The sequence below is a fragment of the Xenopus laevis genome, chromosome 7L (genome assembly GCF_017654675.1).
Source record: "Xenopus laevis strain J_2021 chromosome 7L, Xenopus_laevis_v10.1, whole genome shotgun sequence".
NCBI classification, from domain to species: Eukaryota; Metazoa; Chordata; class Amphibia; order Anura; family Pipidae; genus Xenopus; species Xenopus laevis.
The window spans coordinates 119,757,344-119,890,280 of NC_054383.1; the positions used below are offsets into that span (position 1 = coordinate 119,757,344).

At 40.4% G+C, this 132,937-nt stretch overlaps 3 protein-coding genes across 7 annotated transcripts; all 3 read right to left on the bottom strand.

Moving 5' to 3' along the window:
• Nucleotides 1–5,888: 5,888 nt before the first annotated feature.
• LOC108696764 (lysoplasmalogenase-like protein TMEM86A) lies at nt 5,889–11,982 on the bottom strand. Its single transcript, XM_018226387.2, has 3 exons — nt 10,686–11,982; nt 9,549–9,807; nt 5,889–7,295 (listed from the first exon to the last, which is right to left on the bottom strand). Exons 1-3 carry the CDS (start codon nt 10,734–10,736, stop codon nt 6,868–6,870), a joined length of 738 nt encoding a protein of 245 aa, XP_018081876.1. The 5' UTR covers nt 10,737–11,982; the 3' UTR covers nt 5,889–6,867.
• A 16,319-nt stretch (nt 11,983–28,301) lies between these two features.
• Nucleotides 28,302–101,180, bottom strand: ppp6r1.L (protein phosphatase 6 regulatory subunit 1 L homeolog). Of its 5 annotated transcripts, XM_018224291.2 has the most exons (24): nt 100,978–101,119; nt 84,202–84,434; nt 81,952–82,138; nt 78,414–78,551; nt 76,272–76,337; nt 73,987–74,099; nt 72,052–72,165; nt 69,341–69,509; nt 68,644–68,796; nt 66,822–66,956; nt 63,867–63,931; nt 62,581–62,696; nt 61,925–62,010; nt 60,885–60,974; nt 59,363–59,460; nt 42,386–42,409; nt 39,910–39,967; nt 39,679–39,824; nt 37,898–38,004; nt 35,564–35,717; nt 33,148–33,239; nt 31,158–31,356; nt 29,500–29,602; nt 28,302–28,519 (listed from the first exon to the last, which is right to left on the bottom strand). In XM_018224291.2, exons 2-23 carry the CDS (start codon nt 84,426–84,428, stop codon nt 29,500–29,502), a joined length of 2,640 nt encoding a protein of 879 aa, XP_018079780.1. In that variant the 5' UTR covers nt 84,429–84,434; nt 100,978–101,119; the 3' UTR covers nt 28,302–28,519.
• Nucleotides 101,181–111,080: 9,900 nt separating this feature from the next.
• Nucleotides 111,081–128,167, bottom strand: hspbp1.L (HSPA (heat shock 70kDa) binding protein, cytoplasmic cochaperone 1 L homeolog). The gene is given in 8 exon segments (NM_001127800.1): nt 111,081–111,449; nt 116,706–116,817; nt 117,891–117,987; nt 119,596–119,751; nt 122,405–122,629; nt 122,737–122,920; nt 125,523–125,661; nt 128,039–128,167. Coding segments are annotated over 7 exon segments (978 nt in total). The 5' UTR covers nt 125,649–125,661; nt 128,039–128,167; the 3' UTR covers nt 111,081–111,371.
• Between the last annotated feature and the right edge of the window lie 4,770 nt (nt 128,168–132,937).

Genomic DNA, 132,937 nt, shown 5'->3' on the forward strand with positions numbered 1-132,937 from the left:
GGATCGTGTCGGATCGTGTCGCAGCGTTGATGCAATGTGACACGACTGTCGGATGCAGACAAATTACTCACCTTATTTCTGTCGCATCCGATGTGACCCCTGCGTTTTTGTGGAGCGAAGCAGATCGCGGCGGAATCGTCCTGCCCTTATATGTGAATAATATGTCAACTGTTCAAAACACATTACATATCAGATGGTGATAACACTCTATATGCTTTTCCTGAGGTCACTTTGTCGACTTGAAATATTAAAGGAGCCATATAGCGCAATATTACAATCCAGAATAAAGGAGACGGTTCCGGTATCAGTCCAGCCCTTTAGGGCAGAGACACATCTCCTTTTCTTTGGGGCCTCCCGTCGGCTAGAATGTAAATGGCCGGCGGGATGGCAATCGGTGCGCTTCATTTCCCGAAGTCGCCTGAAGTCGCTTCACTTCGGAAAAAGAAGGAAACTTCGGAAAACGAATCACTCTGAGTGCCATCCAGCCAGCCATTTAGATTCTAGCCGACGGGAGGCAGTTTGGGGAGATTAATCTCCCCAAAGAAGAGGAGATTTGCTGCTGGGCGACTAATCTCCCTGAATCTGAGCGTGTGTCTCTGCACTTAGCAGTGAAGATCAGTTTCCTTTGTGGGGGGCAGCTGCAGCACTGCATCATTTAACTAAAAAATATATAAATATAGTACCAGCATTAAGTGCAGAATTAATAATGTTATATTTCCTGCAGCTCAGCACTACCCAACATAACTACATCTGTATTACTACACGTGTCTATATTGGGGGTGAGGCACTCAGTACTAGAAGCTACATCATCCCAACCTATCTCCAAAGTACAAGTATGGAATCCATTATCTGGGAACCCATTATCCAAAAAGCTCTGAATTAAATAATTCAAATTTTTAAAAATTATTTTCTTTTTCTCTGTAATTATAAATCAGTCACTTGTACTGTAGGGTAACAAAGCCACATGAATCCATATTGGTGTCAAAACAATACTTTTTGGTTTATTTAGTACTTCATTTTGTTTTTTTCAGAAGACAATGCATGGAGATCTAAATTATGGAAACTTCCCTTATGCAGAAAACCCCAGGTCCCTAGCATCACTGACTCATGGATCCAAGATACTTTTCAGAGTAGGACATAAACCTAAAAAAAGAAACAAGGAAACCAAGTGAAGTCAGAAATGCTTGGTTTCTCATTGAACTGGAAAGTAATGACAGACAGACACCTGCAGCTGTGTGTTTTTGTAACTATTAAAGGGGAAGTTCACCCGGAAGAAGACTTTTAGCTCAGTGCAGACAGTGATATTCTGAGACCTTTTGCAGTCAATCTTTTTTGTGTTTTTTGAATTATTTAGCTTGTTTTATTCAGCACCAGTTTGGAATTTCATTCACTGGTTGCTAGGGTCCAATTTGCCCTAGTAACAAGGTTATGGTTTGAATGAGAGACTGGACGAGGGATAGCATGGGGTCTGAATAGAAAGATAAGTACATTTGGTGTATTTATTACGGATGCACTGAATCCAGGATTCGGTTCGGGATTCAGTCAGGATTTGTCCCTTTTCCGGGAGGATTCGAATTCAGCCGAATCCTTCTGCTTGGCCGATCCAAGTCCGAATCCTAATTTGCATATACAAATTAGGGACTGGGAGGGAAATCGTGTGACTTTTTGTCACAATACAAGGAAGTCAGTTCGGTATCCAAATCTTTTGCGAGGGATTCAGTTCGGCCGAATCCAAAATAGTGGATTCTGTGCATCCCTAGTGTTTATTCTTGTGTATCCTGTGCCTGTATATTTTTACAGGTATGGGATCCATTATCCAGAAACCCGTTATCCAGCAAGCTCTGAATTACACAAAGGTCGCCTTCCATAGACTTTTATCCAAATAATACAAATTTTTTAATATGATTTCCGTTTTCTCTGGAGGCAATACCAGCCTATTGGGTTTATTAAAAGTTTACACGATTTTCTAGTAGACTTAAGGTATGCAGATCCAATTTACAGAAAGATCCATTATTCGGAAAACCCCAAGTCCTGAGCCTTCTGGATAACAGGTCCCATACCCGTAGTACATTGCGTGAGCATTTCCTTGAGTTTATAGCATTATGTGAAACCCCCTGCATTGTCTTATTTTTTATGCAACATGAAATGAAATGTTCTTGGGGTGGGTGTCTCTGCCATGAAAATCATTCCAAACAGACAAAAACTTCATGTCATTGCTTTATAAAAGCACTTGTTTAACCGACCAAACTGGACCTCCAGCACGTGTGTTACCTACGACTTGCTCGCACCCGAGGCAGAAGCATGCGGCCCCTGAGGCTGTTGTTATTGGAAGAGCCTGACAACTATTTGAACCAGATCTAGATCGTATCTTGTACAAACACAACGTGACAAAGGTGTGTGTGTGTGTGTGTGTGTGTGTGTGTGTGTGTGTGTGTATGTATGTATATATATATATAAACACAATGGTTGGGAAAGCAGTTGCTGCCTTTGGAAAGTGGAAGTGGCCCATGCTGATAGGGGTCCCTTAAAGGGGAACTATTGCGAAAATGTAATGTAAGCTTCATCATACTGAAATAAGAAGTCTTCTATATACAATCAATAAAAAAATTTGTACGGTTTCTGAAAAAAAAATTCACTATTCCTCTCTTAGCATTCTGTCTTCATTCAGCAGTTGGGTGTCAGATGAATGATCCAATATATCTTATAGGGGGGCTCCTTTTGACTAGAAGATGTATTAGAGCTCACTCTATTAAAATCACCAGACATCATGTCTCTCTACATGCAGGATTTGTGCCAGTTATTTTGTTAGATTTTGTTTGCACTGGAATAAATTAGTTGAGTGAGCTGTAATACATCTGCTAGGAAAGGAAGCCCCCCCTATAAGATATATTGGATCTAACTGTCAATGAATATCTGACACCCAACTCCTGCATGAAGACAGAATGAAGAGAAAGAGATGCTGAGAGAGGAATAGTGAAGATAAACTTGATTATTTCAGAAACGTACAGAATCATTATTATTATTATTTCAGTTTGTTGAAACTTATATTAAAATGAAGGGGCAGATTTATCAAGGGTCGAAGTGAATTCGAGGGAATTTTCGAAGTAAAAAATTTCGAAATTCAAAGTCATTTTTTGGATACTTCGACCATCGAATAGGATACGACGACTTTGAATTTACTTCGACTTCGATTCGAAGTAAAAATCGTGCAACTATTCGACCATTCGATAATCGAAGTACTGTCTCTTTAAAAAAAACTTTGGCTTCAATACTTCGCCAACTTAAACCTGCCGAATTGCTGTTTAGCTTATGGGGGACCTCCTGTGTGTTTTTTAAAAGTCGAAGGATTTTTTGGGAAAATTGTACGATCATACGATAAAATCGTTCAAATCCTTCCTTTCAAAGTACGATCGAAATACTTCAATACTTCGCCATCTTAAACCTGCCGAATTGCTGTTTAGCCTATGGGGGACCTCCTGTGTGTTTTTTAAAAGTCAAAGGATTTTTTGGGAAAATCGTACGATCATATGATAAAATCGTTCAAATCGTTCCTTTCGAAGTACGATCGAAATACGATCGTACGATGTATAAAATCCTCCGACTCCGAATTCGAATGTCAGAGGATTCTATTCGATTGTCGAATTTCGACGTTTTTTCTACTTCGAAATTCGACCCTTGATAAATCTGCCCCTAAATGTCTGCGATAGGTCCCCTAAATTAGTCTCAATTAGCAGCAGATTAAAGAAATCTGAATTTCCACTTTGTCGCTTCTGCTCAGTCATCACTAGACAAGCACACATTCCCCTTTTGGTTGAACCACAGTGGTGAGATACCAACAGCAAGGAAAAGACTTGCCCAGACAGTTACTCTGTAGCAGCAGGACACAATTCATACATTTACTTGCAGCAGGGAATGGCCAAAGGATCACTACATTTTAATGTCCTGCAATAAGAAGTGTTTGCTCTGTGGCCAAAGTCCAGCCTCTGTATAAAGCATTGCTCTTTACAGTCTGATAAGCAAACCAACTAGACCCCAGCAGGACAAAAAAATCAATCTTGCACCTATACTACTCCTCCACCATTGAGCATCCATTGATTTAAAGGATAAGTAAGCCTTTAAAATAAGTGAATGTAAAATTGATGAGGGTGATATTCTACTTTTGCTATGTATATTCATAGCAAATGACTTTTGCTACAATAGCGCCACCTGCTGGTCAGTTTCCAACTAGGAAAAAATTAGAAACCTTTCTTAAATCTTTCCTAAGCAGAAGAACATCAGAGCAGCCTCTTTCTTTCTCCTGACAACTTCCTTGACTACTTGGTGGTCAGACTGGTGGGAAACTGACCAGCAGGTGGCGCTGTTGTAACAAAATTCTTTCAGATTAACAGTACATGTATCCCTTAATATCTTTCAATTAAAGAAAAATAAATAATGAATGTACATTGCAAAAGTTCTTAGAATAGCCCCCTAATCAAATTTTACATTTACTTATTTTAAAGGTTTACTTATCCTTTAAAGGGGTTGTTCACCTTTAAGTTAAGTTTTAGTATGTAATAAAATGGCAAATTCTAAGCAATTTTCCCATTGGTTTTCATTATTTATTTTTTATAGTATAATTATTTGCCTTTTTCTTCTGACTCTTTCCAGCTTTCAAATGGGCGTCGCTGACCCCATCAAAAAAGCAAATACTCTGTAAGGCTACAACTTAATTGTTATTGCTAATTTTTATGAAAAGGAGAGGGCCTTACTAGAAACAGCGCCGATCCACGCCTTTATGCCGTCTGAGGCGGCCTTCTGTTGCCGCCCCGACCCCTCCTCACGTCGCTCACATTTTCTGCCCCGGAGGCGGTCGGGTCGCTGCACGATGCTAGTGCAGAGAGCGCAATTGTGCAATTGTTGAAAACCGGAAATTCAGCTCTCAGTTACCAGGAGTGGCATTTATGCCGCCCCTGGTAACCAGGGGGGCACTGCCGCCTGAGGCGAGTGGATCAACTCGCCTCATTGGTGGAGTGCCCCTGACTAGAAATATGAGATATTTCTAGTAAGGTCCTCTTCTTTTCATATCCCAGTCTCTTATTAATTTGGACCCTAGCAACCAGACTGCTGAAACTGCAAACTGGAGAGCTGCTGAATAAAAAGCGAAATAACTCCAAAACCTTAAATAATAAAAAATGAAAACCAATTGCAAATTGTCTCAGAATATCACTCTCTATATCATACTAAAAGTTATCTCAAAGGTGAACAACCCCTTTAAGGGAGCCCTGGTTCTCTCAGGCCTGCTGGGGTTGTAATAAGTATCCTGGGCCCAAACGTTCCAGTTGGGACTGAGATGGGATGGGTGTGTTTAGTTAGGGTGCATTTAGTTAGGGTTAGTGATGGGCGAATTTATTCGCCATGCGTGAATTCGCAGGGAATTTGCGCGATCCGCCGCCGGTGAATAAATTTGCAAAATGGCCGCGAAAATTCACTGGTAAAAGTTCGCCAGCGTCCAAAAAAAATTGTGGCGTCAAAAAAAACAGACACCGGCGTGAAAAACTGGCATCGGTGTCAAAAAAGGGCGTCAGCGTAAAAAAAACAGGCGTCGGCATAAAAAACCCGGACGCCGCTGTCAAAAATGAGACGCCGGCGCTGTTTCGCAAATTTTTCGCCGTTTCGCGAATTTCGCAAATTTTTCTGCAAAGCGAAACGGCGCAAATTCGCCCATCACTAGTTAGGGTGCATCTGTGGGTGCTGGAGTCAGTGTACTAGGTACAGAGGCACCTTATAAACCATGGAGCCCATGAGTTTGTCAGCATTATATAGTAGAAATGTATTCACAGGCCCCACTGAGGTCACAAGGTCTGATCTTTTTAGCCCCTGGCAAAATTCAAGAAAACAACTGCCAAGGCAAGACTTTGCAAACATGTTTTACTGGGAATCCCTACAATCAAAAATCTTTATTAGGAACATAGAAAAGGAAAATAAAGAACATTTTGTGGTCCTTTAATACCAGGCCAATCTCGGAATGGTCAGATGAAGGTCCTGATCCCACCAACCAATTCTTTAAGGGCCTTTAAGAGTCATTTATAGTAGAACAGACATGAGCATACCCGAATGTTATAGAACTACTACTTTTAGCTCAATGTTTGGCCTTGGGATGCTGGGAGTTGTAGTTCAACAGAAGCAAGAAGGCCCCTTACAGGAAACATTATTTGTGCTCCCGCAGAGAAGATAAATTGGTTTATATAAGACTGGAGCAGGCCTACCATTGTCCAGAGCTGGAGGACAGGTTACACAGTTAATGGATTAATTAAGGATGGGTAATAAGGATGGTTGGGCTTTGATAACTCAAGTGGTCTAAACAGTGCTACAATTGGGATGGTTGGGGATACACCATTCAGGGGCCCCATAGCAGAGGGTGCCTCCAGAAAATTGTCAATTGCAGGTTGTGAAATGGGTGGAGCTTGCGGATAATGGGCTGGGCTTGGATGGATCATGAGCTTGGTTTTGGCATAAATGGAGTGTGGCTGGGGTGGATCAGGGGTGTGGCAATCTATGTGAGGGGTTTTTTTTTCATTGATCTGCCATTTTACTTGTTGGCAGGGCTCACCACCCAGGTGACCAGTGGGCCAATAATTGCCCCTCCCTGAGGAAAGGGCCCTTCTAACCTAGTATTATAATGCCCCATGATTACTGATGGTAAACCTGGATCCAAATCAATCAAAGGATGCCAGTGGATGCTGGGAGTTGCAGCTCAGCACTAACTGGAGTGTTTTATGTTTGACCACCAAGAAGAATGTGCTTTTTGCCCTCGGGTTAGAGATCCCAAGTTCCCTCACTAACATGAGCCCAGGTACTGATAGTCTTTTTATTTCAGCAAGCGGCTGCTCATTTCTTCTTCCATATAAAGTCATCCTCGGAGCTGCCAGCGATGGAGAGGGCTATAAACATCTGTCCCCCATAATAGGTGGCCATCACAATAGCACGGGAGTCGGCTATGGGGAAGCAGAATTTATCTACCGCTAGGAAACAGTCTGACACCACAAAAACGAGGGAGCCCAGGGCGGCAGAGATGTGTGCCCAGGAAAACTTGTACGATGCCAGGCTGACCCTGGCCAGAGCTCTCCATGCCATGGTGCCAATCAGTGCCGAGTATCCAGGCACCATGTATAGAAAAGGTCCGTGCAAGTACGGCAAAGTGAAGAGGAAGAAGGTGGCGCAGAGCAATGCCAGGAGAATAAATAAATGCAGTCTGAGAGGTCGGAAGCCAAAGGCAGTTATGTACATGAGGTGGGCCAAACCAAACATAACCATACCTGAAAGAGAAGAAATTATGATTAAAGAGCAGTAGTAATTAATATTTGCATTGGAAACAGTTTAGAGTTTAGAGGGGACATGTGCCAACCCACACAACAATGTATCATTTTTGTAAACTGATTAATCCTTGCTGTTTGTTTATATAACCTACATTAGTTGTTTGTTTTTTTTAAAGCTAACTCAGAACTTTTACCAGTACAGAGCAGCAGAACATTATATATAAATTACTTAATGATACACCTACATTTTTTGGTGTTACTGTTCATTTAAAAGGATTCTGTCGTGATTTTTATGATGTCGTTTCTATTTCTAAATGACACTGTTTACACTGCAAATAATTCACTTTACAATATAAAATGTCATTCCTGAACCAACAAGTGTATTTTTTAGTTGTAATATTGGTGTAGGTGCATCTCAGGTCATTTTGCCTGGTCATGTGATTTCAGAAAGAGCCAGCACTTTAGGATGGAACTGCTTTCTGACAGGCTGTTGTTTCTCCTACTCAATGTAACTGAATGTGTCTCAGTGGGACCTGGATTTTACTATTGAGTGCTGTTCTTATAACTACCAGGGAGCTGTTATCTTGTGTTAGGGGGCTGCTATCTGGTTACCTTCCCTTTGTTCTGTTGTTAGGCTGCTGGGGGGGGGGGCGCGATATCACTCCAACTTGCAGTACAGAAGTAAAAAGTGACTGAAGTTTATCAGAGCACAAGTCACATGACTGGGGGCAGCCTGGAAATTTACAATATGTCTTGCCCCATCTCAGATTTCAAAATGAAATATAAAAAATCTGTTTCCTTTTTTGAGAAGCGGATTTCAGTGCCGGATTTTGCTGGAGCAGCACTACTAACTGATGAGTTTTAAAATAAAAACATGTTTTCCCATGACAGTGTAGGGGCCAATACTGGTTAATCTGCCCTGCAGCTTTAAGGCTCCCACCTTTTTCTTAGTGTGATTGGCCAAGAGGGGTAATGACAACTTCCTGCCACACTGCACTATAGTGTGTGTAAGGAGTGGCCTCTTCCTCTTTCGCCTCTGGATGCTGATCCAGCTGGATGAGCTCAGGGGGACTGAGTACAGAAGGCCCAGAAGAAGTCATGTGTCCAAGTCGGGGACCAGACAACCCCGTGAATGAGGAATAGAAAGTGGCAGGTGTAGCTCCCAGTACTAGTACGCTCTAGGAGTGTAAGATAGTCAGGGTTGAGCTAAAAAGAGCAGTTCTGAGCTCCAACATAGGAGTGATAGATTGGAGGTATCTCTCCCAGGCCATATTGCCTGCAGGGTTGCCACCCGGCCGGTAAAACACCTGCCAGGGCCGGGGCCGGTATTAAAAATTTACCGCCTAATTTGTAATACCCTTTACAAAGGCCCTTGCCCTCCAGTAAAAACTTACATTTCCTTCTGCTTCTGCAATATGGCCCCAGCCCTTTTGCGGCGCTACCCTGTGGCTCGGCCCCTTTTTACGGCACTGCCCACTGGCTCCGCCCCCTTTTGCGTCACAGGCCGTCCCTTTATTATCCACCTCCACCACTGCCCCTTTTTTTTTTTTTTTAAAAAGGTGGCAACCCTAATTGCCTGTAGTATAGGGATCCCAGTGAAGAGAGGGAATCAGGAGAGATGATTTCCCTGAGGTTGATCCAGAGACCACTACTGGAATATGTTTTGCAGAGGTGAAGTGGGATATCTGCCAAGTCTGTCCTAAGGGAGTGTCAGCCTGTGTAAAGTGCATGATATGTGCCTGCGCAATTTCCTCTGATTCACTGTGATGTGAGTACTAAACCTGTGGTCACTTGCTTTGTGCAAAGTAATAAACCTTGTTCTTGTTTTATTAAGAACCTCCTGGCTCCCAAGTCTTTTGTTTATTGCACAGTAGCCTGTGGGAGTTGTAGTTATACTACACCACACCTTTAATCTTCCATATAGCGAAGGCCCTAGCCTGAAGTGTTAGAGTCACATGTAACCCATGCTCTAGTACGCTACTCTAATTAACCCCCTATGGCCCAAATAGGTGTTACAACAGTATCCCTTTAAGTTACTGATGCAGCAAGCATCTCCCAATGCTTCTCTGCTCAGTTCTATCACTCAGTGCAGGAGCAATGGATCAGAGCAGAAAAGTGCCCCTGCTGGAAGTACTTTGATACACGCATTTATTACACAACAATTACAAAAATCATTTCAAATGCAATTATTTCACATTATGGTGCAAATTAAAAAAGACTCTTCTGCTGGAAACTCTATGAAATCATGCTCACCATGGAGGAAGAATTCTGTCCAGAGCAAGCAGACGTCTCCAGCTGCCGAGAACATCAGCCCCACCAAAATCTTCTTAGAGTACGGACTGAAGCTTCCCAGGCTCAGTGAATGGACCACAAGGAAGAAGCCCAGGCAGAGGATGGGCAAGCTCTTGATAATGGCATGGAACAAGTCCGGCTCTGAGAGCGGCAACCACAAAGCAAAGTAATTGTAGCAGGAAATCAGGAACGGCAGCAGCTTTGGAATAATGCTTCTCATCTGTATAGGAAAGAATTGTGTTACAGCTCGGCTGTGTATGTGCAACCTCTTTATTTGCACAACCTGCTAATACTATAGTACTGGCGCAAGCAATGTCCCTGAAGCTGCTCTCCCACTAGTCAAGCACTGTCCAAGGCAGGGATATTATTCACATATATTATCTATATTATGTAGAATGGTTCTGCTACTTTTGAAATATTTGCCTTCTTTCTCTTTGGGTTAATCTGCCTCTTTCCAGCTTTCAAATTGGGGTCACTGACCCCATCTAAAAAAACAAATGCTCTGTAAGGCTACAAATATGTTGTCATTGTTACTTTTTATAGCTCATCCTTCCAATCAGGCCTCTCCTATTCATATCCCAGTCTCTTATTCACTGGTAATTTGGATCCTAGCAACCAGATGGCTGAAACTGCAAACTGGAGAGCTGCCGGATAAAAAGTTAAATAACTCAAAAAACACAAATAATAGAAAATGAAAACCAATTGCAAATTGTCTCAGTATATAACTCTCTACATCATACTAAAAGTTAACTCAAAGGTGAAAAACCCCTTTAATTATAGGAATTGGCTATTCAAGCCACACTCATCATTCCCATTACAAGGGTCACTATATCATACAGTGATAATTGTGTGTTTCCTACTTTGGGCAGAGAGTTTCAGCAGGATAAGGACCACTTGCAGAGAACCCCGATCTCAAACACCAGTGGGACGAAGGGGAATTCCAATGGGAGACAGACCCGATACCCCAACATCTTGCACATGAATTAAGGCAGGAGATGTTGGACAGGCCGGTCGTCCATGTACTTTTGGCCATAAAGTCTATATTGTAGTGTGCCTCCTCCCCCTCCTCCCCATCATACACAATCCAGGATTACTTACAGTCGCCAGAGATGATTTCCGGTATCTGGAATCCGTCTCTAAAATATCCATAGCCGGTTAGACAGAGATATTACTCCGGTGTGAGGTTCTTCTCGGCTGAGTAATTGCTGAATGAATGAAACCAATACAAACACTGCCTGCGCCAGATGCACTTTAACCTGCCAGTTGTTGAACTGGACTTTTAACTCAAGCAAAGTGTACTGATAACGGGGTGCTTACCCATCATCTCTCTACACACTCACTAACAACTGCCCCTATCAGGGGACATTAGAGTTACGACAGGGCCCCCTGCTTGAGCCGATAATGGGGCCCCTGACCCTAAGATTCAGAATCATGCTTGTACGTATTCTACACTATATCCAAAAACAAGACATTGCTGGATTTTCACCTTATCTAGATCTGTGCAATTATAGATAAATTGTGAGAAACAGAACTTTAGACCTGTGTGGTGGCTGCTGTATCTAGATGACACTCAGGAGGCAGACATTGGCTTAAATGCATGCAATATTACCCAGTCTGCAAGCGTCTGTGCCAACCAGAAGTACAGCACTGGCTACTTCTATGTATATAAATATATATATATATATATATACCCAATTTATAGGCTTATTTTGTTTAGTATTCTTACTGCATTAGTAAATGGGATCCTCAGTGCTTCCCCGGGCTGTTACTCTGCATTAAATAATTTTATGGCCGCCTCCTATCAATATCCTTGACTCATGTCCTGGCACCACTCAGCACAACAGATATCAAGTTTAAATATAACAAGCGATTAAGGTTTTGTAGGCCAGAAAGGCTTTTTATGAGATTTCAAATGCTGCTCAAGACAAAGTTGCAACAGCCATTGCTCTGAGACGCTGCACTTTTACTTTAAGTGCTCACCCCCGTACGATAGTTTAATGGAACATTTGGTCTTTTGGGTGGGCTTCATCTTGGTGAGTTTGAGTCTGAAGAGGGCACCATCTGGATAGGGTTTGTATTTTCCCCATGTGTCTGGGTGGGATTCTTCCAGTTGCTCTAGCTCACTTACACATTTTATAGAACACAGAGGAAAAGGAATTGACCCAAAATATTTGAGAAGCCACAATACCCTCAAATGCAATAGAAGAAGTGGGTTTAGTACAGGGTAATAACTATAACTGTCTCTCAGTATAGGTTATGATTAAAGACATACACAGAGTGAGACAGCAGTTTATTGGCCTGTGTATTGGGTCCTTGGACCTGTCTGACCAACTTCCAGGGCCGCCATCAGGGGGGCACAGGGGGTACTGCTGTCCCGGGCCAGGACTTTTCAAAATAGCCGGGCCCCCCTTGACAGCACCGAAGCCGTGCCGCCTCTCCTGAAGTCCCAAGGAGCTGAAAAGCCAAACAGCCTAAGTCCCGAAGCAGCGAAAAGACCCGAGCCGAAGTTGAAGTCTCGAATAGGCGAAAAAAACAGAGGTCACAAAAGGAGTCAAAACTGAAGTCCTGAAGTGGGAAAAAAAGCCACAAGTCACGAAATGGAGCTGAAGTTGAAGTCCTGAAGCGGCGAAAAAACCCGAAGTCATGAAAGGAGCCAAAAATGAAATCACGGGGCCCCGTGATTTCTAATGGCAGACCTGCCAACATCTATCAGGTGGGTGATGACCACACCAGTGTGTTGATTCGGTCATTAACCAAAGGGTCTGTATAGGCCTCAGTATGATCAGAGGAGCTCATTTGGGCACAGCACAATGGTGGCCTTATAGGGTAGAGATCCTAAGGATCTCAAACAGGCAAGTAGCTTTTTGCAAAGGGATAATACTGTGGGTAAGTGATAAGGTGGATTTAGCTCATAGGCCAAATGACCAACAAAAAGGGATATCAATCTTTGTGTAAGGTGTGTAAATAGGGTTGCCACCTGGCCGGTATTTTACCGGCCTGGCCGGTAAAAATGATGGCTGATCCCAATGTTATTAATAGGGAATAAGGATAAATATATAGGAAGGCCAGTATTTTTTACCAAAAAAGGTGGCAACCCTATGTGTAAATGACATATTCAAAATCTGGACAGATACTGAACAAGAACAATTTTGAGATTTTCATCCAACCATCAATTTGAAACTGAGCTACTCCCCCAGTCACATCCACATTCTAGAAAAAGGAATGGATCGCACACCTATTTTTGAAAAAAACAAATTAATTTATTGGACAAAAAAAGAAAAAATAATACAAAAGTTACAAAACAAAAAACGAAATCATACTGAGCCCAACGCGTTTCGACCTTAAGGGTCTTCATCAGGGGCACAAAAAAAATTAAGAAAATCAAAAAGGCAGAACGAGCCTTACTGTCTGTGACATTTTATAGTCCATGCTGAGTCCACTCGATGGAAATCCGGCGTCTGACGTCACTTCCGCCCCTCTGATCATAGGGGGTGGAGCAGCGTCACCTGGTATCTTGATGGAGCGCACATGCGTTCCAATGCAGCGTGTATCACTCCTATAACATGAGCAGATGCGGATCGTTACCCTGACATCACTTCCGGTTAGCCGAACATATACAAAAACCTCAGCGTCGCTAGGAGATCCAGCTGAGACGCATATGCGTTCCACCCCAATGTAGTTACTTTACACGCTCAGGAGAGGTTGCGAAAAAATGACAATCACAATCAATTGTAATTCTGAGAAATTCTCTAACAAAATACAAAACAAGCATTAAGAATAAATCAAATTACTGAAGTCAATACTGAGCAAATGTACATTATTCAAATTAAACAAAGATAACAAAAGTCATATATGCAACCTCCCTCTCTAGCGTGAATCAAAGAAACTATCATATATCATGAAATTAGGGGGACATAAAACATTATACTTCTTATTCAAAACGAGTGACAGGCAAAATCTATCCAAAGAATCGCTGTATTCTCATCCTCATATACTAGATAAAAAGGAAAAAGGAAGGGAAAAAGACAAAAAAAGGGGAAAAAAATGAAAAAACAAGGAAACAAACAAAATAATAATGATAATCCACATTCTAGACACAACCATTCACATCAGGGAAAATACTATTCAAACCAGCATATATCTAATGTATGACAGCTTTCACCCTGACCACACTAAACACTCCATCATCTACAGCCAGGCTTTACAATATAATCGCATATGCTGAAAGGAATCACCACCTCAAAACACTCAAAGCAGACTTCATCGACAGGGGCTACAACCCAATGATTGTAGATCAATACATTCATGCAGTCACCAGGGTTCCCAGAAGTCACCTTCTACAGTATTAACAAAAACCTGGAATAAATCAGGTTCCCCTATTGGTCACATACAATCCACAACTAAGGACCCTCAGAAAAGTAGCCAGAGATCTACAAGGTACACTTCATAAGGACGAGAGGCTCAAAGGCATATTCCCAGACCCACCACTCCCAGCATTCAGACAGCCTCCCAACCTAAAGGCACTAATAACAAGAAGTGCTTTATTGTACTCCACCAAAAATGGAACATACCCCTGTGGCAAAAAACAATTTAAAACCTGCCCACACATCGTGATTTCAGAGAAAATACCAATTCCGGACACATTAGAGGAATACAGCATCCATTGTCACAACAACTGTTCTTCTTCCAATGTGGTGCACACCGCCGATTCACTATAACCAATAAAAAACTGGACACACCAATAGGAAATCATTTTAATGGCCCTCATCACTCCATAAAGGATTTAAAGGAGAAGGAAAGCTACAGAAGCATTTTATTGCCAATAGATTAGCTACAACAGTGCACGCTAGAATGCTATATTTATTCTGTAGAATATTTTGCCATACCTGAGTAAATAGCTCTAGAAACTCTCTGTTTGTTTAGGATAGCAGCTGCAGTATTAACATGGTGTGACATCACTTCCTGCCTGAATCTCTCCCTGCTCTGGGCTCAGATTACAGTAGAGAAGGGAGGGGGGCGGGGAAAGAGGAGCAAACTGAGCATGCTCTTGCCCAGGGCAATGAGGTTTAAACTGAAGGCAGGAAGTCTGATACAGAAGCCCATGTGTACACAATAGAAGGAAAGAAATGCAGTGTTTCTTTTGACAGGGGACTCAGAGCAGCACTACTTTTGGGGTTTACTGGTATATTTAGATGGACCTTTCTGATAAGGCTTACTTAGTTTTAACCTTTCCTTCTCCTTTAAGAATTTTGGTTCTTAAAGAGTAACTGAACCCCCCATTGTGATAAGTCCCCACAGGCCCCCTCCCTGCCTTCCCCCTGAATTCTTTCCCCTCTAGAAATAGTGACCGCACATGCAGAATGAGCACAGCAGAGCTCCCAGGCACCATCTTCTTCTCTTCCGTAATCTTTGTGAAGTGAGCGTTGTATTGGCGCATGTGCAGTTGGAGCAATCTTCCAGTTCTCGACGACCCCGCATGCGCCCAAAGAGACGGAAATTGCAGAAGGGGAGAAAGAAGACACAAAGATTACCGAAAAGAAGGAGATGGTGCCCATGAGTTCCGCTACACTCACTCTGCATGTGCGGTCGCTATTTCTAGAGGGGAAAGAATTCAGGGGGAAGACTGTGCAAGTGGGAGGAAGGGAGGGGGCCAGTGGGGACTTATCATAGTGGGGGGTTTAGTTCTCCTTTAAGGGCAATTTTAAAACAGATAATGAAAGAAAGGTGTGGGAGTACAACCTAATGGAAATTTGCAATTCTCTGGAGAAGGGACTAAACCTGGGCCTTGGATTTATGGCAAATTATGTGGATTAAGAAAGGCCTGCACCAGGTCAGAAATACAAACGTGTGGATCTGGATTTAGAGATCATATGGAATTCCTTTTATTCCACACTCCAGTAATTCAGCCCTAATTTATATTCAGCCTCTTTGACTCACATTATCTTGTACCTTATCTTCTTGTCTCTTGCAGATCCCTAGTAAATGACTGACACCTCACACACACATTGATAATCCTTTTTGTTGGTCATTAGTGTTGGGCGAATAAATTTGGCAGGTGTGAATTTTCGGCTAAATTCTGCGTTTTTGCCGCCAGTGAATAACTGCAGCGCAAATTTTCGAAACTGCTGCTAAAATTCACAGGCAAAAAAAATCCGCCAGATCAAAAAAATTTGGGCATGCGTTATAAAAATTTTGCACGGCAAAATTATTCGGATGCCCATTGACTTTAATACATTTAGGTGCACATATAACACAGGTGTTAAAATTGACACGCGTCAAAATTATTTTGACGCCCATTGACTTTTGCAAATTTTTCGCCATTTCGCTGTAAATTTGCAGGGCAAATTCGACCATCAATATTAGTCATTTGACCTATGAGCTGAATGTTGGATATATACCAGAGAACACCACAGCTTCATTGTAATCAGCTTGAAAAAGGTACTAAAATGTTCTGAAAGCTTGCTATGATTATATTAGTTAGCCATTAAAAGTATCACCTTTATAATACTTTTGTTGCCCTGTAACAATAGTATTATCCAGTAAGCCAACCCAAATGAATGGGGGAGAATCCCTTTGTTGGTGTGTAGTATATTAGCTGTTTTACCCCCCAACCCAAGGGCAGCTTGAGCTCCAGTTGCTGTCGAGAGACGTCATACTACTCCATCCCAGTTAAAGGGTTAGTTTGCTTTTAAAATAACTTCTAGTACAATTTAGACAGTGATATTATGAGACCATTTGCAATTCTTAACTTTATTAGTTTTTGCTTCTGGGGTCAGTGACTACCCCCCTCCAACATAATAAAGCATAGCAAAAGAGAAAAGTCTGCCCTACACAAACACCTAAATGAGTAGGAAGTATTCCCAGCACCTGTATTTGGAAGTAAACACTTGACAATAGAGCTGGCAGTTACAGGGCAACATCGTCATTGATATTAAATGCTCAACTGCCAGCTGCTCTACAGTAAACAATCCTTTTCCATAACTGTTAATCTCTTTATTTTACTTGCTGTCAGAGTAATTAATCAGTGCAGCTCTCCGTAGCCGACAGATTAGGGCAAAATACAACACATGCCAGCACTTTATTTGTCGCCATTTAGTATAATGTGACAGTCAGCGGAAGGCCACTTGGAGGACATTTCTCTTGGCAACAATGCAATGGTTCAGTTGGGTTGAGATCAGGGCTCTGTGCAGTTCTTTCACTCCCATCTCAAAAAACCTGTTCTGTAGGGACCTCAATTTGTGCATGGGGACATTATTGTGCCAGAGGAGGGAAGAGCCTTCCCCAGACTGTTGGCGATCCTGATATGGAATGGGTAAGAAACTCTTAAAGGGCACCAATCATGACCAAAATCATTTACTAAGTAAATACACTATATGAAAGTTCAAGAAATCCGTTTTTTAAAACAGTTAGAGTTGTTTGTATAATGTAAATGATCAGCTCACTATTCCTTCTGCAAGATCTCCCCTATCTCCCCTGCAGTTCTAGCTGAGGCAGCCATCTTGGATTTCCCTGGCTCCTCCTACCTATATCTTCCCAGCCAACTGTAGCTCTGAAATCTCACACATGCTCAGTTGAAATTCCTTGTTGCTTATCAGCCCTTCTAAGCTATTTTCAAATCAGCTAAACCTGTGTGTTAGCTGCTGTTCAGTAGTGCTGCCACCTGCTGGAAGTTACTGTGTGCCCTTCATTTGCATAATGACTTTACCAGCAGGGGACAAGATAGGGAAATCTCCTGATACTTCTAGTGTAGGAGTTTACTAAAACAAGGCATTCTGGGTAGAATACTCAAAGCAGTGTTACAATCTGAGCATGCTCCTGAAATTTGCATATTAGAGTCTCTGTTATAGTCTCAATATGGCCTCCCTCAGTGAAAGAACCCATTTGACAAATTAAGGGATTTTTTTTAAAACTTGCAGTTTTTTCAAAAAACTATATATGTAGTTTGATTAAACGTGTTTAGCTTGTACTGCTCAGATTGTTATTATGTGTTTGATTTTGGCTGTTATAGGTGCCCTTTAAGGGTATATTTATGAAAGAGTGAAGTTAGAGGTCAGTGAAATTCCTCCACTCTCCATCATTTTTATGGGATTTTTAAAAAAAAAAATATTTATCAATGGGTGAAAGTGAAAGTTCATCCTTTGATAAATATGCCTTTCAAAAATCCCATAGAAATTAATGGAGAGTGGCGGAATTTCACTCTAGAAGACTGTGGCGACATCTAACTTCACTCTTTGTTAAATATACCCCATTGTATATTGTAGCCTTACTAACCTTTGCTTTCACCGGCCTAATATTCTTCCTCTGAAATAACCACCTGTATTATGCGTTAGGATAGGTCCATTCTCCTGGAATCTGCCACCATGTGAAATTCTAATTATCACTTTAGAGGATATGGTTCCTCTCCTCTTGAGTCCAATGGGAGTGACATTTACAGCCCAACAGATGAGGCTTGGAAAAGCACATGGTCAGGCTCAAACCGACAATCGGTGGATTCTGGCAAATGCCAGAGGGGCTACTGTAAGATGCCATAGACAGTCATTATTTAGTGTGCTGGTGGAGGGTTGTTTGGGCTTCTCTGTACTTGAAATGTCAGGGTCTATTTTGACTCTCAGTCCAGAAGTGGTGATGTTAGCCTCTGAAGCACCATATAAAAACCCCACACTTTGATGGAGTAACCAGATATTTTGGCCATATCGCTGCGGGTGCTGGGTCAAAGCTTTAGCATATAGGAATTAAACAGGGACCCGCACTCCAATATTGCATGAAGAAAATGAGTTTTTATTTCAACTTGTGCATCCAACGTTTCGGCCCATGCCTATCCTTGATAAAGGCCCAGGCATGGGCCGAAACGTTGGATGCACAAGTTGAAATATATATATTGTGACTGGTGTTGAATGAGTGCAATTTCACATGAATGAGCTCTATCAATCTGCTTGACGGCTCCTGTAATCACTGACTTTTAAAGACTGGCATTTTCAGTTGGCACTTTGGAGGCAGCAAGAATAGAAAGGGAAAATAACAGCCGTAAAGACCAGCTTCCAACTGAAACCCACTAAGGCTAATTAAAAGATGGAAATCTGAAATGCGCTGAAGGCACACAATAAAGATGATTGAAAGTGTGTTCCAGGCAATTTCACTTCATAGACTGTAGTAGCACAGGACAAACCAGACCCAAATATCTATAGAAAGTCCAAAATAAATCCATTCGGTTTTCATCATTCTCATGTACTTTTAGGGGCAGATTTATCAAGGGTCGAATGTTTATAGTAATGGAAGTTTTTTTAGGGATGCACCGAATACAGGATTCGGTTCGGAATTCGGCCTTTTTCAGCAGGATTTGGATTCAGCCGAATCCTTCTGCCCAGCTAAACCGAATCCTAATTTACATATGCAAATTAGGGGCAGGGAGGGAAACCACGTGACTTTTTCTCACAAAAAAAAGTAAAAAAATTTTCCCTCTCCCATCCCTAATTTGCATATGCAAATTAGGATTCAACTCGGTATTTGGCCGAATATCTAGCGAAGGATTCAGCTGAATCCAAAATAGTGGATTCGGTGCATCCCTAGTTTTTTTTTTTTTTTAATTCCCATAACTTCGAAATTTGAATAAATAAAGACCAAACGAAATCTATTTAAAAAAAAAAAAAAGTTTGCTGGTGAAAAGGCTGTATTGGATCATTCGAATCGAAGAAAGATCGAATTCGATTCAAAAAAGTCCACCAATTGACTCCATATGGGTTCTAGGAGGTCCCCCATAGGCTAAAACAGCAATTCAGCAGGTTTTAGATGGTGAATGGTCGAAGTCGAAGTTTTAAAGAGACAGTACATGATAAATTTCAATATTCACATTTTTTTCAAATTCGAATTCAATCCCTGGGTGGGGCTTTTTTAGACAGTTCTGCACATAGCAGAATGGGTAGCAAAGCACTACCAGCTAAACATTATTACAGTGACTTTCCTCTAACAATAAAAGTTATTTCATATAGGCTGTATCAAAGTCCTTGGCCTAAAGATGGGCACCCCTGGTTAATAGCACAAGTGGGGAAAAAAAAGTTAAAGGGATTCTGTCATAGGAACAAAATATATATATTTTTCTACAAAATGAATCAGTTGCTTGCACTGCTCCAGCAGAATCCTGCATTGAAATCCATTTTTTAAAAGAGCAGATTTTTTTAATATTGTATTTAAACTTTTAAATTTGACATGGGGTGAGGTATGTTGTCAGTTTCCCAGGTATCCTCAGTCATGTGACTTGTGCTCTGATAAACTTCAATCACGCTTTACTGCTGCACTGCACGTCTTATCACTAAACTCCCTTTCCACCCAGCAGAACAATGGCAAGGTAACTAGATAACAGCTCCCTGACACCTGCATTGCTTTCAAAATGCTCCCATGCAGTCAATAGTAAAAATCCAAGTCCAGCTAACTTAAACGCCATCTAAAGTAAAAAAAAATATCCCATTTTTACTTTCTTTAATGAAAAAGAAACATATCTTCAATATACTTTAATTAAAAAATATGTAAGAAAACCTGACTGTATGCAGTGAAATTCTCCCTTCATTTACTGCTGTTGATAGGAATTGTCAGACGGTCCCTAACTGCTCTGCAGGGGAACAATCATACTTATGGACAGCAGGGGTCACTTTACTTCCCAGACATGCAGAACTCAAGCAGCTTTGTTTGTTTCCCTCTAGAGCAGTGGGCGACTGTGTACAGATTGTATTTTATTTTTGCCTTTAGTGTTTCCAACTCCAGCTGCAGGGACATAGATCATGGAGCCAGATAAACAGAGCTTCTATTTGGAGGATTATTTTGCTGCAGCCACTGCTTCTGCAGAGTTGGAGAAAGTTTGTATTAAACAATACAAAAACTATAAAATCCACATTAGATTATATGACAACACAGATCCCAGTGCAGTCTGTATATTCTGATTATTAATCAGTCTTGCTGTATCGGCTTCTGGCAGATATTATTTGACTTGTGCTGTTTTGATCATTTATGACAATCCCTAAGCAGCCCAGACCTCACTGAGCATGTGCACAGTCTTGGTCTTGCAAAGATGTTTAAAGTTGGTCCCCCCTGTGGCCAACTTTGAAAGCATAAATTATTTGTTTGATTAGTCTTGTGGTGCAGTAAGTCCATGTTTATGTTTAGTATACAAAATACAGCATTTCTAGCCTTATTCTATTTTAGACTTTACTTCCCCTTTAATAAGGCCGCGGCTCATTGACGGACTTAGACCTTAATCTAAGTCAGGTGAAGTGAATTCCAGAGTTCTATAAATATTCTGACCCATGTAATCTTTTTATGGAACGGCCATGGGCTCCTCTTATGAAGCAGAGTAAGTATCTACAAAACATGGGAAAGCTATAAAAATATAAATAAATGCAATTTGTAGGAAAGGACATTTAAAAAAATAAATAAAGTGGAAATGAAATCAAGACACTTGCAGAATAGTAAGGTCAAGAGTGCCCTTCCCTTTAGCTAGAATGGGAGACGCATGTGGGACTAGCCCAGTGGTGTGTTGTTTAAAATATATGAATATGTATGAAAATATGAAGCAAAAAAAAAAAAACATTGCTAAATGTTACCATAACCATTGCTAAATGTCAGCCACTAGCACAGGAAACTGTCTGGCTGTTCAACAACTTCTTCTAACAAAGGTAATGTTGATTTATGGACGACACACTCATTTCGAATGGAGCGGAAACAATGGTTACCACTTGTTACATACAGATACTATTGCATTTACAAACCTCTTTACTACAGTGTCACACTTAGTTTTCCAGTATGCTCGCAGCTGATAAGGTCAATAATTTGAACCTCCTTATAATATGCAAGACCTGGTAATAACATCCTTATAAACAGAGTTAAGCAATGTAATGTGTGTCACATGACTCATTGAAACCTGTGTATGACAAGCAATGTACAGTCCTGCAGCCTCATGCCTTTATATAGTAATGGAAATCATCAGTCACTTATAATACAATAAAGGGTACATTATTCCTTATATCAGGGATCCCCCAACATTTTCAAAACGTGAGCAACATTCAGAAGTAAAAGGAGTTGGGGAGCAACACAAGCATGAAAAATATTCTTGGGGTGCCAAATAAGTGCTGTGATTGGCCATTTAGTAGCCCCTATGTGGATTGTCAACCTACACTGAGGCTCGGTTTGGCAGGGCACCTGTTTTTATGCAACCAAAACTTGCCTCCAAGCCTGGAATTCAAAAATAAGCTCCTGCTTTGAGGCCACTGGGAGCAACATCCAAGGGGTTGGAGATCACTGCCTTATATAATACACAAGAACCATGAACGTCCTGCAAAGTATAACCTTATAACTGAAGCTTATTAATGTGATGTCACATGACTCACTGAAACATATGGACCCCTTGCTGTCAAATATAAGGATATTAGATCACTTTGGACTTCCATGCCCGGTATATAAAAGGTACTTGGCCTTCATCCTTGTGTCTTTATATGGTCATGGAATTCCTTGATGTCTTCTAATATCCTTATCATTTACAACAAAGGGTGTGGGGTTGTATAATAAATAAAATCAGAAGTGTGTCGGCACTCCAACTTGGATAGATTGGGTGCAGGGTGGAAAATTAAATGTACATTGGTAGAAGGTTCTGCACTCCGTAGCGTGAAAAAAAATGGAAATGTATTCTCAAGCACTGTGCATTCCAACATTTCAGTCCTTGTTGGGAACTTTATCAAGGATCCTTGATAGCGAAGGAAACCTTGGATCCTTCTACATACATGGGGCTTTTCACCTTTGTTTGAGGTATTTGTCACTCTTGGGTTGGGTCCTGTACCATAGACCTGGTAGTTTAAGGGTTTTCCACAGCATTTTGGCTGTTACTAGCACTACACTCTTCTGGACAGAGTTCTCGGATGTTGTTCCTCAAATTAGGAATCACAGCCCCAAGTGCTCCTACCGCCACCGAGACAACTTTGACCTTACTTTCCACATCTTCTGCAGCTCCTCTTTCAGGCTTTGGTACTTCTCCAGCTTTTCATATTGCTTCTTGACATTGCCATCTCTTGGCTCCGCTACATCCATCACCACCACCTTCTTCTGGTCCTTGTCTTCTACCACCACAATGTCCACTTCCATCTGGATCTGGAGGCCCCACAAAATCTTAGCCCCGTTAATCTCCATGAGATGTAATCTCCCCATGTAGACTTTTATTGTACAGGACTGTGGGAATATGTTGGCACTTTATAAATACAGGTTATTAATAAATTAAAAAGGTATGGCATCTGTTATCCAAAAAGCTTTGAAATTTCAGTATGGTTATTGCCTATAAACTCTATTTTAATGAAATTCAAACACATTTCCTTTTTTCTCTGTAATAATAAATCAGTGCCTTTTACTTGATCCCAACTAAGATATAATTAATCCTTACTGGAGGCAAAACAATCTTAATGGGTTTATTTAATGTTTAATAAGTTTTTTTTGTAATTTTGTAACATATATTGGTATGTTTCCTTTAAAGGAGAAGGCATATTTAATTGGATAGGCACCTCCAAGTTATTATATATACTTAACTCACACCCCAGGCCGGTGCAGCAGACAGAGCGTTTGGCTTCCTTCTTCTTTCTTTAAATTTCCCGGGACGCATTCGCAGTAGAAAGAAATAGCCGACTTCTTTGTTAGAGCTTTTCACTCTAATGTGCCCCACGCAAAGTACGAAGAAGAAGGAATTGATCATTCCGTGGTGCTCGCTGGAATAACCCAGGGCCGGTGCAGTTTTCTCGATAGGAGCACCGGCCTGGGGTGTGAGGTAAGTAAATACAATCACTTAGGTGGTTTTAACTTTTGGCACCCGCAAATAAGAGCACATTTCCTTCTCCTTTAATGGCTTTCTTTAGCTTTAAAGGAGAATTAAAGCTTAACTAAATAAGTATCTAGAACTCGACACACTTGACACTTGACAAAGAGCACAGCTCGAAACATGTTGTGTTAAAATAAAAAACACAGTTTTTGCAGCAACCCACTGCGTCTGACTGAATTCATCACTCCTTTTCCTACAAGTATCTAGAAATGTTGTACATTATGTTTTTGGATTCTGTACCAGCCCAAGGCAACCACAGCCCTTTAGCAGTAAAGATCTGTGTCTCCAAAGATGCCCCAGTAGCTCCCCATCTTCTTTTCTGCTGATTCACTGCACATGCTCTGTGCTGCTGTCACTTACTGAGCTTAGGGACCCACTCACAATATACAGTACACATAGAATAGAAATGTCACAATACAAGGCTGATTAGTAATTAATACAGATAATTACTACATGGCAGCACAGAAACCAGTGCAATTAGCATCAGAATTTAATAATCAGCCCTGTAGCATCAGCTTATCTTACAGACCAACCTCATTTTCTGCTGGATAATTAGTGACGAGCCCTAAGCTTAGCTTCTCAACAGCTGCTCAGAGCCCACTGAGCATGTGAGTGTCACAGACACTTTCCAAGATGGTGACCCCCTGTGACAAGTTTGAAGTCCTGGATCATTGCTGCTATTGACAAGCTGAAACTTAAGGCTGGTGCAATAAGTTTATTATATAGAATATGGCATTTTTAGGCATTCATTTATAGGCTTTAGTTCTCCTTTAAAATAAGGTTCTCTTATCAAACACTATTCTTCATCAACTCAGGGAAGATGGTTACGTTTTAAACATGGTTATAGGAAATACAGTTATGGGATCTGTAATCTGGAAACCCATTATGCAGAAAGCTCTGAATTACCGAAGGGCCCTCTCCCATGAACTCCATTTTATCCAAATAACCCTAATTTTTAAAAATTACTTTTTCAGTAGCTTGTACTTGATCCCAACTAATATATAATTAATCCTTATGGGAAGCAAACCAGCCTATTGGGTTTATTTAATGTTTACACAATTTTATAGTAGGTATGAAGATCCCAATTACCGAAAGATCCGTTATCCGGAAAGCCCCAGGTCCCGAGCATTCTGGATAACAGGTCCCATACTCGGTCGGTGCACTGATGTAATGTAAAAGTCTTACTTTTTTTTTTTGCTTGAAAATTCAATAAAAAGATTTGAAAGTTAAAGGCAAACGCACAGATATCACATATACACATATCTACACCATCATCAAGTATATGTATAATTTATTTTTCTTTCCAGCAAAGAAAAAAAATAAAGGACACATATTTCATATATTTTCAAAGTTGCAAAAGAAATATATAAATTATTTGTATATCTTTGCATTTTTTTTTTTTTAAACATTTTGTCTTTCATTAGAAAAAAAAACAAACCAAAAACAGACACAAACAAAAAATTCCTGTTGTCCGCTCCTCCCTAAGCAGTGGCTTTGCAGAACGACTGCATTATTACGTCACGGGAACACCAAGAAGTCAACGACTTTGTTTATTTGTCATCACCGAAACTGTTTTTTTTTTTTTGTGTTCCAGCTTGCATCATTTTGTTAAGGTAGTTACTACGACCGACCCCGTGCTGGTCAGTGAAAGGCACATTAACATAACGCAGGTCTCTGATTTTTTTTTTTTTGGCAGAAAAAACTTACAAATGCCAAAGAAAATTTTGAAAACATTTTTTTCCTTGACCTTTAAACTGCAAGAGTCACTAGGGCTCATTTATAAAGCAACCAATCAGTGATTTTTTTTCAGGTAGAACATTGAAAGCAAAAATCTGATTGGTTGTCATGGGTAACTGCCCAGGTGCAAATTTGCCCAGTGTTTATAAATGAGCCCCACTGAATGGGTTTCTGCAGGGATAGTAAACTTGCAGCAGGACCCCAGGTCTTAACATAACGGGGGAAGATGGAAGGTGTTCGGTGCAGCTGCAGCAGGTTGGCTATGCCTGAAAATCCGCATCAATACAGCATAAGCGATAAGGGAAAACTTCTAAAATAGAAGCCCGCTCGAGTGACACCGGTCAACCGGATCATTTCTATTTTAGGTTTAGTTACCCTTTGAACAGGAATGAAAGGAAGGTGAAAACATTCCACTCGAAGAACTAGAGAAAGCAGACTTATCTCACAGCGGCTGTTCTTTCGACCAGAACAGATAGAGCAGCAACATGTAGGGAACCCCTGGGACGCCCCCCATATAGCGCAGGGACCCCCTACTCTCTCTAGAATTAGCTTAGACAAGGTATCAGGGAAATTACTCACTTCCTATATGAAGATCCTCACAAGGCCTGCTCTGTCAGAAATGGAGGAATATATATATATATATATATATATATATATATATATATATATATATATATATATATATATATATATATATATATATATATATATAATAACAAAAGAATACCACACTCATCAGGCTCAGAGTAACTGATTTTTAATAGACAAACAACATTTCGGAATTTCTTTTGTTTGTCAATTAAAATCAGTTACTCTGAGCCTGTTGAGTGTGGTATTCTTTTGTTATTTTGCACATTTTACATTTTAGTGAGTGCTCCTCCATGTTCCATATTATATATATATATATATATATATATATATACACATACACGCACCTATATATACTTTCTGCAGATACTTTACAGATTTGTGTGTGTGTGTATTTTAAAAAAAAATATATAGTTCAAAAAAGTCTGCAGAAGTGGAACTAAGTCTTAGATGGGTTTAGTGCTCCACTCCACTTTGTACGGATCTATATATATTAGGGATGCACCGAATCCAGGATTTGATTCCGGATTTGGCCTTTTTTAAGCAGGATTTGGATTTGCCCGACCAAACCAAGTCCTAATTTGCAAATGAGGGAAACAAAAACCAAGGAAATAAAAAACGGTTTCCCTTTCCCACCCGAAATTTGCATATGCAAATTAGGATTCAGTATTCAGCCTAATCTTTCACTAAAGATTCGGGGGGATCGGCTGAATCCAAAATAGTGGATTTGGTGCATCCCTAATATATATATATATATATATATATAAATACTCACTCACATTCATGTCTTTATCTTTTTCTATATAATGGAAGCTCTTGGAATGACCAAAGGGCCCCCCCTACTAATGATGGGACATAGAAGTACGAGGAGTCCCCTTTTACAGAGAACAATGAGAAGTGATCTTCTCGTCTATAAATCGTTGACTTCAGAGCAGCCTATTATCATCGGGGAATGAAAGACTTGCTGCAAAGTAGAGGTATTGCCATAAAAAAAAGGGGGGTTGAAGCCCCACCGTGGCAAACAAACAGTTGCATACGTGTCGGGTGGGGTCTTGCCTGTGGCAATGCATATACTACACTCTGTGCAGGGGTCTGTAGCCGTATTTATCAGAACACTCTCCCTGTTATACGTTATGTTTCTAGCACACTAATTATTGCTTTCTATATAGTGAGAAAAAAACAAACCATCAGGACAAAAGAAAAAGCTGTATAGGGTTAGTAAATGCGTCGTTGGTTCAATGCCCACCCTGGGGAGAGGGGTCTCATTCAATTACAATTCCAGAAAATTAGCAGAACCCACTGGGGCCGCTGGACTGCTAACGTGGATGGTTGACTTATAAAAATAGAACGATTTAGGAGTCGGATGCCTCCCAGCCATAAGTAACCATTGCTTGCCCTGCTGGTATAAGAACAGATCGGCATCCCAGATTCACCATCGTTGGGCTGAGTGGGGGGAGGGGGATTTTGGCAACTTAGGGAGGAACTCCACGATGCGTTTGGTGCCAACGACGAAATGCATGCGACGCGTCGGATGTTGTGAAGAAACAGGAGGTGAAGGAGAATCCAAATGTAAGAACTACATTTATCCAACTGTCGGATGAAAACGCAGTGAGATAATTGTAGTGCTTACATGCGATTCTCCTTTACCACATCCCACACGTCGCATGCGTTTCTTATATTGGCACCAAAGGCATCTGGAGTTCCTCCCGAATATGGGAACCCCCTTCCATCCCAATTATATGGAAACCTTATTTACACAGAGTCGCTGGTCTGATATACAGTGTTGTGCATGCAAAGGAAAAATACAGACAGTGAGTAGTCTCACCATTTCAGTTATATATAGATATATGCCACTAAGTCATATGAATGGGCTCCAATGGTGCGCGGTGACAATAAGGCACAGCTAATATAAACAACAACCTAAGAAAATCAAGTTAAAATATAGTTTGAGGTTTGGTTATTTTTGTTGCCGTTTTGTTTTTGTTACACTTTTTACATTGCGTACAAACACCCTAAAAAAGTTAAAACACAAGCGGGGGGGAACCGATTACGTCAAACCAAGGGGAAGTTAAGAGGAAATATTTTGTCTTTTTAAACAATAAAATGGTTAATAGAGTTGCAATGAAAATGGGAGGGGGAAAAGGAATTGTGATCACTGATCTGGGACCCCAGCGCGGCGTCTGCATAGGTATCACAGCATTGAATTTTGGGAAATTCGCAATTCTGGTACCTATGAGCGTTTTAGTTCTGGTCTTGTGCTTAAGGCTTGAGAGGCCTCTTTACACCATTGAAAGGAAAAAGTATATATAATATATAATTTAAATTTCATTCATCTTTGTTTTTATTTACTGCTGTACTTTTATATATATATATATATATATATATATATATATATATATATATATATATATATATATATATATATATATATATATATATATATATATATATATATACACATATATATACACACATATATGTGTGTGTATATATATATTTATATTATCTATTTTTTTTTTTGTTTAGACAGCCAGAAATCTCAGTGCAAAAAGTTTTGTTTTTTTTTTTCCTTTTTCTTCGTCTCTTAATAGGGAGACTTTCACAAACAGAATCGTCGTTTTTTGCTCAATTGTCCCACTGTCCTCGTTCCTAAGGCGAAAGGGGCTTGGTCTTGTTTTTCTGTCCACAAACAGACGGACGCGGATCTTTGGATGGGCAGTCAACTCTTTCTGCTGTAAAGGCTGACGGAGGAAGGACCGTTTCTCTGAAAGAGGAAACCAAACCAGCTTCAACATTGGTTTATATGGGGAGTGAGACAATTTGCAATTGGTTTTATTTTTTTATTATTTGTGGCTTTTGAGTTATTTAGCTTTACAATAACAATTAAAGGAACAGTAAAAAATGTAAGTGTTTTAAAGTAATGAAAATAACATGTAGTGTTGCCCTGCACTGGTAAAACTGCTGTGTTTGCTACAGAAACACAACTATGGTTCATATAAACAAGCTGCTGAGTAGCAATGGTGGAAATTTAAAAAAAGTCTATATGGCACAGGTTAAATAGTGGATAACAGATAACACCATTATGTTCTACAGAGCTTATCTGCTGTGTAACCTGAGCCTTTTCTCCTTTGAATGGCTGCCCCCATTGCTACACAGCAGCTTATTTATATAAACAATAATAGTGTTTCTGAAGCAAACACACCAGTTTTACCAGTGCAGGGCAACACTGTATTATATTTTTATTACTTTAAAACACTTTTATTTTTTGATTTTACTGGTCCTTTAAGGATGCACCAAAATCCAGGATTCTGCCTTTTTCAGCAGGATTCGGCCGAATCCTTCTAACAGGCCGAACTTGGGGATTTGTGAGTTCGGCCGAATCCAAAATAGTGGATTCGGTGCATCCCTAATAACAATACATTTTTACAGATCATTTTTTTTTTTTTAAATGGGGTTAGTGACCCCCATCTGAAAGCTGGAAAGAGTCAGAAGAAAGCAAATCATTCAAAAACTAAAAAAAAAAGAAAAAATGAAGACCTATTGAAAAGTTGCTCAGAATTAGCCATTCTATAACATACTAAAAGTTAACATAAAAGGTGACCTGCCCCTTTAACCTCAGTCAGATGGATTGAACCATTATGGCAAGGAGAACCCTAAACACACCCAACTGCTGGGGAGACATAACCTTGTGCAGAGCAGATGTGCCCCCGGATCATCCTTCCACCCACAAGTAATGGGACTAACCTAATTTGTATTTTCTGTTGGAGGAATTTCTGTGCTCGGTCTGTCTATAAGAGTCGGCTGCTGCACCGGATTCTGTACATTACTGTGCGAGGCAATGGATTCTCTAAAAAAGAAAAAAAAAGAAAAAAAATCTGCAAAATCTGCAAATGTGTGGCACTTGGAAACAGACCATTTTTCAAATTAATTTGAATTACGTTTCAGCATTAAAGGGATACTGTTATGGGAAAACATTTTTTCAATTCTGCACTGAAATCCCTTTTTCAAAATAGCAAACAGATATTTTTTATTTAATTCTGAAATCTGACATGGGGCTAGACATATTGTCAGTTTCTCAGGGGCCCTCGGGTCATGTGACTTGTGCTCTGATAAACTTCAGTCACTCTTTACTGCTGTACTGCAAGTTGGAGTGATACCACCCCCCCCCCCTTTCCCACCCAGCAGCAGAACAGAACAATGGGAAGGTAACCAGATAGTAGCTCCCTAAGGGTCAGAGTACTCAGACAGATTTGGGGAGATTAGTCGCCCAGCGACAAATCTTCTCCTCGGGGCGACTAATCTCCCTGAACTGCCTTCCCACTGACGGCAGGATGGCACTTGGTGTGAATCATTTTCCAATGTCGCCCGAAGTTGCCACACGAGTGCCAAGCCGTCGGCGATTTACATTTTAGTCGGCGGGAAGGCAGTTCAGGGAGATTAGTCATCCCGAGGACGTGCCCTGACCCAATTACAAGATAACTGCTGCCTGGTAGATCTAAGAACAACACTCAATAGTAAAACCCAGGTCCCACTGTGACACTAAGTTATATTAAGTAGGAGAAACAACAGCCTGTCAGAAAGCAGTTCCATCCTAAAGTGTTGGCTCTTTCTGAAATCACATGACCAGGCAATATGACCTGAGATGCACCTACACACCAATATTACAACTAAAAAATAAAAAAACACTTGCAGGTTCAGGAATTAAATTTTATATTGGAGTGAATTATTTGCAGTGTAAACAGTGTCATTTAGAAATAAAAAGGACACCATACAAATCATTTAAGAATCCCTTTAAGTATCCCTTTAAGTAACCAAAGCAAGACATTGCTTTAACATCTGACTCCTTTTACATCTGAATGTTGCTCACAGCTTTAAAAGGTTGGGGGATCCCTGTTCTAAAGAATTACATTGCGGCCTTTTCTGCAGTTCTATGCTGCCACCAAGCGGTGGATATTTATCTAAAGATTTAAAGAGACCGTTGTTGAAGGCATCTCTTTCACATCAGCAAGAACAGAGACAGTAAATATTTATTGTTACATCATCTACAGCTGCCCAGAGAAATACACCATTGTTCTCTCTCGTCAAATAACTACAAATCATCATAAAAAAAAAAAAGGATAGAACTAGGGCATTGTATTAGCTAGTATTGCAGAGAATGTTATAAATAGGTGAAGCTGCTGGGAATCTACCAGTTCTAACAACCAATAGGAAATGACAGGCCCTAGGAATGACGTGCAGCATAACAACTTGTACCCTCATAGGACTATCCCCTATCTTACAGCTTGTGGGCTAAACTCTACCCCTAAGGGACAGAATTGTGAAAAGGTAAGTCACTTCTTTAATAAAGGTAAATGTTGAACTGCAAGCAGATGTATTACACAAAAGCTGCAGCAGAAGAGTACCTGTCGCATGTTTCTGTCGCAGCTTCGAGTTGCGATGTGGATTCATCAGTTTCACCATTCCAAGTCACCCTGCTCTCTGTTCCATCTCCTGCCTGGCAGCTAGAAGTCCCTGGCATTGGATCTTTCTCTGCACCGCAACAGGGAGCCTCTGCTGGACTTTCCTGGGATTCACCCAAACACACAGAGGTTTTGGAGGTTTCTAATAAAACAATCAGTTAAAAGGAAACATTTAAAAGTTCTGCTATACTTCAGCATTCTGATCATAAAGAAAATGAATCGTATAACAAGAAGCAAAAAAGGATATTACAGGAATGGGACGGGTTATCCAGAATGCTCGAGACCCGGGGTTTTTCTGGATAAGGGATCTTTCTGTAATATGGTTCTTCATGCCTTAAGTCTACTAGAAAATCATGTAAACATTAAATAAACCCAATAGGCTGGTTTTGCTTTCAATAAGGATTAATTATATCTTCGTATGGTTCATGTACAATCTACTATTTTATTATTAAGGAAAAAAAGATTTATTTTTTTAAATTTAGATTTTTTAGATAAAATGGAGAGCATGGGAAATGGCCTTTCCGTAATTCTGAGCTTTCTGGATAATGGATCTAGGGATGCAACAAATCCAGGATTCAGCTTTATCAGCAAGATTCGGCCGAATACTAGTGCAAGGCATATGTAAATTAGGGGTGGGGCGGAAAATCACAAAACAAGGAAGTAAAAAATGTTTTTCCCCTTCTCATCCCTAATTTGCACACAGATTCAGTTCAGTATTCGGCCAAATCTTTCGCGAAGGATTCGGCCAAATCTTTCGCGAAGGATTCGGCCGAATCCAAAATAGTGGATTCGGAGCATCCCTAAATGGATCCCATACCTGTATATCAAATTCCTTAAATTAAGAATGATCGTTTTTCTTTAAAAAGTTATGCAGGGACGATAAAGTTTACTAGTACAAATCTCCTAATTACGGGTCGTCTCCCATAGACTCCATTTTATCCAAATATTTTATAAATGATTTCCTTTTTCTCTGTAATAATAAAACAGTAGCTTGTACTTGATCCCAACTAAGACATAATTAATCCTTATTGGAGGCAAAACAATCCTATTGGGTTTATTTCATGTTTAAATTATTTTTTAGTAGACAAGGTAGAGAAATCCAAATTATGGATAGATCCCTTATCTGGAAAAAAAACCCAGATCCTGAGCATTCTGAATAACAGGTCCCATACCTGTACAGACACTTCATTGTAGGGATGCACCTAAACCACTATTTGGGGATTCGGCTGAATCCCTGGTGAAAGATTTGGCTGAATACTGAATCCTTATTTGCATATGCAAAACAGGGGCAGGAAAAAAAAAAAATCTTTTGTGAGTAAAAGTCATGTGATTTCCCTACCCGCCCCTAATTTACATATGCAAATTAGGATTTGGTTCGGCCAAGCACAAGGATTCGGCTGAATCCGAATCCTGCTGAAAAAGGCCGAATCCTGGGCGGATCCCGAACCGAATCCTGGATTTGGTACATCCCTATAGAGAGCGATCTATGAAAGCCTCCTGTAAGGCAAATACACCATATACACAAACTGCCAACTAGTATGTAGGCACAACTCCTGATCACTTCAATTGGCTATTTAAAGAGATACCGACACCAGAATTAAAAAATTTTTTTTTACATCTATCATAAATATTGCCTTAGAAAGCTACATAACTTTGCCATAAATGAATTGGCGGATGCTTTTACATTACAATCAACATGGCCTATAGGTAACTTTTAATATAAAAAAAAAAAGTAGTTTTTTAGTGTCAGTATCACTTTTTAAGTCACACCAATCACTGCCGACATAGGTGTCACATCATCAATATCTAGTGGAAAAGCCTTCACCTGAACTTCTTGTGGGGAGTAAAGACTGGCCAGCTTCATATTAACAGCCATGGTTTTGGAATAAAAATGTGGCACATGCATTGCGTCTTTATACTGAGCCATACTCACTTTCTTCAGCAGATAATGTTGTGTTCAGCTCTTCCTGAGGTAAAGGTTTTTCTGAAATGACTGGGGTCTCCCTTTGTACAGCTGTCTGGGAACTAAATACAAAGCAAAAATAGGTCACATGGGCCCCAAATTGGCATTTAGTAATTATTTAACACCCTTAAAGGGGTTTGTTCACCTTCCAAACACATCTTCCAGTTCAGTTGGTTTCAGACACCAGAAAAAAAATACTTTATTTGAATTAATTTCTATTTTTTACCTACTTACATCTTTCTAAAGCAGCTTGGGGGGGGGGGGTCGCCGACTCTGTAACTGTTCTAAATTGATACATTAGTTGGTACATTTCTTATCTTTGTCAGAATCCCCAAGTTTCATTAAAGGGGTGGTTCACCTTTGGTGTGTTATAGAATGGCTAAGCAACTTTTCAATCTGTCTTCATTATTTATTTGTTACAGTTTTTGAATTATCTGCCTTCTCTTCTGACTCTTTCCAGCTTTCACATTGGGGGGGGGGGGTCTCCAGCTTTCACATTGGGGGGGGGGGGGTCATTGACCCCATATTGAAAACAAATGCTCTGTAAGGCTACAAATCTATTACTATTGCTACTTTTTATTACTCATCTTTCTATTCAGGCCTCTCCTATTCATGTCATCTCTTATCCAAATCAATGCCTGGTTGCTAGGGTAATTTGGACCCTAGAAACTAGATTTCTGAACTTGCAAACTAAAGAGCTGTGGAATAAAAAGCTCAAAAATAACTCAAAAACCACAAATACTAAAAAATGAAAACCCAACTGCAAATAGTTTTAGAATATCACTCTCTCCATCATACTAAAAGTTCATTTAAAGGTGAACAATAGTGATGTGTGAGGCTACCGCAAAAAACTTGGGGTCGGGTTCAGGCAGAGCACTTCCTTCCTCGCTCCGGGCTGCAACCTTATACTGCCGACTTCAGCTCCCTGAATTCATAGACTCGCAGGGGTAGGGGGGGGTCAGATCTAGAAATACAGGGGAAGAAGCGACCCGGGTTCGGAAGGGGCGGGTTAGGGTCGGGTTGAGGGAAACTCTAGTCACTAGTGAATAACCCCTTTAAAGGCAGCTGTTAGAATTGATACAATAGTTGCTAATATTCCACAGATGCTGCTGAGAAATGTATCAAATAATGGAACAAATTGTATCAGTTCAAGATCTGTTCCTGGATCATAGAGCTGCCAGACTGAAACACCAGAGACAGGAACATTCAACTTTAAAGGAATAGTTCAGTGTGAAAATAAAAATAAGATAGGCTGTGCAAAATAAAAAATGTTTCTAATATAGTTAGTTAGCAAAAAATGTAATGCATAAAGGCTGGAGTGACTGGATGTCTAACATAATAGTCAGAACACTACTTCCTGCTTTTCTAACTCTGAGTTAAGGTGGCCATACATGGAGAGATCCGCTTGTTTGGCGGATCTCTCCCCGATTTGCCCTAGGGGAGAGGGTAACGGGTGGTCGGATCGCGGGACCGCATCAACGAACAGATGAGGCCGCTATCCGACAGGATTTTTAGTCCCGTCCAATTGACAACTGGCCGACAGATATGATCCACGTGCCCCCCCCCCTCAAGTCTCTGATTGGTTACCAGGGTAACCAATCAGTGGAAACAAAGACAGCTGAAAAGCAGGGAGTAGTGTTCTGGCTATTATGTTAGACATCCAGTCACTCCAGCCTTTATACATTACATTTTTGGCTAACTAACTATATTAGAAACATTTTTTATTTTGCACAGCCTATTTACCCAGTTTTTATTTTAACACTGAACAATTCCTTTAAACTTCAAATTTGAAAATAAAAAGCAATTGTAAAAAAAAAAAAAAAAGGCTTCATTTCTGGTGAACGTTATGAAAACAACTGAAAGTAAGTGGCAAATTTATTAAGGGTCGAATAGTAAATTGAATTCAGATTCTCTAATGTAAATTTGAATGTGAGATTTATCACACCTCGACCCTGGAAGTAATTCTAATTCGAATATTTGTCACCTAAAACCTGCCGAGTTCATGTACAAGTCAATGGCAGAGGTCCGTGTAACCGTTTGAATATGTTAATTGCCTTCCTGAAATTCGAGGGAAAACTTGAAGGTTTGGGTCTGGATTATACGATCGAATATTAGACAAATTTTTTCTTAAATAACTTCCCATTCAAGTTGTGAGTATACTCAAATTTATTAGAGTAAAATAGATTTGAAATTTGAACTTTGATAAATCTGCCCGGTAGTATTGGAAGGTGAACGATCCCTTTAAAATGAACTTGTCATAAATTAGCCAGATTCCCCCCACATTCAGGATACTGAAACCATCAAGTTTATTGTTTGCTAATTAGCAGATTAGTTGTTTCCATGAAAAATAAAAAAATTTCTTGTATGTGAAACAAAACAAACCAACCTATTTTTCTCATTGAAGTCAAACCAGCCTTCTTGCTGACTTGACTGGGAAGCAGAACCGTCCCACACAGAAGAGCCTGTATCCGGCGTGCTGGCTGATGGAGATGAAGGGGGGTTTGCCGGTGTGGAATCAAAAGTTGCAGTCCAGTTTGACTCTGAAAAAGCACAACAATGAAACTGTTACTTAAAGGGATACCGTCATGTGAAAAAAATTTTTTTTCAAAACACATCAGTTAATAGTGCTGCACCAGCAGAATTCTGCACTGAAATCTGTTTCTCAAAAGAGCAAACAGATTTTTTTAAATTTAATTTTGAAATCTGACATTGGGCTAGACATATTGCCCATTTCCCAGCTGCCCAAAGTCATGTGACTTGTGCTCTGATAAACTTCAGTCACTCGTTACTGCTGTACTGCAAGTTGGAGTGATATCACCCCCTTTCTTTACCCCCAGCACCCACAACAGAACAATGGGAAGGTAACCAGATAGCAGCTCCCTAAAGCTGGCCATAGACGCAAAGATCTGATCGCACAAATCGAGGATTCGTACGAGAGTCCCGACATTTTTCGTCCGGCGGAGATCAGTCGTTTGGTCGATTGGACAGGTTAAAAGATTTCTGTCGGCTGACGGTAATATCTCTGCATGTATTGCCAATCGTATGATTTTCAGAGGGAGACTGTCACTAGCTTTGGTCGGACATAACTTTCGTACGATTGCTGTCAGGGGCAGAACATTGCTGATCTGTTCTTTTGTAATTTATTTGATCTGAATGGTTAGTGACAGGTCGGGAGATGGGAAAGTTCGAATGTGCGATCGGATCTTTGCGTCTATGGCCAGCTTAACACAAGATAACAGCTGTCTGGTAGATCTAAGAACAACACTCAATAGTAAAATCCAGGTCCCACTGCGAAATATTCAGTTACATTGAGTAGGAGAAACAACAGCCTGCCAGAAAGCAATTCCATCCTAAAGTGCTGGCTCTTTCTGAAAGCACATGACCAGGCAAAATGACCTGAGATGCACCTACACACCAATATTACAACTAAAGAAAATACAAATATAATATTCAGAGCAAGCTCACCAAATTTCGTTGTTGGCTTCTTCCACAGGTATTCTGTGTATAATACCCAATAGTTCAATGCATTCAGTAGTTTGTGGAACAAATCCAGGGCAGCAACTTGTCTGCAAAGTTCTTTATTGGGAAACTGAGTTCCCAATAAAGAACTTTGCAGACAAGTTGCTGCCCTGGATTTGTTCCACAAACTACTGAATGCATTGAACTAAAGAAAATACACTTGTTGGTTCAGGAATGAAATTTTATATGGCAGAGTGAATTATTTGCAGTGTAAACAGTGTAATTTAGAAATAAAAACTACACCATAAAAATCATGACAGAAACCCTTTGAAAAAGCAGCTGAAGGTGCCATATTGGCCATCCTACTTTCAGCATACAGTTCTTATCGCTAGACTGTTATCCATTTCCCTGTAATAAATCCCTTTGTGGCAGAACAATCCTATTGGGCCGACAGGCCATTTTTTGTGATCCTGTATACAGTGAAACCTCGATTTTAAGTACCCTGATTTTAGGTACACGATTTTACGTTTCCCGGCATTTTACATTTTTCATTTGTGGCAATTTCAATGGGTGCATTGCCCTGATTTTAAGTAATGTTTTCCCGGATTTTGTATCAAAATTTTGTCCTGATGTTCCCAAAAACTGCTTTTTTAACTCTATGAATGTTATTATTTGTGAAATAAAGATGTTTAAAATAGTAACCAGATGTATATTTTGCCATGGTTCTGCCTGTAAATGGTCAATGAGTCTGCTTCTTATACAGTCCTGCACCAATCACTTATTGCTTTAGCTTGTGTATGTGACTGACTGTCAGTCACATATACAACAACACAGTCACAAGACTGAGAGTCTTGCACATGCCCCCCATAGTGTAACATTAACACTGCGATGTTTAACCCTTGTTATTACCACACTAAATATTGTATCTCAAAGTAAAACGGACTCCTGTGCTTATATCCTTTCAGTACTTGAAGAAAAAGTTACTTTAACACATTTCCCTGATTTTACATTTTCCCGGATTTTACATCATTTTTTTCTGGTCCCCTGAAAAACGCAAAATGGGGCTTCTACTGTAGTTCTAAAATGTTATCTGTTGATATGACTATGTTACTGGATGCAGGAGCCATAAAGAAGAGGCTTCACAACTCACAAACATAACACTAGAGAGTGTGGTACAACAGGTGTATGTGTTTCTTGCTGTTCAGTCAGGGGGGCAACTAGTCACATATTGTGGAGGGCCAGCCAGTGTAAAGTCCGTTACCTTCAAGAGTTTCTGGAGCTGACTCCCCGTTACGATCACCTCCACCAGAATCTTCCTCCTCCTCATCAGAATCTCTGCTTCCTTCGCTGTCAGTGCTACCACAACTCCTAATAAAGCAATGAAAAAGACAGTGTGGATACAGTTGATGGATGGTTAAGAAACATTAAAAGACCACAATTATATTTCCCTTCACAAGTCAATACAGGGGATCACCTGACACTGTTCTATGGCATCTCTCTGATCAGCATATCAAAAAAAAAAAAGTTGCTGTCACTGTGTAGAGTTGCTGTCAAAGTCTTATTTAGTTGGGAGTTCCATCAATCTTGCCATAATTCAGAGACTTCTGGTCACATGTCTACTTACTTTTGGATGAACAAACAGGAGAACTTTGGTTGGCCATAAGTGGGCAGGCTACTTTTCTATTGATCTAAACCCTATGTAATGTGCCTTTTACATTGGTTGAAGTCCTGTGTAATGTGTCTCTCTCTAATTGGATATGGTCCTGTGTGATGTAATTTATTTAATATATCTATATATTGGTCTATGGCCCTGTGATGAGCTTATCAATGATTGGATAAGTCTCTGTGTGATGTAATGTAAATTTTATTGATCGACATCTATAAAAGGATTGTAACGAGGGGAGACCAACAGATTATAATTAAGTGCCCACTCAGGCACGAAACACGTTAGGCTTATGTTTGTCCCAATAAAGTATTTTTTAACTTTATTAATACTCGGGCTACTGCTTTAATTATAGTGGGTCTCTTCCCACCTTGAAATTGTACAGCCTCTGGATCAATAGACGGAAATAGATGTTTTTCCTTTCCTATGTTCCGATCATTCACGAAAAGAGCACAAATACTTGAAACAGCGGAAAATGAAGAGGAGCTGCAACTCTGCATCTGCCAATGCACCATACATTGGCCAACATTGATGCTATGGCAGATGATAGATTCAAAACTGGCTGATTCCCAAACTGACCATTATCAATAGAACATGCATATCAGTCATGATCAGCGGGCGTCCATACACCTAGCAATAATCATACAAAATGTCTTTTCAGAGGATACACACCTTCATAGGATCTTGGAGCGGGGGAAGCTACTACTGATGGAATTAGGCTGTCACACAGAGTTGGTTACTACATTAATACTGCTCCAAGTAGCAAGTGCAGTCAACCAATGAATTTAATGGCAAGTGCCTGTCACACAAGGGGAGGATTTCTGTTAGAAACCACTCAGATGTGCATAAATGGCCTGATCTATCCTATCTGATTGGAAATGGAATATGAGTGAGTGATCCAGGCATTCTTCTTACTGCTGAAAGATCAGATTTTCTTAACAGCCTATTGAGTCTGACTCCAGAAAAGCTATAGGTATAGGTTCTGTTTGATGTAATTTAATTAATATCTCTCTATTGGTCTGTGATGAGCTTATCACTGATTGGATAAGGCTCTGTGTGATGTAATGTAAATTCTATTGGTTCGACACCCTTATAAAAGGATTGTACGGAGAGGAGACCAACAGCCTATAAGTAAGTGCCCACTCAGCGAAGGGAAGCGAGTGGTCCTGGCATTCTTCTTACTGCTGGAAGATCAGATTTTCTCAACAGCCTATTGAGTCTGACTCCAGAGAAGCTATAGGTATAGGCAAAAACGAACCCATAATTATGTACTTTATGTGGTGTAAACTCAAACAGAAAGGTCCTGCCCAACAGGCAAAGACTGGCATATGGAGAGGAGAACATTCTAAAAAAATGAATTAAAATGCCCATGAACCCACCTTGTCCCAGAACTTTGCACCGTGCCTGAAGAAAACCGTATCTCCTTTTCAGGCCAGATATCCTCTCCATCCGAGCCTTCATCTTCTTCATCATCAAACTGCTGGATTCGCTCCTTGTAACAAATCTCAAACAAATTGGAGTTGGGCTGAAAGTGAAAAATAATGAAATTATTAAAAAGCCTTTGGGAAGTTGCAGGCAGAACAGGGAGGCATTGCGAAATGAATACTTACACCCTCTTCGTCGGCACTGAGAGAAAAGGTAATGTTGGCTGTTTTATCAAAGGGGGCGCTGTAAGAGGAAAGGAACATGGTTGATATGTTTGTTGAGTGAGCGAACAACATGTCCTTGTTCAGATGCAGCCAGATCTGAGAATCAGCCACAGAAGAAAAAGGAACGTGTGTCTCTATCCTTTGGTTATTCACCCACGTGAGGTCAGTGACAAAACCCAAGTGTGAAACAGAACCCGCTCCACATAATACTATCTGCAATCTGATATCATGCGGATACTGCTGAACCCGTGCAAGCCCTCTACTCATTACTGGTTTGGACTTCCAACATCACCTACAAAAATCAGCAATTACTGAATTGACTAAACAATCCATAAAAATTGGACTTGCAAATTTGTACATTTAGGCTGAGAGGATGAATGGTATGAGAATGATTAAACTAGGCAAAGTGACAAAATGGACATCTTGAGGAAGGAATGCAGTTAAAGGTAGGTCACACTAATGTGTTCATAGTTCTAGTAAATTATTGCAGTGTTGGAAGTCCCATTGAGAATGGTGGTGTGACTGACCATACCTGGTCCTTCAGACATGGTCAGGTTAGACAAGCTAAATGGGATAAAAGACAAAGTGCCTTATAATGTACTGGGGGGGGGCAGGAACCCCAGAGATACATGTAGATATTGGATATAGAAAAATTAAGGGCAACAGTTTGTTAGTCAAAAAAGCTAGATAGAGTAACCAAATGCCCATAAGCTCACTCTGCCTAAGGTTGGGAAGGCCTGCGTCTCCAAAACAAAGGACAAAAAGATTTTACAGAAAATACCTTCTTCATACTTAGGATCCAGAAACAAGGCTGAAGGGTCCATACAGAAGGTTTTTCAACACATCGGATACGTCGGACCCAGAAAGAAGGCTGAATAATCCAGAAATAACATTGCTATCACATCTGGATACCAAGTACCAGATGTGGTGGCAATGTTCTGTCTGGATCCTTCAACTTTCTGCCTGAATCCCAAAAATCGGATGTGATAGCTATCTTCTGTATGGATCTTTCAACCTGCTGTCTGGATCCTAAATACCAGATGTGGTGGCAACGTTCTGTCTGGATCCTAAATACCAGATGTGGTGGCAACCTTCTGTCTGGATCCTTCAACCTTCTGTCTGGATCCTTCAACCTTCTGTCTGGATCCTTCAACCTTCTGTCTGGATCCTTCAACCTTCTGTCTGGATCCTTCAACCTTCTGTCTGGATCCTTCAACCTTCTGTCTGGATCCTTCAACCTTCTGTCTGGATCCTTCAACCTTCTGTCTGGATCCTTCAACCTTCTGTCTGGATCCTTCAACCTTCTGTCTGGATCCTTCAACCTTCTGTCTGGATCCTTCAACCTTCTGTCTGGATCCTTCAACCTTCTGTCTGGATCCTTCAACCTTCTGTCTGGATCCTTCAACCTTCTGTCTGGATCCTTCAACCTTCTGTCTGGATCCTTCAACCTTCTGTCTGGATCCTTCAACCTTCTGTCTGGATCCCAAATAGCAGATGTGGTGGCAACATTCTGTCTGGATCCTTCACCCTTCCCAAGTATTAGATTTGATAGCAACCTTCTGTTTGGATCCCAAGCATCAGATGTGATCCAGAAAGAAGGCTGAAGGATCCAGACAGAGGGTTGCTTTAACAAGGCCAATAATCACTTTCATTTTAAATGTAACGGGCAGCAATCTAGCAGGCTGGGCTGCTTCAATACACGTCCAATTTTATAAGAAAAACCTGAAAACTTTTGTCCTTGCATTTGTGTCAAGATGAAGATGTTAAAATGCCTTTTACCTTGTTTTACAGGGATAAGTACAAGTGTTGTTGGAAAGTCCAATACACAAATTTAGACTACTCGGTACGGCAAATAAGCAAAGCGTAATGAGAGAATAAAACATACTTCCTGAAGCCAGAGGCTTAAATCAGTATGCCAAGAAATAGCCAAAAGTTGTTGCCTTTTAATGCAGTATCATTTACTAACAAAACCATATGAGCAGCGAGGCTGATCTAGCACGTGGATATACCTTGCAGAAGCAATAAAAATAAATAAATAAAAAGCTTCCAATGCAAATGCCTGGCAGTGCCTTCAAATAAGTTCTGTGTGAATCATATATTAGTGTCAATTACTGCAACAAAGGGCTGGTTATATGCCCACTAGATCAATACGATCCTTAAGCATTGAATCTCCTATAACATTTGCTTGGAGACAATCCCAGACATTTTGATGCTGTGATTTAGCTCAGGAAAAGAAATGGCAAATAAATCTTTGTGTGTTTGGACGGAGAACCATTGCGGTCAAATGTCCTTCCCTACGGGACAGGAGGCAGGGAAGGCCGATTTGATCACCAGAGTTCTTATTGCTAGCCCCAGTGCTACCAAAGACCTAAGGGTGGTACAAGGACGTCACCGTTTCATGCCCTAAAGTTCCTTGGGGGAAAAATAGGAATGTTACCTCTTCAGCTGTCGAAAGTGTGCGCTGAAAGTTAGAAAGAAAGGGAGAAAGAGCACGCACATCAAAAGGAGGGACTGAAGAGGAATTAGAAATCTGGCTTATTAATAAATTCCCATAGCGCAGATACTCAAAATACAGATAAATCACCCGGTGTAAAAATACAGGGCACCCACCATGTGCAAACCAATTGTGAAAATGATTAAAGAGAATTAAAAAAAACTTTCCAAATGCAGGCGATGCAGGGTCAGAAGATGTCCCAGTCTCAGGCAGACATATTTCTTGGAAAGATAACGGAGAGGAAATACAGAGCAACTCCTTAGAGGAACATCAATATACACAAGTGCCCTAAATGGATCAACACACCAAGAACAGATTCTATAGAGCATGAGGCCTTTTACCAGGGCTGTGGAGTTGGTACAAAATCCTTCGACTCCAAATCAGACTCCTCATTTTATGAAACCTGTTTTTAAAGGAACAGTAACACCAAAAACTGAAAGTGTATCAAAGTAATTAAAACATAATGTACTGTTGCTCTGCACTGGGAAAACCAGCGTGTTTGCTTCAGAAAGACTATAATAATTTATATAAACAATCTGCTGTGCATCTTAACCTGTGCAAACACACATATTTTACCTGTGCATGCTAACAGTATATTATATGCTATTTACATTAAAACACTTTCATATTTTGGTGTTACTGTTCCTTTAATATATTAATGGGTTTTCCATGTTAAGTACACAACATACAAGGCATTTTATTACTACCAAAGCTCAAAAATATAAACAGCATCCTTTGGCTATTCTAAACCAAAGTCAAACTACATAAAACAAAAACGATTGGAAGACCAAAAACAACTTCTATATTAACTGAACCTGGCATACAGCATTAGAATTGCTGCTATATACAAAATAAATCAAGTATTGTTCTAAGCAACAGAATTGCTCTTAAATCCGATTTGATTATATCAGTGCTTGTATTTAAAGTTATTAGGAGTCGGTGGCAACTCCGACTACACAGATCTGCCTCCTACACGTCATTTCACTCAACATTGATCCTGGTACACTGTAACTCTTTCAATCTGAAGGGGCTGTATGCCCCAACATTACTACAGGGGAATAGCTATACTGTTGCAAATGTATATTATATATCTGCGGAAAAACCTAGGGTGTTCAAATTATGGGCTCTGTTCAGCTGACCACAAGCCAGAAGTGACATGAAACACCTCTGGACTGCAAACACATTAGGGGAGGTTATTGGTAAAGACTGAAAGCTACTTCTGCTTATTGCTCTAGGATGGAGAGCCCCATGCGCGCTAGGATGGAGAGCCCCATGCGCGCTAGGATGGAGAGCCCCATGCGCGCTAGGATGGAGAGCCCCATGCGCGCTAGAATGGAGTGCCCCTGGCGAACTAGAATGGAGTGCCCCTGGCGAACTAGAATGGAGAACCACTGAAAGCTTAATTTAGAGTTACACTTTGCTCTCTTTTAATTAAATTATACCAAAACAAAAATCACCCACTTTACTTCTGCTTATTGCTTTCCCAGCTTGGAGATCCACTGGTATTGTAGGATGCCACCCAAGTCCCATCTTGTGGATGGACAGCCTTACTACTCTGTTCCTCAGCCAGCAGCTTAGTTGACCTAACAAAGAACTGAAATACATCTTTCTCCATGTGCCCGTAAAGTTGTGTTTTGCTAGAGGTCCAAATGCCCATACCTACTGTGCGTCTGGGTAATAAGCCTTAGGGCACACACATTATATAGCACTTGTGATCTTTGCGATGGTGATTTTAAACACTGTATATGTCTCCTTTAATATTTCCATAGAATTCTTGTAATCCACCATAAACCTTAAACTCATAGCAGAGAACAAATGGTGAAGAGGAGGAACTTGAACAGTTCTATAAAGTGTAACGTATAATATTGATTGAGCCACTACACAATTCAAGCTGCAGCCATTTTATTAAGTGAAACAGAACACTTTGACAGACACCTATAAAACCAAGACACGTGGTTAAAAAAAAAAACACAAGAAAAACAAAACTTCAGTTTCTAACCAATTGTAATCTATGTCCATTTTTTTCAATAGAGCAAAGCCCAGTCAGTAAATAAATAGGGAAAAACAAACATCAGGCCCATCTGAGCAAATCCAACACACAGTGAAACACACTTGCCTCCTAGTGTTAGGATTCCTACAGTACATATATTTCTTAAATAGGAAAATACCCTACATCAGTGTTCTCTGGATGCACAATTTTAATTAGTTCAGAGTCTGCATTAGAGAAGAAAAGGATGTTAGTATGGCAAACACAATCCAAACTTTGCAATGACATGGCGCAGTAGAAGATCTACCCCATACGTGAACAAAGTCAAAGCTATGGCTCCAAACTGGATATGCCATTCATCATCTAGAGATAAGCATTAGTTCTCTAGCCTATGTGTATTCCCTAAAGAACTGAATTTTCTTCATCTCTCTTGAACGTTATGGGATTTATAATTTTACCAATCTTGCCCCAACTTAATGTTGAGGCATGGAGTTATATATACAAAGAATGTCAGGGTACTGCAGAACTAGAGATCTTTTCATGCTCTTGAACATCTCTTTTCTACAGATCTGTGATTTGACCATGACCAGCTGCAGGTCTCGGCCAATGACAGTGATCAAAAGCACCACAGGGATCTGGGCACTGGCTACTACCACTACCTGAAGACATGTTTTGGCATTACTGACCACTGACATGGGGCCTCTCAGCGGGAAGATAAACTCACAGGCATTCCAATTTGGTTTTGGATTACACCCCAGTCTATGGAGGAAGCCCAAAGTAATCAATGGGGGTTTGCGATTGAAGGCAGTCTGTTTAAAAGTTGATACGTTGGTCAACACTACCTTATTCTATTTGGATATGGAACCAATTGCAGCTCACTCTGCTTAAGTAAGTTCATGGGGAAAGACACAAATCACAATGAATTACCTCCTATGTAACAAATTCCTTTTTGGGGTTTTCTCCTAAATCTTAGCTTGAGGGATGTACTGAAAACATATCTGCTGCCTTGGCTCTACGGCACCAAAGCCATTCATCCGAGAAAAATGCAGGCTTGGATCTATTTAGTGAGTCTGTCTCACTGCTGGCTTGAAAGGACGACGAACGGAGACGACTAGACTGGCTGTGAGGTCCCACCGTTCCAGGTAGGTTCTCTGAGTGCTGTCGTATCTGCTCCTCTTTCCACATGTAAACGCGGTTTAAGTGATAGTCTCTTGTATCGCGTTCAAACTTCTGCAGCTTCCGAGATATGATACTCTGGCGAAGTTTATTCAAGATTTCATTGTGCTCGGTAAGTATAAGGCCAAAATCCACTTTGTTGCATTGTGTGTCAAGGTCTTTTTTAAGCTTCATGATATTCTCCTTCACGCTAAGCAGTTTGGCTTGCAGGCGCTCAATAGTAAGAGTCATCAGCTCTAGGCTATACAGATTGCTGATTTCTTCCCAGCCTTGTAACAGTATAGGATCATCAGCACACAGTTTAGGGGAAAGTCCAGAGCGCAGTCCTCTTGGGATCCGCTTAGCTTTAATGTATTGCACTAGGGTGGCATGATGCAAACTCAGCCTCAGTTCTTTTTTCTGCAGGCACAGGAGGGCTTTAGCTAGATCATCGACCAGGGAAAACCCACGGCACAAAGCATTTCCTTTTTCCCCGTCCTCTAGTTTCTGTTGCGCTTCGGACTCACTATAAGCAAAAGCAGCAGCACTATCATCAGTAAGTGCAGATATAGGTGCAAAACACATCCCATGCCAACGCTCACTGTCACACACACACGTGTTACTTTCCTACAATTTCCCCCGATTCACATGTTTTGACACAAAACAAATATGAGGTGAAGCAGAGGAGCTTGAACGACAAATTTACTGCACCAAAAATAATGCTGTTCCTCTTGCTTAGAGTAGATGTTTAGCAGATGACATGGTTTGCCCAATTCAGAAGTACAGAATCACAATTCGACAAACACAGCCTGGATGAGATGGCTCTAATGCTTCAGTGCCTTCAAGAAAAACTGGTTAGATAGAAGTATCACGTGCCTATAGGTTTTACCATTTGGCTTAAAAAAGTAGCACCTCCTGGAAGATGCTGAAGTTTAAATAAGAGAAAGAAACTATTAAAAAGACTATGGGTACACAACGAAAGATGGTTGGAAAATGCAAAGCACCAGAGCTGCAACACTGACTGGACTACTAGCATCTCCAGAGTAAATAAATTCAGTGACAGCCAAACAAGCCAGTGAAGAGTGAACAAGAACAATATCACGGACACATTACGGAGGTTGGGCTACTGCTTAAAGGGATACTGTCATGGAAAAAAATTTTTTTTTTCAAAACAAATCAGTTAATAATGCTGCTTCAGCAGAATTCTGCACTGAAATCTGTTTCAAACTGATTTTTTTTTATATTTAATTTTGAAATCTGACATGGGGCTAGACATATTGTCAGTTTCCCAGCTGCCCCAGTCATGTGACTTGTGCTCTGATAAACTTCAGTCACTCTTTACTGCTGTACTGCAAGTTGGAGTGATATCACCCCCCTCCCTTACCCCCCAGCAGCGTAACAACAGAACAATGGGAAGGTAACCAGATAGCAGCTCCCTTAAGCTGGCCATAGACGCAAAGATCTCATCGTACGAATCGAGGATTCGTCCGATTTTCAGAACGTGTGTGGAGAGTCCCAACATGTATTTGTCTGGCGGTGATCGGTAGTTTGGTCGATCGGACAGGTTGCGGGTAATATCTCTGCATGATTTGCTGATCGTACTATTTTCAGTGGGAGACAGTCACTAGCTTTGTCTATCGTACGATTGCTGTCAGGGGCAGAACATCGGCTGATCTGTTCTTTAACTACTTTATTTGGTCAGAATGGTAAGACTTTGGTCTGAATGGTTAGTGGCAGGTCGGGAGATGGGAAAGTCCGATTATACGATGATTCGTACAATCGGATCTTTGCGTCTATGGCCAGCTTAACACAAGATAACAGCTCCCTGGTGGATCTAAGAACAACACTCAATAGTAAAATCCAGGTCCCACTGCGACACATTCAGTTACATTGAGCATAAGAAATAACAGCCTGCCAGAAAGCAGTTCCATCCTAAAGTGCTGGCTCTTTCTGAAAGCACATGACCAGGTAAAATGACCTGAGATGCCTACATACCAGTATTACAACTAAAAAAATACACTTGCTGGTTCTGGAATGAAATTTAATATTGTAGAGTGAATTATTTGCAGTGTAACCAGTGGAAATTAGAAATAAAAACAACATTATAAAAACAGAATCCCTTTAAGAATGCGGGCAGCCAATTTTGCGTATTAATGACCACCCACATAGTAAGATATAAGACTAGCAGCATAAGGAAACAGATTGCCTACCAACGAGTTAATAGAACTTGTAATTAATTTCTCCTCCAATGAAACCATTAAACCAAGGACTGGCTTTTCCACCAACACACAGACGTCACCAGCGAGATTTCAGAAAACCCACATTTCTCTTTGGGACACATTTTCAAAGTAAACCACAAATTTCTCATTTTCTTCTCTTGGTTGTAGGGGAAAAAAAAAAGAACAATTTGGGCACAGTACTACGGTTGTAAGCCTGTGGCTAATTTTCCGATTTTCAAACTTGAAAAGAAACATCAAAAGAATGAAAGTCAAAAGAGTGAAATCTTTTATATTCCATATCTGTCAACATTTAGCGTGATAGCGAACAATCAAGAACATCGTAAAACAGCCCTGTACTATTATAACATCATAAAGAGTATGAGATTTGATTGAAGGCCTCTGTGAGGAAGCCTTGCCTGATTGCAGAGCAAATGTTCAAACACTGACTCAACCAACACACGAATAGTCATGAGATATAATGAACCTCTAACACCACATCAACGGATATTGCTTTATGGTTCTGTCTGTGTGAACGGACAATTCCAAATACAAGAATATAGACAGCAGTATACTTCAAGCCAAACGAGTCTACAGACTAGCGCTACTCATTTTTAGGAGCATTAACAGGCACAAAACAAAAATGCTGAGAACTTTGGGACATGCTGCTCTCCCATTTATTCCAAGGAGCCCATAGCCTAAGATAGAGTCCTGCATGGAGCCAATTTCTAAGATCCGAACCGGACCAGAACCTGCAACCCCGACCCGCATATTAACCCACTTTGAACCATTACCCCACCGGACCCGCAACTGCCTTATTAGCAACCTGACCCGCAACCGGCCGACCACCATCAAACCAGAAGTGATGTTGCTGCAAACTGGAAGTGACATCATCAAACAAAGCAGATAGTCGAGAGGGACAGAAGCATGCCGTGTGATGTAAGAGAGCTGTGCCGGAAGTCAGATGGTAAGGGGGGATGAGTGGAGGGAAAGATGCAGAAAGAGACCTGCAACCCGACCTGCGTCCCGCATTATACCCACACCTGAAAAGCCTACCCTCATTCCATAGGGTACCCACTTTTTTTATTTTTAAGATCCTCACTCAGATGTGCACCATGGGGGCCATTTATTACAATATAATGCTTTACGGGATGCTAGTGGATCAATACATATGCAGTAAATTCTACTAAGTCTGCTCCTCTGCTTCACCATTTGTTACAAGGTATGCAATTCTGTATTACCTAATGCATAACATGAATCTGTGCATATAACGGATTGGATGTTGCTGCATTCAGAGAAACCCATCCATGCTGACTCAGGCACCCGGGCTGAGGCATCAACTTAGTGCCCCATGTATGGGCCCAACAACAGTCTTCCCAGTCAATATCTAGCTGATCAGCCAAATATCTATTGAGCAAGTTTAAAAACACTTGTTGAGTGTGGCCAGGGCTGCCATTAGAAATCATGGGGCCCCGTACAGCAAAATTTTCTGGGCCCCCTGGTCCCCGTCCCCAAGTCCCACACCCAAAAAAAAAAAAAAACATTTGTGGTCAGGGCCCCCCTACAAGTTAAAATAAAATTCATTGGTAGTCAGGGCCCCCCCTATAAGTTAAAAAAAAAATTCATTGGTGGTCAGGGCCCCCCCTACAAGTTAAAAAAAATCATTGGTGGTCAAGGACCCCCAATAAACTAAAAAAAAAAACCATAATTTGCATATGCAAATTAGGGCAGGTAAATAACGCGACTTTTCGTCACAAAAGAAGATTTTCTTCCCACTTTTTATTGCCTCTAATTTGCATATGCAAATTAGGATTCGGATTGGTATTCGGCTGAACCTTTCAACAAGGATTTGGTTGAATCCCAAATAGTATATTCGGTGCATCCCTAATAAATATAATAAAATTGTTTTGGTTTTTTTTTAAATAAAATAGGACATAAATTCGGATTTTAGTAAAAAAAAAAAAAACAAGTGGCAGGGACTCTGATACTATGTGGAACTACACAATATCGTAGCACAAATTAGCCCAAGGAAAACCAATAGACAGCTAGTATATAATACAGGAGAATGAAAAGTAAAACAAGATACTGTAGGTGCAGAATAAGGTAAACAAACACCCAACTCAATCTTCACTTATGATACATATGTACATAAAACCAAACCAGTACATCTAAAAGCACATGAATTAAAAACCAGTAATGGATACAGAGAGCTATTAACATCCAAAAACATAAGAGAAATTCTAAATAAACCTTGTTTGTTTGTCACAAATTCATATTCCATGTCAGCAAAAATATTAGGGAAGCACCAAATCCATGATAAAGAAATACGTTACCCCTCCACAAAAGCTCAGGTCTAATGTGCTTATTAATAAGCGAACAATTTATGTAAAACTTTAAATTTCATCTTCTTAAATATTTTTCTGAGCAGCAGTAATGTGACTGTGGATTTAGATGGACCAGAATGTCCTGAAGAGGTCACAGGATTTGGTGAGCCCCTAAAGAACATACAGATTTTCAGTGTTATCATTACAGTGTTACCCCATTATGAAGAGAGACTTGAGACCAGAGCATCTGTATCACCTGCATTTGTAAAGTTATTCTTTCATGGCTTCCAGGTTGTGTGTGTGGTGGACTGTATTAAATGGGATTTGTATATAATGAATGACACGGGTTTCTATTAACTGGACTTTAATTTTGTAGTTGTGAAATGCTCGGTTTAAAGATTGCTAAATTGCCTTCAGCCATACACGGTGAATGGAAAACAGAGCCTTTCAGGAGATATTTACACAGGCTACATATAGAAGTCGTTTCGGCTGTGCTGACAATTTAAGAACTGCAAGTGTGACTACCTTCCATCAACTTCTGTGAATTGTTTTTTGTAGACTGCACCCAGGCAACAGTGAGCAAGTTAACGTGTGTGTGTGTGTGTGTGTGTGCGTGTGTGCGTGTGTGCGTGTGTGCGTGTGTGCGTGTGTGCGTGCGTGCGTGCGTGTGTGCGTGTGTGCGTGTGTGCGTGTGTGCGTGTGTGTGTGTGTGTGTGTGTGTAAAGGGGTGGTTCACCTTAAAGTTAACTGTTAGTATGTTATAAAATTCGAAGCTGTTTTTCAATTGGCCTCTATTTTTTCTTTTTTTATATATATTTTTTTTAATTACTTGCCTTCTTCTGACTCTTTGCAGCTTTCAAATGGGGGTCACTGACCCAATCTTTAAAAGAAATGCTTTGTGAAGTTACCAATGTATTGTTTTTACTACTTTTTATTACTCATCTTTCTATTACTCATCATCTCTAAAGCTGGGCATAGACACAAAGATACGGTCACAAGAAACAAAGGTTTGTACGATTTTTGGATCATGTATGGAGTGTCCCGATCAAGGATTTGGTTTGGGATCCGGGCTTTTTTAGCAGGATTCGGGTTCGCCCGGGAACCGAATCCTAATTTGCATATGTAAATTAGGGGTAGGTAGGGAAATCACATGACTTTTCATTACAAAAGAAGAATTTTTTCCACATTTTCCTTTCCTGTCCCAAATTGGCATATGCAAATTAGGATTCGGATTTGGTTTGGTATTTGGCCGAATCTTTCACCAAGGATTTGGGGATTCAGCTAAATCCCAAATAGTGTATTCGGTGCATCCCTAGTTTGGACAGGTTAAAAGATTTATATCAGCTACCGATAAGATCTCTGCATGTATTGTGACTGTCATTACCATTTGTCAAACCTAGCTTTCATATGATTGCTTTCAATTAATGACCAGAACAACATCTGATTTTTTTCTACCTATTTTAATCTGAATGGTTAATGGTAGATCGTTAGACTGAAAAGAACGAACGGTCGTCGCACAACGAAGATTTGCACATCGATGGCCACTTTATTCATATCAATGCATGGTTGATAGGGTGATTAGGACGCTAGCAACTGGATAGCTGAAATTGCAAACTGGAGAGCTGCTGAATAAAAAGCTAAATATTTCAAACACCACAAAAAATAATTGCAAATTGTCTCAGAATATCACTCTCTAAATCATACTAAAAGTTAATGTGAAGGTGAACAACCCCTTTAAATCAACTGAGGTACGGTTTGCTGCTAAACTAAAAGAAGACAAATGTTTATATGCAGTTGAACAAACAAGCAATATGGCAGTTGAAATTCATCAGTATAAAAATAACATTAGGCTTGGTCAGATATATATCAAACAGGATTAGAAATCCAGCTGGGCAAATAACACAGCGACCCATTGATGCAGTCTCTACCAAATGGGTTTGCATAGACCTCTTGTAAGTTTCTCTCCTCCTGTTGAGGGATAAATTGCCCTTTACATGCAAGATCATGATCATATCGGAGTCCTGAAAGGTGGTTTATCTAATAAATAATGAACCCTTTTCCATCTGATCATAAAATGAAGCATTGATGTGTCCATGTAGTCAGCTACCTGGTATAGAATATCTGTCTAGATATAGCGACTGCCAACAGTCCATGCCTTATTTTTTCGGTTATAAATTCACATCTAAGGAAATCAAAGTGCAGGACAAATCTTCAGCAGTTTTCTTTGACTGCAAATTTTTTATTGGGAATGTGAAGAACACAACATGTTTCGGGCTAGGCCCTTTATCACATGATAATTGGATTTTTGTACTTACCGTTAAATCCATTTCTCTTGTACTACATTGGGGGACACAGGCACCATGGGGATAAGGATCCTGTTGCTGGAGGATGGACACTAAACAGTTAACGAAGCTCCTCCTCCGGCACTGGGCTTTATCCCCTGCCTACTTCCTGTAACCCTCAGTTTTTTGACCGAAGAAGGAAGGACCACCCGGAGAAGTCAACTTGCAAACAGAGGAGAAACCTCGCCCCCCTTAAACTTGAACTATAACTACAAAACGATTAATCTGAATATATATAGGGAGGGAAGGCCTGTGTCCCCCAATGTAGTACAAGAGAAATGGATTTAACGGTAAGTACAAAAATCCAATTTTCTCTTGCCTAGATTGGGGGACACAGGCACCATGGGGACGTCCCAAAGCTACCCATGAGGGCGGGACCTATATCCCCAGGGCTCAGGAAACAACAGCCTGAAGTACCCTTCTCCCAAATCCTGCTTCTGCTGAAGCGAAGGAGTGTATCTTATAGAATTTGGAGAAAGTGTGAATGGAGGACCACACTGCCGCCCTGCAAACCTGCTCAGCGGAAGCTTGGTGACGAACCGCCCAAGAAGTGCTTAGGGATCTGGTGGAGTGAGCCCGGATTCCGGCAGGCGGAGTTCTACTCTTAGCTGTATAGGCTCTGATGATGGCTGTTCTGATCCATCTTGAGATCGTAGCCTTAGAAGGGCGGAGGCCCTTTCGAGGACCCTCTGGAATGACGAACAGACTATCCACTCTCCTGATACTCTTAGTTGCTGAAAGGTAAACCCTCAAGGTGCGCACCAAATCTAGTGTGTGAAGCTTCTTCTCAATTGCCGACTTGGGATGTGGACAAAAAGATGGCACCACCATATCCTGATTAATATGAAAATCCGACACCACCTTGGGAAGGAACTCTGGAGTTGGTCGCAGCACCACCTTATCCTCATGGAATACAGTGTAGGGAGGCTTACATGATAAGGCTGCCAGTTCCGACACCCGTCTGGCCGAGGTGATTGCTAGCAGAAACACCGCCTTTATAGTTAGGGTAGATAGCGGGATCTCTCGGAGAGGTTCAAATGGAGGTTCTTGCATAGCAGATAGCACCAAATTGAGATCCCATGGAGAGACAGGATGACGATATGGAGGGGCCTGCCGAAGGGCGCCTTGAAGGAAGGTCTTAATGTTAGGTCGCAATGCCAACTGCTGCTGGAACAAGATGGATAATGCCGAAACCTGAACCTTCAGAGAACTAAGAGCCAGACCCTTATTCAAGCCTTCTTGTAGAAACCGCAATATGTTTCCCTCATGCAGGACCTGTGGGTTCTCTGAGTTGTTCTCGCACCAAGCAATGAATGTCTTCCACACCCTGTGATAGATGCGAGCGGACACCGGCTTTCTGGCCTTCATCAATGTAGGTATGGCCTCCGTGGGAACCCCAGAGTTGGAAAGGATGAGGGCTTCAAGAGCCACGCCGTTAAATCCAGCCGTGGAGAATTCGGGTGGAACAGCGGTCCTTGTGACAACAGGTCCTCTCTGACTGGAAGATGGAAGGGAGCCTCTGCTGCTAGAAGCATGAGTTCTGCGAACCAGGGTCTTCGGGGCCAGAAAGGAGCTACCAGTATTGCTTCTACTGCCTGTTCCTTTATTCTTCTGATGACCCTCGGAAGTAGGGCCAGGGGAGGAAACACGTACACCCTTTGAAATGGCCATGGAGCCACGAGTGCGTCCACTGCTATTGCGAACGGGTCCTTGCTTCTTGCCATGTAACCTGGCAGTTTGTTGTTGTAGCGAGAGGCCATCAGGTCTACCTCTGGCGTACCCCATCGTGCCACGATCTCCTGAAACACCTCGGGATGAAGGCTCCACTCTCCCTGGTCCACTGTCTCGCGACTGAGGAAGTCTGCTGCCCAGTTGTCCACACCTGGAATGTGTACCGCCGATATTGCTGGTACGTTGTCCTCTGCCCACAGAAGAATCTTTCAAGCCTCTGCTAGGGCAGCCTGGCTTCTTGTGCCTCCCTGATGGTTGATGTAGGCTACTGCCGTCATGTTGTCTGATTGTACTCGAATCGGCCGACCCTTCAGGCAGGTTGTCCAATGGGATAGGGAATGCCGTATGGCCCTGAGTTCTAAGATGTTGATGGGAAGGGAGCTTTCCTCTGCGCTCCATTTTCCCTGAACAGTGAGGTTGTCTAGAACCCCTCCCCAGCCCTGGAGACTGGCATCTGTCGTGACAATAGTCCACGAGTGGTTGGGGAAGAGTTTTCCGGACTGCAGTGTCAGAGGTCGAAGCCACCATGACATGGAATCTCGAACTGGGCCTGTCACCAATATTCTGCGATCCAGGTTCCCTTGAACCCTCTTCTGGTGCTGCAGTATTAATCTCTGCAGCGGTCTTGTGTGGAGCTGAGCATAGGGCACTGCTGGAAAAGAGGCTACCATCGTTCCCAGGGCTCTCATGGCGATCCGTAACGGTATGGAAGTGTTCCTCTGAATGGCTAAGAGCCGAGTGCGGAAGGCAGCTATCTTGTCTGGGGGAAGGAAAGCCCTTCCCCTGGATGTATCCAAGGTTAGACCAAGGTACTCCGTCCTTTGAGAGGGTGTGAATACTGACTTCTGATGGTTGATAAGCCAACCCAGCTGGGATAGAGTTGCCATCACCTTTTGAAGGTGGATTGAGGTCTGGGACAGAGACGGGGTCTTGATGAGAAGATCGTCTAAATATGGAATGACCCCCACTCCCTGGAGTCTCAGTTCTGTCAGGGCTGGCAGCCATCACCTTTGTGAAGACTCGCGGAGCGGAGGAGAGACCGAAGGGGAGAGCCACAAATTGCCAATGTTCTCCTGCGGCAAAGAAACGAAGGAATCTGTAATGGTTGGGGTGAATAGGTATGTGTAGGTATGCGTCCTTGATGTCGAGTACGGCCATGAACTCCCCTTTGTCTAAGGACAGAAGAACGGATTGCACTGACTCCATCTTGAAATGTTGTTTGCGGACGTATCTGTTCACCCTCTTGAGGTCCAGTACTGGACGATAAGAACCGTCTTTTTTGGGTACAATAAAAAGGTTGGAATAGAAGCCTCGACCTCTGTCGCGGGGAGGAACGTGTTGTATGACCCCCGAAACTGCCAGGTCGTGAACGACAGATCGATATGCAGAGCGCTTGGGTTCCTTTGGTGGCAGGCGGGAAACGAAGAATCGTGGTGGGGGAATCTGAACAAAGTCTATGAGATAACCCTGGGCTACTATCTTTTTGTACCCAGGGATCCTGTACTTGCTGTTCCCACACCTCCCGAAAGTGTCTTAGGCGGCCGCCTAAGAGGATGCCCTCGGGGGTGGGCACCCCCTCATGCGGAGGAAGACTTGTCTTGAGAGGGCTTGTTGGCATGTCGAGTTGCAGACCAGCTGGAGCTTTGCTTGGACTGAAACCTGGAACGACCCGCCGACTGATGTTTATCTGTCTGTGACCTCTGTCTCTGCCCCTGTCCTTGACGAAAGGGCCGGAGAAATGGCCTCCTCTTGAAAGTGGGACGCTTGGGTCGGTTCTGTGGAAGAAGGGTGCTCTTACCCCCAGTCGCCTGAGATATTATTTTATCAAGTTCTGCCCCGAAGAGCTGTTTTCCACCGAAGGGAAGACTGACTAGCGATCTCTTTGATGTAATATCTGCGGACCATGTCTTCAACCATAGAAAACGCCTGGCTGCAATGGACTGAGCTGAGGCTCTAGCAATTAGTTTTGCGGCATCTAGTGCTGCCTCACAGATGTAGGCATTTGCGTCAGCGATCTGGGACAGGATCTGATCAGTAGATGGGTCCTCCGAGCCAATGAGCTGTGCTACTTGCTCGACCCAGACCTCCATTGCTCGTGACACCCATGCAGTTGCGAAGATGGGTTGTAGAGCTGCCCCCGCTGCTGAGAAGATGGCTTTGCAGAAGCCCTCTAGACGTCTATCAATGGGGTCCTTAAAGGATGCTGCATCCGCCACAGGAATGGTTGTGGTCTTGGACAGCCGAGACACAGGAGGGTCTACAGTAGGAGGAGAGGACCAGAGGTCAATACACTCCTGTGGAAAAGGGTAAGACTGAGTGAAACGCCTGGATAGTTGAACCTTACGATCTGGCGTCTTCCATTGTGCCTTAATAATGTCTTCTAGCTGTTCATAGGCTGGAAAGACTGTATTAGACTTCTTCTGTCTTTTGAAGATATTCTTGCCTGGTTCAGCACTAGTCACTGAGTCCTCAATATTTAAAGTCTGAAGAACAGACTGGATCAGGTTTTCTACCTCCTTATGGGAACGAGGGGAATCTTCTTCCTGATCAGAATCATCCCCTGAAAGAATCTGGCCCTCTTCTCCTGAAAATTCTTGCTCCTCAGGGGAGTCTGGTGGAGAAGGAAGCTGTCGCTTGGAAGTGGCAGCCTGGGCCTGCGCTCCTATCCTGGGTGGCTGCCCGGATAGGTGTTCTAGTACCTTGTCTAAGGTCTCTGGTATCCTGGCGAGGTTCTGAAGTCCTGCCAGCGATAAGGTTAGCGCTCGCACCAGTTCGGAATCCGAGCTACCCTGGCTAGCCGAAGCTGCCGCTGAGCCGGATGGTAGGGTGGCATTAGGTTGGGAAATAGCAGGGGTAGAACCCTCCAGGCAAGATACACACAACGATTCAGCAGAAGCGCCTGAAAATTTGGCCTTACACCCAGTGCATGCAAAAAAGGAAACCGCCTGTTTGTTCCTAAGAGAGGATCTAGTATCCACCTTGTCAGCCATGTCTAAGAAGGGTTCCCTGACTGACTATGACCCTAGAAGTAGGCAGGGAATAAGAGGCCCTCTTTCAAGCAGTCTTGACGTTATCTGCAGTAAAGAAAGGGAACAGATATAAGCTTCTCACTAACTAAGAGAGCTAAGAAGTATTGTAAGTAAAAACTTACAGTTAGAAACGGTTAGAACAGGCCGCAGTCTCTCACACAGAGGCAGTAGACGGGCTCCGACTCGAGTGGCGCGTGTAACAGGCGCGCAAGATGGCCGCCGATGACGTCGGCGGAACCTGAAGGGACTTCCGCATGTGAAGCCCTCAAGAAAGATGGCGGGCGCGCGCCTCTTCCTAGTACCCGGCCCTAACTAAGATGGCGGCCGCACCGGAAGAGCCGCATGGCGGCCGCGCCGCATGGCGGCCGCTCCACCATGTCGGCCGCGCCGCATGACCGCTCTCAGCTCGATCTGAGCCGGCCGCGCGGAAGAGCCGCATGGCGGCTCTCAACAAGATGAGCCGGCAGACGAACCCGGAAGAGCCGCATGGCGCCGCGCGGCGCCGCGCCGCATGGCGGCCGCTCCACCATGGCGGCCGCGCCGCCTGACAGTTCACAGCTGATCTGAGCCGGCCGCGCGGAAGAGCCGCATGGCGGCTCTCAACTAAGATGAGCCGGCAGAGAATCGCTCTAAGAAGGCTGCGCCTACCAGGTGACACTAGCTGCCTAGGGAATACATAAGGGGGAAAAGGGGAAGAGACAGACTACTTACCCCTCCACGCCAGCCGAATAGTGCCCAATGCTGGTGCCTTGACCCTGGACAGACCACTGGGGCGGCCTCCGAAGAGCGGGATCCAGTAGTCACAGGGTAATGAGGGGAGCCTCAGCCTGCAGACCTCCGTGGAGCGGAAAGGCTCTAAGGGGCACAAATAAACTAAAATCAACCATAAACATAGGATGATGTCGGCTGGGGGGGTTCTGGAAAAGGTAACCCTGACCCCCATAACTGGCATGGTACATGAATGCCTCTATACCACTGCTCCCTGCCAGAGTATCCGTCCTCCTTCTGAGGACACTAAATAAAAACTGAGGGTTACAGGAAGTAGGCAGGGGATAAAGCCCAGTGCCGGAGGAGGAGCTTCGTTAACTGTTTAGTGTCCATCCTCCAGCAACAGGATCCTTATCCCCATGGTGCCTGTGTCCCCCAATCTAGGCAAGAGAAAAAGGGCCTAGCCCCAAACATGATGTGTTCTTCACATTCCCAATAAAAATTTTGCAGTCAAAGAAAACTGCTGTGGATTTGTCCTGCACTTTGATTTCCTTTGATTGACTCTATTGGGGGATTGACACAGGATACCCCGCAGGATAACCAGAACCAAGCAACTAAATGGTGAGCTGCAGCCCATTTATATTCAATAGACTGTCATAAATCCACATCTGACCAGGCCCCAGTAAGCTCACAAAGACCACAGTTTTAGTCCCACACAAGAGTCTGCAACATATATAGGTGAACAAAACAGCAAGAAGTTGTGAGTTCTTTACTCATAACTTCAAAAAAGGTCTTTACTTTTGGAGAAAACAACTTCTTGCTGTTTTGAATTTTTGCACCCATGGACTGGGGTGAACTGTGAGTATTTTTCTCCCCTCGTTCATTATTTTTTTTGACACTTTTTTTCTGATTAATAATGGTATAATTATAGGCATTGTGCACCAATTTCTTTAATATTTTGACATACAGGTAAACAGGCAAATTCAACGGGACAGATGTCCCAACTTTAGCTTACTACAAGTCTAAAGGTGGCACCAATAATATGATATTCAGTGTGTATGGTGGGAGACGAGACGACCAATATCAGCAGAAGACTTGGATATCAGTTAGCTCGAATATTAGGATGGCTGAAAAATTGATTGGGCACCTTTGAAGGCACTCGAACATCGGCCATTGTTAGTGCTGAATCATCAGATACAGGTAGAATTCTATTGTTTCTACCTGTATATCTACCTGTATATCTAACGATTCAGCTCTACGTGTGTGTATTGAAACAAATGATCTTTCCTGGTAAAGATGTTTTCCAGCAAAGATTGTAATTGTAACATCAATGGCCACCTTTACAAACCAATCACAGACTCATGATATATAATCTGTCACAAACTAAAAACTGCCAATAAAAAAATGAAAAAAAAAAAATGTACTGACTTGACATTCTCTTCTTGCTCTCCAAACTCTTCATCATTGAATCCAAAGTGGTCGATAAAGGCAGATGTCATCTGCTGCATTTGATAATCCACAAAAGCCTGAAACAAAGGACATATGATAAGGTTCACTAAACATACATCGCTAATGAATAAAAATTACGTTTCTACATGTGGAATTAAGGTTATTGAGGAAAACCAGCTTGTGAAATGGATGTTCTCTTCCTTTACGGATATGGTAACCCAGGTTATATTTAAGTTATATTATTTAAAGTCATCCATGGAGCCCTTGGACAAAGGATGGGCCACAAAAATCTCTCAAGAGTGGCCACCGTTGGGATCAGATTTAAAGATCAAAAACATAACTACTTTTATTACATGTTGAACGCACTTGTCATTTGTTCAAATCTATTGGTAAAGAATTTTTTACAGTACATAACAGTCAGGTTGGCAGGACTATCAGGTCCAAAAACAGGGCCAATAGGTCCGAAACATGTCGTGTGGTGACACAATAAACAGCATAATTGCAGTTAACCTGCTGTCGTGAGTGATTCCCACATTTCACAATATATTGAATATATACAGGGTGCCAGAGACGGCGCATCCAGGGAACCATCACAAACGCTAATCAGTGTAAAACCCTCTGTTATAGCTCCAAAAACAGCTAAGTATGGGAGAATTACCTGATGCAGTGGCCTATGCTTTATTCCGATTACAGTTTATATAATGAATAAAGTGCCCCCTATTGAAATATAAGGATAAGTTGCAGAGGAGTTCCATGACCATATAAAACAGTGGTCCCCAACCAGTAGCTCGTGAGCAACATGTTGCTCTCCAAACCCTTGGATGTTGCTCCCAGTGGCCTCAAAGCAGGAGCTTATTTTTGAATTCCTGGCTTGGAGGCAAGTTTTAGTTGCATAAAAACCAGGTACACTGTCAAACAGAGCCTCAATGTAGGTTGAAAATCCACATAAGGGCTACTAAATGGCCAATCACAGCACTTATTTGGCACCCCAAGAACATTTTTCATGCTAGTGTTGCTCCCCAACTCCTTTTACTTCTGAATGTTGCTCACAGGTTCAAAAGGTTGGGGATCCCTGATATAAAAGGACGAGGCCAAAGGCAGAGTGCTTTTATACAGGTCATTGAACTCCAAGGTGACTTCTGATATCCTCATATTTTGCAACAGGGGGTACTTTATATTACAGTATAATACACAAGTTTTGGTGGGTCATGTGACTGAAATGACATCACTTAGCTCTGATTATAACGGATGACATCACTAAGAACAAGGATATTATCTAAACAGGTACCGGTTACGGGTTACCCGCAAAAAAAAGGGGGTACCCTGCTGAATGAGGGTAGGGATTTTCAGGTGCGGGTATAGATGCGGGTTGCGGTTCGGGTCTCGGGCTGAGGGTTCAGGTCTTATAAATTGCTTTCGCACAGGACTCTAATTCATGGCTCTTGTGTATTATATAGAAATATTATGTACTGGAACAAAGGTTAAAATAGTGGAATAGAACCTGCTGAAGCACTGCCTCCTGGGGAAAGCTGAATTCTTTCAGGTCACTGTCTTCGTCATCACTTGAGGAGTGCATGTTTCGCATGTTAATCTGAGCACAAGGAAATAAAGGTCATACGTTTAGTTATATTGCATGTGGAAGAAACAAGGGATCATGTCTAACAAATTAGCCCTAAAGCTTTTGTTAAAATCCAGTAGAACAGAATGCCTTGCTCCTCCCTCCCAAAGCGTACCACTGCACCCAACATTTGATGTACCCAGTTGTAAAAAAAACAACAAAAAAAAAAAACAGTGTTGCAGCAGGTTAATGCATATCACATCCTTTTCTCTATGCACAGCTGAAGCCAGGTCTGGAATGGCTTAAAGGAGAAGGAAAGCTACCAAAGCAGTTCATTGCCAATAGATAAGCCACAATAGTGCAAGCTATAACACTATATTTATTCTGCAGAATGCTTTACCATACCCGAGTAACAGCTCTAGAAACTCTGTTTGTTTAGGATAGCAGATGCCATATTAGCTTGGTGTGACATCACTTCCTCCCTGAGTCTCTCCCTACTCACTCATAGCTCTGGCCTCAGATTACAGCAGTGAGGAGAGGAGGGATGGGGTAGAGGAGCAAACTGAGCATGCTCAAGCCCTAGCCCTGGAGGTTTATGCAGAAAACAGGAAGTCTGATACAGAAGCCCATGAGTACACAATAGAAGGAAAGAAATGTGGTGTTTCTTTTGACAGAGGACTCAGAGCAGCATTACTTTTACTGGTGTATTTATATAGACCTTTCCAATAAAGCTTACTTAGTTTTAAGGCTTTACTTCTCCTTTAAATTGCATATGTTCTACAAAAGAGGACCTGTAGGGGTACAAAATGGCACCCACCAACTTTTGAAAAAAGGGGCAGTTTAGGGGGGTATCAGGGAGCACTGTTCTTCTAAACTTTCCCTCTTAATAAAATGCATTTCAATTATTGGAAGTGTTGCCAGAATTTTTGTTTTTTTTTTAACAGAGAATAATTCAGATATAAAAATTTGAGCAAAAATCTTACAAGGTCAATGGTATTCTTCTTATTTGTTTCTGTAAGGGATCCAGTTACAAAACCATCCCAATGTTCCTGTTCTTCATCAGTAAGATCTGTTAGAAGGTACGTGAAATAGTGCATTACATTCTGTCCAATGTTTTGCCCCTATTCACGGTCATGTATCATTTGCTTATTTCCCCACAAAATGGACAGGTTGTAGAACTACACCACTTGTTAAAGGAACAGTAACATCAAAAAACGAAAGTGTTTTAAAGTAATACAAATATAATACAGTGTTGCCCTGCACTGGTAAAACCGGTGTGTTTGCTTCAGAAACACTACTATTGTTTATATAAATAAGCTGCTGTGTAGCAATGGGGGCAGCCATTCAAAGGAGAAAAGGCTCAGGTTACACAGCAGATAAGCTCTGTAGAACATAATGGTGTTATCTGTTATCCACTATTTAACCTGTGCCGTATAGACTTTTTTCAATTTCCGCCATTGCTACACAGCAGCTTATTTATATAAACAATAGTAGTGTTTCTGAAGCAAACACAGAAGTTTTACCTGTGCAGGGCAACACTACATGATATTTTCATTATTTTAAAACACTTTTTTTTTTTAAATGTTAAAATATTCCAATAAATATGCACACATTTAACTGCGCCAGAACGCATCCTCACCTTTTATCAGCTGCCCAACTAGAGACACATTTGGTCCTTTTTCAGAACTCTGTACAACTGAATTTGCGATTTTAGTCAGATGGCCCATAAACCCTCTGCGTCGCCCTCCTTCTGATCTAAAGAAATATAGAAACACGTTGTGTTGATCTTCTGAGGCAAAGACATGCTGAAAGACATCTATGGGGGTTGTTCACCGTTACCTTTTAGTATGATGTAGAGTGATATTCTGAGACAAATTGCCTTATTCTCATTTTTTATTTAGCAACTCTCCAGTTTCCACTTTCAGCAGTCCGGTTGCTAGGGTGCAAAGTACCCTAGCAACCCTGCATTAAAGTGAATAAAAGCCTTAAAACTGAAAAGGAGAGAGCCTTTAAAAGAAAGATGAGCATTTTTTTTTTTTTGGATTGAAAGTTGGAAAGAGTCAAGTAAAATAATTCAAAAAAACTATAAAAAAATAAATAACGAAGACCATTCAAAAGTTGCTTACAATTGGTCATAATATAACATACTAACTCAAAGGGGTTGTTCACCTTTACATTAACTTTTAGTATGTTGTAGAGTGTGATATTCCGAGACACTTAGCTATTGTTTTTCATTTTTTATTATTTGTAGTTATTCAGTTATTTAGCTTTTTATTCAGCAGCTCTCCAGTTTGCTATTTCAGCAATCTGGTTGTTAGGGTCCAAATGAACCTAGCATCCATGCATTGATTTGAATAAGAGACTGGAATATGAATAGGAGAAGCCTGAAGAGAAAGATGAAGAATAAAAAGTAGTAATAACAATACATTTGTGGCCTTACAAAGCATTTGTTTTTAGATGGGGTCAGTGACCCTTATGTGAAAGCTGAAAAGATTCAGAAGAGGAAGACAAATAATGAAATAACTTTAAAAAAAGAAAGACCAATTAAAAAGTTGCTTGAAATGGGCTATTCTATAACACAGGGGTCCCCAACCATTTTTGGCCTGGGGACCAAAGATGAGCCAAATTTTTTTACAAGGACCGGAGGGTTTGGAGGGGGGTCGGGAAGGGGGTCGGTGGGGTCCATTTCCATGTAAATTTTAGCACGCCGGCGTTCATTGTTTGGCGGCCCACCTCAGGACTGTCCGCAGCCCAGCAGTTGGGGACCCTGCTATAACATACTAAAATTTGACTTAAAGGTGAACAACCCCTTTAAAGGTGAACCACTCGTTTAAAGCAAAGTGATGATACCACAATGGATCATTATTAAAGGGCAAGTTGTTCAACGGAAATGTAACTGTCAAAATGATCTTTAATAAGTCTTACTGTTCCTTGTCGTTTTCTTCCCATGCGGACAAAATTCTCTGGACGAGGTGACATTTTTGCAGCAGCTGATAAAGAAAGAGTATGTCAGATCCTAACAAATCCAGTGATGAGGTATCGACAGCCCATGCAGACATTTAGGGGCAGATTTATTAAGGTTTGAGATGGGTTTTCCACGAAAAGTTGCGTTTTTGAGGTTATTTTTTTGGTAAAAACTCACAAATAAATGTTTAGATTTTTTTTAAAAAAACCCTGGACCCTGGAAATAGCTAGAATCCAAAAACACGCCAACTTTCCAGGTCATTGAGAAGTCAATGGCAGAGGTCCCTTGAACCATTTGAAGATGTTAATAGACTTCATTATGTTCAAGTTTTTCTCAGAGGGTTTTGCCTGAAAACTCGATACATACGTTAAATACGTTTTGTTTTTTTTTTATCCAGTTTCACAACTCGAACTCCCAGAATGGAGTTTTTTTTCCATTCGAGTTTTTTTCTTAAATAAGAAACCATTCGAGTTGTGAGTTCATTTGAGGTGTAAAAACTCGAACATTCCACCCTTGATAAATAACCCCCTTTTATGTATAGTCAAATTCAATACAGCAATAAGCCCAAAAACCTACATCTTTACCATGATAATGTAGCTTGCTAGGTGGGTAGATTTGACTAAAAGAATACCCTACAACAGTAAAGTCTGGGCAAGTGTGCACGGAATAGCTGAATTGTTTAGTTAGTTAGTTATATCCTTATAAACGATGACAAGTGATGTCATCAATTATAAACGGTGCGTAGTGATGTCATTTTTGTCACATGACTACTAAAACTTGTGTATTATAATAAATACCACTTGTTGTCATGGAACTCCTCGGTGACTTATAATATCCTTATATTTTAGAATAGGGGGTACTTTATTCACTATATAATTTACAGGATATTCATGGCTCTTGTGTATTATATTAATAATACACAAAAGATATGAATATCTTGTAAATAATATCCTTATAAACGGTGAGTTCTGATGTCATTTCTGTCACATGACTCACTGAAATTTGTGTATTATAATAAATAAAGTACCCCCAGTTGCAAAATATGAGGATATTAGACGTTACCTTGGAGTTCCATGACCTGTATAAAAACACTCGCCTTCGGCCTCGTGTTTTTATATGGTCATGAAACTCCTCGGTAATTTATAATATCCTTATATCTTACAAGAGAGGGTACTTTATTCACTATATATCTTTTGGATTAGAATCTTACACCTATCTTGCATATCCTATTCTCACCAGCCTCTTGTTACCATACATTTAACTACAAGTTTGATATGTGGGACCCTGGGGAAAAGCATCAAGCAACGGCAGAATCTACAAATGTATAAAAGCTTGGGAAGGCCACACATGATTATGAATTGTGTCTTTTCATTAGGCGATTATGAAAGTAAAATAGCACAATGACAAGTCAATTGACAATGATAGAACTTTAATTTCACATTTTGCATCTAAAACTGTAAGGGTAAAATGACACGGATGATTTTGATATCAGATTTTGTGGGTTTGATTTTTTTCGGATCTTGCCATTCAGCACCAAGCAACAGCACAAGATTTGTAAGATGCTACAAAATCTGATTCCCCGCTAGCTAGAATGTAAAGTCAGATCAGATAAAGGGTTTGATTCAATTCAGTGAGAAAAAGTTATCTCATGGTTTAGCATGGACGAGATTCAATTCAAGGGAAAAAAAAACTTTTATCCAAATTCAGTTTGTTTGTTTTTTTCAAAATGCATCAGTTAATAGTGCTGCTCCAGCAGAATTCTGCACTGAAATCCGTTTTTCAAAATAGCACACTCATTTTTTTCATATTTGATTTTGAAATCTGACATGGGGCTAGACATATTGTGAATTTCCCAGGGTACCCCAGTCATGTGACTTGTGCTCTGATAAACTTCAGTCACTCTTTACTGCAAGTTATATCGCATATACATTGCCCCCCCCCCCCCAGCAGTCTAACAACAGAACAATGGGAAGGTAACCAGACAGCAGCTCCCTAAAGCTGGCCATAGACGCAAAGATTCGATCGTAAGACATTTTTCGTCCGGTGGAGATCGGTCGTTTGGTCGATCGGACAGGTTAAAAAATTTCTGTCGGCTGCAGGTTATATTTCTGCATGTATTGCTGATCGTATGATTTTCAGAGGGAGACTGTCACCAGCTTTGGTCGGATGATTGCGGTCACGGGGAGAACATCGGCTAATCTGTTCTTTTACTACTTCATGTGATCGGAATGGTTAGTGGCAGGTCAGGAGATCTGATCATTCGAGGATCGGATCTTTGCACCTATGGCCAGCTTTAAACAAGAAAACAGCTGCCTGGTAGATATAAGAACAGCACTAAATAGTAAAATCCAGGTCCCACTGCGACACATTCATCATCCTAAAGTGCTGACTCTGTCTGAAAGCACATGACCAGGCAAAATGACCCGAGATGCACCTACACACTAATATTACAATTAAAAAAATACACTTGCTGGTTCAGGTATGAAATTGTATATGGTAGTGTAAAGAGTATAATTTAGAAATAAAAAAAGACACCATAAAAATCATGAGAGTTTTTAGGCGATAAACAGTGAGTTTTTCTGAATTGAATTGCATCTCGTTCACGAGTTTTCATGTGATAAATCTTTATCTCACTGAACTGAATCTGGCCCAAAGTCAGAGGGTGTAGTTTGTTCATGCATCTACGTCTGACAGTCAATGTATTTTAATGCAGCCGCCCCATCCTACAGTCGTGTTGCATCGGACGGAAAATATCCATGTAATTTACACATAAGAATTTTGTATCAGTCCCATTATATTTTAACCCCCCCAACTGCATCCGATCTGACCCCAACCGACACTTGTGGAGTTAAGCCCTAATTGTACCTTTATATTAGCTAATTCTATAAATAAATAAATAAAAGCATTCAACTTACGTATCTGACAAGAGGGCTGCCTTGCGCCTCATCTTCAATGGTTTCTTCCAAAGGAGATGAATTTAAAATGGTGGTGATGCAAACCTCTACTTGTGCATGCAGGAAATTATTGTACATGTATTGGAAATAAAGGTCCTAGAAGAAGAAAAAGAGTGATATCACTGAAGCAAAGAATACTGTTTATGGAGTCCAGTTAGGGAATACCATTAATGGAGTCTACAAGAGAAGCTATGGCTATTACTGCATTATTGAGGCCCTCCTTCATTCTTTTTTCATCTCATCAATTTTAGTGGTCACTGACATCATTTATATGCAAGTCATGTGAAAGCATGTTGCTCGATAGAATGCTTTATCAGACAAACTCATTAAAGGGGTGGTTCACCTTTAAGGTAACTTTTAGTATGTTATAGAATGGCCAATTCTAAGCAACTTTTCAATTGGGTTTCATTATTTGTTTTGTATAGTTTTATACTTATTTGCCTTTTTCTTCTGACTCTTTTCAGCTTTCAAATGGGCTTTGCTGACCCCATCTAAAAAGCAAATATTCTGTAAGGCTACACATTTATTGTTATTATAATTTTTATTCATCTCTCATCTTTCTATTCAGGCCTCGCCTATTCATATTCTAGTCTCTTGTTCAAATCAATGCATGATTGCTGGGGTAATTTGGACCCTAGCTACCAGATTGCTTAAAATGCAAATTTAAGAACTGCTGAATAAAAATCTAAATCACTCAAAAACCTTAAATAATAAAAAATGAAAATCAATTGCAAATTGTCTCAGAATATCACTCTCTACATCATACTAAAAGTTCTCAAAGTTGAACAACCCCTTTAAGTGCATAAAGATCCCGATGGTAAAGACAGTCTGCTGAGAAGAGAACTCAGAAGAAAGTGTTGAGAATACTTAGAGCCAATGGATGTTAACTACATCTCCCAACCAATGAAAAGTCATTGCCACTCTGCTTCTATGGAAATCTAAGGCCCTCATATACGGGCAGATATAAACTGCCAACAGATTAAGTAGACGTTTTATTGCCCAGTGTATGGGACCCTCAGACGGGCTTCCTCAAGTATCTGGCAGAAAGTCAGACAAATGTCAATCGGCTGGGCTTAAAGGACAAGTAAACCTTAAAAAAAGTGAATGTAAAATTGATGAGGGGGCTATTCTAAGTACTTTTGCAATGTACATTCGTTATTTTTAATTCCAAGATATTAAAGGATACATGTACTGTTAACATGAATTCATTTTAATACAAAAGCGACCCCCTGCTGGTCATTTTACGACCAGTCTGACCACCAAATAGTCAAGGAAGTTATCAGGAGAAATAAATACGATGCTCTTCTGCTTAGGAAAGACTTGAGAAAGGTTTCTAATTCTTTTCCTAAGCAGAAGAACATCAGAGCAGCCTCTTTCTTTCTCCTGACAACTTCCTTGACTACTTGGTGGTCAGACTGGTTGGAAAATGACCAGCAGGTGGCGCTGTTGTAACAAAATTAATTCATGTTAACAGTACTTAATATCTTGGAAGTAAAAAAAAAAAATAATAATGAATGTACAGTACATTGCAAGTTCTTAGAATAGCACCCTAATCAATTTTACATTCAGTTATTTTTAAGGTTTACTTATCCTTCAGAAATCCCTTTGGTTCGAGGACCACATTGGTTCGTTGATGCGGTCCTTGCTCTGACCGGCCGTTATGATCCGATCGTTGGGCCCTAGGGTTAACAACCAGATCAGTCGGCATATCTGTGAGAGATCCGCTTCTTTTGGAGACCTCTCCATATGTATGGGCAGCTTTAATCAAGTGCATATAGCTTACCAGCATGGTGTTCAGAGTGTCCAGCTCAATCAGCTCTTGATTTAACACGTTATTGTTTGCATTGATTATGCTAGCCAACAATTTCACCACATGAAGTCGAGTATTACCCAGGGGTGGATCAAGGACGCCCCATGTGGCTTGTAGGCTTTGTTTCTGCAAAAAGAATAATTACATTTTTAGCCATACATTTAAGAAAAAAGCATTGCTCCAAAGTTACGGCACAGAATAGGCACCAAATATTTAAAGGGGAACTATCGTGAAAACGAAAATTTAATATAAGCTTCAACATACTGAAATAAGAAACTTTCTAAAATGCAATCAATTAAATATTCTGCATTGTTTCTTAAATAATCAAGTTTATCTTCACTTTCCCTCTCAGCATCTGTTTCTCTTCATTCTGTCTTCGTGCAGCAGTTGGGTCAGATATTCATTGACAGTTAGATCCAATATATTTATAGACATAGACTCAATTTTAATCCTATAATTCCAAATGTTAAAACCTATTTTCTTTTTTCCCTGTAATAATAAAATGGTACCAGATACTTGATCCAAAGTAAGATTTAATTAATCCTTATTGGAAGCTAAACCAGCCTGTTTGGTTTAAATACTGGTTAAATTATTTTTTTAATAGACTTGGCGCCATTACACCGGCATTACTAAGAGAAATGGCGAGTGGTAAAAATAAAGATGCATGTACCTTAGGTGGGTCTATGAGGAGCTGGTGGAACTGGTGTAGGTGCTCCTTTATGGCAAGCAGGGTGCCCAAGCTAGCCTGGGTGTTGGAAGTAGAATCTAACCCAGCAGCATTTATCTCTAACTGGCCATCTAGATTGCAGTAGAAACCGCTCATTCCTCCTAGTTCAGACCTGCAAAATAATACAAACTAAGTGATAGTATCATTTAAATCATTTAAAGGGGAACCCAAATACACTTTTGTGAAAGAGAATGTAATCCTGATATAAAGTAGAACCACCATTTTACATCCCCTGACTTTAAGTTTTCCCTCATTTTACATTGTTTTTTGTGGTCCCACCTAAATATTATGCATAATACATTTCCCTGATTTTACATCTTTTTTTTCTGGTCCCCTGAAAAACATAAAATGGGGGTTCTCCTGTATCTGATATTCATTGATCATTTTCAGTGGTTACAGTATCTTAAAGGGGCGGTTCACCTTTAAATTAACTTTTAGTATGTTATAGAATGGTTAATTCTAAGCAAATTTTCAATTGGTCTTCATTATTTATTTTATATGGTTTTTGAATTATTTGCTTTCTTCTTATGACTCTTTCCAACTTTCAAATGGGGGTCACTGACCACACAAATGCTCTTTAAGGCTACACATTTATAGTTACTGCTACTTTTTATTATTTATCTTTCTATTCAGGCCTCTCCTATTCATTTTCCAGTCTATTATTCAAATCAATGCATCGTTGCTAGGGTAATTTGGACCCTAGCAACCAGATTGCTGAAATTGCAAACTAGAGAGCTGCTGAATAAAAAGCTAAATAATGAAAAAAACAAACAAAAAACGAAAACCAATTGCAAATTGTCTCAGAATATCATTCTCTACATCATACTAAAAGTCAACTGAAAGGTGAGTATGTTATCGTAATGTAATGTAATATAATATGTCAATATGTAATGGTTATTGACAGCAGAAGTCTATCTGGTTTGTACTGTCTGCACTGCTGGCTCTGATTTTTGAAAGAGACCTGTAAGATAACCAACTTTGTTTACATTTGTTGCAACCATCACAGTAGGAGAAATATACTGTTTTCTATAGCAATTCAATTACAAATACATTTAAAGGGGCTGCTCACCTTTCAAAGGTGATGTAAACTAGAATGTGTTATTCTGAGACAATTTGCAACTGGTCTTCATTTATTATTTGTGGCTTTTGAGTTTTTTAGCTTTTTGTTTAGCAGCTCTCCAATTTGGAATTTTAGCAGATATCTGCAGAGTCCCAATTACCCTAGCAACCAGGCAGTGTTGTGAATGAGAGACTGAATTATGAATAGGGAAGGGTCTAAATTAAAAGATAAGTTATAAAAAGCAACAAAGTACAACATTTTAGTCTTGAAAAACAATAGCTTTTTTTGCTGTTGAGGACAATAACTCCAAATTTGAAAGCTGGAAATAGTCAGAAAAGGAAAGCAAATAATTAAAAATATAAAGACCAGTTGCACAGTTCCTAAGAACTTGCCATTCTATAAAATATTAAAAGTGCAGCCATAGGTTGGTCAGTCAGTGAGGGATGATATCAATCCAGCTAACAGTGCAGCAGTAAAGAGTGACTAAAGTGTCACAAGTAGCACAAATTACATGACTGAAGGTACCTGGGAAACCAACAACATGTATAGTCTAGTGATGTGCGGGCCAGCCCGAAGACCACAGACTGGCCGCACAAAGTTTTCGGGTCATGCCCTTCTTCTGCCCCGCTTCCGCCTCTGCGTGCCTCAATTTATGAACTTGTGCAGGCCCGCCCCCTTTAGTGACATCACAGTGGTCGGGTCAGACGCAGGTATATATAGAGGGGGAACGGGCCAGGTTATGGTCGGGTGTGGGTGGAGGAGCAGCAGGTTAGGGTTGGTGAGAATCGAGTTTTTCTCAACTAGTATAGCCCAAATCAGATTTCAGATTTTGCGCTTTTCAAAAAAATGGATTTTAGAGTAGGATTCTGCTGGAGCAGTACTATTAATGGATGCGTTTTGAAAAAAAAAAAAACATGCTTTCCCATGATAGAATCCCTTTAACGTGAATTGGAAAGTTGCTTAGAATTACATTTTCTATGATTGTGAAAAAAAAAGCAGAACATAAAACACACTGTAATGTTCCCCTGCACTAGAGTCTTGCGTGGAACCAATTTCTAAGACCCGGACCTGACCCGAAACTGCAAACGGCATATTTTCCCACTTTGATCCGCTACCCGACAAGGACCCGCAACTGCCTTATCCGCAACCCGACTCGCAACCTGCCGATCACCATCAAACAGGAACATCAAAAGTAGGCGGGGACAGAAACAAGTTTTGCAAAACTTTAAAAGGAGTAAAATATAGACAATATTACATAAGATAAGAAATTTAGATGAGACCCGCAACTCGACCCACAGACCCGCGGCTATACCCGCACCTGAAAATCCTACCCTCATTCCGCAGGGTGCCTGCTTTTTTTGCAGGTAACCACGGGTACCCAACCCGCTGCAGGACTCTACCCTGCACACATTATGATGGGTGCATGACGTTCTACAGAACACGACCCCATATGGAAAAGGACAGAGATAGATTTGAGGAATAGCAGCGTTGTACAGCAATACACGCATGTAATGAAAAGAGTTAAAGGAAATAAATAATTGAAAGCCCAGTTGGTAAAAATAAAAACTATTGTAAGTAGAGCACATAACCATACCTTGGTCTGCGTGGCTCCAGCAGAGTTAAAAGCACTTGAGTTCCATTGACAATCACAGATTCATTATGTTCCCCTTCAAACATGTTGCTCAGGAGCTGCTCAATAGTTTCTTGCCTATGGAATACATTGACAAGAGGATCAGTATGAGAATATACACAATTATAACCGTTTCTATTACAGAATGACACGTCACTGTATTCTGGGGGTTCATAGTGACTCAACATAAAAGGCACTCACACCTAATTTTGTCTCCCGAACCATACATGAAGTATCACTGTAAACTATTGCCCCTTAAAGGAGGATTCAACTCGTAGTTTAAAAAAACCCTTCCCCCATTACCCTGGGTAATCCCTCCTCCCCCCCAGCCTACCTGCCCCAAATGCCCCTAATTTTTTTTACTCATCCCTCTGTGCAGATTCAGGCCTCGGCGTTCACGGAAGCCATCTTCTTTCTTCGGAAGTTTCGGCGCATGCGCAGTTGGAGTAAATTTCTGATCCTGAACCACTGCGCATGTGCCGAAAGTCACAAAAGTTTCCGAAAATTTTTCAGAAATTTCCGGGACTTTCAGCATATGCACAGTTGTTCAGGACTGGAAACTTACTCCAACTGCACATGCGCCCGAAAATGCCATCAATACAGGAAGAATACCGGAGAAGAAGAAGATGGCTGCCGTGAACTCCGAGGCCTGAATCTGCCGCGAGGGTGAGTAAAAAATTAGGGGGGGGTTTCCTACCCAGGGTGGGGGGGGGAGGGTTTTTTTTTAAACTTAGGGTTGAATTCTCCTTTAAAGGACCAGTAACATAAAAAAAATGTGTTTGTATACATTGAAGAAAAAAAAAAAATATATATATAAAACTTTAAAATCGCAATTTCTTTATTAAGAAATAACTTACTGAAACTCCACTTGCATTCCTCTTCAGAAAGACATATTGTCAATTTCCTAGCTGCCCCAAGTCATGTGACTTGTGCTTTGATAAACTTCAATCACTCTTTACTGCTGTACTGCAAGTTGGAGTGATATCACCTCCCTCCCTTTTACCCCCCAGCAGCCAAACAAAAGAACAATGGGAAGGTAACCAGATAACAGCTCCCTAACACAAGATAACAGCTGCCTGGTAGATCTAAGAACAACACTCAATAGTAAAAACCCATGTCTCACTGAGACACATTCAGTTACATTGAGAAGAAAAAACTGCAGCCTGCCAGAAAGCATTTCTCTCCTAAAGTGCAGGCACAAGTCACATGACTGGGGGCAGCTGGGAAATTGACAAAATGTCTAGCCCCATGTCAGATTTCAAAACTGAATATAAAAAAATCTGTTTGCTCTTTTGAGAAATTGATTTCAGTGCAGAATTCTGCTGGAGTAGCACTATTAACTGATGTGTTTTGAAAAAAACATGTTTTCCGATGACAGGATCCCTTTCAGAACAGTCCACTGCTAAATCCAGATGGGGGACAAGTCAGCACTCTCTTTTCATACTCATTCAATGAAGTATGGATGGAAGCAGCAGCTTTTGGGCAAAGGCAATGTGAATATAAAAGTCTCTCTAAGAGGACCAAGGCCATCCAGATGTCTTGTGTGCTATTGCCCTTGATTGGTTTTCTACTAATACAGATATGCGACCTGTTATTCAGAATGCCCGGGACCCAGGGATTTATGGACAACGGATCAATTCGTAATTTGCATCTTCATACATTAAGTCTACTAGAAAATGATAAATTAAATAAACCCAATAGGCTGGTTTTGCCTCCAATAACAACTTGTTATAAATTAGTTTGGATTAAGTGCAAGGCTCGATTTTTATTATTAGAATTTGGATTATATGGAAAAAAAAGTCTATGGGAGACAGCCTTTCCAAAATTCTGAGCATTCTGGATAACGGGTTTCCGGATAAGGGATCCCATACCTTACAAACGAATGCATGTATGACTTACTCTTCCAGTGTTGCCAATAGCTGATCTGGATCAGGACTATCTTGGATCTGGATCATCTGCTCCCGACTCAGCCGAATAATGTCACATAAAGACTGTGAAGCATTGGAATGTTGCTGGAACAGATATGAGAATCACATTGGTTTCAGCTCATACGAGTTTAAGTTCATTTTACTTTTAATAGAGACTTGCACAGAATGCTCTTTTATAATTTATGTGAATTATATTGTTATTTCATATCACCATCCCCATAAACTGTACTCTGGGCAAATTTGCCCATGGGCAGTTATCCATAGCAACCAATCACTGATTAGCTTTTAAAAGTCAGCCGCAAGTAGAACGAATGCAGCAATTTGATTGGTTGCAATGGGTTACTACCCATGGGCAAATTTGCCCTGTATTGATAAATGACCCCTAGTGTGTCCACTAAGACATAGAGTGTGTTGGCTTCAGAAACTTGAATATAGTTTATAAAAATAATCTGGAGCACAAAATCATAAGATTTGGCGGCACTCTGGTTAAAAGCAGGTTTATTGCAGACCTGCTGATGTTGTACGCGTAACTCGTTAACGCGCTAGGCATATACACACAGGTATGGGATCTGTTATCCAGAATGCTCAGGACCTGGAACTTTCTAGATAACAGATCTTTCTGTAATTTGGATCTTCGTACCTCAAATCCACTAGAAAATCGTGTAAACATCAAATAAACTTAATAGGCTGGCTTTGCCGCCAATAAGGATTAATTATATCTTAGTTGGGATCAAGTACAAGCTACGGTTTTATCATTAAAGAGAAAAAGGAAATCATTTTTAAAAACTTGGATAAAATGGAGTCTGTGTATCATTTTTAAAAACTTGGATAAAATGGAGTCTATGAAACACAGCCTTTCTGCAATTCGGATAACGGGTTTTCGTGTCCATCCAAAGAAGATCAGCACTCTCAGGGCTTAAAAATATGAAAAAAGGTTTTATTGAAAATAACACAGCATAGGACTAACGTGTCGGCTCTGTCCACGGCCTCTCTCACTTTAAGAATGGCTCTGGACAGGGCCGAATTAAGCCTGAGAGTGCTGATCTTCGATATGTATAACCGACGTTTCAGTCCCCTTTGGGACCTTTTTGAAAAATGTGGGAATCACAGAGCGATGGATATTTAGGACAAGGCGGAATCTCAAGTAAAACTCACACTCACCGACTATATTCAATGGGAAGATAATACTGGAGATTTGCAGTTAAATAATACATTACTGTTAAATGAGATTCTCATATGTATCGTGCGTCAATATGTTGAATTATAAATCAAGTTTGAACAGTCTGTGGGAGGACATCTATCTTTTATATTGCACCGGGATGCTATCATCACCCTAGCATTTGTATTTGCGTACTACTGACTAAGGACAGAAAAAAATGCATCTACTTTATTTTACTTTTGTTGTGCTCACATACAGCATTGTTTTTCATGTTAATATGGCTGGTCTACATTTTCTGTATGTTCTGATAAACGTCCTGGTATCTAAAACATTCTTGACATCACTGCACTTAAACGGATTATGTTGCAGATAAGTTAAAAGGGTGGGTCACCTTTAAGTTAACTTTGAGTATGTTATAGAACAGCAAGTTCTAAGCAACTTTTCAATTGACTTTCATTTTTTCTTTTAAGTACTTAATTATTTGCCTTCTTCTTCTGACTCTTTCCAAGCTTCCAATTGGGGGTCACTGACCCCATCTATAAAAAGAAGTGGCTGTAAGGCTTAACATTTATTGTTATTGCTGATTTTAACAGCCATTTAGTATGATGTAGAGTGATATTGTGACAAAATTGAGTTATTTAGCAATTTCAGCATTCTGGTTGCTAAGGTCCAAATTACCCTAGCAACCATGCATTGGTTTCAATAAGAGACTGGAATGTGAATAGGAGAGGCCTGACTAGAAATATGAGTAATCAAAAGTAACAATAACAATACATATTGTAGCCTTACAGAGCATTTGTTTTTAGATGGGGTCAGTGGCCTTCATTTGAAAGCTGGAAAGAGTCAAATAATTCAAAACCTATAAATAATAAAGACCAATTGAAAAGTTGCTTGGAATTTTTTTATAAAAATTAACTTAAAGATGAACGCTCAGGGTGGTGTACCACTTCTGGCAGACTATAAAGCAAAGCGCTCCAGGTTCTCCACCCTCTCTTGTTCTGTTGGTTTTATAATTAATCAAATTTTATGAAACCTGCATGTGTGAAATAACAGAAACCCAGTAAAAAAAAAAAAGTTAGATGTTGTGTTGCACTTACATTGTCATCTTTAGAAGGATGGATCATTTCAATTAATCTTTGCACAATTTTCTCTTCATTTAGCCACTGCGTGAGGAAAGGATAAACTCATCAATATCACTGATAAACAGACTCTAGGATCAGTGATTTTTAGGGATGCACCGAATCCAGGATTCATTTGGGGATCCTGCCTTTTTCAGTAGGATTTGGATTCGGCTGAATCCTTGTGCCTGACAGAACCAAATTCTAATTTGCATATGTAAATTAGGGATACGACCGAATCCCAAATAGAGGATTTGGTGCAACCCTAGTGATTCTAGTTACACGATTGTTATGCAATGATGCATGTTTTCCATCTTGTATATCAGAAAGGCACGAGGAACCATTTTGGTATATTGGACATAAAGGGAAACTTCGGATGTGATTCTGAATGTATAAGTAGTGTGCTCTAGTCACAGAGCTATTCTGATCCTTGCTAAACTTGGAATGCTAACCTCATAGTCCTTCAGACATTGTTAGAATACAATCACAACCGTTAAAATTTTTTAGAAGTTGTTGTTCATAAGCTGTTTTAGGGGTTAGAAAGTGAGCATCTCTGGATATCATGAATAATTGCCCACAAAGAGCTTAAAACTCTGACATCCAATAGCTTTCAAATATAATACATCTAGCTCTCTGTAAGAGTTTCGGATTTGCCAAGGAGAGAAAAAGCAGCTCAAAGTTATACAAAACAGTGCCACAAAGCATGTTTTAAGCATAAAAAACAAAACATCACAATTCAGGGTGCTGCTTTTTCATATCTGGATTGTTATAGGTAACCCCTAGCAGTGAGAACTACAGCTTGCACTTATTGCTATTATTGCTTACTCTCTTTATTACGCTTATGATTCAAAACTTGTTTTGGCTTTATTATTCAGGTGCCTCCAAGGCAGAGGTCTCTGTATCAAAACAATTCATATATATATTTCTACTCATCAAAAAATTATTGTGTTAAAAGGGGACCTGTCACCCTAAGAAATAATTCCAAATTGTTTTCTATCATGTTAGTCGAGTAAAATAAACTTTACTTGCACTATATTTATTATTTAAATATTTTTTCCTTCAGTCTTGCAATTACACTATCACAGCAAACAGGCAGGAGCCATTTTGTGGACACTGTTATTAAGAAAATTGTAAATCACCTTAAAATCTTGTGTATGCACCAGAACCTAATTCCCATTTGCAGTGCCCTATATAATGTGAGACGTGCAGTGACATGTAGGAAGTGCTGAATGGAAAGTGAAAGTAATTGACTGCCCCCGTCTCTATGCCTCAGGCATAGAGGCGGGGTAGATAATATTTGATTGACAGCTCAGATATTTAAACACCTTTATAACCAGTATGGTTGTTTCAATGATAAAAAGAATTTAGGTTTCATGTTTAATTTGCAAAGGAATTTCATTGTGCAGCTTTTTATGAGTAGGTGACAGGTCCACTTTAAGACGTATAATTTTCCACTCATAATATTTACATTTTATTGATAGAGAACTTTCTCTGATCCTTTAAAGACAGATTTTTTTAATCAAAGTTTGTACTTTTGGCCAAATTGCTACTAATAAATTAAGGGTATAACTTCAAAACTTAAAGGACAAAGAAAAGGAAAATTCCTTGGGGTGTGACTTTATTCACTTTTCTCATACCTCCAGGTTGGAGCTATATTTCCTCAAATATGGCACCAGCCCAGGATAGGCATAGCAGGTTGCTGTAATTTTTTTTAGTCGATCCTCAAAATCAGTTTGGACTTTCTAAAAAATGTTTAAAGGTTTGGAATTGCTCATGTGCCAAGTCTGTTGGAGAATTCATTGAAGAAGGCAAATGCCTGCCCTGCAATAAATAGTCCTTCAGACATTGTTAGACTAAAACTCCTCCGATTTTGGAAGGTGCTGGGAGTTGTAACAATAACTATAGGCCTGCAGTGTGTGTACAACTAATGTAAAATTGCCACAGCCAACTGCTTGCCTTGGCTTCTTACAACTCATGCTTAGCAGGGCCCCACAATTAACAGGGCCAAGGATAGTCATGTAACCCTCTATTTACTTTTAATGGAATTCCTAATGTTTCACGCTCAGATATTCAATAATCCAACCATATTTCAGCTGTGTAAGCATCTCAAGATATTCTTACATTAAAAACATCCTGTCGAAGCTGAGGCTGTTCCACACACGTCAGCAGGCGCAGCAAGAGATCCATGATGGCAGAGGTACCAATGTGCTGTAATAACAAGCTCACAAAGTCATCCTTCTTTCGAAGAAAGGCGATAATCTGCGGAGTAAAAGGAAAAATAGTGGCTTACTGCAGGTTTCCTTTTACAAAAATATTACGGCATGTAAAAATAGCATTTTACATTGAAAATGGCTGTGGTTTTTTTTTGACTTGTGATTTCAGGGTGATTACAAGTCATGCACCAATAAAGTAAATTTTAGAAAATCACACACTTTGTGGCACCTGCTTTCCCACCAACCGTTTATATTGGAATGTTGTCACTTTAGGGATGCACCGAATCCACTATTTTGGATTCGGCCGAACCCCCGAATCCTTCGCAAAGATTCGGCCTCATACTGAACCAAATCCGAATTTGAATATGCAAATTAGGGGTGGGGAAACATTTTTACTTCCTTGTTTTTAACAAAAAGTTAAGAGATTTCCCTCCCCGCCCCTAATTTGCATATGTAAATGAGGATTCGATTAGGCGGGGCAGAAGGATTCTGCTGAATCCTGCCCGAATCCCGAACCAAATCCTGGATTCGGTGCATCCCTACTTCTGATGCACCAGTAATAATGGCAATAGCATTCAGCTCGCTTGGCAAACGTTAGTTACGGCCATTGCTGCAATCCACTAAGACAAATAACATATCCAGGTTGATGGCAATTTTAGGGTCCCCTTGCGTCAATGGGACAGATGTAGCAAAGTGTGAATGTTAAAGGGGAACTATTGTGAAAATTAAAATTTAACATCAGCTTCATCATACTGAAATAAGAAACTTTCTAATCAGTTAAATATTATGAATTGTTTCTGAAATAATAAAGTTTATCTTCACTAACCCCCTCTCAGCATCTGCCTCTCTTCATGCAGAAGTTGGGAGTTTCCAAGACCGTTAAATCAAATATATCTAATTTATCCTAGAAAATTATTAAAATAGCTAACTCTATTAAAATCACCAGAAATTCGGTCTCTCTGCATGCAGAATTTGTGCCGAATGACCGTTAAATCCAATATATCTTTTAGGGGGGCTAATTTTTCCAAGAAAATCATTATAATCTCTCACCAGAAATTCTGTATCTCTACATGTAGAGTTTGTGCAAAAGGCAGTTATTTTGTTAGAAATGCTGCATGAAGACAGAATGAAGAGAAACCGATGCTGAGAGAGGCATAGTGAAGATAAACTTGATTATTTCAGAAACAGTACAGAATTTTTAATCAATTGTATTTATAAAGATTCGTATTTCAATATGCTGAAGCTTATATTGAATTTTCGTTTTCTCTATAGTTTCCCTTTAAGCCCACCACATTAAAACTCACCCACTCTATTAATTCCTGTGGGATTTTTAGAAAGAGTATTTATCAAATCGTGAACTCTAACTTGCACCCATATGTTCCTAAAAATCCCACAGGAATTAATAGAAAGTGGGTGAGTTTTTCTGTGGTGTGATCTAATGCCACAATTTGATAAATCTGCCCAATGTGTGCACTTGCACATAATTCATCAGGCCGAAGTGGTGCAATGGTGGAAGAATTTTAAAAATATGCTTTGCTTTTCTTCACCAATATATTGGTTATCTGTTAATGGGTCAGAAAGTGACCATCTCAGGATATCATCCAATAGCTTTCAAATATAATACATCTAGCTGCCTTCGGATTTGCCTCTTATGATAATAAAGAAGAGAAAAAGCAGCCCAAAGTTTTACACAAAAGGGCCAAAAAGCATGTTTTCAGCTTAAAAAAAACAAATCACAATTCAGGGTGCTGCTTTTTCATATCTAGATTGTTATAAGGTAACTCTTGACAGTTAGAAGTACAGCTTGCACTCAATGCTACACCAAATGCTTTATTGCTTACTCTCTTTATAACCCTTATGATACACAACCTGTTTTGGCTTTATTAATTATTCAGGTGCCTCCAAGGCTGAGGTTTCCGTATCAAAACAATTCATATATATTTCTACCCATCAAAAAATGCTTGGGTTAAGACTTATAATTTTCCATTTAGAAATTTATTGATACAGAACTTTCTCTAACTTTATCCTTTAAAGACAACAGATTTTTTTTTTTAAAGCAACGTTTGCAATCTGTATGTTTGGCCAGATTTCTACTAATAAATTAAGGGGATAACTTCACCACTTAAAGGGACTGTAAAAGCGAAAAATACAAGTGTTTTAAAGTAATTCAATTACAATGTACTGTTGCCCTGCACTGGTAAAAGTTAGTTAGCTTTAGAAAGAGTACTATAGTTTATATAAACAAGCTGCTGTGTAGCCATGGGGGCAGCTATTTAGGCTAAGGGCACACTAGGCGATAGCGCCGCGATTTGACTCGCGGCGACTTTTCGCCGCGACTTTTAATCCGCAATCGCTGGGGAAACTTTGGCGCTGGCGTCTATGGGGAATCGCGTCAAATCGCCAGTGTAAACATTCTAGCCGGCAGGAGGCAGTTCTGGGAGATTAGTCGCCTGGAAGGGTCAATTTATCGCCGGGTGACTAAATCTCCCCGAATCTTCGCGTCTGCCCTTACCCTAATCACTTTCCTCATACCCCCAGGTTGAAGATATACTTCCTCAAACATGCCATCTTTCAGTGAATCCTCAAAATCAGTTTGGACTTTCTAAAAGCTTTTTAAAGGAGAAGGAAAGCTACGGAGGCATTTTATTGCCAATAGATTGGCTGCAATAGTGCAAGCTAGAATGCTATATTTATTCTGTAGAATATTTTACCATACCTGAGCAAAAAGCTCTAGAAACTCTCTGTTTGTTTAGAATAGGAGCTGCAGTATTAATGTGGTGTGACATCACTTCCTGCCTGAGTCTCTCCCTGCTCTGGGCTCAGATTACAGTAGAGAAGGGAGGGGTGGGGGGAGAGGAGCAAACTGAGCATGCTCTTGCCCAGGGCAATGAGGTTTAAGCTGAAGGCAGGAAGTCTGATACAGAAGCCCATGTGTACACAATAGAAGGAAAGAAATGCTGTTTCTTTTGACAGGGGACTCAGAGCAACATTACTTTGGGGGTTTACTGGTATATTTAGATGGACCTTTCTGATAAGGCTTACTTAGTTTTAACCTTTCCTTCTCCTTTAAAAGTTTGGAATTGCTCATTGCCAAGTCTGTTGGAGAATTCATTGAAGATAAATGCCTGCCCAGCAATAACTAGTCCTTTAGACATTGTTAGACTACAACGCCACGATTTCAGAAGGTGTTGGGAGTTGTAACAAAAACTATAGGCCTGCAGTGTGTGCGTACAACTAATGTAAAATTGCTCATGTGCCAAGTCTGTTTCCTTGGAAGAAGGTAAAAGCCTGTTCAGTAATAAACTACCCCAAGTCAGTGCAATTTCTAAAGAAGTGCAGCCCCAGCCTGTGGCATCCCCCAATGACTTTACCTTTCCTTTAAGTAGTATTACAGTTGTGCTAATAGTAATAATATTACACAATGAATACAGTCTTGAGAGACGTACCTGTTCTGTTTTGCGGTTAATTAGAATGCCCATTACTTTGCTGAAGAAGCTACCCAATAAAGGATTCAAGTCCTCGTTGGTTTGTAAGAAGCCATAAAGACGCTTAAGTAGAGACTCATCCTCTCCTAATGCATCGTTTATTTGGGATACGTCTGCGGTCAGAATCTCGCAAGAAACACTTGGATACCTAGACAACAACAAATATATTAGGCATCCAAAATGTGTCAGCCCTCGCCAAAACGACTCCACCCTTCTAGTCACATTTTGCCCCCCACAGACACAGCTACACCAGCATCAATGTACAGCCCATCCCTGCTGAAAAGCTCATAGCAAGCAGAAAAGCAGTTGACACAGATTCCTCATTCACACATAAATATTCCCAGAAGTTCTCTGCTTAGGGCACTGGTGTTATTTGTGCAAATATCACAAACAGTGCTGGTGGATTTCCTTCCATAAAGGCAGGTTAAAGGAAAACTATACCCCCCAAACAATGTAGGTCTCTATAAAAAGATATTGCATACAACATTCATATGTAAAACCCTGCTTAATGTAAATAAAACATTTTCATAATAATATACTTTTTTAGTAGTATGTGCCATTGGGTAATCATAAATAGAAAATTGCCGTTTTAAAAAAAAAAAAAATAAGGGGATCGTATGATTCACTGTACACACAAACAAACCATACACGTTAGGTCACATGAGCCAATTAACAGACAGAGTTCTGTCTTTTGCTTCCACACTTCTTCCTGTTACAGTTAGAGTTGTAGTATTTCTGGTCAGGTGATCTCTGAGGCAGCACAGACACCATCACGAAATGGTGGCTCAAGGCAAGAGATGTAAAAGGGCAATATTTACTTAAATATATATACTAGTTTGGTAAGATTCTTTAATATGCCACTTAATTTGATATAAACTGTTGCTTAGGTATTCATTTTGGGAGTATAGTTTTCCTTTAATGGTCTCCAGATAACATTATACAGTGTGTGGCCAGTGTGTGCCATAGGAACTTATTGTAAGCTACACTGGAGCAGGAACTGTAAAATGACTGCAGAATAGGTTGATTATTTATATATATATATATATATATATATATATATATATATATAAAAAATGATAATCTTCTTGATTCATAATTATAGGTATTAATTCCACAATCCAATAAATTCTATTGAAGCATTGAAACATGGAACTTAATTCCTTGAATTTGTTTTTAATAAGCTTCCACAGTATGAGACTAGAGCAATAAATAATTGCTAGTACTTCTCAGCAGTTAATCTACCCAATCAGCTATATGCCAAGCTCTAGCAGCAGCCACTGTTAAACATGCATGGTCCTGTTGGACAGACCTACCCTATACAGCATGCTGATAACTTAAAGGGCAAGACAACCCCAAAATAAAAATTTGCCAAATAAAACATAATTCTAAGAAACTCTACAATATACATGTCTTAAAAATGTTCAGTGCTTGTGAAGTTATATGTAAAACATTGCTATTGAAAGGAGCATTTGCTTAAAGGAACAGTAACTCCAAATAATACAAGTGCTTTAAAGTAATGAAAATATAATGTCCTGGGCCCCTGCACCGGTAAAACTGGTGTGTTTGCTTCAGAAACACTACTATAGTTTATATAAATAAGCTGCTGTGTAGCCATGGGGGCAGCCATTCAAAGCTGAAAAATGAGAAAAGGCAAAGGATACGCAGCAGATAACAGATATGCTCTGAAGTATACAATGTGATTCATCAGAGCTTATATATTGTTTATCCTGTGCTTGAATGGCTGTCCCCATGGCCTGTTTATACAAACAATAGTAGTGTTTCTGAAGCAAACAGTCAAGTTTTACCTGTGCAGGTCACCACTACAGTATATTGTTATTACTGTTAATATTCCTTTAACTCCTGGTTGTTACTAAACAATGGTGCAAAAGTCTTAGTTCCCCAGCAGCAAAGACAGGTCTGTTAATCAGTTGCCTTGTCTTACATTATATCAACCGTCTGAGCCGCCAGTGCAGAGAACAGAAAGGAATAAACACTACTTTCAATAACAATACATATTCAAATAACAAACACCATAGACCATTTGTAATGAATGTATATTGCAAAGTTGCTTAGAATTATGTTTTTATTAGGTAAAAAATTGTTTTTGGCTTGACATTCCCTTTAAACACCTACTGCAATAACTTGCCTGACCTTCCCAATGTTAAATGTATTAGGAATAGCCGTCAAGGCACTTTAAATAGCTTTACTTACTTATAGCGAATCTTCTCATCTGTGTCACTAGAAGGTTCCTGTGTGATGCAGTTGACCAATTCTTCCATGTGTTGAGGCTGCACCAAATAATCTATTAGTTTTCGGTTGACCACTTTGCACTCCTGCAGCACGTCCTCTTCATCGAGCAGTTCGAAGAGGGTGACATTTTCTCTCTCCAGCAGCGTGTCCACGTGCGAACTCGTGTGCAGATCAAACTTCCAAAACATGGCTCACTATAAAGGGACAAAAAGAGAGACTGTGGTGAATACATAGCAGTTGCCTGGGGATGTTTCATGTAGATGAAACACAGATGCAGTTTTATTATTATAGGGATTCTGTCATGATTTTTATGATGTTTTTATTTCTAAATTACACTGTATACCAGTGGTGTCCAATCTTTTGGCTTCCCTGGGCCACATTGGAAAAAGAAAAATTGTCCGGGGGCCACACATGAAATACACAAACACTTTTGATTTGTGAAAGTAAAGAAAATACACTGAAAAGAACTGCAATACCAGTTGGATAACAAGATGGAGCTATACACTAGAATATTGGACATCTCATACACTAGAATATTGGACATCTGGACATTAAAGAGACTTATTATTATATTATTATTATGATGCTTCCTCGGGAACTGAGAGTTTCAAGCTGGGCCACATTCATATCCATCCTGGGCCGCATGTGGCCCTCGGGCCGCAGTTTGGACACCCCTGCTGTATACACTGCAAATAATTCACTCTACAGTATAAAATTTAATTCCTGAACCAGCAAGTGTATTTTTTTAGTTGTAATATTGGTGTTTAGGCTCCATCTCAGGTAATTTTGCCTGGTCATGTGATTTCAGAAAGAGCCAGCACTTTAGGATGGAACTGCTTTCTGGCAGGCTGTTGTTTCTTCTACTCAATGTAACTGAATGTGTCGCAGTGGGACCTGGATTTTACTAGTGCTGTTCTTAGATCTACCAGGGAGCTGTTATCTTGTGTTAGGGAGCTGCTATCTGTACCTTCCTATTGTTCTGTTGTTAGGGTGCTGGGGGGGGAGGGAGAGGAATGATATCACTGAAACTTGCAGTACAGCAGTAAAGAGTGACTAAAGTTTATCAAAGCACAAGTCACATGACCCGAGGGCTCCTGGGAAACTGACAATATGTCTAGCCCCATGTCAGATTTCTAAATAACATATGAAATAAATCAGTTTGCTCTTTTGAGAAATGGATTTAAGTGCAGAATTCTGCTGGAGCAGCACTATTAATTTTTTCCCCCATGACAGTATCCCTTTAATTATTTGCCTTCTTCTTCTGACTCTGAGCAGCACTATTAACGGATGTGACATTTTTTCCCATGACCATATCCCCTTAAAGGACCAGTAGCATAAAAAATGTTTAAAACAATTTGTTTGTATTTAATGGAAAAAAAAACACCAACACACTTTTAACTTTAAATTCTCAAAGTGTTTATTAAGAAATAACTTACTAATTCTCACTTGTGCTCCTCTTCAGAAATGTCAACGATCCATCGTGTGGCGCTCGATTTCTCCTCCCTGGCTATCTCCTACAGAAGGCAGGGAGGAGAAATTGAGCAAAGCACGATGGATCGTCGCCCTGTCGCCGTTTCTGAAGAGGAGCGCAAGCGGACAATCGGTAAGTTACTTCCTAATAAGGACTTTGCGAATTTAAAGTGTCTTAGTGGGGTTTTTTTTCCGCTAAATACAAACAGTTTTTTTTATGTTACTGGTCCTTTAAGGTTCACTGCCCTAGTAAATAAGCTGTGTGTGAAGCAACTGTTGTGTGTGTGTGTGTGTATTATTACAGCAACCATGAGTGTCAAGGTTAGGGTTGTTTTCTCTGGAAAAAAGGCGCTTAATGATTACACTTTACAAGTACATTAGAGGACATTATAGACAAATAGCAGGGGACCTTTTTACCCATAAAGTGGATCACCGTACCAGAGGCCACCCCTTTAGACTAGAAGAAAAGAACTTTCATTTGAAGCAACGTAGGGGGTTCTTCACAGTGAGGACAGTGAGGTTGTGGAATGCACTGCCGGGTGATGTTGTGATGCTGATTCAGTTAATGACTATAAGAATGGCTTGGATGATTTCTTGGACAGACATAATATCAAAGGCTATTGTGATACTAAGCTCTATAGTTAGTATAGATATGGGTATATAGAATGTATGTGAAAGTAGGGAGGGGTGTGTGTATGGATGCTGGGTTTTCATTTGGAGGGGTTGGACTTGACGGACTTTGTCTTTCTTCAACTCGATTTAACTATAACTATGTATATATGTATTTTCTACTTTTTTTTGTTAATGTTTCCTTTCTTACTCTTACACAGCAGCATTCCTTGCTACAGGTTGGTGCATTCTGTCATAAATTCCATCAATGCATACCACGCTGTAGCCTTTAGGATAATGGTGCACATATTGCTTTGTCTTTTGTTTTTGTTCATAAGTGTTATTGCTGGTCTTAAAGCAACTCCTTCTGCAATAAATCTGGAGGCACGGGTGCACATCTATTTGGGCAATTTCCCAGTGATTCTCACCTGAAGAGCAGCATGTCATTGTTAGCACAAGGACCTCTTGCATGCTCAGGCATTATGTAACTTTATGAAAATGGAAATAATAGCACTATAAACCAAACTTTACCCCAATGTTCCCTCTAATTCATTCTTGGCTATGTGCACAAAAAAAAAAAATTGTGTTTTTGCACAAAAATTTGTGTGCGATGGCCTCAAAATTTGTGTGCACGAACATTGGTTTACACAGGTATGGGACCGATTTTCCAGAATACTCTGGACCTGGGGTTTGCTGGATAATGGATCTTTCTGTAATTTGGATTTTTATTACTTAAAAGAACAGTTCAGAGTAAAAACAAAATCTGGGTAAATAGGCTGTGCAAAATAAAAAATGTTTCTAATATAGTTTGCCAAAAATATAATTTATAAAAGCTGGAGTGACTGGATGTCTAACATAGCAGAACACTACTTCCAGCTTTTCAGCTCTTGGAACTCCGAGTTAGGACAGGACTACACGGCCGATTCCGCCGCACTGCGCAAAATCGCAGGCGTCATGTCGGATGCAACGGAAATAAGGTAAGTAATGCCAGTGTCTGATTGTGTCGCGTAGCATCAACGCTGCGACGTGATCCGACAATTGAATGACTTACCTTATTTCCGATGTGACGCCTGCGATTTTTCATATCGCATCGGAATCGGCCGTGTAGTCCTGCCCTTAGTCTTTAAGGGGGCTACATGGTACATGACTGTTCAGTGACTTTGCAATTGATTCTCAGCATTCAGCTCAGATTCAAAAGAAACAGTTATGACCTATGTGCCCCCCTCCTCAAGTCTCTGCCTGGTAACCAATCAGTGGAAACCAAGAGAGCTGAAAAGCAGGAAGTAGTGTTCTGGCTATTATGTTAGACATCCAGTCACTTCAGCCTTTATACATTACATTTTTGGCTAACTATATTAGAATTTCTTTTATTTTGTACAGTCTATTTACCAAGTATTTATTTTTACACTGAACAAAATGTAGAAATTTGTCAGATCAATTACTCTGATCAGGAAGTTTGACCCCGAATTGCAGGAACATGCAAATAAACACGTAGCACAGAGGGACTGGTATGTAGCTGGTAAAAGAAATGACTGTCCTTTTCCTACTTGCATTGAAATTCATTTCAAGTGATTTAGAACCGTCAGGTCTCCCCTCAACTAATCCTACCTATGGGTCAGCCCAAAGGAATATTATTTGTGTTATTTTAGAATATGTTTGATTGATTCATACTGCAACCCACACGTGACACTTTCTGTTTTTTAGTCATGACACTTGCTGTCAAAATACAAGGGAAGAACTGAATCCATATTTTTGGGATTCAGACAAATATCTTTCAGGAAGGATTTGACCAAATCCCGAACCTAATTGGAACCCTAATTTGCACATGCATATTATGGAGAGGGGGGGGGGGAGTATATATGAAAAAATATTTCAATCCCCTTAATCACTTGACCTAAAGCTACATGATTTTTAAGGTTTGGATTTGGTTGAAAAAGACTTGGATTCAGTTGAAAAGGGCTGGGATTACACTGAATCCCAAACAAATCTAGGATTCTTGTAGCCCTACAAAATCCTGCAAAGAAGAGAGACGCCTAGATACATATCTATGTCAGTAGCAAAATGGCAGTTTTTGTGCCAATATTAAAGGGCATGCATAAGTATGTATGTGTATGTATATATATATATAAAATACAAAAATAATTGCCCCAGAGAAAAAACAACAGATAAAAGAGGTATGGAAGGTCCAGCACAAAAAAACAATTGTATTCTTTAAATTAACTTTAAGTATGATGTAGATAGTGATAATCTGAGCAAATTTGCAATTGGTTTACATATGTTATTATTTGTGGGTTTTGCAATATTTAGCTTTTTATTCAGCAGCTCACCAATTTGCTAGAGTCCAAATTACCCTAGCAACCATACATTCATTTGCATAAGGTACTGGAATATGAATAGGAGAGGCCTGAATAGAAAGAGGAGTAATAAAAAGTAGGAATAACAATACATGTGTAGCCTTACAGAGCATTTGTTTTTTAGATGGGGTCAGTGACCCCATTTGAAAGCTGGAAAGAGTCAACATTTTAGAGTTAACATTTTACTAAAATACTAAAACTTAACTAAGGCGAAAACAGGAATAGAGGCGTAGACCTGGCTTATTACTAACAAACAGATGGTTTGAGGTTTGTTTTTTCCACGAGAACTTGACTGCTAAAAAGAATCTGACAGTACCGTTAACAAAGTAAATATTTTCTGTGTTATTAGAATTACACACACTCAAAAGGAGAATAAATAGCGGGGCTAATATGAGGCAAGAGTATGGCTTGGCTGGAACCCATTTATTCCTCAGTAATACAATGTGACAGTGTGTAGGAGTGAGAGAGAAGGAACGAAGCAGAGATTAGCGTGTAAGTGATAGCGAGCTAAATATGGTGTGTGTGCAGCCGGCCTTTTGTGGTGAATGGATTACATAATATCAAGCGGTTTGTTTAGATGTAAACAATCACTTACGCCATGGCAACACCAACGGTGACACAGTGGCAAATGCAAGACAATCTTATGCCGGCAATATTTCGATTTCAACTGTATCCCAAACATACATCTACTAAAACAAGAACCACACAAACATATGGCCAATGTTAATTGCCTGTTAAGGGGGAGGTAAAACCCATACCTCCCCAACTGTTCCTTTCTTTCACGGGACAGTCCCGATTTTGACAGCTAAACCCGCAGTTACGGATTGTTACTGAAATAACCTGAGTTTCTATTTGATCTCCTGCACTTAAAGGAACAGTAACATCAAAAGATTGAAGTTTTGTAAAGTAATAAAAATATAATGCAATGTTGCCCTGCACTGGTAAAATTGGTGTGTTTGCTTCAGAAACACTACTATTGGTTATATAAATAAGCTGCTGTGCAGCCATTCAAAGGAGAAAAGGCTCAGGTTACACAGCAGATAAGCTCTGTAGAACAGTTAATAGTGCCACTCCGGCAGAATTCTGCACTGAAATCCATTTCTTAAAAGAGAAAAAAGATTTTTTTATATTCAATTTTGAAATCTGACATGGGGCTAGACATATTGTCAATTTACCAGCTGCCCCAAGTCATGTGACTTGTGCTCTAATCACTCTTTACTGCAAGTTGGAGTGATATAACCCCCTCCCTTCACCCCCCCCCCCCAGCAGCCAAACAAAAGAGCAATGGGAAGGTAACCAGATAGCAGCTCCCTAACATAAGATAACAGCTGCCTGGTAGATCTAAGAACAACACTCAATAGTAAAAACCCATGTCTCACTGAGACACATTCAGTTACATTGAGAAGGGAAAACAGCAGTCTGCCAGAAAGCATTGCTCTCCTAAAGTGCAGGCACAAGTCACATGACCAGGGGCAGCTGGGAAATTGACAAAATGTCTAGCCCCATGTCAGATTTCAAAATTGAATATAAAAAAATCTGTTTGCTCTTTTGAGAAATGGATTTCAGTGCAGAATTCTGCTGGAGTAGCACTATTAACTGATGTATTTTGATAAAAACATGTTTTCTGATGACAGGATCCCTTTAACTCTTATCCACTATTTCACCTGTGCCGTATGACTAAACTAGAAACATTTTTTTATTTTGCACAGCCTATATGCCCAGTTTTTATATTTACACTGAACTGTTCCTTTAAGAAAGGCAAAAATGTTACTGGTCCTTTAAATACCTTTCTAGCACCTTTATCAAAGTCCTTGATTAATGAGTAGTCCTTGCCTATCATAAAGCTGAGGTGAAGCTGCTGAAGGGCTGCCTGAACAGGTTAAATGGAGAGCTTTCCACTGCAGGAATGTTGCTGTTATTTGGAGTGGATACGTGCCAGGGCACAGTAACTCTATTAAGCATGTAACGACACATGAGGACTTGTACATTAAGGCGAGTGTAACAACTGCTGATCGCCGACGGCAAAGATTTACAATTTTAAACAAACGTGCGTTTCGTTGTGTCACATTTCAGCGTGGTTATCCTCGGCCACGTGCACCATCAGTGTTATGAAAGCAGTAAAATAACAGAATGAACAATTGAATCTAAGTATTCTTTCTACAAATAGGATGGGTATTTACTTACTATCAAGCCTAAAGTGCCGACACTTTTTCCTACCTGCCGGGAAGTGATGAGAAACTGCCTTCTGACAGTTAGCCCCCCGAAGCCTAAGTGTCATGTCCTCGGAACACATACTGCAATTACCCAACCCATCATCTACCAAAAAAACTTTTTCTGTTTGTGGGATGGAAAAGTAGCTGAGAAAGGGGGGGGGGTATATATCCAGTGAAACCTTAATTTTAGATCCCTTGATTTTAAGTTTTCCCTCATTTTACATTATTGTTTTGTGGTCCCACCTATATATTATGCATAATACTTTTCCCTGATTTTACATTTTCCAGGATTTTATATCATCTTTTCCTATATATATATATATATATATATATATATATATATATATATATATATATATATATATATATATATATTTATTTATTTATTATCTGGAAACCAATTATCTGGAAGCCCATTATCCAGAAAGCTCCAGAATTATGGAAAGGTTGCCTCCCATAGACTCCATTTTATCCAAATAATCCGAGTTTTTTAAAAATGATTTCCTTTTTCTCTGTGATAATAAAACAGTACCTTGTACCTGATTCAGACTAAAGCTGGCCATAGACGCAAAGATCTGATCGTACGGATCAAGGAAACGTGTGATTTTCGGACCGTGTGTGGAGAGTCCCGACATTTTTCGTCCGGCGGAGATCGGTCGTTTGGTCGATCCGTTATTAGGAAAGCCCAAAGTCCTGAGCATTCTGGATAACAGGTCCCATACCTGTATAAATGTAATGAACAATGTGCCTCAAAGCCTGCCCCAGCCTAATAGGAAAACTGTGCCCTTCTGCAAATACAGTGGGATTGGATTCCCTGCAGGTCAAAAAAAGTGGGTACTCTGCAGGATGAGGGTAGGATTTTCAGGTGTAGGTACTGATGCAGGTGTGATTTTCAGGTGTAGGTACTGATGCGGGTTGCGGGTCTAATCTAAATTTCTTATATTTATGTTATATTGTCTATATTTTACAAAACTTTTTTCTGTCCCTGCCCACTTTTGATGTCACTTCCAGTTTGCAGCAACATAACTTCCTGTTTAATGGTTTTCAGCAGGTTGCGGGTCAGGTAGCAGATCGAAGTGGGTAAAATATGCGAGTTGCGGTTCGGGTCTATAGTGGGGGTCACAAACCCACTAATGGGCAGAAACTAAGCTTTGCAGGTGGATGGTACGAGGGTGAAGGACCTAAACAGAGCCGCAGCATATCCCCACGTCCACTTACATTCGATCGTTCAGGCCTTTAGCATGAATGGCAAAATCTACGGGCAAATCCATCAGTGCTGTATGACTGGTGAGATAACCTAAAGGCCAGTCTGTCTATGCCCACTTTAAAGTGCAAGCTAGTCTGCTTATGGATATGTGCAACATGTACAGTATCTGCACTCTTGGGGCACAAGGAGGAAGCGAACTGAAGAAAGACCCCATTGATGTGCAGAATCTGGGCAGACAGTCCAATTTTATATTGGCTCATTAGTTTTGGTACAATGGATGCAGAGTTACAGGTATGAGAAGAGATACAGGTATGAGACCTGTTACCCATAATGCTCAGGACCTGGGGTCTTCCAGATAACAGATCTTTCCATAATTTGGATCTTCATACCTTAAAGGGATACTGTCATGGGAAAAAAAAAATTTTTCAAAATAAATCACTTAATAGTGCTGCTCCAGCAGAATTCTGCACTGAAATCAATTTCTCAAAAGAGCAAACAGATTTTTTTTATATTCAATTTTGAAATCTGACATGGGGCTAGACATATTGTCAATTTCCCAGCTGCCCCAAGTCATGTGACTTGCGCTCCGATAAACTTCAATTACTCTTTATTGCCGTACTGCAAGTTAGAGTGATATCACCCCCCTCCCTTTTCCCCCCCAGCAGCCAAACAAAAGAACAATGGGAAGGTAAACAGATAGCAGCTCCCTAACACAAGATAACAGCTGCCTGGTAGATCTAAGAACAACACTCAATAGTAAAAACCCATGTCTCACTGAGACACATTCAGTTACATTGAGAAGGAAAAACAGCAGCCTGCCAGAAAGCATTTCTCTCCTAAAGTGCAGGTACAAGTCACATGACCAGGGGCAACAGGGAAATTGACAATATGTCTTCACTCTAGCCCCATGTCAGATTTCAAAATTGAATATAAAAAAATCTGTTTGCTCTTTTGAGAAATGGATTTCATTGCAAAATTCTGCTGGACTATTAACTGATGCGTTTTGAAAAATAATCGCATTTTCCCATGACAGGATCCCTTTAAGTCTAGTAGAAAATCATGTAATCATTAAATAAACCCAACAGGCTGGGATTAGTTATATCTTAGTTGGGATCAAGTATGGGATCAGTTATCTAGAAACCCATTATACAGAAAGCTCGGAATTACAGAAAGGCTGTCTCCCATAGACTCCATTTTAACCAAATTTTGAAAAATTATTTCCTTTTTCTCCGTGATAATAATATAGTAGCTTGTACTTGCTACCAAAGAAGATACAATTAATCCTTAATGGAAGCAAAACCAGCCTATTGGGTTTATTTAATGATTACATGATTTTATAGTAGACTTGAGGTATGAAGATCCAAATTACGGAAAGATCCGTTATGCAGAAAACCCCAGGTCCCGAGCAATCTGGATAACCGGTCCCATACCCGTATAGCATACTACTGACTAGTACAATCTTGGTGAGACACCACAGAGTTGATTTGTGCTTGGACACAAATATATGTATGGAACCCGTTATCCAGAATGATCTGGACCTGGGGTATTTTGGATAACTGATCTTTCAGTAATTTGGATCTTCATACTTTAAGCATAGAAAATCATGTAAACATTAATTAAACCCAATAGGCTGGTTTTGCTTCCAATAAGGATTAATTATATTTTAGTTGGGAGCAAGTACAAGCTACTGTTTTATTATTACAGAGAAAAGGGAAATGATCTATTCTAGATCAATCTAGATAACAGGTCCCATAGATGTACAATGTACTGTTATTATTATTACTACAGAGAAAAAGGAAATATTTTTGATGGAGTCTATGGGAGACAGGCTTTTCGTAAATCAGATCGTAATTACTCTATAAATTAAACTTCTGTACATCTGCATTAGAATGACATTTGTGCTTGCTATGTACAGCTATTTTAGAAAAGAATGATGATTATTATTTCTGGATAATGGGTTTCCAGATAACGGATGCCATACCTGTACAAGATCCGTATGGCAACTTACGAAGCAACAAATAAGCTTGCTGTATAAGTTACACTTCTGTACATCTGCATTACAACGACATTTGTGCTTGCTATGTACAGCTATGTGAGACAAGGCCTGAGCCTGTGATATGCACTGTGCTTGCCCTTATATGTACATACATCCAGCTGAGCACACCAGAAGGACACAGCCCCAAAATAAAAGCTGCAGGGGTCAGCCATGCACTAATTCATCATTACTAGCGACAGCAATAGTTATTATTGTATATATATTTACAGTTTCCTCATACTGCTGCAGCTGATCCCCACAACTCCAGGTAACGGGGGAAACATAAGGCTTGAATGAATCCCTTAGCAAGTCAAAAGTGATACAATCACAGCTGTTCTAATACAGTAGAACCCCCATTTTAGATTTTTCAAAAGACCAGAATAAAATAATTTAAAATCAGGGAAATGTATTATGCATAATGTATAGGTGGGACCACAAAAAAACAATGTAAAGTGAGGGGAAACTAAAAATCAGGGGATGTAAAATTGAGGTTTCACTGTAAATGAAATACAGCAGTACGACATGCAGACGCAACAAGCAAATGAAATGCAGAACCCCAGGGAAAGTACATCAGCATTGGACTATACAGATCAACAAATGCCCAAAAAAAGCACTAAACTAACCAATATAAATAAATTATAAGTTAAAATTAAACAATTTCATAAGAAATAAATTTAGCAAAGGGCCCTTTAAATGTATACTATACAGGTATGACTTCAGGTTTTCCGTATAACTGATCTTTCCGTAATTTGGATCTTCATACCTTAAGTCTATTAGAAAATCATGTAAACATTAAATAAACCCAATAGGCTGGTTTGGCTTCCAATAAGAATGTATTATATCCTAGTTTGGATCAAATATAAGATACTGTTTTATTATTACAGAGAAAAAGGAAATATTTTTTTTTTAAAATTTGGATTATTTGGATAAAATGGAGTCTATGGGGCTAATCCCCTCGAATCTGACCATGTATCTCTGAACTAAACATGGCTGCTAACTTGCACAGCACTGTATACATCAAAAGCCTCTGCAGCAAACACTTCCATTGTACCAGTAGGATAAAACTGTATGTTATATGTAAATACATTTATGCAATGTACTGTATATATGCAATGTAAATATGCAAATACATTTCATCTTTTGTTGTTTGCGGCCCATTAATGGGAAAACCTACTTCTACACTCCATATTAAAGATATGGGAACTGTTATCCAGAATGCTCGGGACCTGGGGTTTTCCTGGACAACGGATCTTTCTGTAATTTGGATCTTCATACTTTAAATCTACTAGAAAATCATATAAACGTTAAATAAACCCAATAGGCTGGGTTTACATCCAATAAGGATTAATTATATCTTAGTTTGGATCAAGTAGAAGCTACTGTTTTATTATTACAGAGAAAAAGGAAATAATTTTACAAAAAAAGGTTGATTTTTTTTTATAAAATGGGAGCCATTATGTAATTTGGAGCTTTCTGGATAACAGATCCCATACCTGTATTCATATTTATGCATTCAGACAGTTCATCCCATCTAATAGCATGCATGTTTAGAGATAGATTCTACATTCGGCAGCTAGGTGGAGCAATCCTAGGAAATGAATAGCAGAAACTAGCTCTCCTCTAAAACCTGTGTATAACAGCACTGCTGCAAAGACTGCAGGCATCGTTGGAATGAACCCTCTAAACCACTTTATTGCTGCATTCTGAGCTTTAAACCCATCACATGCACGATGAGATAAGTAGATTTGGGCAGGGAGAAGTTCGTGCAGAACTGACATTAGCTGTGCCAGGACAGTTATGCTTCATTTACGCAAACAAATGAGTCAGTGAGATTCTGTGGGACGGAAAGACATGAGCAGTGTCAGACTAGAGAACTAGTTCAGAAACCCAAGAGCCTGTACACAATACAATGATGCTGCTACTGCCCATACTGAAACTATGTTACTCAACTACTACAGGTATGGGACCTGTTATTCAGAATACATAGGGCCTGGGGTTTTCCGGAACAGCGGATCTTTCCATAATTTGGATCTTCGTACCTTAAGGCTACTAGAAAATCATGTAAACATTAAATAAACTAAATAGGCTAGTTTTGCTTCTAATAAGGATTAAAGGGGTTGTTCACCTTCAAACAACTAGTAGTTTTCAGATAGATCAGAAATAAGCACCTTTTTCAATTACTTTCTATTTTCTATGTGTCACCGTTTTTCGAATATTGAAGTGTAAAGCGTTGCTTTTTACCTTCTAAAGCATCTCCGGGAGGTGTGGGTCGCCGACCCTGTAAACTGTTCTAAATGTATACATTTAGTCAATACATTTCTTATCTTTGTCCCTGCTGAGCAGAATCTCTGGGTTTCATTACAGGCCACTGTTAGAATTGATACAATAGTTGCTAATACTTCAGAGATGCTGCTGAGAAATGGATCAACTAAATGTCGCAAAATTGTAACCGTTGAGGGCAGGGGCACACGAGCAGATTCGGGGAGATGAAGTCCCCTGACAACTTATCGCCTCTTCTGCGGGGCGACAATCTCCCCAAACTGCCTTCTGCCTGCTATAATGAGAAAACGCCAGCGCAATGGCACTCGCGGCACTTCAATTTCCGAAGTCGCCCGAAGTTGCGTCACGAGGAAACTTCGGAAAACAAAGCGCCGCGAGTGCATTGGCGAAGGTGATTTTTCATTTTAGCAGGCAGAAGTAAGTTCAGGGAGATTGTCGCCCCGAAGAAGAGGCGATTAGTCGTCAGGCGACTACATCTCCCCGAATCTGCCCGTTTGCCCCTGCCCTTAGAGTCTGCACCTGAATTACTGAGCTGTCAGACAGGAACATTTAACTTTAAACTTAGATTTTGGAACAACAGTAAAAAAATAAATAATGGAAAGCAATTGAAAAAAAGTTTTATTTCTGGGGAACAATCTGAAAACAACTGAACTGAAAAAAGTGTTTGGAAGGTGAACCCATTTAATTATATATTAGTTTGGATCATGTTTGTATCACTATTTTATTATTACAGAGAAAAAGATAATCATTTTTAAAAATTTTGATTATTTGGATAAAATGGAGTCTATGGGAGATGGCCTTTTGTAATTCAAAACTTTGTGTATAACGGGTTTCCAGACAACGGATCTGATACCTGTAGTAATAAAAAGGGGAAGGAACCTCCACAGTGCAGCTTATCAGCACCTTGAACAAAAATGGACAATATCAGTTGTATAAATCATAGCCCAGGTTTCTTGCACTAGTCATGAGCACAATCGCACAGTGTCAAGAGTAAAATCATAAAAATAAATTGCCTATGTGGTCATGAGATAAACAACAAACAGAACTAAAGGTCGCCACTTGGATGAGTGGTGAAAGGATTTCAAGAAAACTCAAAGTCCAGTTGCCTCTGACTTCATTGTGTACGATATACTGCCAAATGTTTTCAATGACAATTACCTTACAACAAGTGATGCAAAAGTTTTCTTTTATTATTTCAAAATAAATGCTGCAGTTCCCCTTTAATATTGCGTTCTGCTTCTGTTTAAATTCAGAGGCACGCTGTTAGACCCGAGCAAAAAGCAACAAAGGGGGTTGTGCAATAAAAGGCACCAAGTTTGCCCAGGAGCAGTAACCCATAGCAACCAATCAGCCGGGAGCATTTACTGGTCACCTGTTTAAAAGCTAACATCTTATTGGTTGCCATGTGTTACTGCAGAGTGCCTTGTATAACATATGGGAGTATGAACAGTCCACTTGTTAAAAAAATAAAAAATAAAAGTCACTTCCACCTCGGTTTGAAAGCAGAAACACAAAATTGCACACAACTTACTGTAACACCTCACTCATTCTGTGGCCTTCTGAATGCTTAGTCTCTGGCTTGTGGCAAAAGCGCCTCTATTCATGCATAACATGTCATTATTAGCAAGTGTTTATAAAGCACCAACATACTCTGCAGCGCTGTATAATAGTTGTCCGACACCGGAGGTAAAGAGGACCCCTGCCCATTAAGGGATTTTGTTTTTTAAAGGGGAAGTTCATCCTTATATTTCTATGCTATAAATATATACTATAAGATTAATCTTGCTGAGCAACTTTCAAATAGGTCTTCTTTATACATCATCTATGGTTCTCCAGCTACAGATAGGAGACCTGTTATCCAGAATGCTCGAGACCTGGGGGTTTCCGGATAACGGATCTTTCTGTAATTTGGATCTTCATACCTCAAGTCTGCTATAAAATCATGTAAGTATTAAATAACCCCAATAGGCTGGTTTTGCTTCCAATGAGGATTAATTATATTTCAGTTGGGATCAAGTTCAAGCTACTGTTTTATTATTACAGAGAAAAAGGAAATCGTTTTTAAATATTTTAATTATTTGATTATAATGGAGTCTATGGGAGACGGCCTTTCTGTAATTCAGATTTTTCTGGATATTCCGGATAACTGATCCCATACCTGTATTACCTTTCAGCATGCAGCTGCAAATGCTATTTAGAAGGCGGGGGTCACCGACCCTGTTACTCTTATTTTGCAGTGCTTCATTTTCTTTGCAGGCCCTTTAATTTTTTAACTTCCATTTCGAATTTTTCAATTGTTAGCTTGTTTGTGCAGGGCCCTCTTTACCTCCTGTATTGGTTTTTGGTGGTTCCACGTATATACCCAATTATTGGACAACGCTGTGTAATGTGTTGGAGCTTAAATATGCGTTTTTAATAACTTCAACAATGCCTTCTAGTTACTACAGTAACTAATTATTAGCAAACAGATAATTTAAGCTGCAAAAACAAAAAATGTGAATATTTCAATACCCCACCCACAAAATGAAGAACTAATTCCAATTTCTTATAGTTGAGTTCTGCTATCTGCACCACAATAAACGTCATTCTAAAGTGAAGAACGGCTTTAGAATTACACCTGTTTGAAATTAAATGATCCCCCGACTCCTGCAGCAGGAACCAAGAGCAGGACTACGGAAGAGACACCCCAAAAAGTTATTCAACAACAGGGGGTACAGTAGGAAAGCCTAGGCTTGAGCGGCTTATCCTCTTGCATTATTTTCTCTAAAGCAGTGGCTCCCAAATTGAGGGGCTGCCTCTCCTGATGGGGCTTGGAGAAGATTTGGATGAGATTTAGGTAAAATGCCTAATGAAAATACCCCCTGAAAGTCCAGCTTGAAGGTAAATTAAAGGTGTTGTTCACCTTTATATTTACTTTTAGTATGACGTAGAGAGTAATATACTGAGACAATTTGCAATTGGTTTTCATTTATTATTATTTGAATTATTTAGCTTTTTAATCAGTAGTTCTCTAATTTTCATTTTAAGCCATCTGGTTGCTAGGGCCCAAACTACCCTAGCAACCATGTATTGATTTGAATAGGAGACTGGAATATGAATAATAAAGAGTCTGAATAGAAAGGTGGGTAATAAAACGTAGCGATAAGAATACATTTGTAGCCTTACAAAGCATTGTTTTTTTGATGGGGGTCTGTGACCCCCATGTGAAAGCTGTAAAATGGCATATAATTCAGAAACTATAAAAAAAACGAAGGCCTAGAATTATCCAGTTTATGGAGTAAATGTAGGGTAGGGTTTTTTTAACTTTAGGGTTATATTTTCCTTTAAGAGATGGTGCCTGGGCCTGAACCCTATGGGATCCACTGACATGGATCCAGGGTTGCCAGGTTGGCGTTTTCCAGCCAAATTGGGTTACTAATTTAAAGCCCAGGCTGGTTTTGAAAGTACAAACTAGCCAAGGTACGGATTTGGCCTACTTTTTGGGGTCTTTGCCTGGTTTGCACTTTGGAAACCAGACGCAGTTTTTCTTGCCCTAATGTGCTAAGCCTGTGTCTCCCAGTGCATGCTGGGTAATGTAGTTTTTGTTTTAACAATTTGCCAAGTTTAATATAAGACTACAAAATCCAGCACGGACTTGTGTAGAAGCCGGGAGTTATCAGATTTTGGGTTCTGTACCCCAGTCTCCCCTCACTCTTATGCATTAGCTCATTTTCCGTTGAATTTCCTCAATTTCAGGGCAAAAATCTGCCGGCCTCCAAAATGTTTAGAAGTTTACCAATATTTATTTTAATTGTATATGTATTACGGCCTTATGGGGCCCCTATACCTCCCCGCTCTGTAGTTACTCCCTGGTGACGGGTGAATCTGTTCCATTTTGCTTCATGGAAAAATATGTGAAATAGTGAAAATATGTAAAAGGCATATTTTCACATATAGACTTGTTTTCACTGCACTTATCGGGCTATTTTGGGCTACTTCTAAAGTGCCTCTTGGCTAGTTTTTTAGCTGAATTTGGCTGGTTTTGAAAATGAGACCTGACAACCCTGCTTGGATCAGCTAAACTAATTGGCAAGTTTGGGGGGCTGGGAGTCTTGGAAGCCAATGTTTTCACTACTGTTTCTGGCTCTAATAAAGAGAAATGAAGGCAGGAGATGTGTTTGGGACACAGTAAGGGGCAGCAGAAAACGCACAGGCCTGAGAGAATATCTTGGGCTAGTGGGGGGCTGTTTGGGCCTCTGTGTAGCTGAAATACCAGGGCCTATTTTGACTTTCAGCGAAGAACTGCCTGAGAGCCACATGAGGAATAATATACGGGCTGTCTGTAAAAAGTCAACTTCATCCAGTTTAGAAAAGTAAGTGAAGACAGCGTGGAAGAGCCCATCACACTCCGGCGCCCCTGTTATCCCAGAACTACATTTCCCAGAATGCCACAGCCTGCTTATCACTGCGGCGCGATGATGGGAATTGTAGTTCTTAAGCAGTTAAAGCGCCGAAGGTTACCCTACTGTGAAACGGAGTCCCCGCGCTAGAGTCTAGAAGGCACTTGCAGGCCTGTCCGGCGGCACTTACCCCGGTAGTTGGTATCCTCGGAGACTCAAGTGTTCCTCCTCCCCTCGACTTTCCTCGCCAGGCCCACCGGCGGCGCTCCGTCTTTCCTGCGCCTGAAGCGGACGGCGACCGCCGTCGTTCCCTCCGTTCTCTCTAATCGAGAGCAAATAATCGTGCAAAAGGACTAGCCGCAACTGTCACTTGGGGAAAGTGGGCGGGGATCGAACCAGTCTCCAGAAGGACGGCAGCGGCGGAAAGGGATTACTCTTCCGCTTCCGGTCTCATCGATCGTCAGGGTGGGAGGCGCCAGACGGGGCTAATGGAAGGTTTCCGGTAAGCGCGCTTTCAGTCGGCCTCCAGGTGGCGCTGGGCCCAGAATGGAGGGTTTCTTGATTTTTTTTTATGCAGCTGCTGTGCTGCAAGTGTGGGTTCCTGAGTAATTGTGGGATATTTTTCTCTATTGCCCCATTCTGAAGTCTCCAGAGAACCAGGGCCCGCATCAAAATCATTTAATGAACAGTTCAGTGTGAAAATAAAAACTGGGTAAATAGATTTTATGTGCAAAATAAAAAATGTTTCTAATATAGTTAGTTAGCCAAAAATGTAATGTATAAAGGCTGGAGTGACTGGATGTGTAACATAATAGCCAGAACACTACTTCCTGCTTTTCAGCTCTCTGAGTTAGTCAGCGACTTGAAGGGGGGCCACATGGGTCATAACTGTTCAGTGAGTTTCAATTGATCCTCAGCATTCAGCTCAGATTCAAAAGCAACCGATATGACCCATGTGGCCCCCTCTCAAGTCTCTGATTGGTTACTGCCTGGTAACCAGGGTAATTAGTCAGTGTAAACCAAGAGAGCTGCAAAGCAGGAAGTGTTCTGTTTATTATGTTACACATCCAGTCACTCCAGCCTTTATACATTACATTTTTGGCTAACTAATTATATTAGAAACATTTTTTATTTTGTACAGCCTATGTATTTACCCAGTTTTTATTTTTACACTGAACAATTCCTTTAAGCCTTGGCTAAATATGTATACACTGGTTTAGCTCGACACTCAGGCCATTACAAGGTGTTCTACACAATATAACCCAACAATTGTTTCCTGACACTCCTTCAGCTTCTACAGTCACAAATATGGAGCGCTCGCATCCCAAAGTAGTCCACCCTTGTTGTGGTGTCAGGTGCTGAACCGGAAGACCCTATCCTGTCCTAGGGTCACATCCATACATCGAAAAAATCACCAGCAGCACACTGTTAGATTTGCAAGAAAGTGCTCAAGTGCAAAATTTATTAACCCATAGCATACAAAAAAGGCAACGTTTCGGGCCTCCCAGGCCCTTTATCAAGCCACTTGATAAAGGGCCTGGGAGGCCCGAAAATGTTGCCTTTTTTGTATGCTATGGGTTAATAAATTTTGCACTTGAGCACTTTCTTGCAAATCTAACAGTGTGCTGCTGGTGATTTTTTCGACTCCTTCAGCTTCTGACACATACTCTTGCCTTAGTTCTGCCCGCCACAATGGCAGAATGTATTGGGCCATAAGATAAGAGTGCTTGTGCTATAATGTAACACATTGGGGGACAGGATTGAGGTGGGCCATATCGGGCTGATCCGATCGTGAAAAGTTATACGGGTGGTCGAATTGCGAGACAGATGCGGTCTGGGATTCAATGGGATTTTTACTCCTACTTAGGGTTGCCACCTTTTCTGGAAAAAAATACCGGCCTTTCTATATTCTTGCCGTTCTTTCCTATTAATAACATTGGCATCAAGCTTTATTTTTACCGGTCTGGTGGCAACCCTACCCTGTCTAATAGGGGAACATACACAGGCCAATCAGCATTGCTTTATTGGCCCGTGTAAGGCCACCTTTAGTCATAGCCAATCACAAAGACACAAGATGTGACTCTTAGTGATGTGTGGGCCGACCCGATACCCATGGGTTTACCCGCTGGTCGAGCGACCTCGCAATGCTCCTCACGCCATCTTCGAATTCCGGGTTCCGGTTTTATAGTCTCACGTCTGCTCGCTCCGCCCCTTTTGTGACGTCATTGTGACGTCGTCGGCACGGGTCTATAAAAGGACCCCGGAAGTGCGGGGGCGGCCGTGGGCTGGAGCAGGGTGGGTTAGGGTCGGGTCAGGAAAAACCTGACCCGCACATCACTAGTGTCTCTCTCTTTCGCTCTCTCTTTATATTGTAACTATAAGTACAATAACTGTAACATCTAGTAAAAAAAGAGACACTTTTAGTTACAAAGTTTGTACAAAGCGTGCATAAGCTGCCGTGCTTAATTTCTATTTCTCAGATGTTAATTAAACCCATTATATACATGCTGAGGACGGTAAATCAGTTTAATAATGACTATTGATTCTTCTCATCATCCTATCAGTTGTGTTATGTGGATATATAGGTAGCCCATTATTAAATAACATTCTGACCGATAATTACTGGTGTTTAGTGTTCTTATCAATCAAAATGAATACAGGGCATTACAATAATCCTTATTCTGTTAAAAGGGCATTGTAACAAAGCAGCTGGGTTAGTTATAGATGGGCAATATTTTTCTCCCAGGGTGTTATATAATACAACACCCTGGAACATGGATTAATTAATACAAAAAGCTGCAAGGTAATTGCTGCAGCTAAAGTACCTGACTGACCTTGGGAGTGAGAGAGAGAGAGAGCAGGAGCTGCACTGCACAGGGAAGGTACTGGTTACCAGTGATTGTGTTATATATTTTGATTCTTTTGCTTTTAAGTTGGTGTTGGGAAAGCTACTCAACTGTAGTTAGGCTGCCAACTGTGCTTAGCCAGCGCTCTAGTGCAAGGGTTTATTTTTCCTTGTTTTGATTTCTTTGTGTGCTTGTTACTAAAGACTGTGGAACAGAATAAACTGCAGGCACTTGCCTTTAAGAGGATCGACTACTGTGACTGCTTTGTTTACCGTAAAAGACTGTGGAAAATCGGCCCCAAGACACTGACCCAGGTACTCCTTAAGGTCTAGTTGTCACGGCATATACACTCAGACAATCAGATATTTAAAGGAATATTATATGAATGTAAAAGGGAAGAAGCAGCTCTGACAGATTTCTAATTAGTTTTTAGTAACATAATTATATTACATGCTGTGCCCTGTAAGAAATGGAATAGTCTGGAATGTTTTTCTCAGTTACTATGATTACAGAGTTTCCCGTTAATATTTAAGGACATTGTCAGGACCGGCTCCCTAAATTCAGAACAGGTGCTAGGCTTCCTGGTCTCGGCTCTGCTTCCGCCTGTAGCAGCCGCCTTTCACTTTGGGAGGAGCCCTCCGCTAATCAGATGCTGCCAGGTCCAAATAAGAGGGGAGCCAAGCAAGAGTTCTGGACTGGCAAAGGGTTACGGTTGTTATCAAGGTTTCGGACGGAAGGCAAAAGTTCAGGAAATAAACAAAAGATTAGTAAGGCAGGCCAGGGTCAGTACAGGCAGAGTTCAAGCTGGGTCAGACACAGGCAGTGATTGGTTCAGGCGGAGTTCAAGCAAGGTCAAATCAGGCCGGGGTCGGTACAGGCAGCATTCACAGATAGGCAGGCAGGCACGGGTCAATATCAGTAGACTCAGAATAGTCAGACAGGCACGGTTCAGAACAGGAATCAAACAAGACTAGAATCACACCCAGATACTAACAAGTTAGATCTAGCAATGGGCAATGAGTTTGAGCTCAAAGCCCCTTTAAATATTTGAATTTCGCCCCAATCAGCCTGATGAGGTCACGCACCCGACGCATAAACACGGAAGTGATCGGCCATGCGCGCCATAGAGAACCGGCGCTTGAAGGAGAAGGATCAACGCGGCAAGCGTCCCCGCAGCAAGGAGCAACGGACGTCCCCGCAGGCCCACTAGACCACCAGGGTGAGTCCTAACAGACATGAGCCCAGTCTAAATAAGGAAAGTATTTTGTTCATTAAGGGAGTGAGTGTGTGTTGGGTACACCCAGGGCCACCATCAGAAATCGCCACCTGGGCTGCACCCACCACAAGCCCCACCTACAGGTCCGCCCACCCCACAGGTCCACCCCCACACACACACCACCACATGTTACAAAAAAAATATTGGTGGTCAAAAAAAACATTTGTGGTCAGGGCCCCCCATTAAAAAATATTGGTGGTTAGGACCCCACATGGGGAAAAACAATTGGTGGCCAGGCCCCCCCCCCACTTGTAAGAAAATTGGTGGTCAGGGCCCCCCTTAAACACCCATGTAAAAAAACTTGCCCCCCCAGAAGTGCCCAGGGCCCCACCACACAACAGGGACCACAAAGGGCAGGGCCCCCCTTAAGGTAAGTTGCCAACTACAGAAGGGAGGAGGGGAGCACAGGTGGCTGCATCTTCTTTCAGTGACAGCATTTTCTTCACTTATTGGTCACAGAAATTCAAATCCTGTTAAAGCTGCATGGTGATTGGATGAGCTGGAAGAGAAGTTCAAACCTCAGCTATCCAATCCCTGAGCAGCTCAACCGGGACTTAAACTCTGTGACCAATAAGGGAAAGGAATGGACAGAAGATACCTCCCCTTGTGCTCCTGCCTTCCCTAAGTCAGCAGAAAGCATGGGGGCCTGACTAATCAATAAATTGTGGCGTGGATGGGCCCCCCTTACCTTCGGGGCCCCCTACAACTCTCCCCCCTGTCCCCCCCTGATGGCTGCCCTGGGTACACCATAAAGCAATTCCATCATTCCATCATATATATAACCATAGGGACAGGGTCATGGCAACACCCCCCCCCTTTCTTTACTGGATAAGCCCTTCCTATCACAAACTACCAATAAGACAGCACAGAATGGGCTTGCATTCAAAATATATAAATATATATATATATATATATATATATATATATATATATATATATATATATATATATATATATATATATATATATAAAAAGTGATGTGAATTATTTATGAAAGGAAAAGGGTAATTTTTGTTTTCTTAATAATCATTGATGAATGAAGTGAGCATGTTTGCCTAAAACTTAAAGGGGTTGTTCACCTTTAAGTTAACTTTTAGTATGATGTAGGTAGTGATATTCTGAGTCAATTTGCAATTGTTTTTTTATTATTTGTGGTTTTTCAGTTATTTTGCTTTTTATTAGGCAGCTCTCCAGCTGGCGATTTCAGCATTCTGGTTGCTAGGATCCAAATTACCCTTTGAATAAGAGACTGGAATATGAATAGACGTGGGCTTAAATAGAAGGATGAGTAATAAAAAGTAGCAATAACAATAAATGTGTAGCCTTAAAGAGCATTTGTTTTTTTTTAGATGGTGTCAGTGACCCCCATTTGAAAGCTGGAAAGAGTGAGAAGAAAAAGGCAAATCAAGAACTATAAAAAAAAGACCAATTGAAAAGTTGCTTAGAATTTGCCATTCTATAACATGGTAAAAGTTAACTTAAAGGAGAAGGAAAGCTATGGAGGCATTTTATTGCCAATAGATTAACTGCAATAATGCAAGCTATAATGCTATATTTATTCTGTAGAATGTTTTACTATACCTGAGTAAAAGCTCTAGAAGCTCTCTTGTTTGTTTAGGATAGCAGCTACCATATTAGCTTGGTGTGACATCACTTCCTGCCTGAGGCTCTCCCTGCTTACAGATAGCTCTGGGCTCAGATTACAGCAGAGAAGGCGGAGGGAAGGAAGAGGAGCAAACTGAGCATGCTCATGCCCGGGGCAAGGAGGTTTACGATGAAGGCAGGAAGTCTGATACAGAAGCCCATGAGTACACAATATAAGAAAATAAATGCTGTGTTTCTTTTAACAGAGGACTCATAGCAGCATTACTTTGAGGGTTTACTGGTATATTTAGGTGGACCTTTCTGATAAAGCTTGCTCAGTTTTAACCTTTCCTTCTCCTTTAAAGGTTAACCGCCCCTTTAAAGGACAGCAAAACCCACTACAAATCTTTTTCTATACATTGTCTCTAACCCAGCCACCCAAACCACCATGTTTGAATTGCTGAAAACCATTTCCAAATGTTTTTAACAAAGCTTTCACTGTCTTCCAAAACAGAAGCGCCATCTTTGATGAGGAATGGGCCTTACAAGGCTCAGCTACCAGGAACGCCGTATAACCCATGCATCAACGCTGAAGCAAGGCAGAGATATCAGAGCATAAACAAAGCTTGGGCATGAAGCCTTTCACATAATCCAGGGCAAGGGGAAAGTTTTATAACTGGAAGGATTCCAACATTGCTCAAGATCAAATGGTGTTAAAGAGCCATACCACCTCAACAGACCTGAGCTGCAGTCTGGAAGTATTTTTTTGCTTTCTTGTAGATCTGTTTTATTACAACCCTGTCTTAGAATAAGACTTTCTTTGTCCTTTAACAACAATAAAGGAATGCTTGAATGGCTGATTGCTGAACCTTGTTAGAGTAAAAATAAGACATAAAATACACACTACAGCTAGGGTTGCCACCCGGCCGGTATTTTACCGGCCGGTATTTTACCGGCCTAGCCGGTAAAACACCTGCCAAGGCCGGGGCTGGAACGTAGTGACGCCATACTTCTTTAGTTTACTGTACTGGCACGTCAGTACGTCTATTGACACCTTCAACCCTAAGAAAGTATACGAGAGAGGCGTCTCTACGTGCCAGTTCGTGTCTATTACTAACACCTTCAGCACACAGGCAGCAGTATAGACCGAGTGGCAGATCATTTCACTAATGTGCCTTAATATTACTGCTATGGGATTCCTGATCGCACTGTGCTGGGGGGCCTCATTATTATTAATTTCATGACGGAAGCTGAGGGCCGGTGTAGATTTGAAAACGGGCTGCAATTGGACTTTGGACATGCCTGTACTACAGGCTCTCATATTTTAACTGGCCAATCAGCTGGACCCTAAAGCTGGATATTACTTGTACTTTCTGTATCAGATACAGTGAAACCTCGATTTTAAGTCCCCTGATTTTACATTTTCCCGCATTTTACATTTTTTATTTGTGGTCCCACCAATTTATAAGGCATTTCAATTGGTGCATATTTTCCTGGATTTTACATAAAAAATTTGTCCTGATGTACCAAAAACTGCTTTTTTCCCTCTTTGAATTTATTATTGGTGAAATAAAGAGGTTTAAAATACTAATCAGATGTATATTTTGCCATGGTTCTGTCTGTAAATGGTCAATTGCAATGAGTCTGCCCCTTATACAGTCCTGCACCAATCACTTATTGCTTTAGGTTGTGTATGTGACTGACAGAGTTTTGCACATGTCCCCCATAGTGTAACATTAACACTGCAATGCTTAATGTAATACTGGCACTAAAAAACTACTTTTAAAAAATATGAATGTGCATTAAAAGTTACCTATAGGTCATGTTGATCATTTTGTGCTGAGAGAAATTGTTAGTTGAAGAAATTTCAACTGAAAGAAATTGTTAGTTGAAGTTTCTAAACCTGACTGTTTTTCCAACCTGACTGTCCCATCTCAGCCTGTCAGTTTAAGGAGAATTCAACCTGTTCGTAGATTCGCAGATTCTTCCAGCGGAGTTGCATGCATCCATCTTCCTCGATCACAGTAAGCTGACTGAGAGATCAGCAATTTCCGTGTAATTCCACGCATGCGCAGTTATCACAAACCGGCAAAATGCTCCAACTGCTCATGCAGCACAGAGATCGCGGAAGATAGACGCATGGAATTCCGCTGGAAGAATCTGCGCCGAGGGGTAAGTATGGAGTATCTCCCCGGGGGGGGGGGGGTAGTTAGCCTGGGGGGAGGGGGGTCTACCTGGGTGGGGGAGTACAGGTTTTTTTACTAACAGGTTGAATTCTCCTTTAAAGGGATCCTGTCATCAGAAAACGTTTTTTTCAAAACACATCAGTTAATAGTGCTAATCCCAGACTTGGGGCAGCTGGGAAATTGACAATATGTCTAGCCCAATGTCAGATTTCAAAATTGAATATAAAAAAATCTGTTTGCTCTTTTGAGAAATGGATTTCAGTGCAGAATTCTGCTGGAGCAGCACTTCGATGCATTTTGAAAAAAAAAATATCTCTTTAAAAAAAGTATCCCTTTAAAGTTTCCAATGAAAACGGACTCCTGCTGCACAAATATGGCAGCCCCCCTCATACAGGAACACGGGGCATCAGACAGGTAATGTAAAAGCATTGTGCAAATACTTTATGGCAAAATTATAAGTAGCTTTCAAAGGCAATATTATAATAGATGTAAAAAAAAAAGTTTAATTTCTGGTGTCAGTGTCTCTTTAACCCTTGTTATTAACACAGTAAATGTATCTCAAAGTAAAACTGACTCCTGTGCTTATATCCTTTCAGTACTTGAAGAAAAAGTTACTTTAACACATTTCCCAGATTTTACATTTTCCCAAATTTTACATATTTTGCTGGTCACCTAAAAAAACCATACAATGGGGGGTTCTACTGTATGTTCATTCACACAATACTGCAGCTTTGCACCTACTGTCAGGCTGAGCATACAGCGACATACTGCTAGGTGGAACCTTTTGTGGAACTGGAACACATGACTGCAAGCTGAAGGAAGTCTGCCCAAGGCAAAAATGACCCCGTTTTAATATTTTCCTTAGTCCCTGATGGAAGGGGAAGCTTTAACAGCTTATTTTAGCCACATAACAGTCTATCTGAACTTCCATCTTCACAGTAGATGGTGGAAACAAATGATTATACAGCAGACTAAGGAAGTGCCCATTGGTCAGTGCTGTAATATTAAATCAAATTCCGCTGCCTCAATAGCAGTTTTCCAATATACATTTGTTTGCAAGATTTTTTTTTTTGTATTTAACTTGTATGACATATGTATGCAATCATTTTCTTTCTATATAAATTGTGTTATCTCCTTCCTACTTTCCTCCTTTATGGCTTCCAGTAATTTTTTTCTAGAATATATTTAGAATATATACATATATAGAATACAATATATTTGTTTTGCTAATGTCCTGTCCTCAGCCTTTCTGTTGACCACCCTCCTTTACTCACTCTACTCTTTTATGCACACTGCTGATATTCTCTCTTAATATTTCATTCTCAGCATCCCTCTCTCCTTATTTCTCTATCCTCCAGTCTGTTCATTTCAGCTATTTTCCTAGAAATATTTTCCTTTTTGTTCTACTCCACATAATTAGTATACATGGTTACTTTCCATTGCCCCCCTCCTCATTTCATACATACTTTTTTATTTTTCAGCTATTCATTTACCGTATCCTCCTTTTACCATTTATCTTTTCTTCCATTCCAGATTTTTCTCCATTAAAGGAGAACTAAACCTTAAAAATAAATATGGCTAAAAATGTCATTTTATATACTGAACATGTTGCACCAGCCTATAGTTTTAGCTTCTTAATAGCAGCAATGATCCAGGACTTCAAACTTGTCACAGGGGGTCACCATCTTGGAAAGTGTCTGAGACACTCACATGCTCAGTGGGCTCTGAGCAGCTGTTGAGAAGCTAAGCTTAGGGGTCGGTAGAAAATGAGGTTGGTCTGTAATATAAGCTGATGCTACAGGGCTGATTATTACATTCTGATGCTAATTGCACTGGTTTCTGTGCTGCCATGTAGTAATTATCTGTATTAATTACTAATCAGCCTTATATTGTGACATTTCTATTCTATGTGTACTGTATATTGTGAGTGGGTCCCTAAGCTCAGTAAGTGACAGCAGCACAGAGCATGTGCAGTGAATCAGCAGAAAAGAAGATGGGGAGCTACTGGGGCATCTTTGGAGACACAGATCTTTACTGCTAAAGGGCTGTGGTTGCCTTGGGCTGATACAAAAGCCCAAAACATAATGTACAACATTTCTAGCTATTTAGTTAAGCTAAAAGTTCTCCTTTAAGTCCTTGTTCCCCTGCAATGCCCAACCCAGAAGCACGTTTAGCTGAGTTTAAAGAAATGCAGCTCCATGTCACTTTGGTCGAGAAATGTGCATGTGCCAAGTTTTGAAGCAGCCAAGAACCTATCCTAGAGTGCAACTATACATGGCATCCCATTATATATAAAGCACTGCGTATCTTGACAGCGCTATATAAATAAATGATGATTATTAATATATGTAGGGCTAAGTCATGCAGAGAAGCCCTTACAGTAAGTAAAAGCAAACGCTAGTTACAGATGGATGATGTTTGATATAATTTTCCAACCATAACAAAGACATAAACATTAACTTTTATAATGCTCCTACAAATTCAGAAGGTCAAATAGATACAATATGCATGGAATGTTATACTTGTACACATTAAATATTTTATTTAACAATATAAAAGGAATCCCAGAGCCCTCTTTTGAAACAAAGATTTGATACATCTGAGATGTAATTCCAAATCCCAACAGCAGCATTGCATTCATTTGTTTTTGCCCCATCACGAGGCAGACATTTCATAATGGCGTTTTCTACTATCATCTATCCATACTACGGTCTTCTGGTGTTTTCTGAAAGCAGATTTGTAGAAGACTCTTGCAGTACTCCAGCTCTTCCTAAATAAAGAAAAAAAAATTCATTTAGCAAAGGACAATATGTAGCATAGAAATAATAAAAGCTGTTAACGAGAGGAAAGTTTGGTCTGTTAAGACTGGGATGAAGTATTATAGGCCCCAACCTAGTGTTACATTTCCTCTTTTCTCGGTTATAATAGAACACAAAATTACTACTTGATCCAAACTCAGATATAATGAATCCTTATTGGTGACAAAACAATCCTATTGGGGTTTAATGTTTAAATTATTCTTAGAAGAGTTAAAAGGACCAGTAACAGCAATTTTTATAAAAAAAAAAAAATCATTCGTATAGAAAAAAAAAACAAAAAAAACAAGGACAAATTAAACTTTTAAATTGCTAAGTCTTTATTAAGAAATAACTTACCGAAACTCTGCTTGTGCTCCTCTTCAGAAAAGGCGATCCGGCTATCCATTGTGCGGCTCGCAATTTCTCCTTTCCTTATAGTAGATAGCCAGGGAGATGAAATCAAGTGCCGCATGATGGATTGTTGTGAGCACAAGCGGAGTTTTGGCAAGTTATTTCTTAATAAAGACTTAGCAATTTGTCTTTTTTTTGTTCTATACCAACTAATTTTTTTTACAGTATAATGATCCGAATTACAGAAATATCCCTTTTTCGGAAAACCCTAGGTCTCAAGCATTCTGGGTAACAGGTCTCATACATACTTTTATTTTTATTAGTGCCATCCATCAGTAAATACAACAACCATTCTAATCAGAACTCCTCCGGAAGAGCACAATAATAAACTGAAGTCACATCTCTCCACACCAGATAGAAGTTGTTCACTGCAATTATAATGAATGTGTAACAGGGGCGCCCCCTGCTGTCCAATTGCTGACAATTCTCTGCCATTTCTATCGGAGCCGACTGCCCCAGTATCCTGAACTTGTGCCATTCACTCCTGTTACACATTCAAGATATTAAAGGGGTGGTTCACCTTTAAGTTAACTTAAGCAACTTTTCATCCTCATAGTTTATTATTTGCCTTTTTCTTCTGACTCTTCTCAGGTTTCAAAAGGGGGTCACTGACCCCATCTAAAAACAAATGCTCTGTAAGGCTACAAATGTATTGTCATTACTTATCTTTTTATCCAGACCCTCTCCTATTCATAGTCCAGTCTCTTATTCAAATCAGTACATGATTGCTAGGGTAATTTGCACCCTAGCAACCAGATTGCTGAAATAAACTGAAGAGCTGTTGAATAAAAGCTAAATAACTCAAAAACCACAAATAATAAAAAATGAAAACCAATTGCAAATTGTCTCAGGATATCACTCTCTATATGTCATAGAGTAACCCCTTTTAACAGTGCAAAATACTGCACAATACTGGTAACAGCCGACCAAGGCCGTTGCTTATGTTAAGGTCTAGCAAGAGTAGGAAGAAGAGGAAAATAGCAGTAAGGCAGATGGGGGGGAAAAATACAAAGCCTGGTAGTTTTCATATTAGTCACCAAGTTAATTAAAAGCTTAGGTTTAATTGCAGAGTGCAGGCTGTAGGGTTTAAGCAAATAGCTGTTTAGACCTAAATGTACAAATCAAATGTAACAAGTAAATGAGTGGTTAGCAAAGCTCTGTAGTTTACAGTGATCATTTATTCATGGTAAATTACCCATTCTGAATTTGGCTTTACAAATTGCCTCTCTGGAGAAATTCACTTGTTCTAAATGAAAAGGTAACGTTTTAAAGCATTCTATTGCACTTCTACCACTTACTATGGTTTTATCCTGCAAGAGAGAGAACTCTACCTTTCATAAGAAAATAAAAGTGAGCTTACTGGTCAGAAAACATGGACATGGAACAAGATTGCACGGTTATGGTCCTCAGAACAGACTGGCTCCAGCTCCATGCCTAAACGTGGCCATACACGGGCAGATAAAGCTGCCGATATCGGTCGTTTGGACCGATTTGACAGCTTATCTGCCCGTGTATGGGGGCTTCCGACGGGTCTTCCCGATCGATATCTGGCCACAATATCGATCGGGAAGGTTTGATTTTAAACCGACCTTGGCGCATCGTAATTCGATCGTTCGGCCATACGGCCGAACGTTCGAATTACCCCCGATATAGCCCTGCCGTTAGTGGCATATCGGGGAAAGATCCGCTCGTTTGGCGATGTCGCCAAATGAGCGGATCTTTGAGTCTATGGCCACCTTTAGGCAGGGCAGACAATTACTTTCACTTTCCATTCAGCACTTCCTACATGTCACTGCTCTCCTCACATTCCCTCGTTCTCTTTACCATTTAATTGTGTAACCAGGACATGAGGATGGACATCAGGTCCCCCATTCTGGTGCACAAACAAGATTCTGAGATGATACAAGACTTGTCTTAATAACAGTGTCCACAACATGGCTCCTGCCTGCTTGCTATACTTTTGAGTTCCCAGACTGATGGAAACAAGATTCAAATAATTTATACAGTGTTATTAAAGTTCATTTTACTTGACTGATGTGATAAAATAGGATTCTAAATAATTTTTTGGGGTGACGGGTCCCCTTTAAAGGGGTTCTTCACCTTTAAATTAAAAAATAAAACTTGGAATAAACAGCTTTCAGGCAGTGATTTTCAAACTGCAAATTTCCATTTATTTTAGCAGTGTAAAACACTACGTTTCGGGTAGAACCCTTTTTCAAGTGTACATACAAGTATACACTTGAAAAAGGGTTCTACCCGAAACGTAGTGTTTTACACTGCTAAAATAAATGGAAATTTGCAGTTTGAAAATCACTGCCTGAAAGCTGTTTATTCCAAGTTTTATTTTTTTTCTGTACGTTTGGGGTTACACAGACCCCTGGAACTACTACAGCTGCACGAACTTTAATATTTGGAACGTTTGAGCTAGCAATTTCTTCTTTCTTCACCTTTAAATTAACTTTTATACGATGTAGAGAGTGATATTCTGAGACAATCCGCAATTGGATTTCATTTTTTAATATTTGTGGGTCATATATCTTTTTTATTCAGCAACTCTCCAGTTTGCAATTTCAGCATCTGGATTAAACTGATCCAAATTACCCTAGCAAACATACATTCATTCAATAAGAGACTGGAATATGAATAGGAGGCCTGAATAAACAAAGAGGAGTAATAAAAAGTAGCAATAACAACTGGTCCATGTATGATCACCTATTGGCCTACTTAAAGGGGTGGTTCGCCTTTACGTTAACTTTTAGTATGTTATAGAACAGCTAGTTCTAAGCAACTTTTTCAACAGGCCTTCATTACTACTTTTTGAATTACTGTATTTGTCTTCTTCCAACGCTTTCCAATTTTCAAATGGGGGTCACTGATCCCATCTAACAAACGAATGCTCTGTAAGGCTACCAATGATTAATACCTGTAGAGTTGGCACCTTATGGACACACATAAAAGAGAGGAGACCCCAAATTGCTTAATAAAAAGAACCTCACCAGTTCAGATGTTGTGTTTGGGTGCCAAGCCCCAAACCATCAGCCATAGGGCAGCCTTAGTAACATATGGGCTTGCACTCCACAAAAACACTAACGTACAGACCAGAGGTAATAAAGTCAAACAGTCTTTATATAAATAACATGTACAGCGTTACTTGTTTTGTGCCTACCTCGCTCATTTATAGAGTGTAAGTCTGTGGGGGGTTTTTATTATGCTCCGAATAGCCAAAATTCGTCGTTTAAAAAAAATAAATTACTACAAATTTTTCGGAATTTATTAAAGCCAGATGGTCTTGTAAGTCTGACTCTAAAAATCCGGCATCTCAAAATCCTGTATAAATCAATGAATGGGGAAGGTCTCAGTGTCTGCGCTTCTGTCCGGTCTGATATCCAATAATTTTGAGTTTCTTGGACCAAACAGTCATAGTATTTGTGGAAAAGTACGAAAAATTTTTGGGCAAAGCTCCGAAGTTATCAGATTTTTGCCCAACCCAATTTTTTCTGACTTTTTTTTTTAATGATATATAAGGTCCATTTGGGCAGTCAGGATCAGATTTTTATGTTAGAAATACTTAGAAAAATTCGGACCTTGATAAATAACCCCCTGTATGTTACTACACTGGCTCCTTATAGGCCTGACTCCAATATGGGTATTGGTATATTTTAATATCCTGTTGGAGAAGGACTACATCTGGCCATTGATGAGGTCCTCTCAACATACAGTATATGCCTGAGCCCCTTATTATGACCCAATCAAGCTTTAGTACAAAAACAAATGCTGAATTGCTGCACAATGAAGTAAAAGAAGGAATTCACCTAGAACTGTACAGTGCAGTTAAACAGGGCCCCAGCAGCTGTGTGAACCTGTCAGCACTAGAATCCAAGATTTGTAGCCTCACCCCATCTACCTCTGTTCCATAAAAACATGTTGCAGGAAGTATGTTTTTAATGAGGCCATATCCATAGTAATGCACAAAAGCTGGAGCACACTGGAGCTTTGGTGGGTTCAGAAAAGTGCTTTATTGGATTAAAAATGATAATGTTTCATGCCTCACTGGGTCATATGTTGCCCATAGTAATGAGTATACGTTCTGAGAAATTGACTTAGAAGGAGGCACAGTTTAGTGTAGGATAGTATAGCATAAATCAGTGCTGTCCAACTGGGGCCCCCGACCCTTGTGTGGCCCCAAGATTTGCATCAAATCTGATAATCCATTGCAACCAGATATTTGCTTTGTCGTAGAACATTATAGCCAGTGGAAAAACCTAGTATATATGGCACATGTTTTTAAGTGATTATTGCACCTTGGCAGGCTGCACTGTTACCTATGAACATGCCATCTACTGCTTTTTTAAGACAATCCCAAATTCTTTCCTATGGCGGGCAATGCAGGCTGGTAGCTTAGGCTTGTGCATGTGAGTAATGTCTCCGCTGACAGCTCTGTAGTTTCAACCATAAGGAACACACCAACATTTTTACCAATTTTCCTACAGTGATTAACTGTCTGGGTCCATAAGCACTGACTATATCTTCAATAATATTATCAGAAGATTTTTGAAAGTAATATATCATTTCTAAACAGGGATGCACCGAATCCACTAATTTTGGATTCGGCCGAACCCCCGAATCATTCGCCAAAGATTCAGCAGAATACTGAAACAATCCTAATTTGCATATGCAAATTAGGGGTGGGAAGGTGAAACGATTTTTTACTACCTTGTTTTGTGATAAAAAGTCATGCAATTTCCCTCCCCATCCCTAATTTGCATATGGCACTTTTTTTTCTTCTTCTAACAATAATAGCACAGTGCGTCTCTTACCTGAAACTCTTCTTTTTTCTCTAGCAGCTGACATCGTTCTTTGAGAAGATCTTCAAATGCTAGTTCTGGGACCCGACACTCAGACACCGCTTGTGGGAAATCGGTCACAAAACTTAAAAGAAAATTTGTGTTTATAGATCATGGTCCCAATCTTCCTTAAAGAAGAATCAAACCCATAAGTTAAAAAAAACCCTACCCTACATAGACCCCTCCCTCCTCCCCAGCCTAAGTGTTACCCCAGCAAATGCCCCTAACTTTTTACTTACCCCTCGGTGCAAATTCAGGCATCGGAGTTCACGGGCACCATCTTCAGCCGCTTCAGTAATCTTCAGAATGAGACCGGCGCTTCGGTATATTTTCTTGAATTTCGTGCATGCGCAGTTGTAGGGAAACAGAAAATTGCTCCAACTGCGCATGTGCCGCCACACCAGTCTCATTCCGATAATTACCGAAGAGAAGAAGATGGCGCCTGTGAACTCTGAAGCCTGAATCTGCACTCAGAGGTAAGTAAAAAGTTAGGGGCATTTGCTGGGGTAACACTTAGGCTGGGGAGGAGGGAGGGGTCTATGTAGGGTAGGGTTTTTTTTAACTTCGGTTTTGCTTCTCCTTTAAATCAAACCTGTAAAAAGCCTAGAACCTGTCTGTGTATTAAATATATAAGCCATGCAATCTGAAAAAATACAGGTTACAATATTGCAAACAGTTATGTTCCTTTCCCCGATACCCAAATGTAGCATTGCTTTTGTTTGCAACAAAACAATATTCAGGGACATTCATTCCCTAAAGGTGGCCATACACGGGCAGATTAAAACTGCAGTTATTGGTCTTTTAGACCAATTTGGCAGCTTATCTTGCTGTGTATGGGGCTTCTGACTGGTCTCCCTGATCAATATCTGCCCCAAAAAAATCAGCCAGATATCGATCGGGTAGGTTTGAATTTTCCTGCTATTGAGGACCACGTCGGCTAGTTGATGCTGTCCTACAACCCGTCGGCTCCCTTTGCCAGTTATAATGTGATAGTTTGGCCCTAGGGCTGAACGATCAGATTCATCGCCCTGCCGTTGGTGGGCATATCGGGTAAGATCCGCTCGCTTGGTGACATTGCCAAACAAGCGGATCTTACAGTGTCTGAGCTATAAAACAATTCAACCCAAAAAAGTGGTTATAACCCAGTATGTTACTCACCTGCAGAGGGCACCTAACACATGTTCATGGAAAGGGCTATGATCAGTGTGTAGCAGAGATACCAGCTGCTGTACCATACCCATAGAGCATAAGGTTCCTGTAAAGCAAGAAACAGATCTGTATTTTAGTAAGGTCTACATCTATTTTGAGACACTTTAAGAGGTTCATTTATCAAAGGTCGAATTTTATAGCTTTGTGAGTTTTTTTTTTTTATACCTCGAATGAACTCACAAATCAAATTTTTTCTAATTTTAGAAAAAACTCTAATCAGTGAATTTGCGTTGGACAAACCGAAACTCCACGGAAAAAAGCCCAAATGGATTGAGTTATAGCGCAAAACCCACTGAAAAAAACTTGAACATCATGAAGGCTATTAGCATCTTCAAATAGTGGGACCTCTGACATTGACTCCTACATGACCTCGACAGGATTCAAGCCATTTCCAGCTTTGGGTTATAATAAATCCCCCAAAAAATTCAAGTTTTATTTTTAACCCAAACATTTGAGTTTTGACTGAAAAATACCCTTGAAAATTTGAATTTTTTTCAGGTTAAAGGAAAGCTTTACCCCCAAAATGAATACTTGAGCAACAGATAATTTATATCAAATTAAGTGGCATATTAAAGAATCTTGCCAAACTGGAATATATATTTAAGTAAATATTGCCCTTTTACATCTCTTGCCTTGAGCCACCATTTTGTGATGGTCTGTGTGCTGCCTCAGAGATCACCTGACCAGAAATACTTCAACTCTAACAGGAAGAAGTGTTGAAGCAAAAGACAGAACTCTGTATATTAATTGGCTCATGTGACCCAACATGTATGGTTTGTTTGTGTGCACCGTGAATCATACGATCCCAGGGGTGGCACTTATTTTTTTAAAATAGCAGGTTTCTATTTATGATTAGGAACGAAGAAAACAGGTACCGGCACACAGGTGCAATTCAAGTAGGGGACTTAACCCTTACGTGTTTATTAAGTCAACACAACGTTTCGGGGGCAAATCCCCCTTCGTCAGGTGACGAAGGGGGATTTGCCCCCGAAACGTTGTGTTGACTTAATAAACACGTAAGGGTTAAGTCCCCTACTTGAATTGCACCTGTGTGCCGGTACCTGTTTTCTTCGTTCCTGTCGTATTGTGGAAGTGCCGACTTCCTAGGGTCCGAGCACCGGGTCTACCACTTCATAGGGCTCGGGTGTGCACGTGAGTGTGTTTCTATTTATGATTACCCAATGGCACATATTACTAAAAGGTATATTATTATGAAAATGGTTTATTTACATGAAGCAGGGTTTTACATATGAGCAATATCTTTTTAAAGAGACCTACATTGTTTGAGGGGTATAGTTTTCCTTTAAATACATCTCGACCTTTAATAAATCTGCCCCTAAATGTTAATGCTAGAATTCTTTTCTTAAATGGATATCAAGTACCCCCCAAAATTTCACTTTTTTATTTTACTTTTTCCCTATGTAAGCTAATTTGTATATTTCACCTCCCTTTTAGTGATCTATGTCACGTTGCATTTTACATAAAACCAGCACCAGTGGGGTATCTCTTATATATCTATGATATACTATATCAACAAACAATCTGGTGCCATTAGGAGGACCCACTAGCTAATGTAGCTTGTGTAGTGCCTGCACCAGAGGCAGCCCTACTGAGAGCACACATACAAATCTTGCTTTACTTCCCTGTTCCGTACCTTTGTGTTCTGGGTGACTTATTAAAAGGTTCTGCAGCAGGAAGGCAGATTTGACCTTTAGTTTCTGAGCATCACTTTGCATGGCTCGCATTAACACAGAGAAGCCATCTTGCTTCAGGAACTCAGCAAGTCCTTCTTCTTGCTCCCGTACCAAGCCTAAGCAGAGGTAGAAACCAGTTTAAGAAAGAACAGGTGACAAACAAAGCCTTTGTATTATTTATGTATAAGGTGGTAAATCTTATAACTGTCTTAAGTATAAAGGGAACTACAGAAGTGGTAGAACAAGATGTAAATCATGCCGTTTTCTTAAGGTTTCGAAAGATTTTTTAGCTACTAATACAGGGAGTCTTTAAGATCAATAAATATTTTAACTGCACATCAAAGGGAGTGGTCTATTTGGTCACATGTGCTTGTGGGTCCCAGTATGTAAAAACATTGAGAAAGGCAGGAACACGTATTCTTGAGCATATTTCGGCGGTGGGTAGAAATGACTGTAAATCCGCTGTAGCTTAACACATTCTAGATTAACATGAAGGAGTAATGGATATTCAATTTCAAATTATAGATGAGCCCCAATTTGATGTGAGGGGTGGTGATCTTGATAGGAGGCTGTTAGTTAGGGAGGTGTTCTGGATTCATCAGTTGAGAACCACTGAAGCATATGGGGGAATGAATAGGGAATGGGAATTATGTTTTTATTAATAATTAATGGGGGGTTTCTAAATGTTCCATAGACTCCTTGATTTGTGTTTTTTATGTGGGTAATGTCTTTGGTTATGGGTGATTTATCTGTGTCCATCTAGTTTTAACCTACTGGAATGGGTTAATTTATTTACCATTTCTGTGGGCCTTGATCTTTTTACATGTCTGTTTACTACGAATGTAATGATTTAGGCATTTGGTAACACGGTGAGTGATTCTGCACATTGTCACTTATTTTATACTAATTACATTGTTGCAAATCATGTTATTATATATATTAGCTATTTTGTATTTGTTTGTATTTGATTGCACTATGTCTTATGGGGATGGTAGTCCCTAGTTTCTCTAACGAGTTACTGCATTTTTGGGTCATATGGGGTTAATGGTTTTTGTGGGCGTGTCTACATGTGGGTTTTTAAAGGAGTTGAAGGTTGGCTGCCGTCAGCTTCTGATGAAGTGGCAGGACGCCACGAAACGCGTTAAGCGGGCAGCCAGGGTTCACTGCTGCTGTAATCTGCTTTTACATGTTTATTAAATAAAATTTTAATTTTTTAATACTTTTACTGGACTCCTACGGTGCTCCGCTGTTTTTTCTTCTTGTATAAGGTGAATGAAATACTAGTTAACAAGAGGAGTGTCGATAGATTTTCAACACTGATGTTAGTCGTTTGTATGAAGGAATATATACAGTGCTCGTATTGTAGGTGTTGGTACAATTACTCCTATAAAATCATAAGATAGGCCTCTTACTTTTACACTAAATGGTCAGTATTTTCCATGTATCATAAGGTGCTGGTTGAGAATTAGTAATCATCCTGATTAATCATCTGTGGAATTGAATTATACTTAGGGAGGCACATTTATCAAGGTTCTAATTTCGAATTCATGTGAGTTTTTTTTTAAACTCGAATGAACTTGAAATTCAGCCAATCGAAATAAAAAAAAAAAAAATCAGGTGAATAGGATCAACCTGAAAACTTGAATCGAATTCGGAGAAAAAAAAACTCTAATGTCGGGAAGGCTGCAAACATCACCAAATTGATCCCTGAGCCTCTCCCATTGACTTGTACAGTAATTCAGCAAGCTTCAGATGGCGAATACTCGAATTTAAAGGGCATGTAAAGGCAGAAAAATAAAATCCAATTTTTACTTTCTTTAATAAAAAAAGAAAGTCAGGTTTTTATTTGAAACCTGACTGTATGCAGTGAAATTCTCCCTTCATTTACTGCTGTGGATAGGAATTGTCAGACGGTCCCTAACTGCTCTGCAGGGAAACAATCATACTTATGAACAGTAGGGGGAGCCGCTGCCTTACTTCCCAGCCACGCAAACTTTTTTGGTTTCCCTGTAGAGCAGTCGGCGACTGTGTAGATTTGTATTGGATTTTATTTTTCCCCTTAACATCCCCTTTACTGTTTCTAACTCCAGCTGCAGGGACAAAGATCATGGAGCCAGATTTAAACAGATAAACTGGGATTCTATTTGGAGGATTATTTTGCTGCAGCCACTGGTTATGGAAAGTTGGAGAAAGTTTGTATTAAACAATACAAAAACGATAAAATCCACAGATTACATGACAACATAGGACCCAGTGCAGTCTGTATAGTCTTGCTCTATCAGCTTCTGGCAGATATTATTTGACTTGTGATGTTTTGATAATTTATGATGATCCCTAAGCAGCCCTGACCACACTGAGCATGTGCACAGTCTTGGTCTTGCAATGATGTTTAACAAAGTTACAAGATGCTGACCCTGTGAACAACTTTCAAAGCATAAATCATTTGTTTGATTAGGCTTGTGGTGCAGTAAGTTAAGTATACAAAATACAGCATTTCTAGCCTTATTCTATTTTAGACTTTAGTTCCCCTTTAAAGGGCCAGAGTATGATAAAGCTTGAAAATCAAATTCAAATTTCTTTAAAAACTCGAAATCGAATTTGGATAACTCCCTAGTTAAATTTGACAGTTTTGGCCATAAAAAAAACCTCGAAAATTCGAATTTGACCCTAGATAAATCTGCCCCATAATATAGGTATATTTTTGCAATCACAAGTTAACAATAGATGCACAGATGTTATTGCTCTAGCTGCGGCTATACAGATACTTACAAGAAATAGCAAAAAGGGCCTTTATCCTGACTTGATCATTAGAGTCAAGGTCCAGAAGTTGTAAAAGAATATTCACTGCTTCCAAGCGAAGTGCTGTCTCCTGAACAAATGGTACATTCTGGCTGCATATGCCAATCAGGTCGGCCGATCTCCAGCGCAGTTCTGCTTGGGGGCAGTTGACGTAACGAGAAAGTAGCAGGTTCATGCCACCCAGTTTGCAGAAATCTGTTAAAAGGAAAGCATCAGAATGAGAAAGAAGCAAGTGACCGAGGTAGTTCAAAACATTAAAGAAGATGTACAGAAGGGAAACCACCAAAACAATAAAGACGTACCTGAGGCATTGTCTAGATTATCACACAAATCAGCCAGCAGCTCCAGCGCCTGCTCTTTGGCATCTTCTTCATCGCCATTGTGTGTTTCATTACTTAACTCTTTCAGGCATTCCTTCATTATCTTCACCTCATCAACTTGGCCAGAAAAAGCACTATTCATGGCTTGCTGGAGCCACTGCCTCCTCTGAAACAACCAAAATCAGCTTTTTATTTTCCCATACCAAAAATAAAAAATTCAAATGTACTCTTCCTGGGAAACGAGAGTGTCCAGGGCAGTACCGGAAGAGTAGGAGCCTCAGCGCAAGAAAAAACGATGCTACTTCTAATTAGACTTAAGAGGACATGCTGAATAACTGGAGGGCTGCAGGTTGGGAGATAATTATTATATTGCTCAGTTACTACACCAGTTAATAAAAATATGAATAGTTACCACAGACATTTTTCAGCCTTAAGTTAAAAAACTTTATTGCACATGAAGTAAAGAAAAGCCATAAAACTGCTTCCCCATCACCCCCATCTTTACCAACAGCTTTTTTTAAAGGAGTACTAAACCTTAAAAATGAAAATGGTTAAAACTGCCATGTTTTATATAATGAACTTAAAGTTTCAGTAATATCCTCACTTATTATAAATACACTACTCATTACAACTCTACATGAAACTAGGGATGCACCGAATCCAGGATTCGGCCGAATCCTTCTGCCTGGCCGAACCGAATCCTAATTTGCATATGCAAATTAGGGCCAGGGAGGGAAATCGTGTGACTTTTTGTCACAAAACAAGGAAGTAAAAAAGTATTCCCACCCCTAATTTGCTTATGCAAATTAGGATTTGGTATTCGGCCAAATCTTTCACAAAGGATTCGGGGTTCGGACGAATCCAAAATAGTGGATTCGGTGCGGGATATGGAAAAATCCGTCTGCCCGGCCAAACCGAATATGAATTTGCATATGCAAATTAGAGGATGGGAGGGAAAATTGCATGACTTTTCGTCACAAAACAAGGAAGTACATTTTTTCCCCTTCACACCCCTAATTTGCATATGCAAATTAGGATTCAGATTCGATTCAGTTTTCTGTCGAATCTTTCGCTAAGGATTCGGGGGTTTGGCTGAACCAAAAATAGTGGATTCGGTGTATCCCTAATTTAAATATCCTTGCGGGATAGCAAAATTCTGATATGTGCAAAGTGTAAATTTGTCCATACTGATCACATTTATTCCCTTAAAGGGGTGATTCGCCTTTAAAATTAACTTTTAGCATGTCACACAATGGTCAATTCTAAGAAACTTTTCAATTGGTCTTCATTATTTATTTTTTTACAGTTTTTTAAAATTATTTTCTTTATTCTGACTCTTCCATGTTTTCAAATAGGTCACTGACCCCATCTAAAAACAAATGCTCTTTAAAGCTACACATTATTTGTTACTGCTACTTTTTATTACTCATTTTTATATTCAGGCCTCTCCTATTCATATTCCAGTCTCTTATTCAAATCAATGCATGGTTACCAAGGTAAGTTGAGCCCTAGCAACCAGATTGCTGAAACTGCAAACTGAAGAGCTGCTGAATAAAAAGCTAAATAACTCAAAACCAATTGTCTCAGAATATCACTCTCTACATCATACTAAAAGTTGATTTAAGGTGAACATCCCCTTTAAAAAAAACATTTTCCCATAATTACATAAAGAGAATTACAATTCGGTCTCCTGAGTAAGTGGTGCATTTTACCCTTGCCCTTTGGGTATTCTACAACATCTCCTTCTGCTTTCTGACTGGACAACAAAGGAATGAGACTGCTGTGATTTAATAGACAACAATACAGATTTTTAGAACAAGCACTTTTTCAATCGAGACAAATGCAACAAGCACATGAGATGTTGCACAAAGCAGAGAAGTAGAGTCACTATAAACACCATTCTTGTTAAAGCTGCACACGGAGATTGGCCAGAATAGGGCATTAGTATAAATACCCATTTTGGCAAGAACCTTGAAGCGAATATCTCTATTAATTATAGCAGAGATTAATATACAGAGATTGCACAACAAAGCTCAAGAAAGGAGCAAGAGCATTTTGGGATGAAACACTATCCTTCAATAATTTGCAAACTGCAGAGCTGCTGAATAAAAAGCTAAATAACTCAAAAACCTTAAATAATAAAAAATGAAAACCATTTGCAAATGGTCTCAGAATATCACTCCCTACATCATACTAAAAGTTAATGTAAAGGTGACAACCCCTTAATAATTTTATATTTTTAAATTCTCCTTTATATTTGCATTAATTTCGATTTTCCAGTTTCCTTGAAAGTGCTATTGGCTCTGCCTGCAGTTTTCTCCGCAGCTCAGCTGTCTTGCAGGCAAGCTGGCCACAAATCCCTTATCACCACCCATAGATCTCCTGTTTTGTTATAATCCCCCAACACTAAGTATCAGACAAAGGGACATAGTATGAATAGAGCGGTCACATCCCCCTATTTTCCCAGAAGTTATTCAGATCTATCAAGAGGTAAAGGTCTGAATATGTGACCAAAACATTGATTTTGCACTAATAAAGGATTTTTTAAGCAAGTTTTGGGAGTACCGAGTCTCTCACGTGTGTGTGTTTGTTTATATACACATTGATAATTTGGGCTGTTGCATTTAACCCATATTACAGTGTGTGGTGGTGGCATTATGAGAGTTGTAGTTTTACAGCAAGAGGGCTACAGCTTGGAGATCACCAATACAGTATAAGTGTACTGGAAATCTCCCAGTAGTGTCAGTGTACTCTTTATTATTACCTACCTCCTCTGACATTGGCTCCGTTTGGGGAGCAGAGTCAGACATGGTTCCAGCTTCAATGGCCATATGAAGTAGGCCCTGCAGATTTTGTTGGTGTGGTCTGTTCCCATCTTGTCCCCCGTCAGCCATGGTATACGTCACCCTGTTGATAAATGAATCATGTAAGCAAATCAGTCAGGGGTGCTGCCGTCATAAAGCGAGTACTGATAGGTGCCCCTTAGGTTACCAGGTACGGTTGCCACCTGGCCGGTATTTTTCCGGCCTGGCTGGTAAAAATGATGGTTGATCCCAATATTATTAATAGGGAAAAAACAAATATATAGGAAGGTTGGTATTTTTTTCCAGAAAAGGTGGCAACCCTATTACCAGGGGGTGACAAAAAGCCTGAAGAGATGAAATTCGGCTTTTCTCGTACAGAGAGTGCAACTTGGCTCTCTGCACTAGAAATGTGCCCCCAGCAATAACTTAAAATTTAGGAGTGTGGGGGCAGCATTGGGAAAGCCATTTAGGGCAGCCTGGGACCTAGAATCGTGCCTGTAACCAATATTAATATGGGTATTAAGATCCGACGCCCCACAAACAAAAAAACAATAGAACACAGTTCAATTATAAAAAAAACCTTGAACAGTTGGCAGGTTACAAAAAAAAAAAAAATTATTTAACTCAGCCTCCACAGTAAGACTTGTCTAAGGGAACTAGCACACGGGCAGAATCGGGGAGATTGTCACCCCGCAGAAGAGGCAATTAGTCGTCAGGCAACTAAATCTCCCCGAATCTGCCCGTTTGCTAAAGCCTGGAGGCTTTTGTCATTTCCCAAGCTAAACACAGTTTTACTTTCTTTTTATCCAAGAATATAGATCAAGGGAGGGCACAATTTTGAATAATACATAAAAGAAAAATCTTTATACATGTTTTTTTTGTATAAGCAAATCTCTCACATAACAAAAAATTAACATGTATATACAGCAATATTATCTAATAAAGATCCACACCACAATTTGTGAGAATCGAGGCAAAAAAGAACCTACACTTGCCAGCAATGAGAATTAACCCCAACTTTTCGGCGCAATAGCCTTTGTATATAAAGATTTTTCTTATATTTCATACCATTGTGTATTTGCAGTTTTTTGGGGCGTGCAATCCCAATATCTATAGTACTGTTTACTTTTTTATCTTCCTGGTCTATCCACGCCTTATAGGGAGAATAAAGATCAACTTGCTCTTAACCAGGCTGCAGCTAGGGAAAGGGGTTTGTTTATACAGAGCTCATTAGCTTTATCTAAACATAAGCTGCCCTATCGTATGGGTATGGGTGTTATGAGTATGAAAACAACTGTCCTTTAGGAAAATGGCACAAGTGGTACATTCTCCGCAGGGAGAGAAGAGTTCAAACCTGGTTACCCCTGGAACTAGGGGTGGGCAGAGTAGGCACCCGCCTAGGGTGCAATCATGGGGGGGCGCACTTTTAAGGGGATTTTAAACCTTGGTTTGCTTGCCCTTTAATAGTTTTTCAATTTTATAAACTGCCTGTTCTAACCCAATTTGGCCTGTGGTTCGTACTATGGGCAGAAGCTCTTCCCACCTCCCTCTTGGCAGCTGCTGGCACAGATTCATATTTGTGGGTAATATCTTGGCTGCTGCTTGCACAGGTAAACAGATAATTAGGGGAAATATGATAGATGCTTGGCTGCTGCTGGCACAGGTACATATTTGGGGACAATATGATGTATTGTTGGCTCTTGCTGGCACAAGTACATATTTGGGGCAATATTGTGGCTTTTTGACTGCTGCTGGCACTGGTACAGATTGGGGGCAATACAAGGGATTGGCTGCTGCTGGCACAGGTACATGAGGCATTGTGGTGGCTGCTGGCACAGGTACACAGATGTTTGGGGCAATATGATGGATTTTTAAGGCTGCCGCTGGTATAGGTACAGATTGGGGGTAACAATATGATGGATGTTTTGGTTTATGATGGCACAGGTACAGATTGGGGGCTTGGGAGCAATATGAGGGATTGACTGCCATTGGTACAGGAACATGGGGCAACACGATGGCTGCTGGCACAGGGGGCAAATGGTAGTGCAATACCAGGTGGGGGGGGGGAATGATTGAAGCCCAGGGTGCCAAAAAAACCTGGCCCGGCCCTTCTGGTTACAAAGCCTGACCCCCCCCCCCCCCCATAAGGGGTGCAGTCATTGCAACGCTGGGACTTCCGGTGTCCTGGGCTATTAAAGCACATATAAAGTCATTACCACGCTGGAATAACTTCCGGTGTCATGGCGGAGCCCATTACAGCGCATGGGATAATAAAGCAATGTTTGTACGAAGCAACTCCCCACATACAGAGAGCGGGGTGTACAGGAGTCACAATCACTAACAGGGGAGCCCGAGATATAGTTCTATAGGGGCGGGTGCGCTTGTTACTAATCTAAAAGTCGGACGCCGGGAAATCGGATACACAACTGCCACGTGACTAGTATCCGCGCTATAAAGTGGTGTATGTAATGTAACTGTACCTGAGGATGTAGCGGTGAGCCTCGAGCGCCACAGGTCGGTACAGTGAGGAGAGTCGCTGTCACAGTCGCACGGCGGCCACACGTTTGTTCAAGGATCAGCCCAGCGCTCGTATTTATTCTCTCGTTCCCTTTCCAGCTGCTTCCAGAAGCTTCTTCCGCCTGACTCATACGCGCCGTCATTGCGCCACCTGCTGACCTTTCTCAGGATCTTCTTCTGTCACTTGTGCTGCGCTATAGCCGGAGATCCATATTCATTCTAAATGTCTCATTCCCTCAAAATCCATACTCTGTACTCGGCTCAGCTGCAGTGTCAAAATGAACAGAACTAGCCCCTCTCCCCCCCCACTGGATGGAAAGATTTTTTTTATGGGGTTCAGTGCTTCACCTTTAAGTTAACTTTTATTATGTTATAGGTTTGGCCAATTCTAAGAAACTTTTCAATTGGTCTTCATTATTTATTTTTAACAGTTTTTGAATTATTTGCCTTCTTCTTCTGACTCTTTTCAGATGTTAAATAGGGGTCACTCAGGGCTGTATTTTGGTCTGATGGCCAGTGTCAGGTCCCCGGCCCTCGTAGGCCCCCGCCGGCCCAGCCCCCCATCCCCAGGTCTCAGGGCCCCGAAATAAAATGAATTGAGGCTCTGAAGCAGCAGACAGCCCTGAGGGAGGGTGAGAGTGAGGCTGGAAGGAGGGTGCGAGTCTCCTTTGTTGTGAATGCGCCGACGTTCATGTTGCGCTGTCTCGTTCACTCGTGCGCACCGACGTTTGCGCCCGGGGGGCCCAAAGGTTAGTGACCTGGTGGGCCCCCCATGTCCAGTCTGACCCTGCTGTTGGCACCCTAGGCATCAAACCTAAACATGCCCATACATTGTGCGCGCTGACATCACATGGCGTGTGTATTGACCAGGGCAGGAACTAGGAGTCAGCTGCCTAGGGCACAATAATAGGGGGGTCGCTGGGCAGCTACCTCTAAAATGGTCTTCTGCCTACCCCTAGTCTGTACCTCTCAATCTTACTTTTTCCCTCTTACACCCTCCTTTCTCTTGTCACTCTCCCTCCGTCATTCGCCCCTCCCCGTCCATTTTTTCACGCTCTTTCGCTCGCGCTGGGGGGCAGGGCTTTCCAGTCGGGGTCCCTAGGGCGCCCGGCCCTGGTATTGATGTCACGCGGCCTGTGCATTGACGTCATGCCATGTATTTAGCGGAAATGACGTCATCGCCGATGGTCATAGGCCACCCTACCCCTCCGCTCCGTCACCGGATTTCCTATGGAAATCCATGGCGGAGGGTGGGGAGGGTTTTTAAATGAAAAAACAGGCTGCCCCCAAAACCGTGCCGCCCTAAGCACAGGCCGTCGGGGGGCCTGTATATAAATACGGCCCTGGGGTCACTGACCCATCTAAAAACAAATGCTCTTTAAGGCTGCACATTTATTATTGCTACTTTTTATTACTCCTCTTTCTATTCAGTCCTCTTCTATTCATATACCAGTCTCTTATTCAACTCTTTGTTGTTTCTTGGGTAATTTGGATCCTAGCAACCAAATGGCTGAAATGGGAGAGCTGCTGAATAAAAAACTAAATAACTCAAAAACCACAAATAATAAAAAATGAAAACCAATAGCAAATTGTCTCAGAATATGACTCTCTACATCATAAAAGGGGTGGTTCACCTACTTTTAGGGGCACATTTACTAAAGTCTGAATTTTCTCTTCACCTAACTTCACAAAAGTTCACCTCACTTCTCTGCGAAAATTCCCCAGTATAGTTCCCTATACAATAGTAGTTGGGAAAATTGTCTAGAGAATATTCACCAGAGACTTTTCACCATGGAGAAAAGTACCACGGAAAAGGCAATGTAGATTTAAAAGTGGCTGCTCTATCTTTATAATGGGAGTTTGCCAGGCTGAATCTGTCGAAGTACACTTTGGCGAAAGGGTTCATGTTCGCGCTTTGATCAATTATCGGATTTTTGCTAGAGAATTTTCACAGGCGAAACGATGCAGAACTTCTCTAGCACTGAGCTTTTTCCCTAGCGAATTGTCCTCGCATTTTTTAAATCTATTCAGTTATCCAATAAAAGGTTATCACCTACTCTTATTTTCTGGTTTTGATCTATGGCCAACACGGTACAACACTCTGCTACTTCAAATGGGGGGGTCACTGACCCCATCTTAAAACAAATGCTCTATAAGGCTACAAATGTATTGTTATTGTTAGTTTTTATTACTCATCTTTCTGTTCAGGCCTCTCCTAAATGGACAAAACTTTAGAAAAATAATGAAGACCAACTGAAAAGTTGCTCAGAATTGGCCATTCTATAACATACTAAAAGTTAAAGGGATACTGTCATGGGGAAAAACAATTAGAGAATGAATCAGTTAATAGTGCTGCTCCAGCAGAATTCTGCACTGAAATCCATTTCTCAAAAGAGCAAACAGATTTTTTTATATTCAATTTTGTAATCTGACATGGGGCTAGACATTTTGTCAATTTCCCAGCTGCCCTAAGTCATGTGACTTGTCCTCTGATAAACTTCAATCACTCTTTACTGCTGTACTGTAAGTTGGAGTGATATCAACCCCCTCCCTTCCCCCCCCCAGCAGCCAAACAAAAGAACAATGGGAAGGTAACCATATAGCATCTCCCTAACACAAGATAACAGCTGCCTGGTAGATCTAAGAACAGCACTCAATAGTAAAAACCCATGTCTTACTGAGACACATTCAGTTACATTGAGAAGGAAAAACAGCAGCCTGCCAGAAAGCATTTCTCTCCTAAAGTGCAGGCACAAGTCACATGACCAGGGGCAGCTGGGAAATTGACAAAATGTCTAGCCCCATGTTAGATTTCAAAATTGAATATAAAAAAATCTGTTTGCTCTTTTGAGAAATGGATTTCAGTGCAGAATTCTGCTGAAGTAGCACTATTAACTGATGAGTATTGAAAAAAACATGTTTTCCGATGACAGGATCCCTTTAAATGAAAAGTGAACCACCCTTTTAAAGAGATATTACCAATTGAAAGTGGCCTAGGGGAAATTCCCACCAACAAGGGGAAATTCCCACCAACCTGTATCTGCTGGTGACCTCCTGAAGGGACATGACACTAATATCACCAACAGGGAAGGTAACATGCAGGAGTTAGTATGTTATATAATGGCCAATTCTGAGCAACTTTTCAATTGCTCTTCATTATTTATTTTTTAAAGTTTTGTAATTACTTGCCTTCTTCTTCGGACTCTTTCCAGCTTTCAAATGGGGGTCACTGACCCCATCAAAAAAAACAAATGCTCTTATAATTGCTACTTTTTATTACTCATCTTTCTATTCAGTCCCTCTCCTATTCATATTCCAGTCTCTTGATTCGATTCAATGCATGGTTGCTATGGAAATTTGAACCCTAGCAACAAGATTGCTGAAATTGCGAACTGGAGAGCTGCTGAATAAAAAGCGAAATAACTTGAAAACCACAAATAATAAAAAATGAAAACCAATAGCAAATTGTCTCAGAATTTCAATCTCTACATCATACTAATAGTGAATTTAAAGCTGAACAACCCCTCTAATGCTGAAGGCTTGGTGTAAAAACCCACATATAGGGAATGTTTAGGACTCGCAAATTCTCCCCTACTGATTGCTCTCTGGACATTTCATTGCTCAGCCTGTGGACATTTCCATTCCATGCACTTAACAGTCTTTCTGGCAGTGGGTAAATGCTGAATATTTTGGTTTCCCCCAACCGATAAACATGATAAGGAGATTTCAGATTTTCATCAAAAAAAAAAAAAAGCGATTAGTGCTGAAAGCTTGGGGCTATTAAGAGAGACAGTGGGAGATTAGGTGAGCAGGGTGCAGAGATTATCCGTCAGGATGACACAGAATTATTTGATGTGAGTCTGGCCAGGAATAATACCCGGGTACATCACGATACAAATCCAGCCACAGATACAAGAGGAAAAGAGCAGCTCAGTTCTCCAAACAATACAACTGATGGCTTGTGGCAAAGAACATTCGTCTTGCATTTCCATACAAATGTTTATTTCCAGCCTCGCTTCTACACTGCGCATTCTTCATCTCTATAAAAGGATTTGATTATACAAGATATTTCTCGCAGGGCAAACTGCTAATAACATCATTTCACTTACCATATAAAAACTCTCTGCCTTCCATAGATCAAAAATAAACGGGTGTTGTCTTTGGCATTTTTACAACTGGCATGGGAGACGGGTGGCTTGCGGCTCTCCAGATACTGCTGAATTACAACTCATAAAATCCCCTGGCCCATCCAGTTAGAAATTGTAAACTAGGAATGGAATTGTCCTGCTGATCAGAAATGGTGAGGCTGGCCAGTCTAGGGGGTCCTGGAGTAGGATGGGCTATAGCTGGTTACAGTTGTGGTGAGATTTAGAGAAAATGCCTAAATGATTTCCTAGGTGGTGGCCTGGCAGAGGTACTGGGACTTTTCCTGGCATGGTCTAACCTTAGACCATACCTCCCAACATTCTGGATCAGAAAGAGGGAAAAAAAGATTTGTGAATTTTTTTGACCACACCCATTTTGTGGTCATGCCCCTTAATTACCATGTCCATTTTACAAAATTTGGCAGGTTATGAAAGTTTGAACCCATTGCTATGGTTTTTCTATGTTATTACAGTTTTGCTAATGAAGGTGAATTGCCCTTTAAAGCTGCGAGTCTTAGTTCTTATCTTATCTAAAATGGTTACAAAAGTATCTTGTATGTATTCTGGGCTCTCTGCCAAGAGCCAATTAAGTTAGAAACTTTGTAGTCCAGTGCAGCAGATCAAAGAGAAACTCGGGACATATCAGTACAAATCGGGGTCTGCGGGTTGAGCTGTCAAAAGCAGGACTGTCCCGCTCAAAACTGGATTGTTGGGAGG

Bases quoted from the DNA above. Each gene is read 5' to 3' on its own strand.
- ppp6r1.L (XM_041568370.1), bottom strand. From the start codon at position 84,428: ATGTTTTGGAAGTTTGATCTGCACACGAGTTCGCACGTGGACACGCTG. The intron at 78,552-81,951 runs GTACGTCTCTCA...TTTACTCCGCAG, and splicing joins TTAACCGCAAAACAGAACAG to ATTATCGCCTTTCTTCGAAA. The intron at 60,975-61,924 runs GTAAGATTTTTG...CCTTGTGCTCAG, and splicing joins AGAAGAATACCATTGACCTT to ATTAACATGCGAAACATGCA.
- LOC108696764 (XM_018226387.2), bottom strand. From the start codon at position 10,736: ATGGATATTTTAGAGACGGATTCCAGATACCGGAAATCATCTCTGGCG. The intron at 9,808-10,685 runs GTAAGTAATCCT...TTTCCTATACAG, and splicing joins GGAAATCATCTCTGGCGACT to ATGAGAAGCATTATTCCAAA. The intron at 7,296-9,548 runs GTGAGCATGATT...CTTCTCTTTCAG, and splicing joins GACAGAATTCTTCCTCCATG to GTATGGTTATGTTTGGTTTG.